This window comes from Leuciscus leuciscus (genome assembly GCF_965113295.1).
Source record: "Leuciscus leuciscus genome assembly, chromosome: 18".
Classification (NCBI taxonomy): Eukaryota; Metazoa; Chordata; class Actinopteri; order Cypriniformes; family Leuciscidae; genus Leuciscus; species Leuciscus leuciscus.
Window position 1 is genome coordinate 12,051,102 of NC_138742.1, and position 144,179 is coordinate 12,195,280.

Here is a 144,179-nt window from a genome sequence, read left to right on the forward strand (position 1 = left end):
TTGTAAAACAAAGCAACAAAGTCTCTTTAAGTTATAGTCACAGGCTTTATTTTACTATATATAAATAAATAAATCCCCAGAAAAAAATATATATCTAAAAACCCAGAGGGAACAATAAAACATGATATTCTCTTTGTCCTTTGGACTACAAAGCACGCTGAAGTTAATAGCCTACATTAATATTATTCGTATTACATTGGCAATTACAGTTTTGTCAAATTTAAGCAACATAGCAGTAACTTGTAGATTTTTTTATAACAACCGAGAAGAATTTTTGCTTACACTTTAGACAAGGGTACAATTCTCACTATTAACTATGACTTTTGCCTCAATGAACTCATAATTACTGCTTATTTATAATTAGTAAGGTAGTTGTTAACTTTAGGTATTGGGTAGGATTAGGAATGTAGAATAAGGTCATGCAGAATAAGGCATTAATATGTGCTTTATAAGTACTAATAAACAGCCAATATCCTAGTAATATGCATGCTAATAAGCAACTATAGTTAATAGTGAGAATTGGACCCTAAACTAATATTGTCTGTAAAGATTCTTAGACAATTTTCTGTTGTTGATTATAGAGCGTTCTTTTATATAATTGTCTCAATCTGCTGAAACAAGAAAAGTGATATTTTCAATAGACACGTTTAGAAGCACTACACAGAGGATGTCAAATATATATCTCATGCTAATACGTTTTATGGGACATATTTTTCTCACGGGACGCGGGAATGCTCTCCACACCTAGGCTATATGAGAATAAGACACAATCCTTTCCCTCCTTCTTCGTCATCTTTTTATGTCATCACCTGAAAACCAAAAGAACGTCTTTTTATTTTGATTTAAAGGAGTTCCCCTTATTTCCTGTGCGAAGCGCACGTTCGTCGTATATATATCATCACGGATTAGTCCAGTCGCTCCATCAGCGCAAGACCACCGCAGAGAACACTGAACAGTGCCCGGGTCAGCTGCGCTCTGCCCGGCAGCGGGAGGAGGAGGAGGAGCCCGGGAGGCTCGGTCATTAGAAAGATGAAGTGGACCCTGGTTTCCCATGTGCTGCGAGAATATGGCTAATTGTTTTGTTGGACGGCTGCCCAAACTTCTCTTTTATAGAGATTCTAAAGTCTCTTGAGAGGGAACATTGGCATGTGGTCTCTAAAACTATAGATAAGAGTGCTTGTGTGTCAGCTATATTTTATGATGAGCATTAGACGTTGGTTTAAAGCAGCTTATGTTAAACTGCTCGTGTCTGGATTGTATCTGATCTGTTATGTCACCCTTCACTCAAAACTCCGTTCCTTTAATAGTTTTTTTCTAGTGGCTTAACAACTTCATACTACACTAGACATAAAACAATACAGAAACTAAATGACCAATAACTTTTAGAATGCCCTTTTGTGAGCAATTTTGTCCGACTGAGAGAAACTGCATCAATCATGATGACACAATAGATTTCAGCACCTAGACCCTGAACAGCGACTGAAGAGCTCAATCAGTCTCGCTACTGTAGGTTAGGTTACATCAGAGACGTGAAAAACAACAACACTGCAGCAATGCATTCACTTTGCAAGCTGGATTAGGACCAAGTGCATGCAGAGTAAGGAAGGCACAAATACTTACAATGATTTTGTTTTAGTACAGATGCTGATTCAAAGAGAAGCATATAGCCTATATAGTAGCCCACTTAAAAAATTCAACCCACTAAAACTGAAAAGTTTTAAAAAGAAAAAGATTAATTGTGAATTATTAATTGTTGATTAATAAATCCAAAGTGCTGCCAAACTGACAACCTGCATGGTGCTGATTTGCTCTTTTGGAAAACTCATAAAATCAAGTAGAAAATGTCATAAATTATTGTTCTATGCATCTATAAATGATATGACAAAAATAATTATAATATTCTGTAATTAAAATATATATATGATCTTTAACGTTAGTAGTGTTTGAATACATAGGGATAAAAAATAACACTAGCAAAAGCTTCAGGTTTTCACATGATTTGGGATCATGTTTTTTTTTATATAAAAAATACACCTTATTTATTTATTTTTACAAAGATTTGGAGTACATTTGACAAGAAAGTACTATTTCAGTATTTCTACTTCAAAATTCACGTTTAACTCAATATGCTACTTGCCGCTTTTTAATTATTTGTGAAATTTACTAGCAATTTCTGAGTGAAAATGTCAAAATAAATTCCAAATAAATCCAACACCAAGTTATTTCAGTGAAAAAATATCTTTTCCCCAGAAACGTTAATTGTATTTTCTCTTTCTTAACATGTATTTTAATAATAAATAAAATAAAATAAAAAGTTACAATTAAAAAAATGTATTTAAAAAATGAAAGTATTAAATAAATAATTCCTCATTACAGGATACACTTAGATGCTACAAATGTGCAGTATTTAAACTGCAGGTCCTTGATGTAGCGACCATGTCCTGCAGGGGGAGCTATAATACAGTTCTTCACAACACATTTGAACTGTGCCACCACATGAGTGCATGAATGTGTCTTGAATGGCCACTGGGTGGCAGTAAGACATCAGAGAGGCAACTACGGTACGAGCTCTTATTTCTTTTACCCCTTTCCATATAAAACTCTGCTATAGGCTTTCCATGGCAAGCGTGCATCAGCATCATATATTTATCTCCTATTAAATGAGTAATTTCAGCAATAGAAAAACCCACTCGAACTAAGATAAAGCTGTAAAATCACACTCCAAATAAACAAGAGAATCAAGTCCCCCCAAACTTAGTCCCACAGCTATGTCTGTATATGTGTGTTGGTAAAGCGTGTGTGTGTGTGTGTGTGTGTGTGTGTGTGTGTGTGTGTGTGTGTGTGTGTGTGCATGTTCCTGGTGAATCAAGGCTAAACTACTTAAATTTGTGTGAAATTGACCAGCTTCTCAACTGCCCCCACCATATACACAGACTGAAGAGCTTTAAATTCAACCCAGTCCACTGCACATTAAAAACACACAAAGACTGACCTTCATCTCATAAGTATTTCATTAGAAGTGTATTTTAAATCGAAGTGAATATGTCTGTGTTTTGACTCATTTGGATAAGTGTGCAGTCAGGGGTGGGTCACAGCAAAGTCTTGTAAACTTTGCCCTGATGAAAGTGCAGCGAATAAGTGTCACACAAGGTAAATGTTACTGGAACATGACCGAGTGCGTGTGTACAGGGTGTGAAATGTTTGTCCAGGTGGGGGTGATTACTGATTGAGCGGTGCGGTAGAAGAGTGATTCACTGTGAATCCTGTCTTTTGAGAATAAGCAGGTGTTTGTAAATGTAAGATATGATTTTTCAAGTAATATTACGGGTTCATTACAAGTCAAGCTCAGATGACTGCATTTGTGGCATAATGTTGATTACCACAAAAATAATAACTTGTTTTCTCTAAAAAATAAATAAAGTTATGGTGAGGTTATCAAGTTATCACTCTTACAATGAAAGTGAATAGGGTCCATTTTTAGAAATGTGACGCTTATAATTGTATAAAATTGCTTACATTAATTCTTCTGTTTAAACTTGTGTATTATTTGAGCCGTAAAGTTGTTCTTGTAAGCATTCTCTATGTTCTCTAGATTAAAGACACCTCTGTAGCCAAGCATTCACATTTTGCTTCTCATAATCTTGTAACATTATGAAATGGTACCAAATGCACATGATCATCTTTTGCCTGAAATGTTATGAACAGCAGCTAATTCTTCTTTTGTTTTCCTGTTTCATGGCCTTGTTTCACAGACAGGGCTTAGATTAAGCCAGGATTAGGCCTTATATTAGGTCATATTACCCCGGTTTCACAGACAAGGCTTAAACCTAGTCCAAGACTAAAATGCATGTTTGAGCGTTTTAACTGAAAGTAACTTGCACTGATATCTTAAAATATGTCAGTGTCATTGTTTTGTCTCAAGATGCACACCAGAAAAAAAATGTTCAGCCATGTTTATAAAGGCTATAATGCCCTAATTGAACTAAGGACTAATACTGGCTTAATTTAAGCCCTGTCTGTGAAACCGAGCCTTAAGTAGCTTTTTTAAGCGTGCCTTTGAAAAAAATATAGTTGTTCTGTTATGTGTTATATTGTGATGGCAACACATTTTTAAAAATGGATATTTACACATAAAAAAAAATAAAAAAAGGTATTTAACGATTGTATCACTCTAAAATCATTAACAATATATTGTTTGCATCTTGTGGCTATACTATTAAAATAGAATATTAAAGTCACCATGAAATCAAAATTGACCATGCGCTCTATGCACGAACTTATTTCCGGTAGAATCTCAGTCAGCGTCTTTACTTACACATAGCGCGTTCTATAGCGAAGTGTACTAGTGGCAAAACTTTCATAAAATTAATTTTCTCCGAAACCGAGACAACAATTTTAGAAGCCGATTCGCTAGTCGGATTTCGCATCATATGAGAGAATACTCACCCTTAAAGTTGTCGATGTAGCTCGAAATATACAATTTAAAATATAACTTACTCTAAAGTGTGACAGCTAACTGCTTCACAATATCGTTAACATCATTCACGTTAACCGCAGGAAGTTCTTGTAAACAGCGAGTGTAATTTACCATTATCTCCACCGAATGCAAAAACGGCTTCTGACGCAGCACCGGATGTAACTGGGCGGGCTGAGACAAAAAATGCAATCGTGCATAGAGCCTATTCTTCTTTTTTTATGGAATATTGCAGTATTTATTATAAATGATTTACCTGTGCACATCATTATTTTGTTTTTTAATTAATGTGCCCTCTTAATCTTTAATCAAAATAACTTTCCCTCTTTCTTGCAGCAACATCCTCTTTTACTCCCTCATGATGCGTTTTTGATGGAGTGAGGGCGGGACAACCTGTCACTCAAATGACATCACAGCAATAGTAAACCACAATGATTCAATCAATTCCCGATGGACAAAATCAAGTCACCGCCTACATTTATTTATTGTTCCTGCTATCACAATAGGCAAGAAACCACTTTAACAATTACGGATTAGCCACATTCACTTCCATTGTAAGATGCTTCACGGTAGATAGGAGTTTGTTTGTTTTTTAACCCAGAATATTCCTTTAACTCCTTCATGACTGTTTCTCATTTTACATTTCTCTCTGTCCAGTCCCTCTATCAAACTTTTAGCCATTTCTTCCCTAACTACAACAACCAATGCTGTTTCTACAGCCACTTTTCTTTAACTGAAGCTCAGCTGTGGGTGTATACGTGACTGTGCACTGCTAAGCATACACCTCCCTGATAGCCACACGGATCCAATTAAAGCTGGAATTCCCAACCTAAAGACTGGAATCATTCACGTCTCCCACCTCTGTGATATTCCAGGGTGTCCCCAACCATGTGCTCTGTGTTTATACGTGTGCACGAAGCGTCAAGACGGCATGGTTTGAGAGTACTTCTGCATAAGCATGCAAATGTGTGCGTGAGTGTGTGTGTGTGTGTGTGTGTGTGTGTGTGAGAGAGAGAGAGGGGAATTCTGAATATAATTGGGAGCGGGTGAGGTTCCCCCTCTCCAGCAATGAACGCTGTAATAAGACTGTGTTTGGGCTGAGACAGGGAGAATGTCTGATTTTAGCGTTCCTTTAAACAAAACTGAACAGTGCTCTCATTCAAAGCAGATGGTGAAGGTCAAATCGAGACTGAGGGAGAAAGAGCGACAGACAGACAGAGTGAGAGAGACAGACAGGAAGGAGGACAATGGAGAGACAGATCGAAGAAGAGGTAGAGGGGAAGTGAGGTGAGGTAAGGGGAAGAGAAAAAGAACGAGAGAATTAGAAATCCGTTTGAAAGCAGTGTGAAAAATAAACTCAGCCGGACACTCTGATCCTTTGTATGTTTATCCACTGTACCTGGATAAATGAGAGAGACATAACCCTGATTAGTCAATCACCTAATAATCAGTTTAATGTTTATACATATATATTCAAAGTATACTTTGTTGGGTTAGTAGGCTATACTTTGATGTAGTATTGATATTTGTACACAATGAAAATGATGCGAGATTACTAACTAAACTATCATTATTCGTTCCTCGAGTGAGTGCTTCAAGTTGGCCTATTCATACTTTGTTCTTCCACTGCGTCTCCGTTTGTACACCCGTGAGGCCTCGATGCCCTTCCGGAGCGGCCAAGGATCATTTTTCACGCGACACCGGATAACAGTCTCCCTCCCGCTATTAATATTTAATCAAGCCGCGCGCCCGCTGCGGACAAATGATTTTTTATTTCTGACTGACGGGCGGCCGCGGGCTCGAGTTACACCCGTCGAGCAGCCGGTCGTCACAGCCAATGGTTGGACGCGGGAACGAGCCTCGTGCCCCCAGAGCTTTCTGGCACAGCTCACGTAATCCACGCCAGTGCACGCGCTTGCCGCCAAAAACCGTCAAGCGTTGCGCTGACAGCACGAGGACGCGACAGTTTCATTAATTCGGGATTATGGAGACTTTTCGTCTAATTTGTATGGATTAAAGTAGGTCCACTTAATGCCCTTTGCCTGTTCATTGACATTGGAGATGTGTAGGCCTAGTGAAATCTGTGAGAGGTAAATTGGCCATGTTAAAAATTGGCAGCTGGCATAAATGGGCCTATTAGCCTAGGCAGGATATACGTCACGTCGTATTAAATTGTACAAAATAAAAATAAGGATATGTACATGTAAAATATGTCTCGACTATCCACCAACCAACTATTAGATTGGTGAGGTTGACTAAATTATTTAAAGGCAGGGTGGGTGATTTGCGACATAAATATTTTTTTGTTATGCTGGATTAAAGTCTCTTCACATTCTGATAGCATCACTAAGTTAACTGGTCTAAATGCATTTATATAGTCTTTTGAAGGCGTAGGACCATAAAATGTTCGTCCAAGCATTGCATTTGGTCTAAAATCGGTTCATATCCTACACCTAGCTCACACAGAAATCACATGCTATTGAGACGTCAGTCACCATTTGCAACCAAAACAGGAGGTACCTTTTACAGTTCCTCCTGAACCAAAACAATGAGCTTATGCTGCATTCACGCCATAACTACCGTAATTTGGAAGAGATGGAAACTCGTGACGTTATAGTTGGAGCAGTTTGTGACTCAAATGTAGCCTATGTGTTTCAATGGCAACACGATCAACACCAAAATGAATCTGCAGCAGTCACGTGATACAGGTCAGTGCTCTTTAAGTTGTTTATGTTCAGTATTATTGTAATGTTCAACGGCATCTCTCATTATGGTTTTGTTGTTCCTTACCGCACACATTCGTGCGTTTTGGAGGAGGAGTGGCTTTGGAGATGCTCTGTAGGGAGGGTGGGATCTAATGCTTTAAAAGCTAGCTTGCTATTGCTAGCCACTCTGAAAATGGCCTACTCTACCTTTAACTCTTTTCTTTTAATATTTGTTATCTAGATTTTTTTCAGCAGTGCTTTAATTATAACAGTGCACAATAGTCAGTAACTTTTAAAATATAACAATATTATCCTGATTAACTGTAAAGCGATGTCATCCACACATCTGCCTTCTCATCAATTAAACTCAATTTCCCATGATGCCTCAGGAGAAAAAGGTCACAAGTCAGGCAAGTCTCCTGTTACAAATCAATACTGAGAGTTATTGGCCAGGAACTGTAATTAAGTGCCATATCAGATGCATCCTAGTTTGGAACTAAAATACATCATCAATATCAATTGTAATGGGAAATATTTTTCATATTTTAAAAATATCTCTTCACAATGACTCTTGGCGCTCTACTGTTTATGTCTGAATATTACTTAAACTTAAATGACTTAAATATATAATAAAATGTAACCCCATTAACACTTTCTTTTATATATATAAAAATGTTAACTACCTGTTTATGTAAAACATTAATGTGTGAGTGTATGTTATTTGCAGACATGTTACCATTGTCTGGTGGTTTCTAGCTTCAGGCGTTGGTATGGCTTTTTCTGTACCATTTCCAAGTCTTCGTTTCACTCACTCTTTCCCTTTGTTCCTGTTCTTTTCTTTTCTCTGAAGCTGTCTGTTTTTGGGACGTTCCAGGCTGAAAAGACCTTTTTTTAATCAGATCATTTACTAAGAGAAACTAGAGACGTTCAGGGACTTGCATTCGGCAGAGACACTGGAGGATTACGGTATGACCCCCCAGAGACGCTCACAAATGTGCGCACAAACACACCTACATTCTTAAAGAGGCACAAAAACAAATTTGCACAATCAGAAATAAATGTGCTGAAACACAATATTTATAACAATGAGGTTTCTGAGATTATAGCGATATCATGTGAAGAGGAGAAAAAGAAACAGACACACATCTTTTATAAACGGAGGCATACATATTGTGTCTCACACACCTGGTGTCCCTGTCCTTACCGGTGAGTGTGCTTAGCAGCTGTTGAGGTAGTCAGGGCCATGATGACCTGCACCACAGATGGTACAAGCATGGTTGTATGAATATAAGTAATGATTTATTATATTTAAGTGAGTGAATTTGTGGTCCGATGCCTGAAGTATTTGTGAGCAAGAGATTATCTCTCTCTCTTTCTCTCTCTCTCTCTCGCTCTATACTTTTTTTAAATCCTAAATTTTGAAGTGATGCCAAGTTTGTACAAATACTCAGACTGTGTGAGTGTGTATGTGTGTGTGGGTGAAGGGGACGGGATCATTTTACCCCAAAAATGTGGCAGCTACACAAAAGCATCCCATCCGGCTGGACCTGAGGGACCAGAGGAGGGAGGGGTTACCACGGCGATGGCAGAATCCAGGAAACTCGAGATGACATAAAAGAATGCATTAACAGAGACTGAAAGAGAGAGAGGTAATTCCACGAGGGCAAAAAGAGGTAAAACAAGTTAATCATTTTGAACTGCTGTATGAATGAGTGCATGATGTGTGTGTGTGTATGCGTTTGTTTGTGCCTGGGATCCCATGTTTTTTGGGGGGCGTGTTGGAGGACAGTGCATCCGGATTCTATACAAAAACATCATAGCTATAGATTTAAATGTGCACATTGTGAGTATCTGTGATGTAAACAAGACTTCTATGAAGGATTATTAGATAGTTAAAGGGATAGTTCACCCAAAAATGAAGATGCTGTCATCATTTACTCACCCCCAAGTTGTTTTAAACCTGTATTGTTTCTTTGTTCTGCTGAACACAAAAGAAGATGTTCTGAAGAATATGGTAGAGAATGGGGAAAAAATACTAAGTCAATGGGGGCCATCAACTGTTTGGTTGCCAACATTCTTCAAAATATCTTTTGTGTTCAGCAGAACAAAGAAACGCATACAGGTTTAAAACAACTTGAGGGGGAGTAAATGATGACAGCATTTTCATTTTTGGGTGAACTATCCCTTTAAGTATGTAATACGTAATCAAATAAGTAAAACTAATCTTTGTCAACTTTAACCTGAATTTGTGACCAACATCCAAAGTATTCTAAACGGAATCTGTTTCATCTCATTGTATATAAATAGCACTTATAAATATATATTTAATGTTCCAATGTTGTTCAGACTCCCAGCGTTCTTCAAAATATCTTCTTTTTGTTTTCTGCAGAAGAAAGTCATACAGGTTTGGAAGGACATGAAAGTGAGTAAATGATGACAGAATTTTCATGTTTGCATTCCTCTTACTGCATGACACTCAATGACACTAATAATCTTTATAAAGTTTAATAATAATATAACATACTCAGTTTTTTACTCTCTCTCACCCACAGACTCACAAGCATAAACGAAACCGGAGCTTCTATTAGCTAATGAAAAAATCATTAACACTCCCATGATAGCTTTAGCTATGACCCCCTGAATCAAGGATATGGATTGGTCCTTGTCAGCCAGGTTCAGGTCACACTTGTTCAGTTGCAGCCTAGTTAAAGAAGTGAGAGCATTACTTGAAATATGAGCCTGTGCATCGACTGCCTCACTGGGGTTAAAACAGCCAACCCTGTCATTATTAGCACACTTGACCATCACAGTGGCCTTTGGATCATTAACTATTTTTATTTATTTTTATCTTGAGCTTAAAGGGTTAGTTCCCCCAAAAATGAAAATTCTGTCATCATTTACTCACCCTCATGTTGTTCCAGACCTGAAAGACTTTTGTTCATCTTTGGAACACAAATGAAAATCTTTTTGATGAAATCTGAGAGATTTCTGTTTGTCCATTGACACCGAGAGTCTATGCAACTACCACTTTGACGATTCATTAAGAGATCGTAAAAATTCATATGAATAGAGCCGTTTAGTCCCAATTGAACCTGCTTGAGAACAAACTCAAATGTGCTGCGTAACACGAGAATGAATCTCATTGGTTCTCGCACGTCAAGTAAACATGCTTGAGCTTCCGTTTACCACAACTTATGTGTGCGTTGATGAATGTTTATATGTGAATAAAAGCCTAAATTAAATCTGTTTATTATTAAAATGGACTGTGTCTCTTCAGAAAATTTCTATATTAACTTTTTGAAGCATCAAAGTGGTAGTTGCTGTCAATGATGAGACAGAAATCTCTCAGATTTCATTAAAAATATCTTCATTTGTGTTCTGAAGATGAACAAAAGTATTATGGGTTTGGAACAACACAAGGGTGAGTACGAGAGACAGAATTGTAATTTTTGGGTGAACTAACCATTTAAATGGCTTAAATAGTGGAAATGTTCTTACATAAAATGGCTTGTAGTTAAACTATTTGTAAACGGTTTTCAAGTAATATCATTTTTATGGCATCTCAGTTTTGTTACCATAAACGGGAAGTGTGTAATTTCTGCACTACATGTGACACCAAGCAGAATTGCAGAAATAATTATGGATTTCAATCAAGCTGTGCACTCCCTCATCAGTCTGAATGTTATTACTGGTATTTGGCAGTAACTGGAAGTAAAATGTATTATAGTTAATCATATTGTTTTTTGTTTTAGTGAACTGGATCAAAAAATGATTAATTCATTTAGTAATCACTCAAAAGTGTTCCCTTAAGTCTCCCACCTAAAAATGACAAAATTTCCATGGTAACCAACTATAGTTTCCACCAAAATACCAAAGTTACTACAGTTTTGCTTTCTACTTTAAAACCGTAATAATGTTCTCCTTCAAAAGCTTGAAGATGTTTTATTTGTCTTTGTCATTTTATTTATTAATGACCAAAGTTACCCCATTTTGAGTAACAATCAATATTATTTTGTATTTTGAAGGAAAATATGGTTAAATGTTAGGCCTACATTTTTGCTGGCCATGCTGCATTTCAAGGCTTTTTGGTAGTAAAATACATTTTAGTAAAATATTTATTTTGATGCAGTGTTAATTAGGTTCGATCCTAAAAAAAAAAAGTGAGTTGAGTGATATGCAAAACGCTTTTCAATTTGGTTGAACTGAATCATTAAAAAAATTACTGTTTCAAATGAACTAGTTTATAGTTAATGTTATCAATCAAAACAGTGTCAAATACAACAAAAGTGTTTGTCTAGCGGTCTGCTCCTCTGCATCCTCCGATGACAGACTGACTCCCTCTCTGGTTTGTGTGTCAGTACTGGCGCCATTGCTGGGGGGATTGGTTTTGTGGATGTATGCATGTTTAGATATATGTGTGCAAGTCAGGGAGAGGGCAGTATGGGTTTTTATATTTGAAATGGTAAATTTGCGGATTCCAACCCTCCCAGGAAAACCTTCCCTTTGTTTAAATCATAATGTCATCGTAAATTAAAGGGTTGATGTCCTCTGTTTTACAGTCCGTTTTTAGGTTGTTGTTTTTTTTTTTTTTTTTGTCTCTTGATCTTTGTTTTTCTTACTCTTCCATACACACAAACACACCCACACACATGCAACTCAGGAAATGAATTCAGGTGTCAAAGTGCTGCAGGGTTGGTTGGTAGACTGTGACTAGTTAAACACTGGGTCAGTCAAAGAGAGTTACAGATCTTTGTTTAATAATGAGTACTATCTAACAGAGCCATCATCAAAGACACATAACCAGTGATCCAAATTACAGTGTGCAAAAACACGGTTGTGTGCTCATAAGCCTATGCAGTGATACTTCAGAGCTCAGAACAAATTAATTCTGTTTTGATGTGATTCTTATTTTAAATCTTGCATCAATGGTACTCATGGCAAAAGCTTTTGTGTAATTTAATGGAAAGGATATCTAAGAACCAGTTGTGGATGAGTACACTTAAGATCTAATGGTTGTTTCATATGCATGTTTGTGCAATGAAGAGAAAATATCAAATGGGCTGTTTAGAGGGTAAATGCACCTCTTTCAATGATGTTCCTATGCAAGTTACACATTTTTAGCTCGAAGAATTACACATTATTTTGAGGGCATTGCAGCAACTGTATTAAACAGGCTTGAGTTGAGGAGAAGAGAGGTATAATTAGAAAGTGACACTTGAGAGGCATTTTCAATGCATGCTCGATAAATGGGCATAATCTGATATGGTTTAAAGTGCTTCAAAGATCTCACCAAAGTTAGAGCCGTTTTCTTGGAGTGAGAGTCATGAGTTTGATTCTGGCTCGTTTTGTGTATCAATCCCAATTTGACTGTCACCCCATCATTTTTTATCATCTCTCTATACTGTCTTGCTGATTAAATAGTGACAAATGCAACCCCCACCCACCCCAAAAAACAAAACAAAGAAAAGATCTTTGAAATTGCACAATGTCCCTCTTGGCTGTCCTGATTTATGTACAGTATGTGAAGTTCCAGAGGGAAACATGTCAAAAGTTATTCTGAAGAAGAGCCAAGTTACTTTCATTTTGTACATGTTTAACTGCCTGTAAAAAAAAAAAGTATAAAAAAGGAAAGGTGAGTTTGTCAAGTGACAAACATAAAACATCTGGAGTTTTTAATTAACAAAAAATATAGTTTTTGCTGTGTTGTTTAATCAGAGCACTATTTTATACTGCTTGTACTTATTGATGATAATCATGATTCACAGTTTCCCACTTTGTAAAGCAAAAAAAGGCTGTGAAACATACAAAAGCTGATCATGGTATAAAGCTGAATCCAAAATGTGTGCAATCAGTGTGCTTGTACGTTTTAGTCAGACTGATTTATTGAGGCCTCTGGGTTTGTCTTAATTTGGTGTCTCAAGACTCTCACAGGGCCCGTAATTGTCAATTTAATTTCACAGTGACATTTCACAAAATTTTTACGGTTATGCTTGCAGGTGCAGGTCATTGGTATGAAATGTGTTTTTTTTCTGAGCTGGTCGGGCAGACCTGTTCTCTGTCACTGCCAGCACTGAACTCTGAAGTTGAGAGTTAATTGTGGACCTTTCAAACATGAGGTCATTAGCATTGGAGATATACCACACCTAGAATCAAAATGAAAACATTTCTGTTGATATTAGTGCTGGAAGTTTATAATTAAAGCTCAGAAGGCTAATTAGTTGGATTATTAAGGCATGTCGAAGGAATGTGCCTCTAATGGAAAATAGAAACATGTGAAGCACTCCATTTCACGCAGTTATTTTCTGATCATCTTCTTGCTAATATAACCCTTAGTGTTTATTTCCCCTCATGCACTCATTAGCAATGAAAACATTGTGCACGTTTTTACTTGCAGATCTTGGACAGAAGAACATTGTGTGTGTGTGTGTGTGTGTGTGTGTGAGTTCGATCAGGGATTCCAGAGAGAGGCGGCGCTTGAGACTGGCCAGTCGTATATTATCCTTGGAGATGGCCATTGTTGCCAGGACGTCGAAGCCAGGACTGCAGTCTCAAAGCATGCTGGGAGTTGCGTGCATTCCACTGTATCCACGTAATTTTGGGGCTTGTGGGTAAGATGGGTTCACTGTGTCTGATCATGACTCATTGGTTAACAAATCATCTAATTCACTTTAAGTTTTTTAGCTATTCACCATGACTGCTCATAAACTTTAAATTGTGGTATCCCACTAATTTGTATATACTCTGAGGACATGCACGCGCTGACTTCAGTCACCAGAAAACTGCTCAGTAGTCAGACACAAACTCATGGGGCTCTATTGGCAGACAAAGATGTGGTTTTGTTCAATTGACCAGACTAATATAGTGGAATGCATTCATATTCTAACCGTCATTAAAATGGCAGTACAGATGTTGGTTATGTCAGATAATTTCTTCTCCACCTACACAAACATACCAATTCATAATGAAGACATCATGCTTTGGTATATAACCTTTCTGCTACCTTTCCAGAGACATATAAATTGCCAGTGTAATTCCACGTAGGCTGAAGTTTTCTTCGAATCGTAGATGACAAGTCAGGATCCAGTCTGGCATGAAGTAATGTTCTGGAGTGCTGCTGAGCCATGGAGGTATGTTACTAATTCACCTTATTAAACAGTACATTATTGACTACTCATTGAGTCACAGTCTTGACTCAAAACCATTCAACAAAATTTCCCTGCTGAAAAGACCACATTGGCTCCAGAATGCAAAGAAAATGATCCCAAATGCAACAAAAAATAAACATCTTTGACCATTTAAAGTCTAGTTAGATTTGTGTGCGTCCATATGTGGTTTCGTCCATATCTTGTTAGGGCGCACATCAATGTTTTATGCATGTCACAATTAACAGCGCAAGCTGTGGTGTCCAATTCGTAAATAAATGACTCCTATGAATCAGTTCTTTTAAACGCTTTAGTCCAAATGATTCACAAAACTGATGTGAACTCGCTTGTGAGTTAGCAGTTTGATTTAGACTTGCACAGCCTGTGAATCGTTCAGAGTTCACAACTGACTCCCTCAATAATCCTTGAACCATTTCTCCATTATGTTAGTTTCAAAATGAATCAATAACCGTTATACGTGAATTTTTCGTATTCGTTTTACCCGTATTTTGAATTATGCATTGGATTGTGTTGTGTTTTAGGGTTGAAGGAAATTACCATAAATTTAACGCATAATGTCCTGGCAGAAAATTACCAGTACCTTTTCCATTTTTCTACAGATTTTATTTTCTTGCATACTGTATATTGTGAAAATATATTATAGTTTCTGAACATACGGTTGGTTGTTCACATATTCTGAACAACCGACTTAATGCAGTCAATGGCTCCCTTGTCATTTTTTTTTTTTTTTTGTCTAGGGCCCTGATGCATCTTTAAGGTGTATGTCAAGCCCTTTATTCATTTAGCACTAAGCATGCCTTGTGATACTTTAATGGAAAGTCCATGTGTCCATGAGAGAGAGAGAGAGAGAGAGGTTCTTTAGGTCCAGCCGACATGCTGAGTTAATGGAAGTAATCCTACACCCTAATGAAATAACAATGGTGCTGGACAGGACACACACGCACACAGACACAGACACACAGACACAATTCCTCTCTGTCGCTCTCCTTCCCCTGTCTCTCTCTCTCTCTGTCTCGCTATTCGGATATGATGTGCCCTCTAAACTCAGATTATGTGCAACTGTAGATCATGCATCACTGTTTCTAGACTTAGAATTAGTCTAATTGCTGGCAAGTGCAAATTTTATTTCCACACTTCTGTTAGCTTGAGGAGGACAGTGACAATCTGTAAGTGATTTGACCTTCGCCCTATTAGTCGATGTTACCAAATTGGATATATTCAAATTGGTCTCTGTGTTATTTGTTTGCCTGTAGTATCTTTTTAATGAACAACTTATTGCTTCAATGGGATTTAAAGCCTGGCAAATGAAACTCTACTCTGTCAGTTCCAAATATTTATGATTTGACCCAGAGTATCCAGTCTCAATGCAAAAAACAGAAGTCAAGAGTCTACACAAACACATAAATACACACTCTCCCACATGTACGTAGACATGATGGCTTATTTTCAAACTGACATTCACTTAGAAATAAATGTTCCGAGTCAAACAGAAGCATATGCGTTCTACTGTATGAGGAAATGTCGTAAACAATTTCCAGTGGGGAAACTTCACTCTCTCCCTTACATGCAAAGACACATGGAACCCAATACCAAGACGTCTACATCAGCGACAATTCAAAAATAACAAACATGTCAAAAGTATTTCTGTCACACACTCCTCTTCACTCTCCGCCTCTGTTGATTGTTTCTGACTCGCAGAATTCATCCTGTAAGTGCTTCGGATCATGAGCGTTTTTTTCTGGGCTCCTTTCTTCAGGTATTAACAGAATTTATGAGGTGTTAAATATTTCCTTTGTTCCCCGAGCAGGCAGCTGCTGGAACCATCAGAGCCCACACGGCCAGGGCCGAGTTCATTAGCCTGCTTAAGGAGCCTGTCTCTGGGGCTCAGTGACCACAGTCCCCCCCTGTCTCCCTTCTCTGCACTTATCAGGAGTTTGGTTACAGCACTTGAACTACTAATGAAATCTATTAAATAATGTCTTTTCATTATAGTCCGTCATTGATGCATATATCACTGTTTAAAATGCAGAGGAGAACTAGTGCATGTTATACTTTACGGTCAAGCCACAGTACATCAATTACACTTGAATAACAGACACAAGGCGCTTTACAAATAAGTCTCGGACGGCGTGTTTACAGAACACCAATAAGCCTTTAGAGGTGATAAACAGTCATATTTAATTATACTATGTTAGTCACCATAGAGCCTTTAATAAATATTCACCTGCAACAACTGGAGGCTTAAATTTAATATTTCATTTACTATTTAGCCATTAGCATTTTGTCATTTGCTTTGGATAAAAGTGTCTGCTAAATAAATGTAAAATTTGGTAATTTACTCACCCTCATGTCATTCCAAGCTCATAAGCTTTATTTCTTCTGTGGAACACAAAATAAGTTGCCTGAAACAAATCAATGTTTGGTTTTGATTTGATTTGAGAGTGAAGAGACTTAAATTTGTGTATCAATATGAAGTGATAATGTCTTAGACTTAGAATATATCAATTGAGTTGTATGGATTAATTTCATGTAACTTTTGAAAAGCAGCCGAAACATTATTCAAAATATCATATTTTTTAAACCGCAGGATAGAGAGAGTAAATGGGTGAGGGTGAGTAAATGATTACATAATTTTAGTTTTTGGATAAAAAGTACATATCTTAGGCTGCAAATGAAGATTTCATGCAGTGCTTATTGTTTTTCATGCACTTATTGCACAATATGTGGGCAACATATGTGCGTGCTGTGGGGGAGGGGGCATAAACCGTGCGTCTTCACGCCAGCATGCCAGATGCAACCCCATTCGCGCCCCTCGGTGTATTTTTATTCTTTGTTTGACAGGCATCTTCTGGTTCTACCATGTCAGCACAGTGCTGTGTGCGGCCAAAAGTTTTGCACAGGTCTATAAATAAGACCCCGCTGAGCGCATGTTAGCCCAAAAGTATGGCCTGCCTGCACTTGCTCTTAAAGACCTTTGGACTGATTTAATTTTTTTTCTTATAATTAGAAGCTTTCAATAGTCTAATTCCTTTGAATTGACTTCCAATTTCACCAAGTGGCTCTTAAATATACAGCAGTTTTAAAATGGCATGAGCAGAGGTGTGTGTTCATCTCCCTGGTGTTTTGGGAGAGTGCGATGTTGTTTCTTTCCTGATGTTTATGGAGCCAAATTCTCATGCAGCATGTGGAGTTAAGCTTGCAGATCAACAGCAGCCCCCTGCTAGTTACATTCCACTCAACAGCATGAAATTCTTGTTTTCTTTCTGTAACAGTGTGTCAGTCAAACATAGCCCAATGTGGCCCTCAGGAGCATCATTTTTCAGTGCTTGAGGAGGAGTCTGGCTAACACAGCAGTAATCGCTGAGCACATTAAAGCGGCGACTTGCTTCATTGTGGAGCTTTATTGCTTTATGTTGCTCTCTTTTAGTCTTTCTACCTCATTGCATTTGCTCATATGCATACAATAGATTTTTGAGGTGAAAGGTACTTGCCCACAGTCTTTTTTTTTTTTTTTGTACAACATCTGCAGAGCTGTGCCATTATGCCATTTTTTTTACCAGACGGATTTGTGGTTAAGAGTGGGCGTATACATGGTGCAAGTTCTGATAGTCGTAATCAGATTACTTTTTTCAAGTAATGAGTAAAGCAACTCATTACTTTTAAATTTAGCTATTTTTTCAAAAAAAGTAACGCACCTTACTTTGTTTTCCCATTGACTGACAGCTCTCCTATCCCCATGTTGAGAGAAATGGGGAGTAAGTGCAGAGGCGTTGTGCGCGCTGTGTAAACATGATGGTTACACTACACTGGTTTCAACTAAAAACAGAAAACTTTTTGCGTTTTGGCCGTTCATTTCAAGTATGTCTGTCTGGTCCCGTAGTACTACAAACCATGCCCTACAAACTATGCCCCCTACCTCAAATTACACCCCCTAAAATGTCACCACCGTAAGTCATCCTATTTGTTTTCCAGTTTCTAAAGTATTTTAATTATGGAACTCTACAGTAAATTAAAATGTTATGGAAGGGGTAGGTTTAGGGTTGGTTTTTAGCTGTAATTACCATGAGTGTATTAATATTATTGTATAATTAATTGTATGTTTTACCAATAGCTGTAATTTCATACTTATATATAACTTATAACAGTATAAGTTAGTCTTACAAACATTTCATACATAAAACATAATTTACTTCAAAAGATTGTTTTAGTCAATGACATCCTCGCATGTTTCTTTGCGGGAGGTGTCACTGGTTGTAGTAGGTGTAATTTGCAGGGGCGTGGTTTGTAGTACTGTGGGACAAAGTCAGACCCTTCTCTCTCATTTAGCCTACACGACAACGGCGTTTTAGGGGCCAGAAAACACAAACTTTTGGAAACAGGATTCAAAGTGCAAGTTTTTGAAAACTACCTTTAACGTCTCCATGTAAACTACAAAAACGTGAATTTGTGAAAACTGTGATATCCTGCGCATGCGTATTATATGTTCAGTCTATAGGTGCGTAGTGTTTCTTTACAAAGTGACGTCGCCAACTACTGGCCTGACAGCATATCTCAGTGTTTTTAGTCGTTTTTGCGGATCCGTGCGAAGTGCACACAGGGATAGTTTTGACAACGTTGTTGTCTGTGCATGAAAAACAGACAAAGAACGTTTTCGTTTTTAGTACATAGTTGTCGTATACGTATACATACAGTATATATATACAGTACAGGTCAAAAGTTTGGAAACATTACTATTTTTAATGTTTTTGAAAGAAGTTTCTTCTGCTCATCAAGCCTGCATTTATTTGATCAAAAATACAGAAACATTTTTTTATATTGTGAAATATTATTACAACTTAAAATAATAGTTTTCTATTTGAATATACTTTAAAAAATAATTTATTCCTGTGATGCAAAGCTGAATTTTCAGCATCATTACTCCAGTCTTCAGTGTCACATGTGACATCCAGTCTATCACATGATCCTTTAGAAATCATTCTAATATTCTGATTTATTATGAGTGTTGGAAACAGTTCTGCTGCCTAATATATTTGATGAATAAAAGGTTAAAAAGAACTGCATTTATTCAAAATAAAAAAATATTTTCTAATAATATAAATCTTCTTTACTATCACTTTTTATCAATTTAACACATCCTTGCTGAATAAAAGTATTGATTTATTTCAAAAAAAGAAAGAAAAATATTACTGACCCCAAATTACTGACCAGTAGTGTATATTGTTGTTACAAAAGATTTCTATTTTTAAAACATTTGCTTCTTTTTTTTTCTTTTTTCTTCTTCTTTTTATTCATCAAAGTATCCTAAAAAAGGTTCTGAAAAAATATTAAGCAGCAGAACTGTTTCCAACTTTGATAATGAATCATCATATTAGAATGATTTCTAAAGTATCATATGATAGACTGGAGTAATGATCCTGAAAATTCAGCTTTGCATCACAGAAATAAATGATAATTTAAAGTATAATAAATTGAAAACCAATTATTTTAAATTGTAATATATATTAAAATATTTTTTAAAAATCTGTATTTTTGATCAAATAAATGCAGGCTTGATGAGCAGAAGAAACTTCTTTCAAAAACATTAAAAATAGTAATGTTTCCAAACTTTTGACCTGTGCTGTATATATATATATATATATGAAGACTTCAGATGCAAAAGCCTGTAAGTGCCATCTGAAATTTTCTTCAAAAATTTGCATTTTTATCAAGCTCGTATATTAAGGTTCAGTAATTTCACTTTAATGACAATTAATAGGTCATTTTCATTGCCATTAAAGTGAAATAACTGAACATAGACATACAAGCTTGATAAAAATGATCATTCTAGAAGAAAATTTCAGATGGCACTTAGAGGCTTTTGCATCTGAAGTCTTCATAAATATATATATATATATATATATATATATATATATATATATATATATATATATATATAGGCTTTTGCATCTGAAGTCTTCATATATATATATATTAGTTGTTAAAAAGCAATAGGGAGAAACGCAATATTGTATGGCATTACTTTTAAAAGTAACTTTCCCAAACAACTTCCATGCAACTTCTGACATTTTCACCCATTTTTGTTGTCATTGCTCTCTGATCTTCAGCTCACTTTTCCTGCCGTCATGTTAGGACGTGTTTTATAAACCTAAATAAACCTGAGCTATTTTAGTGGTTTGGCTGGTCTAAGTGTTGATAAATGTTAATTAGAGGAGCTCCCTTTTCTTGCTGCTTGGTCCATTAGGGTGGAAGTGGAAGTCCAAGTGCAAGATTGCATAAGTGTGAGTGAATCTGATCCCAAAACAAGGGTTTGACTTGGTTGTTGTTGTGTGGCTGTGGTAAATAAAACTGAGCTGATCACTCGGACGAAACTATTAATAAGAGCCTCATCCTGGCCCTTGTGCTGTGCCCCATTACTGGCTTGGGTGCGAGCCAACAGCAGCACCCCGCATGGCAGCTGCGCGCATGCGCATCAATGAGCACTCTTGCCCCGCCGCTGCAAGAGAACTTTAATAATGAAGTAGACCACGGAGTGCGCGTGTGCTCACGTTAACTTTAGGAGCGTAAATTAAAGGGGAAAACACAGCTAGTGCAAGACAGAGCTCCTCGGAGTTTGAGTTATAGTGGTGATCTGTCGGTTGGAGCGTTCCGCTCCGATGCGGCCAGTGCAGCTCTCATGAACTTAGGGAGGACTTCCCCGCGAGCTTCACTGACAGCGCGTGCACTGACTGGCGCGAGCTGTTCCTCGCGCTTCACGCAGCTCGACCACTTGAATATTTTTGGATGAGCATGTCAACAGACTGAATGCGCACGGACCTTCTGGAGAGTTTGGATATCGTAGCAACGCACAACTCCTAAGCGTAAGTAAAGTAACCATCTTGAACCATAAAATAGCTCACTATTCAGAAACTATAAAAGTTTTGCTAAATATTTATGTGACTAAGTTACATACAACGCCTAAAAGCAGTTTGGAGCACCTGCTCGCGCCTGCGCCTGAGACTGTGAAATCTAGGACTCTTAAAGAAGGTTACAGTTCAGAGTAATGTCTGCTTTCCATATTAAACCACCTATAAAAACGAATATAAAATAATTCTACAAATTATCACTGTTCAAAAAATTTCTACGCACTAAATTGGAAAGTTTAACTGCTGCCTGAAAATTATTAAAGTAAAAGTTGTGCTAGAGTCAGAATTTTTTTTTACTGATAAAGAAAATGTATTTGAAACTGAAAAGTCGACCAGAAATGACCAATTGTGACGCGTTAAATGGGTGGAAAACAAATATGTTGTTAGGACAATGATGCTTTTGTTCACTAAACACGATTACACGGATTAGATTTTTCTGTTTCAAATTTCGAGTTATTTGGTCAACAATCGCATCGTTGATTTTTTATTTATTTATTGTTTTACTTCATGCATGAATTCAAGTGCAGTCATTAGCCCATATGTCTTTTGAACAGTTCTTAAGTAGACACATTTTTTATTTACTTGGTAACTTTTCCTTAAAGAGTCCTTCTGAGTTTTTTGGGTGATTCCCGTGTCCGTTTGGATATCGCATGCCATGACCGTTTTCCCATGCACGTGGAGTTTGTGTTTGTATTTGATACGGAGGAAACGGGAATATCATCCCGACCCTGAAGCAGCTTCATTGCGCGTTGGCCATTGGTCGCTTTCTCGCGCTGTCGATAGCAGCTCGAGCCGATACCGGAGAAGGAGCCCGGATTAGATTACACACTTAACACGAAATAATTCACAACACACAGGTCGCTCTGGTGGCTGGTAATAAGATGGAGTGTACTAGCCAACAATTACATAAGAGAACACCAGTGACCTCCTCTTTGGCCATCTCCAGGCCTCAAACATTGGGGAAAAACTAGTAAGACTTGTAAGTATTTAAACATTTGAGATATTCTTAAAGATTGCAAGGCACTTTGATTGACGGATTTACGCATTTGGACTGAATGGTGGGACAATATTTTAAACGCTTTTTTCTAAGTAGATTATAGGGGCTCTAGATGTAGGCTATCTATAATAGCAGTATTTGATTTGATCACATGTAGATCTCTTAGTAGATTAATTATTAAACCTCAAACAAAGTCTCAGTGTTTTTTCTTTAAAATAAGAAATTAATCATTTCTTTTCATCTGTAAATGTGAACTTGGTGCATGCATCACTACTTTCGTCAGCCCTATGTTGTCATTAATATAAAAAAAAACATAAGAGTGTAGTCATATTATGGGTAAGGATCAAAGGTAGGGCCTAATCACCCATTTAGGTTTGGATGTTATATCACACCCTGAATGGTTAAAAATGGCTTTTTAAGATCTGTCCACTTGGATGCCATTTTATATTTCGCAACAGTATAGTGATTAAACTGCACGTGACTAGTAAAATAATGCATACATTTTGTCAACATAAATTGGAAAGTAGCCTACACTTGAAAATTAAGGTTGATTTAGTTTGTCTCTGTGGCACCTTGGAACCGTTTTCCGCCATGGAAGGTTCTGGGTTGAGCTATGTGGTTCTTTGGAGATCTTGATTATTACATAGATCAGCATATTGCGTTCTGGGGTTTTTAAAGCACCAGAACAGATGGTTTTCTGAACAATAAAAAAGCTCTCCAAACTGGAAACTTAATTTTAAAGTGCTTTTACGTTGGAGAAGAGAACAATTTAGGCAATGTCATTAAACCAATGAGGGCTATCTATAAATTGAATAATGAAATCGGTTATAATAATAACAACAAATAATGAATCTACACTTAATATAGCCTATTAATAAAAAAAAAAAATCACATTTAGACAAATTCTTCTCATCTAATGAAAGCTGTTCCTGGTCCAGCTTGTTTATTTAGCAATAGGCGGTGTGTTTTGTCAGTGGAGTGAGCTCTGATGATTTAAAGGGAGGAAAACCAAAAAGCTTTGGAGTATTTGGCTTTCCTGCGCTCGTGCCGCGGCTGTGTCGAGTCGCGCGCAGAATGCCGCGCCACTAAACGCTCCGCGTGCTTTCATGACAATAACAGTAAAACGCGCTGGCGCTCTTTGTTATTTTGAGACGGAATGGTCTCCTCTAATTGGACCGTTTACAATCCCTAGACTGTTATCTTTATGTTTAGTTTCTCTTATTTGACTAAATCAAATGTTTGATCTGGGACTGTTGCATAAAGTGGCTTTTGATTTGAAAATATGTGTTGACAGAAGGGAAATAAATACCAGCTCCTCACCATTACATGGTTAGTGCAATGTGTCTTGCTATTTGGCTGTCCGTCTGTTCATTGTGTGTGTGTGTGTGTGTGTGTGTGTGTGTGTGTGTGTGTGTGTGTGTGTGTGTGTGTGTGTGTGTGTGAGAGAGAGGACAGTAGGCTCAGAGGGCACTGAGTGATAACAGTAAAAATCAATGCTGCTCAGCTCATTCCCCCGCCTGAGTATTAAAGGCTAGAATTTCAGAACACAGCTTCACCAAGCAAATGAAAAATTCAAATGATCTGCTCTTCAAGCTGTCCTTCAACTCTCTTTCTCTCTCTTACACACACACACACACACACACACACACACACACACACACACACACACACACACACACACACACACACAAGCATGTATACAGAAGCTAGTGGAGACTTCCCATTTACATTAATTGATCTTATAGGTCACTGTAATCTATATATATGCTGCCATATATATATATATATATATATATACCTAAACAGAAGCATCATGACCCTTCAAGCTGACCCCTCAGGATTTTAAACAAAGTCAAAACTTGTTACAATGAAGATTTCAATTATTTTTTGGTAGAAACAGGTGTTAGTCTATAATGCTTTGACAGAAATCACCAATTACAATATTTTTTTTTTTTTTTTTTTACATTTGGGCAGTTCAATTGAGTTGCAAGTTTCTCAGATCATTTACTTTAAAATGAAATTTCATCATGTACCCACTTTGTCCAGCAAACTCATAAATGGTGTATTAAGAAAAAGACAATATGTTCTGTTGGCTTTATAACACTTTGTTAAAAAATACTAAATTGTCTAATAGTATATATTCTGTATTAAGTGAGACAAGACTGTCAGAGTAAATTCATAAATAAATATATGCATGATGCCCCTGCCCCTAAAATCAAGATTTTATTTGGTTAATATACAGTATATAAACCTTTTCCTGTTGCATTCCCATAAAGAGAATTTGTCCCACTGGAGCTATTTCCACTGTGAACTTTTAAAATAACTTTTGTTAGAGTAATCTTGCGTAGTAAGTTTCATTTTTGTAATTAATAATAAAATAAGATTTTTAATCAAATCAGTTAATTTCAATGTTACCATTTTTTTGTTCTAGAGACTTTTAGACAAATTTCATCTCTCAAGGTTTGTGAACCACTGGCCTGGTACCTGCGGCAGGACAGAAAATAAACCTATTCTCCTGATCCCGATGCTTTCAAATGTCTTTCAAAGAGATTTTGAATAAGAGTGCTTTTCATTACCGAGGCCTCGGGAGGTTTCAAAGCAATTTGCCTCAGTTTCAAGCTTTTAAATGACAGAGGAAGGATGGGAAAAGAGAAAGATAAAGATGGTGGGTGGAAAGGGCTTTACTGGGAGGTAGAAGTCATGGTTAGATGGTTTTAGTGACTACTGCCATGTTAGCATCGCCATGACCTGGACAGCTTGGCGTTTTGTGTGTATTGAATAAGTGCATTTGTGTGTGCGTGTTACATTGATTACATTTCTCTCTACCCATTGTTTAATGTTTACTTCTGTAAATGATATTTACTTCAGTCTGGCTGGATATGATACAGTGAAGTTACCAGACTTATTCCTTCCCCTCCTACACACATATATCCAGAGACACAAAGGAAGAGAGAGAGAGAAGAGAGACAGATACGAGAGAGGGATGCCTATGCATTGTATTGTGTTTTTGGTGATTTTAAAAGCATCCTTCATTTGCAGGTGTCTGGACTGTAGTTGAGGGGAGTGGAAGTTCAACTGATGGAGAATACACAGGAGCTGAATGAACAGAGGGTGAGTGAACTACAACTATTAGATGTGTTTTACATCATTATGGCTTTTATACCTTTTCTGTCAGAAGACTATCTGAATATCTTCTTCTCTTTCATTGTCTGTGTATTGAATTTAACACTCCACAAATTCAGAATTTGTCAGTGTGTTGTGCAGTATCATTTGAAGAATGTGTATGAGTTGTATGGATATGTGTGGATAACATTACTATACCACTTTTTGGGGGTTATTTACCTATAGCGGCTAATGAATCGAAAGTCTAGCACATTCAGCACTCTTGGAATGTTGCTTGGCCAATCTAATTCGAGGACCAGAACTAACTCTAGTATAAATTATATTGTGTATACATTTCTTTATTGGATATAATTTTGCAATATATTCACTGGTGTTTTTGAGAAGGTTTCTCCAAAATTGAACTTTCTATTCTTTAAAGAATCTTGAAAAATGTGTATCACACTCGAAAAAGTACCTAAAAAATTGCCCCCTGAAAAATTAATAATGTTCACTTTTTTTATGATGATGCTGAATGATTTCCAGTAAAGAATCAGTCAAGGAACTCATTTCTGGTTTGGCATTGCTATCTAAGGCAAAAAAAAAAAAGGTTGGAAACTCTGGTCTATACTATGTGATAATTGAAAAGTTTGATTGTGCGGTTTGAAGTGTGAGCGTGTTTGTGTGCATGAATAAGTGTGTGTGTGAAAAGGCCACCCAGGTGTGTACTGGGCAGCGTTAGGTCTTTAATACACAACAGATGTGAACTGAAGTGTCGAGCACAGTAGCCATATGGCCACCACAAGTCTGAGCAGTGTCACATACGCACACATAGTGACAGTACAACACACACACACACACACACACACACACACACACACACTGTTGAAATGATTTCAGTCTTTCTCAGTGTGCCTTTTTCCATCTTTGTGCTTATCTGTTAGTAGTCTGTTGAATAATTCCATTCTGGGTTTATTTTTTTTGTTGGAAAAAGATTTTTTAAAATGTTTTTACATTTCGATAACATATATGGGTATGATGTTGCTGATTTACATGATTGCTCTGAAAAAGACAGACAGGCGTCCATAATCCAGATGAGGACAGATACTGATCTTGGGGTGTTTGGGGTAATGGAAGCTGAGGAAGGGGGAGATTGAGGTGTGGGTGGAGGGGGGTATTTTGTGACTCAGGGGATCAATGCTTTTGGTTCTGGAGAAAAATAGCAGAGGAGTAAAATGAAAAGGGGGGTGTAGCTGCAGCCTTTTCCTCTGGTGCAGTCTGTGCCCCAGAGCCCCAGAGCAGAGACCACAGACAGAGAGAGAGGACTCAGGTTACACACACACACATACACACACCTACAGAGAGGGAGGAAGAGGGGACGAGGCAGAGAGAGGAGAACAGAAAGCAAGGCTTCACATTCACATATTTACACCTCCCAATTTAAGAGTAATCAGCAAATAACCACAAATAACGGAGAGTACAAGTTGTAAGTGTGTTGAAAGCTATACTGAGCCGACACAGTAATATTTATAAATATTCTTGACTGTGGAAAGAAGTTGTGGGCTTGCTTTATAGCTAAACAAGCACCCTGTCTTTAACGTCAAAACAAACAAGTAGCAATCCTAATGCAGATTTGAAAAGTTTGATGAAAAAGTGAACAAGCTTGTTAGTCATTTCTCTTTATAAAATTCTAAGTCTCAAACTCTTCATAAAATTCTCACCATCCCGATGGTTATCTGTTGTTTACACCTGTGGCTTGTCTCTTACACTGTAAATCGACTCACATCTCACTTAAAATATCTGTCTTAATTCCCTTGTTCTGGCCATATGCAGAAGATATACACATCTTAATTAGTTAAGACAATGTACTATTCAAGATTACGTAACATATCACATTTTACAGCTTTTAAACTAGACTAGCAAATGTTCCAGGTTCTTTATCTATGCTGAATGTTTAGGTATTAGGGTTTTAAAAAGATAGGTTAAACACAAGTTAAAGGTAGGGTAGGCAATTCCGGAGCGGCTAGCAATAGCAAGCTAGCTTTGAAAGCATGAGATCCCACCCTCCCTTCAGAGTGTTTTCAAAGCCACTCCTCCTCCAAAACACACGAACACACACATCAGAGTGCAAAGCAAAGCGTCACGAGACGAGAGAGACGGCGTTGAATTACCTAATGTCTCAAAGCACATAACATTACAATAATAATGAATGTAAACAACTTACAGAGCTGCCTGACTGCTGACTTCTGTAGATTAATTTCGGTGTTTAATTTAAGTGGGTGATTATGACAGTGTTGATAGTGTTGACATAGAAACACAAAAATCTGAGTCTGAGGGAGTGAACGGCTCCGGGTAGAACGTCACAGATTGCCATCTCTTAATTTCGATTACGACATGTCATGAACACAGGATAAGCTTGTTGTTTTGGTTCAGGAGGAACTGTAAAAGGCGGCTGCTGTTTGTTTATGGCACCCGGTGACTGTGTCTACAACGCTGCCGCTGATGATGTGTGATGTCTGCGTGAGCTGGGTGTGCAGAAGTATGGTAATACATATGTTGACAGGCAGGTAGGACATCATATCATTGCATTCGGACGGAATGCAATGATTGGACGAAATGTTTTGGTCCTGAGACGTCCACAGAAGATATAGATACATGATTTATTTAGACCACTTCTATTATTTGTTGCTATCAGGATATGAAGAGAGTTTTAAAACAGTATGACAAAAAGTGTTTATAAAACATATTGCCTACCCTACTATCACAAAAAAAATGGGTCGGTTTGGAGTCAGTAAGATTTTTATTCAAGAAATGAATACTTTTATTCAGCAAGGATGCATTAAGTTGATCAAAAGACATTTTTTACACAGTAAAGACATTTATAATGTTACAAAAGAATTATATTTCAAATACATGCTTTACTTTCTTCAAAGAATCCTGCAGAAAAAAAAAGAAAAGAAAAATCTGAATCATGGTTTCCACAAAAATATGAAGCAGCACAACTGTTTTCTACATTGATAATAATAAGAAATGTTTTTGAGCAGTAGCCTATAGATCAGTATATTAGAATGATTTCTGAAGGATCATGTGAGTGAAGACTGGAGTAATGATGCTGAAAATTCAGCTTTGCCATCACAGAAATAAATGACATGTTGCAATATATTAAAATAGAAAACAGTTCTTTTAAATTGTAAAAAAACAATTGATCAAATTTGGTGAGCAAAACAAATCTTGCTGCCTCAACTTTTAAACACATGGCCCTTTAGTTTGAGGATTTTTTTATTTATTTAAATAAACATAATATGGAAATCTATGGGGCAGTCATTGTATGTAATGTTTTTATTTAGGATCCTTTCAGACCTTGTGTTTTAATATAAATATTAAGTATTCAAGTACTGGCATTGAGTTTGATGAGACTAAATTGTATCCAATCTTGTTTGAATCAGTACAAGCTGTCAAAACAAGCTGCGAGTTTGAGCAGACTGTATAGTTCCTGAAGCTGTGCACACCAGTAATGGTTATAGATGGGGTTTTATTTTTTATAGTCACATAGAATCATTGATGACAATACTCCTCTTGATCTTGAAAACTGCATTATGTTGTGGAGTATAATGACACTAATGTGCACTATGACGGTCCTTGTGTGCAGTTTTGGGTTGAGTTTAGCTGACAGCTTTGGGTCCAGCCTGAGCACATTATTTAACAAGCACGTCGACATCTGGGAAGCAATTCATCATTTAATTAAATGCTCCTGAAACCTGGCCTTTCGTTAATGAGATTAATTTAAATAATTAACGAAAAGCTGACACAAGCACAAGACCTCATGAATAATTAAGCAGTTTTTTTCTGCTGCAATCAGAGGGGAAGGGAGCACTTTAATGCTAGAGTGCTTTTTTATATAAAGTTTCAACTCATTTCTTAAGATGATACACACACTACAATGCGCATGCATGGAGACTTGTGTTGTGTGTGTGTGTAAACACTTTGGTTGCTGTACAAAGATACGGGAATCAATGAGCCAGAGGAACAGAAAGACAGCGTCGCTCACGTAGTTGCACACAAGATCATAGACATACGCACACACACTCATTCAAAGCTGCGAAGGTGTGTCTGTCTATAGGGCTTGGCCTGGTGTCCAGTTTCCCTCTGACCCCTTTCCCCTGGCGGAATATACCATTCAGACTTCATACACAGGTTGACATGGAAACGGAGCAGTCCAACAAATGGGCTGGTCCCTTGACTGGTCATTTTAGTTGATCTGACTGATCAAAAACATATTTTTAACCGCGTAACGCTGCTGCATGACTGTGGTGGCAATGTAGCGTCATGCTAAAATTCAATTAAATGTACCCTATGTAACTTTTGGCCCTCTAGCTGTTAAAAAACAAAACTGCATGCATTTTGCAGAAAAACATTGTTTTGGTTGTGCTTCGGCTCTGCGTGACTGTGTGTGCGGATTAATATGGTTCTTTTGTCATAACTAAAAAAGAGAGAGATTATTCTACTGCTCATAAAACATTCACTACTAGGCTTAAGAGATGTAACCAGTTTAGATGGAAAGATCTTAGGACTAGCTGAAGCCGTTACTGTAGCTATATCCATTAATAGACATGGTACTTCCTTAAAAATAAATTCCAGCACAGCGCTACAGCAACCCATAATGAAATGACCCTTCACAATAGGTAATGCTTTACAATGAACTCTGTTGGAGAACTACATTATGGCAATTTATCAGTTCAATAAAATTCCGAAATAAAATAAAATGCCATCTCCACATCACTTTTACAATATTTCAAATCCCTCAGTTCTCGCCATCTCCAAAAAGCCAAGCCAATGTTGATTCTTGTTTTATTACGAGCTCTGTCGCGTTCTCTTTTTGCAAGCAGAAGCTCCTCCGTTTGGCTTTTTTTTTTTTTTTTTTACGAGTGATTCCCCGGAGGTTTGAGATTTAGCTGGTCCAAGTCAACCTTTCTCGCTCGTTGTGACAACTAACATATGTCACTTTCACACCATACATGCGTCAAAGTAGCCAGAGTAACTTTTCTCTATTTACGGATATGACGAGACACACGCGGATGAGTGACGTATGCATGCAAAAACCATCCCGTAAGGTCTAAAATATAAACCCTTATAATAGGCTTACCATATTGAATAAGACAAAAACACGTTTTGAAAGAAGGATTGATGATGTATTTACTCATTAATTAAATGTAGTTAATTTTGAAAAAAAAAAAACAGTTACATAGTGTAACTTTAATTACTAAAATAACGTGTAGGAGATTCACCAATTTGTGTGGATTGCACTTTGTAAAATATGTGCATAGAGTAACTGTAATGTTTTTAACTGCTATTTTATAATATTTTAGTATTTTATTGCATGCACTACCTTGTTAAATTTTGACAGTATTCACATTCATTTGATAAGATTGATCTTGTTGGTATGATTTTATCAGTTTAAAATTGAGAACATGGACGTTGAATTGACTGGTTCAGAGGAAGTTTCGCGTTTGTGTGCACTCAATCTAATTTTAGTTTCTAATTTTCAGTGTCCTCAGGGAGTTTGAATGTTCTCAAAAAATATACCAACATAAGCCAATGTCACCTGATCGGAATGAAAAACATGTTGTGTATGTGCGCATTACCCACAGCCATTTGCCCTGTCACACACTCTCTGTTCTTTTCTATTTCCTTTTTCTTCCTCTCTCTTCCTCTCTCTATTGCCTTCCCCTACCTTTAGAGAAGAGTGTTTCAGGGAGGGGACACATCAGATAATCTTACACCTCCCAGGGGCATATGCTGAAATGTGTGTGTGTTGGGGGGCGGAGGGGTGGGGGGCACAGGTAACAATGTATTTTACATGAAAGGAAGAGGATAAAGTTACAGCGCTGATAACCATAATACTGAAAGCACAAAAAAGAACAAGAAAAGGGGGACTGTGTTCTGTGTGTTGGTGTGTGTGAAGCCTCTGTGCCCGTAAGCAGGCCTGGAATCTGCATATAGAGCACAGCAGAAACGCCCATTGCATGTTTGTTTATTACATTTTTTGGCTACATTTATTAGGCGTTTGGCTATTGTCTATCACTCGCAGTTCCATTTAACACATTCTTAACATGTTTTTCAACATAAATCAGCATAGAGCATGCTGTCAGTGTCAGTTGCTTACAAAAATACACCATCAGAACTTTGCCTGTATGTTAACTGTTTCGCCTGCCAAAAAACAACAACTGGTTGGCTGTGTGTTAACTGGTTTCCCAGCCTGATCGTGGTAGTCTGTTGACTTGTTTTAGAGGGATCTTGGCCACATTTTACCTGGTCAGGCTCGAAAACCATCATCAACCAGTTCAACACGGTAATGTTTTAACCATCTGGCAAATATGTGTTTATGAATATATTAGAGTTGTCAAAAAGTACACATTTCGTTACCACGTCGGTAGGTCTACTGAAATTTTTAAAATGTGACGATACCAGCATTTCCCTCTAGCATTTTGAGCACTGTTGAACGGATTTTAAACCCCTCTGATTGGCCATTGTGTTGACACGCTCAACATACATGTCTGCGATTGGCTACAATGATCAACAATTACATCTTTGATGTCTTCACCGAGCACTTACACAGACACACACGGGAGCGTTTAAAAGCAGGCATCTATCAGCGGATCCCTAATATATCCGCTGATAGACGGATCCGCTGAAAGACGCCACTTTCATACGCACCCATGTGTATCTGTGTAAGTGCTCGGAGAAGAGCGTCAAAGACAACATGTTTCGTTGATCATTGTAGCCAATCACAGACACATATGTTGAGTGCGTCAACACAATGGCCAATCAGAGACATATATGTTGAGTGCGTCAACACAATGGCCAATCAGAGGTGTTTAAGTATCCGCTCAACAGCGCTCAAAATGCTAGAGGGAAATGTTGATATCGTCACATTTTTTAAATTTCAGTACCGATTTCGGTACTTGTGACAACTCTAGAATATATAGAGTTACATTACATTATACATTATATATAAATTTCCAGCTGCAAAATGTTGTTTGTATGTTGTTATATTTTTTGAGAACATTAAAACTGATGCCGGTGAATTTCAGAGCTGGTGCAAACATATCCACATCACTATGATCAGATGCTTTCTTAGCAGCTGCTTTCTCGCCGCTGTCATTTTTGTTGTGTGCGTGCAGCAAATATTTACATATTGATCTAAATGTCGCTCACAGCAGCATAGACGGTGTTCATCAATAGTATATCGCTACAAAGGTATTTCCAACTTTTACTTCTAAACAAAGAACGAAAAAGAACGTCGCCCTGAATATATTGGGGCCTTGAATCAAGTTCAGTCTCTTGCACATTACTTGTGTACGTGCAAGCACAAGCAATAAGTTGTGGTTGCCTTAACGGACACCGGTGTCGCTAATAACAAAGTTTTCTGAATTCTACATATAACCCGTTTAATTGTTGAGTACTGTAAGACCAGCATGAAACCAGTCAAGGTAAACCAGCTTAGGCCGACTTGAGATGTTTTTTAGTTTTTCAGCAGAGTGACATTTTCTAGTTGCTTTTCGAACCGCCTGCCAAAGAATTACAAATTTCACTTCATAAATCTATAAACGGTGTACAGTTAAACAGTCTTAGATCATTGTCCACCAGCAGGACTCATTGGGAGCTGGATCCTGCTGGGCTGCTCTCAAACGCTCTATTAACTGCTCTAAAAGCACAGATGCTGCTGGACAAGGAAGTAGTTACAGTCAGAGAGAGATTTACAGTAGGCTTAGAGCTCTGTACGATCGACCGATCACCTGCTGTCCCTGAATGTGTCAGGCTAATTTGAGGAGACCATATTGGGTGTGTCCATACTCAGCACAAATAAGAACCCAGAACCAGAGAGATGAGCCTAAACCGCAGGCACTTTTCTGAGAGGAGCCTTAATGCTCCAAGGTCATTTGTCCAATAGCACATGTATAGCATATACAAAAGTGTTCAAAAGTTTGGGGTCAGTAAGATTTTTGGGGGGTTTTTTCTGAAAAAATAAAAATCAGAAGAGGCATTAAATTGATCCAAAATTACAATGAAGACATTTATAATGTTATAAAAGATTTTTTTTTATTTATTTTTTTAAATGCTGTGCTTTTTAACTTTCTATTTATTCAAGGGTTATTAGTTCATGCAAAAATAAAAAATTCTGTCAACAATTACTCACCCTCATGTCGTTCCAAAACCCTCATGTTGTTCCAAACCAAATCTTCGGAACATAAATAAAGATTTTTTTAATGAAATCTGAGAGCTCCATTGACAGCCTACACATTTAACACTTTTAAGCCCCAGAAAGGTAATAAAAACATTGTTAAAAAAACATAATTTACCACTTTATTTACAAAATATTAGCCTAATATCCAACGCACGTTCCCACAACAATGTCAGCTCTTGCGTCAACACAACACGCATGTGTCGTGGTGCTTTTGTGAATGCATTGGAGATTAATATTTTGTAAAAAAAAAAAAGAAGAAAAAAAAGTGGTAAATTATGTTTTTTTGCTCAAATAAAGTAAATACTCGTGTCGCTTCATATAATTGAGGTTAAACCACTGGAGTCACATGGATTACTTTTATGATGTCTTTATACCTTTTTGGGGCTTGAAAGTGGTAGTTGCATAGGATGTCAATGGAGGGACAGAAAACTGATCTTCATTAGTGTTCTGATTCTGAAGATGAACGAAAGTCTTTCGGGTTTGGAACGACATGTGGGTGAGTAAATAATGACAGAACTTTTCATTTTTGGGTGAACTAACCCTTTAAGGAATCCTGAGGAAAAAAAAAAAATTATCACAGTTTCCACAAAATATGAATCAGAACAACGGTTTTCAACATTGATAAAAATAAGAAATGTTTCTTGAGCACCAGATATTATAATGATTTCTGAAGGATCATGTGACACTGACGACTGGAGTAATGATGCTGAAAATACAGCTTTGCCATCACAGGAATAAATTACATTTTAAAATATATTAGAGTAGAACACAATATTTCAAAATATTACTGTTGTAATATTACTGTTACTGCATTTTTGATCAAAATATAATACAGCCTTGGTGAGCATAAGAGACTACCGACCTCAAACATTTCAATGTATGTGTGAACATGAGTTGCTGGTTCAATGCCAAACATTCTCCCCAAAACCACACGCTACATCTGACACACACATGTATTCGTGCATGTGTGCTCACAGGTCTACATGTGTGTTTTTAATTAAGACCCAGATGACTACGAGCCATGTAAACTGTGTAAATTGATTGTGAGAAGTTTATAGACTTGTGGCACTCTTTGATCCTTCCTTTTGTTTTACAGTAGTGTTTACATATTTAAGTGTGAAATATGAAAAAATATGGATGAATTGAAGCTTCTGTTTGAATGTAAGATGATAATGCTCTGTTTTGGTCGGTGACCTTGACAGTAGACAAGAAAGAAAGAAAGAAAGAAAGAATCCAAGTTTGGAGAGAGTTGGTCACAAGGACAAATTCAAAGAGGGAAGTTGCAGTTGTGGTTTTATTAACTCAGGTTTGAGTAATATTGAGTGTGACAGAGAGTAAGAACCAAGATAAACTGCCAGAATGGGAAAGAATGTATTGTGGGAGAGAGAAAGGCAGAGTGATTTTTGCTATATATATTACTGAAGAGTTAAGAGAATGCTGTAAGCTTGTAATATTAAATGAAACTAATGTGTCAAATATGGTATTTTTCACATGGTGTTTTAGATTGACACAACCATATTTATTAACAGGTGTGACTAATATCATCCTTTCAGAAATGTGTTCTGTCTGTGGTATTTCCTTCTCCGCCCAAACACTCTGTTTTCTAAAAGAGGTTTATGGCTCTAACATTAATGTTCGATATTCATGAAGCACGCACATGTCATATGTACACTACCATTTAAAAGTTTTGGGTTGGGTTTTTAATGTTAAGCATTTTCTTATGCTCACCAAGAAGTTTCAGCATCATTACTCCAGTCTTCAGTGTCACATGATCCTTCAGAAATCATTCTAATATGCTGATTTACTGCTCAAGAAACATTTATTTTTATTATCAATGTTGAAAACAGGTGTTCTGCTTAATATTTTGGTGAAAACTGAAAATATTTTCAGGATTATGTGATTAGATAGAAAGTTCAAACAAACATTTATTTGCAATAGGATATTTTGTAATGTTAATTTAAAAAAAAGAAGAAAATCTTACTGACCTGAAAAACTTTTCAATGGTGGTGTGATATTTGTTTGTGTTATTCATATTCACTTCTTTCAGTAGACAGCATCTGCAGTGAAGCCAATAATCATGCTCAAATGGATGGCAACAGTAGCTTCAAAAATCATGGACAGTGAGGTCATCACATTGAGTCATATAGCTGAAAAATCACTCCAGACTGGGAAAACGATGTTGTACTTATACACTGAATAAGAAACTATCAACATCAACTGTCTCCTCTGGTCTTTCCACAGGTGAAGAAATCGACCACTGATTCCCATGGTCCAGACCCAGTAGACAACAGGTAAGGTGAACACACTTTCACACACATACTCTCCACTGAAATCCATTTTGGGGGTTATTTATGAGTACCAATGTCAGTGGACTGTGGGAGCGAGCGGTTTTGTACACATAAAGTCAGAGGGAGAGATAAAGAGAGAGGGATGTTAAAGTCATTGAATCTGAGTGGGTGTAAAGCAGACAGCTTCACCTGGATAAAACATGACTGCTTTACTCTGTGTGTTAAAGCACTGTGTACTTTGGGACGTATTCAGAAATTTTATGCAGATGTTTATGCCATAAACGTACAAAGAGGAGCAGCTCTGTTTTTATCTCTGATTGCTATTACATTATTATAAGAGCTGTTTTTGTACATGTGTTCTTTGGATTAAAGTGTCTGCTAAATGCTTCAGTGCAAAACTATTTGACTTTTTTTTGTTTTACTTCTTGTATAATTTAGACCTTATATTAAGGGATGGAATGGAATATGTGTACTTAAATAATTTGTCACATTACAGGATCTATTTAAGGAACTTGCTGAAAGAAATTAATCAAATGGTAAAAAAAGAAAATATGTTTACACTTAAATGTTGTCCATGTAGTATAGCCTATACATTAACCTAAAATCCTGTTGGATGTTGAACTTGTTAATTGCCAACCATCCTCATTATGAATAACATTGAAACACAATATATGTACTTCATATAACAATTTTGCATATTAAAAATATCTCATCAGCATGAAATGGCAAAAATATTTCTCATTGGTCATTAAATTGTATTTTGCATTGTTTTTATAAAAAATATATATTTTAATCATGACATTGAGAATATTAAGCAATTTTTCGTATTAGTGTTTGAAGGCACATTGTTATTTTGCTCCTCGTATTTATGTGGGTGGCTTAATGTGAAGAATATTCCATATTTGTGTCGCTACATGGAATTCTGGTTAAAAGAAAATATAGATTTTAGATAAACATGACCTAGATAAACTGCTTTCCAGGTTTCTGTGGTAAAACCTCATAGAAGATGCACAAGTTGGGACAGATGTTTTCTTTGGCATTGTAAGAATGATAATATGACACTCGCTCATGTATCAAACCATCTGCTAAAGACAGGTTTTGCTCACATTTTCTGCTTGGTGAGTGTAACTGTCATTTTGGGGTCAGTATAATTTTTATATCTATCTATCTATCTATCTATATATATATATATATATATATATATATAGATAGATATAGATAGATATACATACATATATATTAGTAATTTTATTTAGAAAGGATGCATTAAATTGATCAAAAGTGACAGTAAAGACATTTATAATGTTAAAAAATATTTCTTTTTTAAATAAATGCTGTTCTTTTGAACTTTGTTCATCAAATAATCCTGAAAAAATGCTTCACAGTTTCCACAAAAATAAGCAGCAACTGTTTGCAATATTGATCATAAGAAATGTTCAGCATATTAGAATGAATTCTGAAGGATCATTTGACACTGAAAACTGGAGTAAAAATTCGGCTTTTCCATCACAGGAATAAAATACATTTAAAATAATGTTTTACTGTATTTTTGATCAAATAAATGCAGCATTGGTGAGTCTTAGAATCTTCTTTCAAACACACAGCAAAATCTTACCAACCCCAATTTTTGAACGGTTGTGCATATGTATTTATGAGTTATAATTGTCTGTCGCAGGTCCTTGGAGATGCAGGATCTAACAGACCCCCAGCACTCTGTCAACAGTGGCAGTGACAGCACTTCCAAACTGGACAAGAACATCCTCAGCAACAACATCACGACCAATGGAACCGGAGGTATGAAAGAACGACAAATCAAACAGAAAGAAAGAAAGAAAGCAAGAAATGACAAACGTACGTGAGTGAGCGAGTGACATGCTAGCTGATAAATGGGGTCTTTCAACCAAAGCATTGCTTTGAGTTCAGGAAATCAGCTTTACTGCCATACACTCAGTGTTCATCGCTGTGGAGTCTCTTGCTATAATTGAAAGCAGGGTTCAGTCCTGGTGTGTGATGTCCAGATTGCAGGGATAAAGTGTTTTTTGTTCTGGTGGTTTTGGTGCCGTCCAGAGCGGGTTTGTGGATTAGTGGCGATGTTGTGTGTCGAGATGCTCTAAACTCACACTAACCTCAAAGGTCAAACGCTGCAAACAGCGCCTAATTAAAATAAAATAAAGTGTGCGTTTGTATGAGCGTCTGTGTGCTGAAACCTTTCCCAGCACTTCTCTGTGCGTGTTTCAGCAAGAGCCTGGTGCACAGAAAACTATTTCCTGCGTTTAAACTCTCATTTTCTCTCTGATGTCAACTCGCGCTCACTCGCTTTTCTCTCCTTGAGGAAAACGCTGAACAAACGTTTTAAGAGAGGACGTTAGGCAAACATACACAAGGCTAAATAGACTCTCAACACCCTTGCAAGTGAGCGCTTGATGTATGGCTATGACTGTGCGATACACAGGAGAGGTAGTAAAGTTTAGGGACCCTGGAGAGAATGTGTGTGTGTGTGTGAGCTCATCTGTTTTTGACATGTAGCCGGAATAAAACAATAGCAACAGAGAGAGTAAAAGGAGCAGAACTCAGTAAATCATTTAGATTAGAGCTCAGCTAATGATTTTAACAGCTTGACACACACACATTCACACACACTCTGGGATTGTGCTTCTGCCAAAACAACGACATATTCAACATTCTCCTCTGTCTACCTCATCAGCTCACAGCCTAGACTGAATCCCTCCATGTACACACACACACACACGCACGCAAACCGCCCACACAACCACCCACTCACACACACACATCCCAACATGAATCCCACAGCCAATGAAGCCTCATTCATCTTACTTAAGAGGACTTTCACTGTCTCCCTCGCAAGCACACACACACACACACACACACACACACACACACACACACACTGATTCAAGGTGTTTTTTTTCTGAAAGTGCGACTTTGACCGAACTGCCATAAACTCAGTGTGACAAAATATGGTTTTTGAAACCTTATATGGTTTATATGAACACTGAATGTTTAATGTTTGTTTTAAAGGAAGTGCATTTCATTATAATGGAATTCAATGGGAATTTATCAACTTTTCACTTTTCAAAAATTATTGTATTCTTTACTATTTGTAAAATGTTTTCAGTTCCTATTCAAAAAGATCCTATTCATTAAATATGGTATGGCAAATTTTTATTATACAGTGGCCCCAAAATGTCATTTTTGGTCACTTAAGTCACACTTAAAATGTATGAATTTCCATTTGCAAACAAATTATGCTGCTTTTAACGTTTGTTTTCTGAACCATTTTGCAATTACTTTTAACGAACAAAGTAATTTTTAGTTGATGTCAGTTCACATAGGTGTCCTAACAGAGTAACCACAGGTGTAGTTCATCACATTAACTATAAACATTATTTATGTTTGAAAACCAAAAGGTATCCAAATACTTTTTGTATTTATTTTGTACACTTTAACTATTATTTTATCACTTAAAACCTAACAAATGCCTTATCATTTTGCTTGGAAAGTGTGCTTGAAAATGAAAAATATTAATTTAAAAATGCTTTAATTAATTATTTTTTTATAGTAATATTATATATTAATTATATAAATTTATAAATTATATTATATAATTTATATTTTATTTTATTTATATGATTATATATTTATATATTGTAATTATTCAAAAATAAAAATAAATAAATGCAATCTAATGATATTATATGTTTTAAGTGTGACATAAGTGTCCAAATAGTTATTGGGGTAACTGTATTAATAATACTAAGTAATAACTGGGTAACACAGTCCACTATACATCTGACTCCGCCCCCAGGAGAGAACATGACAATTCTAAACACGGCTGATTGGCTGCTGGGCTGCAGTACCCCGCCCACTGCCCCAAGTATGAAGAACTATGGTATACTGCATGTGTTTGTGTAGTGTACATATATTTGATAGCACGTGTGTGAGTGTTTGGGTGCAGTGCTTTGGAGGCTCTTGATTTTTATTTTATTTTTTATCAAAAAGGAAGTGTTGCTTCACAACTTACTCGTACTTCACTCGTTAATTCGATTTTGAGAGGTTTGAATGGAGTTTGACAGTTGACAGGATTTCTCATGTCTTTCTTGGTCTCCCTCTTTTAAAGTTAAGTCCGAGCCTCTGAACAGCAGCGAGGCTGTGAGCTCAGCGGGAGATACTGGGCTGGACACTTACACTGGGTCAGGTAAGACATCCACACACACACACACACACACGCGCTGCATTCAGAATGCCTGCTGTAATCCCGCTTGGGAAGTTGCTGAAAGCTCTGAGCCCTCAATCTTTGTACTGCCCTTGAGCTAACGTCATCAGAGACACAAACTCTTTATTTAGATCAATGTGCTCACACACACACACACACACACACACACACTTAGAGACTGAGAAACCCTCTGTCCATGCGCTCCCCTGCAGAGAAGGTTGAGGCCCTTGCTTGAGCTGACAGTGGAGTGTGATGTCTCTATAGAGAAGACAACTGCATGTTTGTTTATATACACTGCGAAAACTTTCTTATTTGTGTCGTATCTTTTCCAGTATGAATATCTAATTATCTTTAAGTAACTAGATAAACAACAAAATAAGACCTGTTTTCAGAGAATATAAAAACTAAGTAATATTTTTTTCTTGTTTTAAGCATAAACCTAAGTTTTGTTTGAGTAATGAAAAAAATATTAATATGTATATTTACCCATTGGTAATAAACAAGTGAGGTTTTAGAGAATATTGAAAGTATATATAGAAATAATATATCAAGAGAATACATCAATAACTACATCTAAAAAGTCTTATTATGTTTTTAGAACTTTTCTTCAGAAATTTTACTGAACAATAAGGCAAAAATATTGATTTAAAAAAACAAGTGGGATTGAGAAACGCTTCAGTTTAGGAAGGGAATTATGTAGCAAACGGCAAAATTTGTTTTTGATTTTGCATCTCAAGGAGAAGAGGAACAGAGGGAAGGCAGGAAGAGGAAACAAGGATTTTCTTTGATGCAGGAGATTTTTGAGAGAATAGTTCCTGTTTTTTTTCTTCTGCTATTTGTTAAATTGAATCCAGCTGGTGAGAAAGACTGTGAGCTGTCAATCAAAACTGTGAGCAGAGTGTGTGTGTTTGGATTTGAATTGAAGGCTCTTGGCAAGTCCAGCACACGTTTCATTTTATGGCTGTGATATGTAATAAATTACACATTCAGTCCAACAACAACTGACATGTGGTGCTGCCTGCGGATACATCTCAGTAAACTATGTGTGTGCCATTTTTCATGTAAAAATTATTGTCTCTCTACCAGATTTCTTAACACAATTACATTTCTTTCTTTGTGTGTGTGTGTGTGTGTGTGTGTGTGTGTAGTTATAAGCAGCAGTGGATTCAGCCCCCGGCCGGCTCACCAGTATTCACCTCCTCTTTACCCCTCAAAGTAAGACACCTTCACATTTTGACTTATACTTATACATACAAAGAAACAGTCAGCACAGTCACCACCTACAAAAGGCATTTGATGTCAAAAAGGCTGCTGATCCTTGATCTACTCAAATGAAAGCTGAATGTTTTGATTTTGTATTTGATTGGCAGGCCTTACCCCCATATCCTGTCTACTCCCGTGGCTCCTCCCATGTCAGCCTACACGGGCCAATCACAGTTCAGTAGCATGCAGCAGTCGACAGTTTACACACCCTACTCTCAAACTACTCCACCCTACAGCCTCTCTACCTATGGTAGATCCTTTATTATTGTTTACATGCTGATGGATGACATGTATGCATGTTGATGTTGTTGATGATATGTAGTCTAGTATTTATTACAGATTATGTGAAAAGGCCTTTATTATCAATCCAGTTTGATTGACAGATCTACTCTTTTGCTTTTGAGCTACAGATTTGGGGGTGATGTTACCAGGCATAAAGACAGAAGGAGGGTTGTCACAGACCCAATCAACCCTCCAATCAGGGCTCAGCTACAGCCCTGGCTTTACCACCCCTCAGCCCGGACAGACAGCCTACTCACCCTATCAGATGCCAGGTGAATATGCATATTACATACATATTTATGCAACAAGGTACAAGAGACTTTAACTGTATTAATAATATTGCACAGCCTCAAATACTGATTTGCTTTTTATAAAATGGTAAATAAAGAAAAACCAAGGACACAGATTTCCAGTTGAAATGATTGTATTAAGCAAATGCATTGAGTGCCATCCTTTGCTAGAAGATACAGTTGTTATGTAACAAAAATAATGATCAGGTATAATATAATCTAATGATTTGCTATGTGGATACACGCCATGTGGGTGCACACATATTTAAAGAAGCTAATGTAAAAATGTTGTCATTATTTACATTATAAATGTATTATTTACCCAAGGCACATAAAAGTAGACATTGTTGGAGAATCTTTATGCAGCGAATCAACAGTTTATAGTGACCAGGAACTTTCAAGATTAAAAATAGAAACCATATGATTGCATCTAGTTTAGATTTTATGCCTTTTGATTAGCTCTAACATATGTAACTAAATGTGACATACTATTTTGAATTTTGAACGTGATAATCAGGGTTATTATCATTAACAAAAACTAAAATTATATTTTTGAAATAAAGCTGAAATAAAAATATGACAACTAAATGAAATCAATTTAATTTGAATCACTAAAATTACTGGAAAAAAAATACTGTAAATAAATAAAAACTGAATAAGAATGGCAAAAGCATATAACAAACTGACTAAATAAACAAAAATTCAAATAATAAAAAATAAAAGCGAATTCGAAATATTCATAAAAATTATAAAAGTATATACATAAATACTTAAATAACAATGGTGATAATCCATGAGAAATAAAATTTCAGCCTGTTTCTCACACAAAACTATTATAAGACTTCAGAAGACTTGGAATACAAGTCTTATGGACAACTTTTATGATGATTTTTCAGTCCTTTTTGATGCCTGACAGCTGTTGGTCCCTATAAACTGTGGTTGTATGGCTAGAGCTGTGTATCGATTCTTCAAAAAAATAGTGCTTTTGTGTACTTCAGAAAAAATAACGGGTTTGGAACAACATGATAGTAATTAAGGACAAAGTTTTCTCTTATTATTTTACTAATTGGGTGTTTATCTTTTGGATGACATCTGTTAGTCAACATCACGAGTCACATTTATTTTGACGCTGACTCCACTGGATTTTCTCTCTCTCTCTCAGCAGGGTCAGGTTTCACAACCTCTCCTGGTCTCTACGCTTCCAACAACTCAAATCCAGGCAACTTCACCACACAACAGGTACAGCCACACGTGCACAGATGAACACAACACATACACCAATAATAACGTCAGAGTTCAGCAAAGGACCGACGGCCTTTTTTTAAAAACAGCCCAGGCCTCTGAAAACAGGTCGCCATCTTTCATCTGAGAGAATTTATGCATTTAGGACTTAAATTTTCCCTAAACTTTTATGATTAAAAGTGCTGCCAAAGAAAAGGACCCAACTACACTCAGACTCCCACTGATGAATTTAGCTGTGTAAACAAAGTGAGGTTCTGGCGATAGTTGAAATGAAAGAGTAAGCGGAATTAGGCTGAAATGAGAGAGTGAAAGCAGTAGTGGTGTTTGGCTGAGAGCGTTTTACTGCAGCGTTCATGTTCTTGAGCGAGTGAGTCAGTGACAGTTTTAGAGTCATCTCCTGTAAGAGATCCGTCTGTGTCTGTGCATGTAAAACTCTTTTAAAGATACAAGAGAAGTGATAAAAAGCTGGCCAGAAATCTGTGAGTTCCAGTCCTGTTACTTTATCTTTTTCTCTCTTTATTGTTCCCCTGATAAACTCCCTCTCTCTTTATTGTTCATTAATTTAAGAACATAAAACCTATATTCTTTCCACATTTCGCTGAATTATAGGGGAGAGCGGGGCTAGTTGTCACACTCCAGGGTTTATTTCTTTTCTCAGGGTAGATTGACTGTATATTGGCTACAAAAAAGTTATTGAATATATCCACCGCTATTGCTTTGGGAAAAAAGGTAATTGAATATTTCCTTCGTTATTGCTTAGGGAAAAAAAGTTATTGAATATTTCTACCTTTATTGCTTAGGGAAAAAAATAGTTTTTATTCATTGACCTTTTGTGACAACATACCCCAATAGTGGGCTTCAAACTCATCACACTAGTATTGGGTAAGTTGTCACTATGAAACTTGCCATTAAACAGCCTATTAAAGATTTTCAGCAACATTTAAACATTAAAATAATCATAAAGCAACTATTTGAGAGTAGACAGCATATGTTTTAATGATTAAATCCGATACATTAAAAAACATGAATTCACCAACCTGAATTAAGAATACCCTGTATACTTTCCAGTCAGTTTTCAGGTTTGGGTTGGGGTTCGTATTTGTAATTGATGAAAAGAAAAATTATTATTATATATATATTTTAATTTTAAAATAACTTGTTTTATGCATTCAAATTTTTAGGGTTACCGTCCATTTGTAATATATATTTTTTTGTTTGTTTGTAGCAGGAATATCCCTCCTATACAACTTTTGGGCAGAATCAGTATGCTCAGTATTACTCCACCTCCTCCTACGGTTCCTACATGACATCTAACAGCTCATTGGACGGCACAGGTTCAGTCTCCACCTATCAGCTGCAAGACTCCACCCCCATCATCACAGGGCAAGCAGCTGACCTGAATCCAGGTAAACACAAATCAGTTTCAAGTTTTCTCTTTCACTGCATCTGCAAACCAAACCCTAGCAACCTCTTAGCAATGGCCTGGCACCAATCCTAGCATCATGGCAGCGGCTTTTGCACGGGCAGTTTTCTTCAGAAAGCGTAAAAATAAAATTTTATATCCTAAATATCTCTACTCTTGTCTGTTATCTGTCAAACTTGGGAAAATGGCCATTGTAGTTAAGGTTAATCATTCCAATAGAGCAGCAAATGATGCAGTTGAAAGTTAGAATGGATGTTAAAATGTTCTGTTACAGGGCTTTTGGCACGAAGATGTCGTGTACTGTAGTTGTTGATTATGTTAGATAGAGCGATGGTGATTGGGGGTTGTGTCCAGCAGGCCCAAAATTCAGTGGGGTCCTAGAGCTGCATTTCTCAGTGATTTAGCTTGGCTGCAGTTCAGCAGAGCTCATTACAGTAAACTTGCTCACACGCATACGCACACACACTATATTCTATCAGACGTGCCAGTTTTCCACTTTCATGACTCGTGTAAAATGTGTGTGTTTTTCTTTAAATATCTCAAATAAAAAACAAACTTGAAAATGTACATATAGAAGCATTGTCACTTTAGATCCCCTGATTAAAATAAAATGCTGTGAGAGAAAATCCTTATCTTTATTTCGGCATTATCTGAATATAAAGCATTAAGTGACATTTTCGGCAAAAAACTGAAAACTTTTATTTTTTTTATTTTTTTTATTATTAACTTTTTGATTAAGGCACAAACATGCATATTTAAGCCAAGGACCAATCTTTTTAAAAGTTTTACCCCTGGTTTCACAGACAATGTTTAAGACTAGTCCCAGACTAAAATGCATGTTTGAGCTGTTTTAACTGAAAGCTACTTGCTCTGACATATCTTAAAATATGTCAGTGTCATTGTTTTGTCTCAAGATGCACACCAGTAATGTTTTTTTCTAAGGCACGTTTATAAAAGCTACTTAAATGCCCTAATTGAACTAAGGTTTAGTCCAAGCCCTGTCTGTAAAACCAGGCCTTAAAGGGATACTTCACCGATTAGCATTAAGCTTTGTATCAGTAGAAACCCGGTGGTATTTTCGAAGGGCCGTGCTTCCCTCCCTCATGTCCCCCTGAGATGAGAGATTTCTGTATTGTGTGTCTGGAAAAAAAACTTTTTTGGCCAGAGGCTAGAGACTACAGCCAGTAGTAGGAGCTAGTTCCGCATATTTTCAACCCGCCCATTGGGGGTGGGATCTCACGATTAAACGGCGTCTTTTCAGTTTCGAGTCAACTACTAGCCTAGTTGTATCATTTCTTCCGATACTGCCCTCTGTAACCGGTAGGCGTGGCTTGGGAGTGGCCTCGTAGGGCAGCGAAGCAAGTGCATTCTGGGAGTTGTAGTCTTTAATCCACATTTTCTGCTTTTTCTCAGTCTAGGAGGCACCAACTTCTAAAATAATTCCACATTTCTACTACATAAATGACCCAATTTAAATACACATTCATCTTTCCAGCGGTGAAATATTCCTTTAATGTGTCTCATAAATGTTTCTTGGTTACCCATGTGCAGGTGAGTTTGAGGCGGGGCAGAGCCCATCCACACCTATCAAAGAGATGGAGGACCGGGCGTGCCGAGGGGGTGGGGCTAAAGCAAGAGGGCGGGGCAGAAAGAACAACCCCTCCCCACCACCTGACAGTGATCTTGAGGTATGTTCAGATAGAAAGATGGATGCAATGGATACAAACCTCATAAATGCACATACAGTTGAAGCAGATGCTTAAATCATCTAATGTAAATATACTCTCTCACTACCTAATCCTTATGTCATCACTGTTTGTTTACTGAGATCAAACATGTGTCTGCATGTTTTTACAGAGGGTGTTTGTTTGGGATCTGGATGAGACAATCATTGTGTTTCACTCACTCCTCACAGGCTCCTATGCACAGAAATATGGCAAGGTGAGAGCAAACACACGTACTATGCACACATTAAACACACGCCTCCCTCCACTATAGTAACAGTAAGTGTCCTCCTGCGATTCCTGATTATTCTAAGTAAGCTGACAATGTCTAAGGTCGTGTCAGTGATCTGATAACAGCAATAAATGGTTAAAGCAAAACTGATCAGCACAGAATTTTGCCCGTTACCCTGATTTCTTTCTTGCTGACATTCTGGTGGCTTCTTTACTATACGTCACCAGAACGCTGTTAAAGCAATGTTACATGTTGGTTTACGGTTTGACACAAAAACCTTGATTTTTATAGGTCGTCAACTCGGTTGTCTTCTGTTACTGGGTTTTTATAACGAGTCGACTTCTGCTGTGTGTGTAAATGCGCTGATTGTTTTTTTTTTTTTGTTTTTTGCTCTATAAAGCTATCTCATACACTGAAAAATTTAGGATTTACTTATGAAACAATTTTTACTCAGAAATAGCTAGTAAACAGCAACCAACGCATTGAATTAAATATGAACTGAATTAGTATTTTCTTGTAAAACATTCCCCAATAAGCTTTATTTACAACTTTGAAAAATACTTTTTTACAGTGTATATCTCCAGAATGCAATGGTCAAATTTGAATCTTTGAATTGAATTGACCCTATATTTTGACTCCCTCAACTGTACGCTTCTATCATAAGAAAAGAGCACAGATGAACACAGAGTAATTAGATTTAGCACTGTGACGGCCGGACTCAAGGAGTGTGAAGCGTCAGACTTCTTGTGACACCTTCCCTCACTTCTTGTCGTTCAGTTGGTGAGAGACATAGAGACAGCTGCGGCTATTCACGGCTCTGGGGCTATTTCTGCAGGCTCTGTGACGATGAAAACCCTCCGTTCTTAGGCACTCCCGTCAGAGACATTGCACATGCTGTCACGCTCAAGCGCCAGCACACAAGCACACACCAATCTATGAGTTAATCACTGCAAAGATTGTGAAATGACCAAACCTCAGAGTTCAAAAGTGGGAAAAGCAGCTCTACGGCAGTATTTCTTGAATTGTTTATTTTGATTGAAAAAAATTCACCTCAATTATTTTTGAACGTATGCTTAGATTAAGTTTAAACATTTTCAAACAGTTGAATCATCATTTCCAATCTCTGTCAGTTTTGCCATTAACTTTGTGTGTGTGTGCTTTTCTATTCTCGTTCACTGTCTCAGCCAATCACCTCTGAGCCAACAAACTCCATCACATATGATGATTTTTACAGCTGGGTGCCCTCCCCCTCTCTCGTTCTTTCACTGTGTGTGTGTGTGTGTGTGTGTGTGTGTGTGTGTGTGTGTGTGTGTGTGTGTGTGTGTGTGTGTGTGTGTGTGTGTGTGTGTGTGTGTGTGTGTGTGTGTGTGTGTGTGTGTGTGTGTGTGTGTGTGTGTGTGTGTGTGTGTGTGTGTGTGTGTGTGTGTGTGTGTGTGTGTGTGTGTGTGTGTGTGGTTTGAAGGGTGAGAGTGCCTGATGTTCTGAGACAAGTGTAGAATCTGTCATCATTTGATGGAAACGGGGAACATTATATTCAACAAGCAAAATGCACATGTCATTTGTTGATATTGAGCCAAAATTGCAGAATTAGTGGCTAAGTAACTTGCACTCTTAATAACTGATTTTATTGGTATTCCTCCAACAATCTGGTTAGCATTTGATCTGTTTTTATAGATAATTTAAGTAATTTTTTTTAATACAGTATATCAATGTTGTATTTTGTATAAATATACTTGAAAAAAAATTCATATATCTGCAAAAAACCAAATTATGTTTATTTTGATAGACCAAAATGCATTATGAGGGTTAAAATTAATTTATTAAAATTATTATTAAATTATTATTTCTTCTTCATTGACTTCAAAATGTAACGCAACAATTATGTCATTGTCATTTTTAAAAACTGAATTGCATTTGGTCCTCTGTCTTACATCTATTTGCATATTAATTCAAACTTATGATCTATCTTAACTTGTTCTTTTCATATATTTAATCATTTACAGTTATAGCTGCCTTTACACTGACAATGGCTCAATTTGCCATTTTGATGAGCTGTGCGTGTTGCAGTGCATTCTGGGATTGCTTTCTCTACAATACATTCAAAGCTGCCTTAAATTTTGACCAAAAAAAAGTATAAATTCGCCTTCCTTTTTGAACAGCCTTTGCATCAGGAGTGTGTCTTTGACTCCTTAAAAATGTACAAAAAACAAAGGACGCTGAGTGTCCCGACAACAGCAAAACAGCTCCAGTGCAAAATTGTCTAAAACTTTAACTATGCTAGGTTTGTTATTGCTGCTGCTGCCGTTGATGATGATGATGATGATGTGTTATCAAGTAAAAATGTCCTAATAATTAATATTTAAATTCTCAGGACCCTCCTCTGGCTGTGACTCTTGGTTTAAGGATGGAGGAGATGATCTTCAATCTTGCTGATACACATCTATTTTTTAATGATTTAGAGGCAAGTAAACTCCTTTCCCTTTGTCTGACTTGTTTCATTTTTCTTCCAATCAGAGTGTTTGTAACTCTGTGGCCCCCTGCTGGTTAACTGTAGTAACCACACTATGTGTTTGAATAGGAGTGTGACCAGGTGCACATTGATGACGCCTCTTCAGATGATAACGGACAGGACCTCGGGTGAGTTTAACAGCACTGTAATTTAATTGTTATAAAAATTGATTTCAAACCATTCTTACATTTAAAGACACCTATTACTTATTCAATGCCGCTGTCAGAATATGCCCTTAAATATGACTGAATATGTATTTTACTTGTACGTAAAACAAGACTGTTATTGTTATTATCAACAGTACTTACAGTTTTGCCACTGATGGCTTCCATGCAGCTGCGACAAGCGCAAGTCTCTGCCTAGCAACAGGTGTTAGGGGCGGAGTCGACTGGATGAGGAAGTTAGCCTTCCGATACAGAAGAGTCAAGGAGATGTACTGCACCTACAAAAACAATGTGGGAGGTGAGATTTGATTACAAGTACAAATATCTTCAACGTCATTTTTACAGGATTAATTCTACATTTCGATAGCAGTGCTAGTTTTAGTTTGCATGTTAGTCATTTTGTTGTGCTATTATAATTTTTATTCGTTTTTAACGAAAATATTTCTATTTAGCTATAATTTATTTTTATTTCAGTTTTAGTAATTTTAGTACTTTTTTAAAAAAAGTTATTCATCTGATATTTTATTTTATTTAAGCTTTCAATTAACGAAAATGTTTTTTTTTATTTTTTTATTTTAGTTAACAATAACATCACTGCTCCAAAGGTACCAATGGATCACACAGTTTAACTTAAAGTATTCAGCATTATGAACAGCGGCGGTTTCTTCATTAGGGCGATCGGGCGACGCACCACCAAAGTGTGAAAGGGACTTTTTCAATCACAATCTCATTCAACCACAGAGTTACGCTAGCAGTCACTCACTGTTGTTCTGCCTCTGGATATAGTCCAATCAGCGCCAAGTCACGTTCTGTGGAGTACCGCCTCTTTTTGGGCGATTTCACTATGGCCGAAAATCGCCCAGAGTGTTCCCATAGACTTACATTCAAAGATTTTTTTTTTTCTAACTGCAGGCACTGCAATGCATTCTCTATGGGTTCCGGGAGGGCTCGCACTAACGTGCTTTCGTCATCATACGTAAACTTCACTTGTGCAGCGATTGCTGGAAACAAATATATCTCTAATAATATTTAGCCATAAGCTGAAGTGACATCCAATAATTTCCTCAGTGCATAACTTACATTTCACGGACATATTCTCCATCTGTAAATGTTAGAAAGTCAATATTTCTAGTTTGTTGTCATGAGTGGGCGAGCTTTCGAGCGCCGCCGCGTGCATGCGCGCCGAATAGACGGAGCGCAATAGAATAGGAGGGCAATTATTCTGACTAAAATATACATTAGCACGAAATTATAAATATATTTCGCTAAAATTTTTGTTGTTGAATGTTTGTTGTTGTTGGTGAACATAAATGTGCTAGAGAATTTCAAACCTACATGTGTATATTTTATGATATTAGCTTTGTTTTTGTTTTTTTTAAGTTTAGTAAATGTAACTACTACTTTAAAAAGCATTATTTTGTTTTTAGATTGTAATGTTGCAATGTTAGAATGTAATGTGATTTGACCCCTTTTTTGGATAGACTGCAGATAGACAGCAAGGTTGCACTATGTTTGTTTTTATAACCTTCAATATGAACATTGTTTGTAGGACAAAATAATGATCAGGATATTAAATATTTTTTTTTTTAATTAGTTTTTTTTTAAAAAATTTTATAGAAAAATAATCATTAAATACTCAGATTATACCATACATTGCTATTTAGCCCAAAAAATTCAGATTTATTTGGCAATTGGCTATTTCCCAACCCTACCGGCTGAAGTTTTAGCTAAACTTTAGGCTAATGATAGCTACATTATTATCACTGGTAAATTGTTATTTAACAATTAGCCTACATTCAGTCCTGGATTAATAATTCAGTTTGTTGCGCCCCCCCAAATTTTTTAAGCACCAGCCGCCACTGATTATGTATAATAATTAGTGATGCTCCGATCAGCATTTTTGGGGCCGATCACCGATTACCGATTACCAAAATCATGATCTGCTGATTGCCGATCACTGCCGATCACAGAATGGAAATATGCTAGAGTCAAGAAAATCTTGAAGAACCACCAATATTTATTTAATTGTAGTTAGAAAACAAGATAACATAAGGCTACTGTAGGCCACCTTTTCCAAATAAGGCACAGTATAATTTTTCAAAACAAAGAGGGGTCAGGCAGACTACAATGGATGTAGTTGAGGAACTAACTACATCAGATCCAAAAAATAAAATAATGACAATGACATTTGAGGTTAAGTAAGTAAGTAACAGTAAGTCCCGCCCCTCGACTGCCAAAAATAAAAGTGTTCGAGCGAGCAAAATCAGCAGGCGAGAGTGTGGGGAATGATCATGCGCGCGCGCGCGAGGGCAGAGATGTCATGCGCCCCGCGCAGGGTTTGAATGAGCTCGCGAGTTCCTGTTTCCTCGCGCGTAGATCTGTTATCCTCTCGCGAATGTCATTTACCGCGCGCGCCAGCATCAGTTGTGCGCTCGTTTATAATTGCCATTGAATTGCCGTCATAGGAGAACTCATTTTGCCACTGTTAAGCAAGCTCTGCTCTGCTGTTGTGTTGCCGCGCATGCGGAAAAGTTGCGTGAGTTATTTACGTCACGTGATCGGCTTTTTTGATCGGCGCTTTTGGGGGTTGCCGATCAAGCAATTTTTTGCCAATATCGGCCGATCATGATCGGCGGCCGATCAATCGGAGCATCACTAATAATAATTCAAGCATTCAAATAATGGCTTTTCCACCATTGTGGAATCCCACAATGCAACGTCATCTGATTTTTTTTTAAGTTGTGACAGAAAATGACCAAACTTGCACTGATTCCACAGTCAGATTCTAAATATAGTATGTTCTGACATTGTATTAACAAAATGCTATTAAATGTAGTAATATCTTTTGATTTTTTTTAAAGTGATGTTTTGATAATTTAATGGTTAAGCATTCAAAATTGCACCCATTATTATCTCCCGGTTTCTCCCATATATATTCATTCCATAAAACACGCACTAGTTATGAATGTGTGGTTTTGTTCATGATCATTTTCAGGGTTGCTGGGGCCGGCTAAGAGAGAGGCGTGGCTCCAGCTGAGGGCAGAGGTTGAGGCTCTCACGGACTCATGGCTGACCACTGCGCTCAAGTCCCTGTCAATCATCAGCTCCAGGTCTGTCTCTTTTAGCATCATCAGCCTCTACCATTAAGAACTATAGCTTAACGCAGCAAAAACAACAATCTCTCTCTCTCACATGCACACACAGGAGTAACTGTGTCAACGTCTTGGTGACAACGACACAGTTAATACCTGCGCTCGCTAAGGTGCTGTTGTATAGCCTGGGCTCTGTGTTTCCCGTTGAAAACATTTACAGCGCAACCAAAATAGGTGAGTTCTGTTACACTGGTCCATACAGCAGACTTCTCCTTGGGTTCATCATGTTTTATTTCCATACTCTTTTTCTGCAGTCAGGGGTAAAGTAGAGTTCAGTCCGATTTGTGTGTGTGTGTGTGTGTGTGGAACATGCTTTGGCTCGCATTAAATCATAAATCAAAACAGATCAGGGTGACCTGGTCACAGCATTCCCATTCACTCTCTGTCTACTCATGTGGAATTGATTCTGATTGGCTGATCTCTCATCATCTGCCAGCATTAAGTTCTTCTTTCGTTCCGCTTCTTCATGAACAGCCGTCTTCATTCACAGTGGGTTTATTCCACTCTCTATTCTGAAACGGCCTATTTGAGCTGATGTGTTGCTTCCGGTGATTGTGATTCCTGTGTAAATACAGATACAACTGCTTTTCCTTTCTTATTTTCAATCTGAACTCTGACAAATTTGCTATTGGTTTCTCAAATAATTTCATGACTAATTACTAAAGCTAAAATATATTACAATTAATTTAATTTAATTTAAATAAAGAAAAGAAAAAGACAGTATCAGTTCAATTTAATTTAAATGTTATTTGTACCATTTTCTTTCTTTTAATTTAAAATAAATATATAAAAAATAGAATCTAAATGTAATTTGTACTTTTTATTTTATTTTTTAAAAATCCATAAAATAAAATCCAAATGTTATTTGTAAATTTTTGTTGCCATTACACAATTTAAGTTAATTTAAAATCTAAATGTTATTTGTACTTCTAATTTAATTAAATTTAAAAATATCCATAAAAGATTAAATACAAATGTTGCCATTAAACAATTTAATTTAATTATTATGTTATTGTATTTATTTTTAAATGTTATTTGAACATTTTTCCCCCTTTTTTTGTTTTTCTTTTACAATTTAATTTAAAATACAAATGTTATTTGTACTGTTTTTTATTTCATTGCATTTCATCTCCAAATGTTGTTTGTAAAAAATTAATAATAATAATAAAAAAATACATATTTATTGCAAAAACATTATTGAAGGAGGTTTCAAATCAAATCCATCATCTTCTGTGACTACACCAAAATGCTTAGCTGTCTTTTCGACCCAAAGCCCGATTCCACACAATTACAAATCTAATGCTCACTGTCATGGTAACCGTAAGAACAAAATGTTTGTGAGGTCAGGGTTTGTCTGTGTGCAAGAGGGACTCTCGGTTTGAATTCATCCAGTCTCTTTTTCTTTCTGCTCTCAAATAGTCAGGCAGCCTAATGCGGCTTGCTCAGTTCCGAGTGTGTGCTTGTTAGTGTGTGATGAGTCTATGCCTTGTTTCCGCAGGTAAAGAGAGCTGTTTTGAACGTATAGTATCCAGGTTTGGCACTAACATAACGTATGTTGTGATTGGCGATGGGCGCGATGAGGAGCATGCAGCCAGCCAGGTAAAATCTCACCTCTGACCCCAAGCCTCTGACCTCTCACCTTGTTTATGTTGCAGGCAAAGAGAGTTGCTTTGAGCGCGTAATGCAGAGGTTTGGCAGGAAGGTAGTGTATGTTGTTATTGGGGATGGTGTGGAAGAGGAGCAGGCCGCTGCCAAGGTAACGACCCCCAGGTGAACCAGAAGCAGTGTGTGACTTCTCAGATTGGACTTCCTGCCTGTGTGTGCTGTAGAGCTTTAGATGAAACTGATCGGCAGCTTGTGTGCTTCATTTATTTCCTCGTCTGTAGTCATCCGCCTCTAATGTGGATGTCAGTAGCGGTTGCTTTTTTCCTCTTATCATCTGAGACTAGCTTTACTTTCTCAGATCCCAAGCGATCTAGAACAGAGCTATTCAACTGAGGGTTCTCTAAGTTCCCAGGCATCTAATAGGACACCAATACTAACTCTGTCTGAGATTAGATTCTGATTGTGTAGATGATCTCCTGAGGTGCTGAACCTAAAGACCCAGTTGAATACTTTTGTTCTAGCAAACTACTGTGCAGCATTTCTAAACAAAGTTTGTGCAATGATGTACGTTTTAATGTACACTATGCTGTTCAAAAGTTTGGAGTCTGAAAGATTTTTTATTTTTTTTTATTTTTTTTTAGCAAGGATGCATTAAATTGTTCAAAAGTGGCAGTAAAGACGGATACAAATATTTTATTTTATTTCAAATAGACACTGTTCTTTTGAACTTATTCATAAAAAAACCCTGAAAAAACTATTATGCTTTCCATAACACAGGTTTCAACATTGATAAGAAATGTTTCTTGAGCACCAAATATCAGAATGATTTCTGAAGGATCATGTGACACTGAAGAGTAATGATGCTGAAAATACAGCGTTACCATCACAGGAATACATACATTTTAAAATATATTCAAATAGAATACAGTTATTTTAAATTGTAATAACACATTTAACAATATTACTGTATTTTGATCAAATAAATGTAGTCTTGTTGAGCATAAGAGATTCTTTCAAAAACATTACAAAATCTTACGGACCCCAAACTCTTGAACGGTAGATACAAGATTTTTTGCGAAAAGGGTGTTTCTGTTTCGCAAGTCTTTAGCTTGCTAGGGTGAAGGATTTGTAAAGGGTTTATTTAAAATTTCTAAATCAATTTAGTTAATAGTAAAAAATGGTTAACTTTATAATATAAAATGAATAATATATACAATTCATATGAATACTATTTAGATTGTACTGAAAGCACTTTACAATAAGGTTCAATTTGTTAACATTAATATATTATTAGTATTATTAACTCTTTCCTTGCCAGTGTTTTTGAAAAAAGGTGCCAGCCACCGCCAGCATTTTTGATCTTTTTTTTACAAAAGTTTCACGGCCCCCAGAATATTTTGTTTAAACATCTGAACATGGAAAAAAAAAAGCAAAAAAGTTTTATTCTAGCTTCATGCATTCTTTTTTTTTTTAAATCAACACTTGACTTTAATGTGGGTAAGTTTCATTAAAAAATAAATATTTTGAGCAAAAAGCTGAGAAAATGGAGTTTTTGTCAAAAACTACGGCTGGATCGGATTCACAACAATGATCAAAACATAGATGGATTAGATAGAGTCCATCAACATCAACACCCCCAAAGCTTCACAGTCCTAACCACTTCCTGGGGCGATATTTAATTCGGCATTATGCTGTTTAATAATGATCGCGTTATTTCACATATGCATATACTTGAATATGATGTGGCTTGTTTCTGCTTCTTCTTTGGCTGTGTTTTGATCAGGAGATTCTGTACTCTGTCAGAATGTGTCCTAGCGCCCCCTACTGCATAACAGTGGAAAGCCGGAAATGTCCGTCAATGGCGGTGAAAGAGTTAAAATGAACATTTAATAGATGAATGAACAATGTAAAATACTGTTAATTAAAATTAATAAAATGAACCTTTGTGTAAAGTGTTACGGTTTTTAAGCTATCTAATAAAAATGTGTTTGTAAATGCTTCACTAAACTCTTTATAAACCCTCGGTAGATAGTTGTGGACTAAATAATGTATCAGAGAATGTTGTTATTATTAATTTTTGCTATATGTGGTCTGGTTGATGGATCTCTCACCGCGTTTTCAGGAATGAAGAGAACTGTTGTGAACTATAACCAACTTTAAGAATAGACCAAATCTTAGTGGCTGACTCTGTAAATGAATGTTCAGTAAAGATATTCCTTACGACTCTTTTCAAACTCAAACTCACAGTGTGTTTGTCCCCACAGCACAACATGCCCTTCTGGCGGATATCCAGCCACTCTGACCTGCTTGCCCTCCATCAAGCACTGGAGTTCGAGTACCTGTAACACTCGACACCTGTATCATAAGCCTTTTTTGTACAACTATTTAAGAACAAGAGTACACTGCAATCTCTTTTTATGTTGTTGTTGTTGTTGTCTTTTTGATTATTTTTAAGAAAACTCTGGCTTTTAAGATAATTCTGCACTGTCTTAAGAAGACTAGGACAGACTAGTATGAGGGGAAAAAGGGATTATAATGGTCAAACCAGGCTTGTAAAGAGCTTACTAAGGTCTTACGTCACACACACTGCATTTCATGTCTGAATGAGGCGAGTTCTTCCAGGGTTGAGGTGAACCCTTGAAAGCGCATATATCCACACTCATCTACAGGAGCTTTATCTCTGTCTGTACTGTAGACTTCATCTCCACTTAAACAACAAGCGATGTACTCTAACAAGGAGCATTTAGAATAGACACACAACTCATGTAAATTATTTTACAGGAACTAGATTAAACACTAAAGGACGCTGTGTTTTCACATGGTATCGTTTTGATTTTGTCTGGGTTTTTTTTGTAAGTTTTTGACAAAAAAAAGTCTGTGTATAATTTGTTGTGCCTTATAAGATGTTTTGTGTGTCAGTTTTTATTTTGAGAATGTATGTAGATAAACGAAAAATGTAAACATTTGAGATTTTCTTGAGTTCTCTATTTTCTAAATGTTAAAAAAAAAACACTTAATCTGCTGTCAATACTGGTGCCTCTGAACGAAAGACATTTACAATCCAAAGATTTTTTTGTTTTATGTGAGGAAACGCTCATTTGTATTTTGATTCAAATCATGACAGATGGAAAGAAAAGGAAAATAAAAGTCAAGCATCAGAAAAAAAAATCTTTTAAATCTTTAATAGGTTTGGCTAATTTTTAGTTGTGTTATAACTTTAGTTTCATCCTGATGTAACACTGGTTGCATAGTGCTGAGGTTTCTTATTTAAGTAATGCAAGTCCCAACTACACTATTTTTCAATGTAATAAAAAAAAAGCTTTTCAAAAGCATGTTCACTTTAACTGAATGACAGACATTCACACAATTTTAAAGCCACGCAATTTGGATTTTTTTTTTTTTTTTGTTAGTTAAAAGTATTCCTGTATTCTTTTTAAGAGAGTATGCACTGTTAAATACTACAATTGCACAAAGCGTCACAAGAGATGGCGTTAACCCTTTCATGCATGAATTATAATCACAGTCAGGATTTTCCTGTTTTTTATTGCTCTTATGGCATGAAAAACAAAGTTTAATTTTTTTTACACATTTCACAGATGTCCTCTTGATTGGAAGTGAAGAGATACTGTATTAAACTGTAAAAACACAGTATACTGCGTATTAAACCAATTAATAAAATCATGTGAGAACTATAAAATATATACTACAAGATGAAAATACAGCTTAAATTTTTTCAAATGCAATTGAGTTTGTTTCCAGCAGAGAACTTCATACAAGTTGAATGTCACGTGTCTTTAATTTCGGGACACGAGTGGCTCAATCAAAATCTACAACCGGTGAAGGTACAACTCTATGGGAACCAAACTCATACTACCCAAATATGTGGATTTACTCTTATTTGCTGATAATTCTGATTATGTTCAGAATAGACCACATTAGCTCAGCTCTGAGAAACCCTAAGAAATTTCCATTGCTAGTTTTTTCAGTCTGAACCTCAATAGATCAATCAGGTGTTTTCAAATCTCATCTAAAATGCGCAGTGTTGGAGGTAATGTATTGCAAGTAACACATTTTATGTGATCAGATTAATTAAACGCATTACATGTAATGTCCTTAAAAAAAAAATTTTTTTTTAAAAAAGCACAAATGTTTTATACTAATTCTAATGTTATTTGGACCGAATGTATTAATTGGATGACATTTTTAGGGTCCTGAGTCTACCACAGAAGTAACTTGTTTTTTTACTGTTTAGACCACTACTATCACTGATTGCTATCAGGATGTTAAGAGTTTCAACCAGTATAACAGTGTTTATGAAGAACATTGCCAACCCTATCTTAAACACTCCAAAAGAACCAAATGAGATCAGAAGCCCTGACTTTAAGTGTTTGAATTTCACTCAGTTTAAACTTTTGCATGATCTGTCACAATTCCCCATGTCATTTAAAGAACACCACAAGCAACATTTAGTTTCCAAAAGATGTTTTATTTGGCGCCTTATTTCTTGGATTTGAAGTACTCCTCAATGACGTCCTTAGCCTGGGACTCTTTGCCGTAGTCCTGCAGATGGACACGTGAAAACATTAGACACTTTACATAAACCTTTTAACACATCAAATCAATGCAATCCTTGCAATAAATAGAAGTAAACAAAATATAAATCTTCCAGTTATTCAGTAAATTAAGCACATGTTGCCCTTCTAGGGACCTCGAAAGTCAAAACAGGACCATGAGGCTCGTGTTCAGGCGTTCAATCTTGCCAAGACATAATAAAAAAGACAGACACGGGGCACAGAGCGCCAGCATCTGGACTCGACCTGGCTTAAACACCCTAAATCTGAAGCCCAACTTCCAGAATGCATCATTTTAGATTAAGGAAACGTGAAGTAAATTAAAAACAGATTCTGGATACGAACCTTGATGACTACACAGCTGCAGCCCACCACCTTGCGGGGTTTGCCCTCTCTGTCGATCTTGCATAAACCGACCCACTCACCGAGCTTCTTATTGTCATCAACCTATGGAAGAGGACAGAGACGGTTATATTTTGCAACTACACACCTTTAAGCAGCGATTCAGGCATTTTTAAATCAGGCTTATGGGTGCAAATAAGTTGTTGGCAATATCCAAGAGAACACACTTGCACCATCGGAGCTCCGGCCCCAATTAAGATTTTTTAATGAGCAATAAAAAGAAATTGATCAACATTTTCTGAAGAGAAACATGAGTGATGCCTTCCACAAGAATAGGCTTTAGTTAATTGCAATAGTTATTAGGATGTTCTGGGTGGTCCAGATCAAAAGAGCCCAATGCCAGAACTCAGTTCTCACTTTAAAATGCAAGCGTAAGGGGTTTCTTTTCCAATTTTATAGACCACCAAGACATTGGGTTTCAATCCTCCTGGAGACCCACAGCACTGTACATTTTGAATGTCTCTTAGCGGATACATGCAATTCAGTTTACAGATGGCTCTCCTAATGTGATGATCTGAATCAAGCCTGTTAAAGTCACCCTGTAGTCAATCATTTTATTCCTTAACTTATCTTTGATAACCAAAATGACATTTAAGAAGTTTTCCTACATTCCTTCATGTCTTAAAACAGCTTGAATGCAACTCTACACCATTGCCTCATTTAGTATACGCGGTTCTATGAATAAGCAAATAATCCCCACCTCCACTCACACCAGCTCAAAGATCCACTTGTTGACAGGTTTTTGAGACGGTCTTTGGTTCACAGCAGTTTTAAGGAGAAAATACTGAGCAATGGTGTTGACTTATGAATTTGTACATGGTTTGACTTGAAGCATATTGAAAACACCATAGAGAAACATTAAAAGATTGATTTTCACCACAGGAGGACTTAAAGGGATAGTTCACTTTGAAATTAAATTTTGGTATGTTTTAGCTTACCTCAAGGGCATCCAAGATGTAGGTGTCTTTTTTTCCGCAGTAGTTTCAATTGTTATTTTTAGGTCAAACCGTTCTTGTCTGTCAGTCATATAATGCAGGTCGATGGTCACTGTCTCAAAGAGCATGCACAGAGTCCAAATTAAAACAATTCCCCATCGTCCAAATTAAACAATTCCCCATCATAAGTACACATTGATGACCCAAGACACGAAACGAGCGGTTTGTGTGAGAAAACGAACAGTATTTATATCGTATATTTTATGCGAAACCGTAGCCAATGCGACATCTAGTGTATATATCTATACCCGCCCGCGCTCAGATCATTTGGACGCAGCTGTGTTCAAGAGGTAAAAACGATATAAATACTGTCGTTTTCTCACACAAACCGCTCGTTTCGTGTCTTGGGCCATCAATGTGTACTTACGATGGGGAATTGTTTTAATTTGGACTCTGTGCATGCTCTTTGAGACAGTGACCATCGACCTGCATTATATGACTGACAGACAAGAACGGTTTGACCTAAAAATATCAATTGAAACTACTGCGGAAAAAAAGACACCTACATCTTGGATGCCCTTGAGGTAAGCTAAAACATACCAAAAATTAATTTCAAAGTGAACTATCCCTTTAAAAGAAAACATACAAAATATGTAGTTCTGCGAATCCCCAGGATTGAAAACCACTGGACCAGGAAACAAATTGTAAAGCCCAATTTATACTTCTGCATCAAACTCACGTCGTAGGCTGCGTGTAGCAGAGTAGAGGCTCCGGCGTAGGTCTGACGCAGAAGTATAAATCAACCTTTAGTCCAACTGAAAGTAACAGCTCAATTTGATCAAATCACTTGCAATAAGGACTTTTAATGATATGGGCTGATGCTTAAATTCTTACTCGATGAATAAGCAATAATAATAATGCATTGTTATTTTTATAGTGTTCCCACCTTGATGAGGTTGATCTGATGCTCAGCACAGAGAGCCTCCACCAGCTTGACGTACATGGGCTCGTCACAGTTTGCTGCCAGGACGCAGAGATGAGCCTGGCGCCTGTGAAACAAACAAAGAAAGATCACGATGACCCTTCAATCTCCTACAACAACTATGAATGACACGTCAACAGTATCTCAGACAGAAATTGGGTAACGAATGGCAGTTGTCCTCAGAGACTTCAGAAGAGGGAGCCAAATTATCATCATTGATACAAAGCAACATCTTAAAAAAATTAAGAAGTTATTTCTTACTTGTCGAGGGCCTTGGCGGCCTCACGAATACCGCGGGCCAGACCGTCATGGATGAGTGCGGTCTTCAGCACTTCAGGCAGAGCGGTGTTGACATCCATCACACCTCCGGCACTGATGCTGTGAAACACATACACAAGATTGTTATGGTGTAAAAAGACACAGGCGTGTGTGCACCAGCGTTTTAAAGACCTGCGGCTTCTCAGAATGATGTCTCACTCATAATTAAGAGTGAAGGGGTATCCGACTAAAGAATGAAAGTTCATCATAGCCGAGGTCACCATATAGAGTTACTAATAGTAAGTAATTTAACACAGGGACCAACATGGATTTGATTTAGAGGTTACAGGTGTGTGCCACACACATAAGCATACAAACATGCACAGACTTATTTAGTGTGGCACAAAAGAAGAATGCATTTAGATACAAGAGGGCCAATATTTACTGTTAAATGAAAGTGAATTGGACTTAAGTTATTCTGTTAATTTATATTAAGCCAATCCTCGCACAAACTAAATCAATGCTTAAAAAAAAAAACTAAAAGAGATAAATTAACAAAAGTCACGTGTGGAGTAACAGGCAAGAGCCTCTAGTCACCGTTTACTTTCATTGTACTACGCAGCCCATTCTGTTCTTACTATTCAACAGAAAAACATGGCTTTGAAACATGAGGGCAAGTAAAAACTAAGTTTAACAGTCACAGGTATTCAATATATTTTCTCTATACAAATTTAATTATTGCATACTTCAAGCGTGGATGCATCATTACTAAATAGCGCAGTGAGAACACAATCACTCACCCTTCCTCGGCCATTGTAGATTAGCGATGGATGAAAGGATAGATTTCTGAAATAAAGGCATAATACGATCGATATATTAATATCCATTCCTTCCGATACATCTTTGATCACTTTAAAGACAGGATGTCAAATATTTAAGACCGATTCTGTCAGAGAATACAAAAGTTCGCCCTACCTTCCCTCTGACTGCGGGTAAAGAGAACGTCATAAAGTCGACAACGTTGTTTTAAGCGCAAAAGGCCCCGACGGTGTCCATCTCACTGCCTGTACGGAGAGCCACGTGGAACTCTTTTTGCGGCTTTCAGGCTAGAGTTTGCTTGTTCTATTTCAGAATTGTTGTGTTGATTTATTTATTTATTTTTATGTAGAAAATATATTGATCAATATTATTTTAATACTTCTTAAATGTTCGCTTAATCCAAAACGATGGCATAGACAGTAAACACCTTAATCCACCACTAGGGTGCGTTATGTTCACGGTATATAATACGCACCTCAATATTTTTTTATTTATTTGTATAATACATGTATATATTCATATTAGTATAATTGTTCACTTAAAACACACTTAAAATGTATACATTTTACGTATACATTATACATCCAGACATCTGAGCCATTTTTTTTTTAACTGCTTCCAACTAGTGTCTCAGTCTGGATGATTTTAATACATGTGGTAAATTAGTGACCACGTAACTTACTTGTTGGGCGCACTACAATTTATGTAGGCTAATCTCGGTGGAGAAAAAAGAGAGAATAATCCCCTCATGCAAGTTTAGGCATGCCACACACTGATATATTTTATGGTGTGTGACTGAGTGTGTGTGGGGCGGGGTGGAAGAAGTTCTTGTGGTAGGTGGGGCTGTCAGGTGAACTGTCAAAACTTGCTTTCCTGGTCCTTGAGTTGGCTGAGTTTACTGTTTTTAAACGTTCACACAGCTTACTGAAATACTTCAGCAGCCACTTCTATTTTCAACAAACCTTTTGAATTGATTTTTAAAAGATGTCCGTCACAGTGTATTTCAGCAGTGTGAGTGGTTCTAGAGAGGTGTGTATCTGGATTTGTATTTGTGACTTTTATGACTGTCTAGCATTTGATACTCGCTGTTTGAAACTTAAACTTGCTGAATGATGATATGAACTTGACTGTTTTATGTGTACTCGCTTGTTTCGTATTATTTAACGTGCTAGACAGTCGTCTTTATGTCAAATTACATCAGAGAAGAAGTTATTTCTACAGTGATACAAATGTGTCCTCTGGATTATGTGAAGCCTTTGTATGTGTGTGCGTCTGTTGAAGGGTAAAACATTTCCAAGGTGCTGAAGAACATAAAGATTTGTAGTAAATAACAGATAGTTGGGGATAGATCATTTCTTGTCACATGTCTTAAGAAAGTGTGTTGTCAAAGGTACATTGTTTTCCATCTGTTTCTTAAGGTAAAGCAACATCAGTCTGAGATTTTCCAGTTCCTGGATTCCAAGAAGATCAAGTACCGTGCTTTGGACATCACATCAAGCACTGACGTGAAGGAGGAGATGAGGAAGAAAGTGGGAAACCCCTCAGCGATGCCCCCTCAGGTCTTTAATGGGGACAAATACTGTGGGGTGAGTCTCATTTTGCTATCTTGTTTTTGATACTGGCCTGTAGATCAAGGGACAGAAAGTACTCTCTATTTTAACTGCATCAAACCAGCCTCGAGTGAAATGGTCAATTGATTTGATTTTATGACAAGCTTCAGACGTCACCACACTTCTGCACCCGTCTGCTACACTTTTACAGCAGTGATTCCTTTTAAACAGTCTGAACCAATTTATCATTATTTGTTATTTCTTATAGTTTGCAGAAGTGTTATATTAGACCTTCATTGCCATGTTATCTTTAAAAATGACAATTGATGTCATGCTAAAAATAAATTAATATTTTAATTTGCATTCATATTTTCATTTTAATATCATTTCAATCATTCAGATGAACGTTTTAAAAAGAAAATATTTTCATTTGAAAAATGATTTTGCATTACACAGTGTTAAATCTATCAAAATAACTGAGTTCAGTATGCATGAGCTTGTCTGTTAATTATATCAGTTCTAAGTCATGGGAACACAAATAAAATATTTCCAGAGAATGACACTTTTACAGTTATTAAGAGTACACAAAGGGCAGGCTATATCCTGTAATAAAGTATAAAAAACATGGAAATATTCTAAATAAACACTTGTATGGGTTTTGCAACAAGTGTTTTGGACCACTGAGTCAGTAACTGGGAGATACAAAACGAGTTTTTGCAGTGTATGTTAAAGCTATTAATTTTGTTGCACAAACAACACTTAAAACAAAAGCCTTTGCATATAGACACATGAGACCTGTCAGGCTTGTTCACTTTCTTCTAAACAAAAACACACCCTTTAAAACACTCCCATCAACTATAGATGTTTCCATTGCTTGAAGTGCACCAGTGTGTTTTTGTGATCGTCTGCCGCCCTGGGGAACAGCTTGACATTCTCTTATGATGCTCAGAACAGCGCATGCCGCTCACAAATGAGCAAATAATCACACAGCTCGGATTCCAGACATGCAGTGTGTCTGGATGTACTTTACCACTAATGCCTGAGCAAATGCTTTAAAATCAGCTCTTCAGGCGTTCATGTCTTATTCTTTCGAAGACACATTTTTATTTGTGAAAACCATTCAAAAGTATATTATATAAATATATATATATATATATATATATATATATATATATATATATATATATATATATATATATATAAGCATATTCTGTGTTTGTGTTCATAGGACTATCAGAAGTTTTTTGATGCAGTGGAGGATGGGAAACCAGAGACATTCTTCAAACTCTGAGCTACTATAGGCACACTGCACAAATGTTAAGGAAATACATATTTTGCACCATTAAATGTAAAAAAAAAAGAAGATTTTCTATCAAGTGTATCTTTACTAAATTTTGTATCTACAAGGGTACCTCATCACATTTTGGAGTAAAGATGAGCAACTTCCCTATTTGTCCACTAGGAAGCAGTGTTAAATCTATTATTACTATAATTCAGTGGCCATGTGTTTCCTCTTAATTATATAAGTAGTAAGTCATGGCAACACAGATTGGACATGTAAATGCAGTTTATTCTGCGAGGGAATAGTTTTATCTGAACTTTAGCTTCCTAATTTAAAATGATCTTTATATATAATTGTTTATGCATATTTAATTATTTTGAGATCAAGCAATATTTGGCAGACCTGTTGCAGACTCTGCTGAAGACATCTTTCCTGAATGTAAAAAATGTTATGTTGTTTGAACACTGTATCCATTTTTAATAGTATTCAATTCATGAGTAGCAAACATCTGTATCTATTTATAGAGGAACCATATTTTCTCACGCTCCCTACATCAACCGCTTATACTAGCTAAAGCAAAACTGACACATTCAAAGGCATGCTGGGATATCTTGAGTGTTCCAGTAGTTTTTTTTTAAAGGTTATGCAGTCCACCCATATTATACTATGACAATACCTTATTAAAGTATTTGAACAATTAATCCAGGACAACACTCATATTATGCAAAACAATTGATTAAAATTAAAAGAATTTAGGTAACACTTTACAATGAGGTTCATAAGTTAACATTAGTTTACAACATTAGTTAGCATGAACTAATAATGAACTGCACTTATACAGCATTTATTAATCTTTGATAATGTTAATTTCAACATTTACTAATACTTGATTAAAATCTTGTTAACATTAGTTAATGCACTGTGAACTAACAATGAACAGCTGTATTTTTATTAAATAACGTTAAAGATAAACAAAAACAAATGTATTGCTTATGGTTAGTTCATGTTAGTTAATACATTAACTAATGTGAACTAATGAACCTTATTGTAAAGTGTTACCAGAATTTAAAGTTTAATAACAAATATTTGTTTTAAATATAGAATGCCACTTTGTTTGATATTTTGTTTTATATGCAATATTTTTTAAGTTTCAAAATGCATTTTGGGGCCACTGTGATAAGAAACACAAGAAACCATCAGCTTTTGAATATACTTTATTACAAATTAGATACATTTATTCAGTTAGATTATGAAAGTAAACAACAGTAACAGTACATATAAAGGAATGACTCATTTTACAGAATATGTGTGTGAGCGTGTGTGTAAGACAAAATGGGCATAAAACGTAATTGTGTCCTGAGAATGATGTGTGTGTATGTCTGCGTAAACATAAATGCAGTGCTCATTCATGTGGAATCATTTAATGACCGGGTGGGAGGAGCAGAGCAAGAAGTGAACATCATAATGAATAGTAAATGAAAATGCAGAGAAAGTAGGTATGGGAAAGTGTCTGTGTTTTGTTTTGGGGGGTTTCGGAGGAGAATGGCAGTAGTTTTGCCCAAGCGAATTGTTCCACAAAAACAAGTAAACCAATATTCTCCCCAGCACTGTATGATATAAGTGAATATATAAGCTACATAAATGGGTGAGCTGAAAGTTGAGGCATCACAGTGTTGTACATGCTACTATACCCCTGAGAAGAAAAACACACATTATCAGACATTTAAAAAGGGAAAGACTTGGAGAACCTCAAACAAGACATGAGTTCTTTTTTTCCACCAGAAGGAACAAAAGGCTGTAGGAATGAGATCTGAAATTCTGATAATAAATCATAAAGTGTTCAAATACTGATTCAGAACCAGTTTTACTCAGAGAAGCCATGAAAAGCCATTGCGGGGGCATGGAAACACTGAGCTCAGATCAGTACTGTTACACTGAGATCTTAATGCAGGTCAGGATTCTATTTCCTGTTTTGGCTTCTGGTCTGAGCTTCTTTTTACGAACAGATCAAAGCCTATGGAAAAGAAAACATTACCTGATTCTTTTGCTGTATCCCTACATTTCCTTTTGGCCATCTGTCTGAGCTCCTTAACAAAGAACGATTTACAAGAGACTTGTACACGCAGCCTTGCAGACACACAAACAAGTTCACTTCCATCCTTATATCCAATTTAAAAAAGAAGAATAGGATTTTCATGCAACACGTACAACAAACGAAACCAAACATAACATATAAATACTTAATTAGGCCATAGAAAACATTTGTAACCACCCTGTGTTTGAACAGACATACGTTTCTTAGGAATAGCTGGGCCGGAGGGCAGCAAGTGTTTTGGCAGAATGCAGTGCTGGCAGTGAGGGCTTCAGACCAGGGGACAAGAGTTACATCACAGGAGAAAGAGGCAAAACCACAGTGTTTCAGTCTATGGAAATGTCAATGACATGGTTCAGGATTCAGAGTCCTGCAGAGAATGGAATTTAATTCAATTAGATGTTAATCTAATGTCTTATCTAATGAGAATAGCCAGGAAACTCATGAACTATATGACATACAAAAAAAATCATCCTAATAATCAGTATGTTGTCTGGCTGTCCTGTAAAAATATCTATTTTGTTTTAAGAATGTTTCAGTTTTTTTACTGGACAGTGAATTGATTTAAAGACAGGTGGGAGTGTGTTTGTACCTTTACAGAGGGCAAACGGAGGAACGAGAACACCGTGTTCGTCTCTTTAGACTGGAAGAAATCTTCGTAATCCTGAAAAAGAATCGAATGATAATGACTGAGTAGAGTTTATAGCAACAGCAACTGTGTTTATTGCACTATTTTTCTTTAAAATTGGATATCTGTGAAACATCAAACTAAACCTACTGATTCAGATGATATAAACTATGGCATTAAACATCCATTAACATGGAATTTTATAGTTTTCTTAATATATTCCTTTTAAAATAAATAACAATAGCTCTAAATGTAAAACCTATTAGAAGTGTCAAAGTGTTTTGCCCTCTATATATGTCAAACAGTTAATCGCTGTGACATGTTGTGAAGGAAGCGGATCTACTGTTCTGATTGGCTAAAAGAGGTGCTGGGGGCGGGGTCTGAGAGTAATCAGGATTATTGTGAGATTAGATCATTTGGGCACTCAGCAAAATCCAGCCACTACTGCCATGAGTCATTCACAAAATATACAAACCTTACCTTAACTCAAGTGTTTAGAGATATATCATTTCTAATTTAAGATTCAAACTCATAAACGTTTTTCTGATACTTCGGCCATGTATGGCAAGAGAGTCACGGTGACATATTACACTACAAATCTAATTCATAAATAGAGTATGTGAATGTGAATATTAAAGTGTGTTTTGCCTGCAAAATCTGTCCTTTTAAAAAAAAAACTTTGTAAGAATTAGGCATGAAAATGCCTTACCTTACACCTTATATAAAATACATCTCATGCTTTAATGTGATTGGCTAGAGAAACACAATAAATACTACACTAGAATGTAACTGGCTGGAAAAGAGAGCAGTGCTGCACAGTTTACACCATGGATTTTTGTTTACATGTATTGATTTTTAATAAACATCCTCTCAAACCAACCCAATGTGTTCATTGGCCAGACAGAGAGCTTTTAGGTTATCATTGATTTAACTGTTTGAGAGAAAGAAGAGTATTTCTTCAGCAGACCCCTCCCAATCCCTGAGACATTTTACTAAGCCAATTAATACCATGAATTAAGGTCTGTAGTATATTGATGAAGATATAACCAGTGTGCGAGTATCTATCCAACAATAAATTAGCTTCTGATAGAAGATCATTGGTTAATCTTTGAATAAGTTAATGATGTTTTAAGGGGAGAGGTTACATCACCTATCCAGTGTTTGACATATCAAGCATATTGATTTTTTTAGTTAAAAGAATGGCACATGTGAGGCGGACTCACGCCACAATAGTCGTCTCCATTGAAGATCTGAGGGGGGAGAGGATTGCCCTTTTCAGGTCGTTTCTCCTCAGGAATGTTCCGGTACATCCAGAACCTCTGATCCTCCAGCATAGTGATGTCAACCTCCTCAAAGCTGATCCGGTTGGCCTCCAAAAATCCCACAATGGCTTGCTGGTGTTTCTTCACCTGAGGAAACACACAGTGAAGTTCTTCGGTCAATCTGTGGTTGTTCTTGAATTATCTGTTATTAAAATTATTAGGGCTACTCTCAAGTTAGAACTTGAGTATGAGCATTTATGAGTATTTGTGCATTTGCATGAATATTTATTTGAGTAATTATTTATTCAAAATTGGGAAGTGGAAGTGGTGTAATCTTAAGGAAACTCTGCAAGAGTTACTATTGCAGATTTATTGCATTATTTGACATATTTAACTCTGGTTGTGTGTCATGCAAAATACATTTAATAAAGTAAAATTAAAATGTGATAATATAATTGTTTTAATGTATTCATTTGAATATTAGCCATTTAGCATTTTTACATTTATCACCTATAAATTGGTCCATTAATGACCATTTTTGGACTGATAATTCTTGTAATTGTCAGCCTTGAAACATTTTTAATATAACAGGGTTCACACTTCAGTATAGTTATATGTTTTTGTTTGCATACGTGTACATTTGTCTATTCTAAAATTAAAACACACAGATGGACATTCCCATTAGCCAGATATAGGAGGGAGAGTATTGATCGACAAAGAGGGATTCATTTGAAAGTAAATGGAAAACATATTGTTGAAATGTACACACCTTAAAAATATTTTCCATAAAACATTTAAAGCAAATCAAATTTAACACAGAAAACAATGAAATACTTTGTATGTCTGTCATTGTGCTTGTTGTGAGTGTCCATTTGTGTGATTTATAAAAAATATAATAAAAATGTATATCTGTTCTTTGTCTGGAATCCTGTGTTAGGTTCTGAATCCTTCCCCATTAACATTAAATACATATTTCGTCCTTATCTTACTCACCTGTCTGTCACCATCTGCACTCACTTACTGCCTTTGTACTGTTTAAAAACTCAATAGGTTCATTCCAGTGCAACAATGCCAAGAAAAGCAGACTTTCCAAAGTATAAACATGTCTTTTTTTAAATTCCTAGCACTCATAGTTAATGAGTGCATTAAGAAGAGGCACACAGAGATGAAAAAACTTCCAAAAGAATAACATTACTTTTAAAAACCCCTTCCTTATAAGAACACAGTAGACTTGAATTGATGCATCAGTTAATATTTAAAAAGTTATAAAACTGAAAAGTATTATTAAAAGTATATTAAGTAAAAAAAACAAAAAAAACATACTGATGACCGAAAGTCCATTTATAGCTTAAAAACTATCCCTTTAACATAAAAATGGGTGTACACCCATAAATATTTAAACATACACACAAAGGTAGGGTTTGCAATTTTTTATTAACACTGTTTGTTATTGTCACGATATGTCAGTTTTGCTCAGCAAGTTTCAGTTTTCATGGACTTTTAGTTTGTTTTCATTCATCACATGTGTTCATTTGAGTTTTCCTGCCAATCATCATTTCCTTTGGACACTAATCATCACAGCTGTTCGTCATTTAGGTTATCACCATGTGTATATTAGTTCCTCACCATCTCTCTTGTTTGTCCGGTCTAGTTTGCGTTAGCACTTGTCTGTATCTGCCCGGTGGATGTTTATTAAACTTTGCATTTGAACTCATCATGATCTTCTTCATCTGTCTGTCTACAACCCTTGCTTCATTCTTCACATCTTGATAGCAATCAACAACAGAAGTATGTACATATATCTTCTGTGGACGTCTCAGGACCAAACATTTTTTGTCCAATACAATGATACGATGTCCTACCTGTCTGTCAACACATGTATTTCCATACCTCTGCGCACGTCATCAGCGTGTCCTGTAAGGCTATGCAGAGTTGTAGACACACAAGCTGTGTTCGAAATCGTCCCTTATGCTGCTTTTGCATAGTTTGTGCTTGCTGTTTAATAATTATTTGAAACTTAGCAAACTGGAAGCTCCTGTAGTAAAGAAAACATGTATCATGAACTCTGTCATGGAAACTATGCACAACCCTTAATTAAACAATGTAATAATCAAATAAAAAAGGAATTTATACGTGTATGATATACGCTGTACCCACATTGGACCAGAGGTTTAGAAAATGGTCAAATGGATGGATGACTCAGCTGCGGGCGCTATCTTCTGGTCAGACACGGGAATTAATTCAGTGTGACCCTCAAAGTGCATTATGGGTATTCTCTAGTCGTTCAGTGTACATTGGTTGTACACTCGTTATTGCAATGCATTATGGGTGAATGAGTGCACTCGATAAAGTCCACTATGGTCATGAATCCCACTATAGATGGTTGTCCCCTAAAATAGTGCTCTATTTAAGGGTATAGGCAGTGTTTTTGGACACAACCACAGTCACCGGGTGCCAATAACAAACAGCAGCCGGCTTTTACAGTTCCTCCTGAACCAAAACAATGAGCTTATGCTGCCTTCAGTCCATGTCATAACTGTAATTACAAGATGGCAACCCGTGTCATTCTACCGGATCTAATCTACGGATTTATGCATTTCTATGTCAATACTATCAACACTGAAATTAATCTGCCGCAGTCATGTGGTACAAGTAAGATCTCTGTAAGTTGTTTACGTTCATTATTATTGCAATGTTATGTGATTTGAGACATGAGGTAGTTTAACGCCGTCTCTCATGATGCTTTGCAGACTCTGCTTTCTGCTTTCATGTGTTTTAAAGGAGGAGTGGAGACACTCTGAAGGGAGGGAGGAATCTTATGCTTTCAAAGCTAGCTTGCTATTGCTAGCCTGTAGGAAATTGCCTACCATACCTTTAAGATAATGGATTAGCTATATGTAGTCCTTTAGCGGATGGTACATTATCCCTTCCTGTAAAAACTTTTTTTTATTAGATAACCCATACAAATTCATATTGTTAGTATTCAGCAATATTAAATACAATTTTTGACTTGAATGAAACTAGTTCATTAAGATTATCTTTTTTTGGTTGCCAATTTTCCTTGCTCAACAGGCTCCAGGACTGTCACGTTTTCAATCTGAGCACCTAACTATATGAGAGGCCTAGTTTCAACAGCTGTGTAAGAGGGAGTGACTTACAAAAACACACACCTACACACCATAGTTTGGCAATATCAAAGTGTGCTGTCCAAAGAGAGTGAGTTTTTGGATGTGTCCTCATTGTGGAGGAGGACAAATGGAGTACAAAAAGTCCCCTGCCTTACCTCGCCTTGCCTTCTCTATCTTTGTCTCTCTCTCTTTCTCTGCTGACTTTGCAGGCCATGTTGCTGGGCACCGCATGCAGAGCTGTTTAGATTAATTTTGTCACTAAACACACACCTCTGCACATAGAAAGCACAAGTGCATTACGATTCATACTCAGCGATGCATTGATAAGCGAATAAAATATCTCTCACACATACACATAAAGAAAAAGAAAGAAAAGTTAGAGCAGCTCTCTATTAAGCCCTGTCTGTGCTTTAAAAAAAAAAAAAAACTCTATAAAACTCCAGCCCTGATAAACAGAGACAATAGCAGCTCTAGCCTTGTGTCAACCCAGCACAGTCACACAATGCAGCTATTGATTTATCCACAAAACAAAAGACTGAAGACATAGACATTCGCTGTCTGTATGATTTATTTGAAGAACTCCCCTTCTCTTTCTGCCACAACCTGTTAATAAATAAGCAGGAATTGTGTGTTTTGTAAATGCTGTCTATATATATATATATATATATATATATATATATGAAGAGTTCAGATGCAAAAGCCTATAAGTGCCATCTGAAATTTTCTTCTAGAATGATCATTTTTATCAAGCTTGTATTATTTAAGTTCAGTAATTTCACTTAAATGGCAATGAAAATGACCTATTAAATGTCATTTAAGTGAAATTAGCATCACTATGGCTTCTTCTATCGCCCACTGTGTAATCTGTCTACCATATTGGACTGATCAAAGTCGTCTGAAACTGATCAAAGTCGTCTGAAACCGTAATTAGACGCATGCATGAATATCTATATCTGCAATCAGCAGACATCAGCAGGTGATTTTGCTGAACTAACACAACAAGACGAAGGCGTCAGGTAACACAACATTAAAAAGTTCCCATAGTAAAAGTAAAAATATAAAAAGTACCATAGTAAAAACCTGTTATATTGAGTGTATACAGAAACACAAACCAACACATTCTCACCTGTGAAAGGTTATCCCTATTCTTCAGGAATTTAAATCTTGGCGGTTTCACATCCAGAATCTGCGCGATGTTGTGGCATCATTGATTCTTACTGTGAGTGACAACACGCTGACTGGATGGAGGGCGCGCGGACGTGTCTGGAGCGGTCGAATGTGGATTCTACATATACATATCTATGATCGAGCAAGCCAGCAAGTGACAGACTAAATTATGAGTTGAGACATTTATTAATTCAACTGATTTGTTTAAAAATGCTGATTTGTTCCGAAATGAAACAAGTCTTTATGAGCGAGTCTTTGAATCATTCGTTCAACCGTTTTGTTTGGAACTATGATGGATCAAAAACAGACAAAGTTACAGGTAAAATTGCATCTAAAATGTAATTTACTTAATATTCACTTATGTTACAGTATACTGAATTGTTGTATATAAGTAATATCACTCACAATCGTGCCCTTTTTTTATAATATCGTGCTGACTCTTGACTACGGCCAATTCAAAGTCATTCTGATATATTCGGAAATTCAGCACTTTTGCTTATGATGTTTTTATATACACATAAAAAATAATCAGTGTTATTTTAGTTTAGTAGGCTATATTTAGCTTTATTTCAGTTATAGTTTTAGTCATTTGGTACTTGTTTATTTCAGTTAGTTGCCAAGTCAACATTATTAATGTGAACGTTTTTTTTAAGTTGAACTTTTTAGCGTTCACATCCTCGTAATCTCGTAATTACAACTTGTACCACCTGACCTCACCTGACCACCTGAGTTGTCATCTCGAAATCACGGTATTTACAACATGACGAAGTTTAAATGAACAGCATTTGGCTGGTCATATGATCATGACTTTTATTAAACTACTGATATGACTGGATTCTTAACCATCTGAATGTACATCATCAAACATATTTTTCAAAAGTACATATAAAGTTTTCAGTCCAAAACTTTTTATTGAGGGAAAAAGTGCACTTTTAGAGAAAGATAAATCCCATGCGGTTGAGAGTGTCATTCTGTTCTCAATCAATGAGCTGAATGCAATCTTACCACTCAGACTTTCTTAAAACACTTACTGAGCCTATATCACTGTCGAACCCATCAAACCACTAAGCTTAGCTGACTGAAAATCACTCAGTGAGTGCTCTCAGTCCTTCACATGCATATGCAAAGTGCAATGGTTGGAGGTGGATGAGTGTAACGACTGGAAAAGGTTAGTCAGGGGTATGACCTTTATAATCCCCTTCTGACCAAAGCTTATGAGAGCTAATGTGAATCAGGGTGTGTTTGTGTAGCCTAACTCTCAAAAATTGCTGTCATTTAAACAGTGCATTGCACAGACCGGAAATCCTCTTTAGGTACAGATTGGTTTCATCAACCATCACTCACTTCACACAAGCATCCCTTTGACACAAAACATATGTTATATAACAAACACATTTGTAATCTTAGTGAACAAACACACACACATCCACACATCAGTACAACTGGCATATTTCACTTTTCTTTTCTAATGATCATCTTGTTTGCCTTCTACAGAAGAGCGAGAGCATGAAAGAGATGTTTGCCTATATGAGAGCAGTGTGTGCTGAGAACATGGAGACTTAAAAATAGCTCTTTTTGGGTAAACAATCCGGGTCTTGTAGAAATAATGAGATAGCGGAAATCAGCGCATAACTCATTTAGGCTATTACCTCATTCTGGCACTTTTAGGTTACAATGCTTGAAAGTACTTGCCTATCTGTCTGCGAACATCAAAAAACACACGCTTCATCTCCATATCAGAGCTGTCAAATACACAGTGAGTCACTATACAAACATCATTTGATAACCATCAAACACCAAATGAATGACATTAAATACAGGAAAAAACTAATAAAATTGCACATCCTTCCTCCCAATCTCTGTTCAGAGACTGTGATCTCCTCGTTTAAAGAACTAAAAATCAATGTCACTGGAGCAACCAGCTAAAAGGCTGAAATATAATCCCTGCACTGAAGGAATCAGGATATTTCTCATGCTTTCCCTGCAGGCTGCATTACAGAGCGATTAAAACCGAGCTGATCTGCACGCCATGCGATCGTGGCATTGGAGTTGGCAGTGGGTTGGTTTGTACTGTAAACATGAACTTTGTCCAACCTAAGCTTTATGACTGGTTTCAGTGTGCCGAGGTGGACAACAGTTTTGGATTATCTCAAATAAAACAAACCACATTTTATAACCATTAGATAGATTAAAAAACACTTGATTGAAATCGTTGCTAAACATATAGATCGGAACTGAGCTTGACACTGATTATGTAATGAAATCCATTTTAGATTCATAATAAGTCATGTCTATCCAGAATGTTCTGCACTGTGTGGCTTGAAAAGAGTCACACCTCCAGCTTTTAGTAATAAAGTGGACAAGAGGTCTTTAATGGTGTGCACTTGACAATAATAAAATACAAAAATGTACCACAGTGTAACACCATGTTTTTAGAAAACCATGTTACCATTGCACATGAAAAACTACGTTCCATGGTTTATATAATTACCATGGTAATGCCATTTTACTTAAATACTGGTGTCACCTGCAAGAGAGGGTAGGTTTCCCATGATGGGCTAAGTTCATAAAATCAGCGGGGCTTACTTAAAAATAAAGCCAGAAATGTCTTGTTGTTGTTGACATATGCATATATAACTCATGTGCACACAACAACCTTAATGAGTGTCATAAATGTATCACAGCAGCAAAGTTATTCATTTAAATCTGTAATATATTCTTACATCTGTCTAATCTATTCCATAAAATAATTATTGAAATAGATAGTGTATGACAGTCTGTCATACATTATCTATTTCAATAATTATTATATGGAATAGATTAGAAAAACACAACAGATCACAGAATACATTTTCCTAGCAGCCAGTTTTACAACATGCAACTCTTAAATGCGTGATGTAAACATGTTACTCACCGCGACAGACCCGGACGAGGAGGCGATATACACTCTGATGACCATCCTAATCCTCACTTGCCCTCTCGAAAAAGAATGAAGCCTGGTTAATGTTGCGTTCTCTCGTTCTGTAGACTTCTTTGGACCTGCGGTGACGTCAACTTCACCCTTTGAAATTAAAGTGAGTGCGCGCGCCCAGTGTGTTATAATAAAGCCGCTCGCGCTCCATCAGTGCACTTCACTCCACCGTCGGGAGCGCGAGACATTCAGCGCTCAGCTCCAGCTCAAGAAGGGAATCATGGGAAATGTAGTTTTAATCTAAAAAAAAAACAAAAAAACGAAGCCTATCCTTATCATTCATCCGTCGTTGGGGATTATCATGTCAAGAACATGATGTTAAGTTAGTTATCATAAATATTATTGTCATCATAGTTAGGAATGGATGTTGCTGCCAAGTCAATATTGTAATTTCATTAAATGAGGAAATAGGCCTATAGAAACACTGTTATAGCCTAATATTGCCACCATGTGTTTGCAACCCAGTGTTGTGGGAAGAAAGGCAACAGCAGTGTGCCAATGTTTTATTATATCAATTTATATATAGGCCTATTACACACACACACACACACACACACACACACACACACACACACACACACACACACACTATATATATATATATATATATATATATATATATATATATATATATATATATATATATATATATAGGACCGTGCCAAAAGTCTTATAGGCACATTAGTATTTAGTATATACAAAAAAAATTGTATGCACAAAAATGATTTTAAGCCAGTTATTTATATATTTTGCTGTAGTGTGTCAGTAGGAAATATTAATTTACATCTCCAAACATTTCTTTGGCTATTACAGTTTTTCTCGATTGTTTACACACATTTTCTGAAAGCATGCCTCATATTCTCAGAACTCTACACACAAATCCAAAAACACACACACAATGGGCAAAACCCCTCCATTCTCCTGCAAAATGAAACTTTACATTCAAAACAATGTTATTTCTTCTCAAAATGGTATTTTGTTTTCAAATGACACACACAAACCATCATATGAATAGACATTTATAAGAACCAGTTGAACACTGATGTGCTCAATGTAAAACACTATGATGAATGGAAAACACTTCTTCTCCATTCATCATAATGACTTAGGCCTTTTTTTTTGTTCAGTGTTACACTTACTACAGACAGTACATACATAAGTGTGCTGTAAAATATTTGAGAATATTGTTTTTATACTCAGAACACACAAATACATGGTAACAAATATATTTAATTTTTCCCACAAAAACAATGTACACAGTGTACATCCCAACCAACACAAAGTTGTACATACAGTGGTCTACATACATTTATAAAACAACAGAAGAATTGAATGTATACAGTTACAGTAAAAAAAAAAAAAAATCCAATGTTGGCATCCATTGCACCATTGAAGAGCTGACCTGTTGCCCTCTTATGCTAAAGCTCTGATTGCTAATTGTAAAACTGTGTGACGGGTGTTTGCCCATGTGATGAGTCAGTGTGCATATTTGAATGGCAGTGTGTTCCTTGTGAAAACAAGAGATTTTCTGCATGAAAATTGTGCCAAAAGCAGAGAATTGTGTGTAGTGTTTTGAAAAAAGTGTGTTTTAGAAGTACAATTTGAGTGTAAAGCAGGAATTGTGCTTGTAGTTTAGCAGAATTGGTTCAGGGGGATGGTGAATGAGTTACATGTTGTGGTCATTGTGTCTCAAGTACCAGAAAATGTGTGTAAACAATCGAGAAAAACTGTAATTGTAATAATCCAATGAGATTTTTTTATGCACAAGGAGTCTGACAACAGCCAGGATGCTCCACACTGAGATCTGATCCATCATCGAGTCTTTCTGTGATTACACGAAGAAACAGAAAAAACTGAGACAGAATAAATCCAGAAGAAACGTCTCAAAGACGCTTTAAGAAACCGACCAGCAAAGCTACCTGAAAAACTGTGCAAGTGTTTTTCAACACAAGACAAAAGCTCTTTTTTTTTGTTTGTTTTTTTTTAAACATTATTCCTGTTGTAAAAATCTATAATATCGTCACCTTCCTAAAATAATTGGCTAAGTAATTTTTTGACAAAAATGATTTTTTTTTTGCATAAGTCATCTCCTCATGATGCTGGCCACCTCTGGTAAAATCGCCCACATCCTCAGTTGAACAGATCATGCAGTTCTACCCCTGTAGTGTAATGGCCTGGCCCTATGTCAAGAGTGTGACTTAGGAAGTCAAAAGACTTAGGAAATTGTACAAGCTTTTCAAGATGGCAGCTGCATCAAGAAGAACAAACCTCTGAAGTTATTTTTCAGTTTTTTGTGTTTTCTGAGAAACCTGAAAAAATGACTTGGCCAATTATTTTAGGAAGGTGACGATATGAAAACGTATATTTTAAATATAAACATATTTTAACTAAAATATTATCATTAAAAATATATATATTTATATAGCCTATCTAAGTACTGTCATATCTAATTGCTAACAAGTAGCAGCTAAACAAGTTTTAATGTCTTATTATTTCAGTTATTAATGCAAGTCTGACTCAAGACTTGCTTTATAGTATGTCTTTATGACATGTTTTGCTCCTTTTAATAATACCACCGACGCCTGAAGCCTGTCTAGTCTGTCAGTGTAATATCAGCCGAGATCAACAAGTGGTGACGGAGTGACAGGGGCGCGCACGTTGCCATGGAGAGGCGTCACTATGACACCAGTCCAGTAGCAGAAGGCGAGGCGTGGATTCAGAGATTTCACCAACTCCTTCAGTAAAGCACATATTCCTCTTCAAAAGCCACAATCTCCGCCATAATCGACCTCAGATGACGCTTGATTAAATGATAGACGACCAAACATCCGCATTCGCTCTTTCTTTACCGTATCGTTTAAGGTTTTGCTAATCGTTTGGTGTCGTCTCTCTAGTTGAGAGTGTTGTGTGTTGTCCTAGTTGCACGATATAATCCAGCTACTGCTAGCTCGTCAAGTGGCTGGCTAGCGAGTTTGCGAGCCGTTAATCGAGCCATGTTATGAAGAAACTGACTGAAGAACAAGAAACTGGTAAGTACTTTTAAGATCATTTCACGCGCGTTCTTGCAGTGTAACGTTACGTTCAGGGTTTGCTATTCCTTTTGTCACTCGGAAAACACTAACAACCAGTTAGTAAATAAGAAACACCAGCAGCTTCTTCCTTGATACAATGATACACGTATTAAGATGCAGTCAGACATTGTTTTGTTTTAAATAAAGACTTGTTGACCGACTTCCTGTTGTTTATGGACACCTGTAAGTTGAACTAACCTTACTTATTTCCCGAGTTCTGAATTCATAAAGCTCTTTTGTTATGATATTTGGCAACAGTGCCTATAATGTCTTCATTATTGTAAGTTCATCTCAATTGAATGCTATATATTTTGAATGATATCCTATATATTTTTATATAATCACTTTATGTTCTTTTTTACTCAAGTTTGAGTCAATTTTATAAGAATGTCAACCAAACTGATTGACATTTGTTGTTGTGATGGTTAGTCAAACTGGCCTGTCATGTGCAGGTGGTTTCAGTGCTTGATGCCAGTTCATCACATATGTACAAAACACTGTGTAATGGGCTCCTCCTTGGTCATTTAAAAAGGGTTTTAACATTAGACTGACTTAATATATGAATGTCTTATGTGTAAAAACACTCTCTGCTTGTGTGCTATTGTATCAGTTTTGGATTTGCATAATTTTCCTTACCTAAAGTCAATAATAGGTCTGTGGCAGAATATGACAAAAATTGTAATAATTTTTTTGGGCTAAGCTATAATTCAAATTTGCTAGTAGCAAATATGGCTGATGTTTGTTTGGTGAAGGTCTTATAAAACTCAAGATTTCCTTTATACAGATTTTTTTAATGTTCATTTAAAATATGGCAGATCAACTTATTTTTTGGGGGCAAAAACTACGATTTTTTTTTTACACATCTTAATGGATGCCATAGAAACATTTTACCAAAATAGAGGAAGGTGAAAGGTGAGGCAGTAATCGAATGTGTTTAGCATGCCATTAAGGAGTGAATGATATTATTGGCCCGCTTACAAAGGGCATACTCAATCTCCATGGTGACCGAGACCAGAGAGGATATCAGGATTCTGCAGGTTCAGGGACAGAAAAAGGAGGACTTGTCAGTAGCCTTACAAAAGGGTCATAAATCTTGCTTATTTTATGACGATACACCACAGATCTGCTGTAGCTCATTTTTGTCTTGTAACCAGCTCTATTGACTCTTTGTTCTTAGTGACACTTGGTGATTTCTTATTTGTGCTCAATTTGAGACCATCATATTCATCACAACACAATTTATGCCATGATGTGGTAAGAAAGTGTCTGGCAAACACATATCTAAAACCACATATCTAAGTGCCTTGGTGTTTGAGATTTGATCGATCATGCCTAAAGTAATGTACCAAATTTTAACTTGAATGTTAGTGTCTTGGCTTGCCTGGCCAATTAATATTAATATTAAAGAATTAATAACACGTTACTGTCGTGAATGAGCAACAAATGTGATGGGTCTTAATTCAATCGTGATGAAGCCTCTCAGACAGCTTGAGTGTTTAGCGTCTGGATTTATTTCACGATTCGCTCAAGGCTCACACGCAAATTCCACAACCTGATTTGCAAACATACCGTGCCTTTTTTGATTTGTGTGTTTGAAAGGATGTGTGCTGTTTATTAATTGTGAGTGAAGCGCATATTCAGTTCAGTCTCAGTCTGATGTTGTCTCGATCATTGTGAACTGTATTGCAGTGGAAGACATGGACTTGCGTGCAGAAAATCAGGAATCAGAGCACAGCCGATTGTCTCACCGAAGTGATGTGAAGATCTCGGAATCTCCTCAAATTTCTGGGAAACAGGAGAAATACTGGAAAGACATTGGGAGCTCGGCTGGGAAACATGCGCGAACCAGAACACAAGAGCCGACTGGAGACCCAGACCGCGATCGGTGTTCGGATGGAGATCGCAGCAGTGCCTCTTTCTACTCGGATGATTATGAAAACATCTCGCACTCGGATCGGTCGCTCTCGCCAGCCTCTCCATCTCCACACAGAAAAGGGAGATCTAAGAGAGTGTCCAGCAGCCCCTTACATCGAACAGGTATACACACTCACATAATAGGCAAACACATCCAGTGGAGTCCAAAAGTCTGAAATCCCATTGAAAATCTAGGAAGAAGATTTTTTTTTATATAATAATTATAATATAATAATAAAATATAAATAAAATATACTTGAAGCACAAGATGCTCATTGAATTGATCCCATATCATGTTTGGATAATGATTACTGGCAAGGTTTCGTACTTGTGGAGTTCATTTAACTCAAGTACTGTTTATGGAAAACCTTGTTTACCTCTCCTTTGCACTCACTTTATTAAAAGCCAAGCAACATTATGGAACAAATTCATCAGCAATCCAGAAGGTCAACCGCATTAAATTAGTCTGAGGTGTCCTCTTATCCACTAGTTACATGTGTAAAATAATTAACATGATGATCAAGGCCATCAGCATCTAAATCTTGATAGCGCATGGCAATTTTTCTTTCTTTTTTTTCAGTAAATTTTCTTGAGACACTCTGATTGCTGTGAATCATCCTGATCTGAGTGATGATGATCATACTAGTGTGATGTTCTCACTCAAAAGACTGCAGTCTTATAAATTAACGCTTTCTCACAAAACCTGTCGAGGACATGGCCATAATTATTAATAATAGTTAATCATTCTATTTTATAGTTTAATTTAATATGATGCCTATAAAAAAGTACAAAACAATAACAAAAAATACTCTAATACAAATATATATATATATTAGTTTATGAAAAAATACTGTATTACAGTAATGAAAATCATCGAGACGTATAATCACAAAAATATGTCAAGTAAAAAATCCAAATGCCATAAAAAAAATCCATTGTCATAAAAATAATGTCATGTTGCAAAATATCCTAAATGGTCCTATAAGAGGTTTCAGTTTCTTTATGCTATATGTAATTGTTTTTTATTTTTTATTTTGATGGAATATAACCTGGATATTAGGTTAGGGTTAGGGTAACAGACTAAAGCATCTTTTAGGAAATAACTGTTGTGTCCTGCAGTACCAATAACGACCAGCAGATTGCATAAGAGATATTTAGCATCAAGCATCATTTGAATAGAAAATTACTTTATTTGTTCAATAAAGTGTCAATCAATGTCAATGCCAATATATTAATAGGAATGTTGGGTTGTACACTACCATTCAAATGTATGTGAACATGACGTTTACTTTTATTCAGCAAGGTTTCATTAAAATGATCCAAAGTCTTAAATAATAAAGTAATAAAGACTTTTACTTTTTTTAAATAAATGCTGTTCTTTTGAACTTTTTATTCATCAAAGAGTCCTGAAAAAATGTATCATGCTTTCCACAAAAATATTAAGTAGCACAAACCGTTTTCAACATTGTTACTTCTGCACCAAATCAGCAGAGTACAATCATTTCTGAAGGTCAAAAATACATAAAACATTGAATTTTTTTTATATATATTTTTAATATGTGCATGAATGTATCTATTTAGATATATGGTAATAACTGCACATATTTGTGTGTGGGTTTTTTTAGGCCTTATTTACTTATGTGTACTTATATTTATTATTCTTTTCAGGTGTGCATAAAGGTGTGTCACGCCGTCTCCCACCCCATCATCCTCAGCAGCAATCAGGTGGCATCCGATCACAAAGTTTGAGTAAAGACGCTCCATCCAAAGATTTGGACCCTGTCACCAAGCGCATGCTGTCTGCACGTCTGCTAAAGATCAACGAGTTGAAGAACGCATTGTCTGAGCTGAGGCTGCATGCAGACAAGCTGCAGCGCGAGAACCGTTTACTGCGACAGCTACAGCTGCGGCAAGAGAAAGCTCTGCATCGCTACGATGACACCGAGAGTGAGATCTCACAGCTGCTGTCTCGTCACAACAATGAGACTCACGTCCTCCGCGAGAGGCTGCGACGCAGTCAGGAGAGCCAGCGCACAGCTGAACGCAGCCTCAGGGAAACGGACATCCAGCTCCAGCGCTGTCGTGGCCAGCTTCAGAAACTGCAGCAACTTGCAGATGACCAGAATCTTGGAGAGAGGGAGGAACTGTCACGGAAACTGATGTACGCTCAAGGCAAATTACAAGAAAGTGAACGCAGAGTAAAGGTAAAAAAAAAAAGATATTATAATAATATTAAAATAAATAATTTATTTTCAAATGTATAATTAAAAAATGTACATATAAAATTGCCAATTTTTATGAATTGAAATGTATACATTTATAAATATTAATTATGAAAATGATCAAGATTAAATATTGCCCTGGTTTCTTATTTTCCTAAAAATAAATTCCTTTTAAGAGTTATGACTGCAATGACTTCATCCTGTAAGGATCACGCTGTCAGTATGTGTTTATGTCTAAGTTTATGTGTGTAATGTATCATCAGGAATTGGAGAAGAACATGGAGCTGAGTAGTGGGAGCTTTCAAAGGCAGCTAGCTAATGAGAGGAGGAGAACTCATGATGCACAACAGGAAGTCAAAGCCCTACAGGAGGAAGTAGAGAAACTTTGCACTAAACTAAAGGTACCAAATACTGAACACCCACAAGGTTGGATCCAGCGTTAGATGTTTATTAATTTAATCGCAAACCCGTCACACCATGTTCTTTTTTTGCATGTTATTTCAGGAGAAAGAAAAGGAGCTGGATACTCGTAACATCTACGCTAACAGGATACTTAAAACTTCTTCCAGAAAAGAACTAGAGAATGGCAGCAAACGGAAAGGTAGATCAGTGTTTATTGATAGGCTCATCGAAGTCTAATTACACAACTGTACTATTCACCTTCCTCCCAGGACACTTAAACATTCAGTCCATAACTACTACTAGCAGACAAGTAATGACTCCATAACAAACATATTCCTATGGCGATTACTGTATATTCCCGTGTGTTTCAGCTTTGTTTTACAGTGGTTCTATGGATTAGATATGAGAGTGTTTGAAGAGGACTGAAGGGCCTTGAATGGAATAGTATTATATATAATGAATTTATGTGTTTGTGTCAGTAATCTATGTATTTTGTAACATGTTTGTGTTTGTGTTGAAGGCTCCAATACAACCAGCACTAAAGCAGTACAGACAGAGGACAGAACGTCCTCATTGGACTTCCCATCGCCACCTCCAGCTCTTACCAACGGAATCCCACCTGACAACCAGGCCGATGACTACATCTCCCTGAAGGCATGTACAGCCTGCTTGATAAAGAACTTATAAGTGACATGTCTTTTTGTATTTTGTTTTGTTGAAACCAATTTATTTATTAGACATAAGAGACCTCTAGTTCATAAAATTGCATTTAACCGCACAGAGTTTCAGTTTATTATATGGCATTAATTAGCCCAGCGTTCACTATAGCTTTGTTTCAAAATCTAGTGAGCTGCCTTGTTGTCTATTGCCTATATAGGTAGCATCCAAATCGTCATTGAACTGATTTGTAACGCTCTACTTAGGAAGCAACTCACAAATAGCACCCCATTCAGATTTTGACATTAAAGGAATAGTTCACCCAAAAAGGAAAATTCATCATTTACTCACCCTCAAGTTGTTCCAAACCTGTATGAATTGCTTACTTCTGCTGAACACCAAAGAACATATTTTAAAGAATATGGGTAACCAAACAGTTGATGGACCCCATTGACTTGCATAGTATGGAAAAATAATAATTTGGAAGTCAGTGTCAACAAAATCAACTGTTTAGTTACGACATTCTACGACATACAAAATATCTTCTTTTGAAATTCATACAGGTTTGGAACAACTTGAGTAAATGATGACAGAACTATCCTTTTAATATGTTGCTAAACTGATAGTGTGATACTCTAATAAGCATGAACGAATTAACTATTTTTAATTGTTTTTATTATTTAATGATTACTAAATATTAAATAAATATAATTTAAATAATAATTCAATATGTTCAAATGTAATGTTTATTACTGACACATTTTTCTTTGTCTGCAATCTTGTTTTTTTTTTACTGAAATAACTTTTTGGAACAGCTTTGTCATTATAAGATCACCTGATGCCTTAAATTGCCGCCTCCTTAAGGCCCTTTCACACCGGACGCGTAATGAAAAAGCGAAACGAAAAAGCGAACAGTTCCATGCGAATAGTTCGCGTCAAAACCATTCACATCAGCTGCGACGCGAATTTGTGACGTCTGTGACGTTCAGAGCTTCAACATTCCAAAACTTTTGCGCCGACAGCTGAGAAAACATGGACACTTCATCATCATCATCCAGTGAAGACGAGCTTTTCATTTTCTTTAAAAGACAGAAAAGAAGGTTTTGGGTGCACCCAATCTTAAAGAACAGAGAGTCTGAAGGGGAGTATGCTAATGTCCTCTTTTAGTTTCCTTTTCCTCTCTCCTTTTTCTCACATAGGTGTCCCTGAGGTTTTTCCACAGTTTTTTTGCGTCTTCAACTAGTGCGTTTTGTAATGTCAATACACATTACATGTAACACACGAAGTAACAAGTTAAAATCATTCGACTAGAAACTGTAGATATCACACAAAGAATGTATACTAAATGCAGCCCTAAATAGTCTCACTACATTTTGTTACGTTCAAAGTAAACACGGCCTCTGTCTCTATCTTTGACGATAATAGTGTTAGCTTTCTATCCCAAATGTAGTTTAGCCTGCTAGCCTACACAGCACAGGACTATAGACCTTATGCGCCAGAGAAATGCTTTTAACTTCCGTTTTTGCGGTCGCTCTATATATTTCTATGGCATTGCTGTCCAGGAGTAATTAGCTTTTGAAGTGGATTTACTTAATATAAAGTTAACGAAAGTTATCATGAGGACTCTAATGTTTAAAGCAGATGACTTAACAAACGTCAGTCGACCGGGAAGATTTTAAAACGAGCCGTTCATTAATAAACGAAAAATCGTTGTGTAAATACAGACCGGAAGTCAAAAGACAACGAGCGCAGCACTGAAAAGGGCTACATAAGGTCTATACAATGACTAAAACTATCATACAACATACTCACAGTTGTGATAACGCTAGTTACATATGTAACTGTGGTTCTGTGAATTCCGGATGACCGCCAGAGGCAGTGCAAAGCACTAGTGGATAATCGCTGCGCCAGCTAGATAGATCGAGAAGAATATAACAACAAAGTCACGTCATGACGCAGACTGAGACGCAAGGATATAAACCACAGCGACTCGGTGCCCAGCCTCAGAATGCTTTCTCGCGCATTCCGAGTGACGAGGGACTCTGTTTCATTCCTACTGACCGCCAGAGGCAGTGCAAAGCACTAGTGGATGACGCATATCAACACAGTCATGAGGAATGCCACCCACCTGCAAACATCAGGGTTGCTCCAGAAGGACTGCAGAGCTCACATCATGGGAAGCAGCCACGTTAACCTTGTAGAATCGTGTGAAGGTACATGGAGAAGACCAGGTAGCAGCTTCGCAGACATCCGCCAAGGAAACTCCCCGTAAAGCGGCCCAAGGCGAAGACACGGCCCTAGTGACAAGTAACACCCACTGGTAAGGGTTGATGAGATTTATTATACGCCAACTTTATCGTCTCGACAATCCAGCGTGATAGTCTCTGTTTGGACAAAGGTGCACCCTTGCGTACCTCACCACAACAGACAAATAACTGATCCGTATGTCTGAAAGAAGCGGTAGACTCAACATAGCACTTTAAAGCTTGTACAGGACACAGAAGATGAGACCTCCCCCCATCTGTATCTGAGTGATTGAAAGGTGGCTGAAAAGCAGCCAGATGAATAGACTGATTCACAAATTGTGGTAACAAAACTTTAGGGAGAAAGGCTGGATTAGGCCGAAGAATGACCCCAGAATCCTCGTAACCAGCGTAAACACAATTCACTCACTGACAAGGCATAAAGTTCACCAACACGTTTAGTGGAAGCAACGGCCAACAAAAAAGACACTTTTAAGGACAGCCACTTAATATCTGCAACAGCTAACGGCTCAAATGGTGGTGTACAAAGGGACTCTAGAACAAGCGGTAAGTCCCACACAGGAAAGGGAGTAGAACGAACGGGCTTTAAACGCCTCGCTCCCTTCAGAAAACTACAAACAGGGTTATGAGACCCAAAGGAAGCACCAGCAACCGGGTCATGATAAGCAGATATGGCAGCAACATAAACTTTTAAAGTGGAGGCCGCCCTGTTGTCATCAAATAGATGCTGCAAGAAACTCAATACTGTCGGCACAGTACAGTGAACTGGGTGAATTCCTTGATCCCCGCACCAAGAAGAAAATATCCTCCAACGAGGGATGGTTATGGTGTCCTTCTGCAACTAATGGGGATGTTATCCGCCGCCACATCCGTGATCCCCTTGGGCTTTCTTCACCTCAGGCCTCTTCAGAGGTGGAGCAACAGCTTAGGGCTAGATTCAGCAAGACATCGTCATTGGCCAGGCAAGCACATGATGACCCATCAGGTTTGGTAAGAAGTGTTTTAGAGCTAAGTACACTACCTTCAACTCCAGGACGGTGATATGTTCTAAGGCCTCCCTGGGTGACCAGTGACCACCAATTCCCCTCTGGTTCCACGTTGCCCCCCATCCTGTTAGTGAAGCATCGGTCGTGATCACTTCCCGACGGAAGGACACCACCCCTAGAGGCACACCGGCTTTAAAAAATGTTACCTTTTTCCAGGGTTTCAATGCACGGACACAGGCAGGCGAAACGACAATAATGCAATGACGATGTCTTGCTGAATCTAGCCCTAAGCTGTTGCTCCACCTCTGAAGAGGCCTGAGGTGAAGCAAGCCCAAGTGGATCACGGATGTGGCGGCGGATAACATCCCCATTAGTTGCAGAAAGACAAAAAAAGTTATGTCCCCTGACCGAAACGAGTCAGTAACTGACAAATATTGTCTGTTCGTGCGTGAGACAATGTGGCAGACATTGTGATTGAATTGAGTGTTATTCCTATGAAGGTTATGGTCTGTTCTGGGACCAGATGGCTCTTTGTGTCGTTCACAGTAAGGCCCAACCTCTGGATATGCTCCAGCACAATCCTGGTGTTGTGTAACGCATGTTGTCTTGTTGGGGCACAGAGCAGCCAATCATCTAAGTAGGGCAGAATCCACATGCCCTTGGACCAAAGAGGAGACAGGGAGACTCATGCATCTTGTAAAAACACGAGGAGCCATAGATAGACCGAATGGTAGAACTCTGAACTGATAGGCTTGATTCTGAAAGCTGAATCTTAGGAACTTCCTGTGGTGGGGAGCAACGGGAACATGGAAGTAAGCGTCCTTCAAGTCCACACTCACAAACCAGTCTCTTTTCGTCACAGATCGAAGAACGTCGACTGTGCGTAACATTCGGAAAGGAAGAGACTTTAAGAACACATTTAGGCGTCTCAGGTCCAGAACTGGACGAAAACCGCCATCTTTTTTTGGAACAAGGAAGTACGTGGAGTAAAACCCCTCCCTCTGACTGAGGGGAAGAACTTTTTCTATGGCTCCTTTCAGTAACAGTGAATGAATTTCTAAGGAAAGGGCCATTGAACTGGTTACATCTTTGACAACTGTCGGAAAGATTCCTGAAAACTTGGGAGGCCGGCGTCGGAATTGCAGAGTGTATCCCCTGCTCAAAGTCGCCAGAACCCAAGGGTCGGACACTGAATTTTCCCAGTAATGTAGATGCTGCACAGTGAAACGACCGACCGCCGGCCCCATAGCTTCAGGGTTTTTGGCCTCTGCCTTTAGGACCTGTGGGGGGGTGCTGACGTGGTCTCCCCTGCTGGTGACGGTGAAAAGGGCGGCGTCCCTGGGCCTCCTCAGCCCCTCTATATCGCTGTGGAGCCTGAAGCTGAGAAACGTTCTGCTGTTGCACTCAATGCTCTTAGCCCGGATAGCGTGGGTGATCCGGAGTCAGAGGCATTCTAAAAGGTGGTGCTCGTGGAAGCTGAGTCAGTTGTCGTGTGGCTTCTGACAACTTCATTCTCTTCTCCAATACCTCAGAAACATTGGGGCCAAAAAGATGTCCTGGTACAATTGGCAGTTCTCTCAGTGTCTTCTTACAATCTTCAGGTAACCTTGCCTGAGCAAGCCATACCTGACGCCGGGCTGTTAGAAGGGTCGCTGAAAGTGTCCCAAGTTCCAGAGTCACCTGACCCATAGTCAACTGAGCCGTCTGTAAGAACTGAGATGTAGAAGCGTCAACGCTCGCTGACTCTAATGTGTTATTGCAGGCAAGAAGCAGCTGGCAGATAGTATTCTCAGCTCGAGTTCTATAGGCTACAGACTCGTATGCCTTCTTCAAGAAAGTGTCAGTACGTCCACATTGTGCAGTCGGGCAGCGTACATTGCCTCTTAGAGCCTCATCTGGTGATACCGCCAAAGCTGCAACCGGATGTTCAATTTCAGGCGCCCGTCCTACCCCAATGGAGTCAGCCTCAGCCATTGCGGCAAGAGTGCGGGCTGTCTTTGACCTCCTCCTTGGCACATTGGGACTGGTAAGTGCACTGGAGAATTCTGTCACAAAATCCTTACACGGTGGCATTGTGAACACATTACTATCAGCAGCTTGTCTGAAGAACACATTGGTTTGAATGGGCTGGACAGGTGATATGTCAAGACCCAAACGAGCCACCGCCATCTGCAGAACAGATAACACATCGTCTGGAGCAGATGGGCCTGCGCCCGATGAATGTACAGACCCACCGCTTGAACCACCTGTAGCATATAGGTTAGAAAAAACATAGTTTGGGAGGGTGGGTTGTATGGCAGGTTCCACCAATTCTCCATCAAGAAAATGAGAATTAGACGTGCTCATGGAGAGAGCGTCAAAATCTATAGCATGTGGGGGTTGGAACTAGCACAACGGCGAGTATGCAATGAATCTAAGATATGATGATATAAATATAAATAAATAAATAAATAAATAAATAAATGAATGTATTTATTTATTTATTTATTTATTTAACAGATATAACGTTATAGGTTTGCGCTGAAACGCAACCTAAGCGCGGTCGAAACCAGCCGAGAAAGCGAAAGAGGGCTGGGCACCGAGTCGCTGTGGTTTATATCCTCGCGTCTCGGTCTGCGTCATGATGTGACTTTGCTGTTATATTCTTCTCGATCTATCTAGCTGGCGCAGCGATTATCCACTAGTGCTTTGCACTGCCTCTGGCGGTCAGTAGGAATGAAACAGAACCGAGTTGGTTGGCAATGCTATGCCACACCAGAGCCTGTCTACGGAGAGCCTGGCCATTCCCTATTAAGTCCTATTGTACCGAATTTTGGTTGTAGTTCCACCAGAGTTCCACTGGGGGCGATCGCCCATGAGTGCAAAATGAATGGGAGTCTATGGAGCTAGACTGCTAAATTTGTCTCTTTCACCCTTTCACTCTTTCACCCGAATCTCAGATTTGATTGTAGGTTTTGCAAGTTCAACATGGGTTATAGGTTGAAAGTTTAATGAATGAGTACTTATGTCCTTTTGATTTCTTACAGGTTGAGTTGTTGTTGCCCATAACACGCTAGCATTCTGCTAATGAACGCTGATTGGTCAGTGAAGGACTGATTACGACCAGAGATACCGCTTGATGGCATCGTGGCATCTGAAGCGGGACCAGAAACAAACATAACAAAAACTCTTCTAGCACATGTATTTACCTGTGTCAGCTGTGTTGTCGATGCCTCGAGAGAAAAGAAAGTGCAGAGCGCGAAAGCACCAAAGCGACTGAAGGATTGCCGTAAAGCAGTATCTCTGGTCGTACACATCATATGGTGTATGACGTCATTGACATTTGTGACTACTGTGATTGGCTGAAGCCTTTTCTGTCGCCGCAAAAGTAAAAAAAAAATCGACATCGAAGCGGAAAAAAATAAAAGTAGTTTTTTCACCGCAGCACATTCGCGTTCGGTGTGGAAGCACTCATTACACAAACAGCTGATCAAAAAATAAAACCATCGTGCGAATTATTCGTGCGTCAAAATCGCGTCCAGTGTGAAAGGACCTTTAGGCAGCTCATTAGATTTTAGAACAGAGTACATAAATGCTGCATATTGAGCAAGAAACCTCAACACATTATAAAATGTCTCTAAAATTTGATTTCTCATGAGGAAAATCTATCATGTTTCTGTTTCATCTTCTTTCATTTGATACTCTTCGCAGTTATTCTTTTGTTGATGTTTTACACCTTTCTTGTCTCTCTTTCTCATTCTGTTTTATCAATCTTTTTGTTAGCTTACATATCTGTGAATTTCCTTGTTATTTAATCTTTGAAGTAATTTTTAATGATTGACTTTCAGGATCAAAAGCCTGCTGTGAGCCACAGAGTAAAAAAGGTTGGCCTTATAAGTCTGTCCTTCTGTATACCAGCATGCAGCACACATTAGAATAGTAGTTCATATGCTGACTCATAAAGCAAATCTTCATTCTTTAATTGAGCATTGCATTGCTGCATGAAGTGCTGACATCTTAACCTCTGCCAAATAGTCTAAATCAACAGAAGAACACTAGTAACCTGGCTGATTAGTTTTACAGCTTGAGTGTCCATGATTCTTAGATCATTCTGAATTAAGAATGCCAAGAATATTATATATCCCAGAATATATCCCAGCTCTGAGAGAATATTTATTATTTTATCTATGGTAGAGATGTTTTATACACGTTTGAAAGTCTAGTTAATCCAAAAATGAAAATTATGTCATCATTTACTCACCCTTGTGTCATTTAAAATGCATTTTTTTCTTTTGTGGAACTTCTCCCTTACAGTTAAATTCAATTGTGATCAGGAGCGGTCAAGCTCTAAAAATGCCAAAAAATAACACCATAAAGCATCATAAAAGTAGATAAAATTCTCCACAATAGCTGCTGTTACTGTATATTCAAATATTTTGTCAGGTTTGACGTTAGTGATGTCATATGTTGTTGGTTCTTGTGTGTCTTTTAACTGATTGAGAAATGCCAACTGAATGTCACATTTAAACATCATGAGGGTGAGAAAATGCTGACAATTTTCATTTTGTGCAGACTAACCCTTTTAACACATACATAACATTTCAGTGAGCAAGCCTTACAGAAATGATGAGCTTTGTTTTTTACTCTCTTCTGGTCCTTTGTTTGTCATCCTTTTTTTTTTCCTACGATACATCAGCAGGATCAACAAGAAAAAGAGCAAAGACTGAGAGAAGCAGAGGAATGGAAGATCCAACAGTTTTGGAAAGAAAGGGAGAATGAAAGAGGCATGGAATCCGTGATAGAACAGACAAGGGAGAAGGAGAGAGTAAAAGACACACTGCATGACAGAGAAAGAGAAACGGAGATGCTGAAAGTCAAGGAGAGGCAAAGACTAGATCAACAGCCCAGCTCAAATGAGAGGAACTTAAAGGGAAACAGAGGTAGGAATCTAACCGGTCGTAGATGCCATCTTGTCTCAGTTAAAGATATACATACACAAATTAAATTATATTATCAGCGTAACAATTTGAATGAAAAATCCATGAGTAAATTAAGTACTGTTAATATAGCTTAAACCAAAAGCTCGATTTAACTTAAGTTCCCTTTCAGTCGGGTAACGTTCGACTTAGTCGATCGTATACTGACTGTATGGGATAACACCTAGTGAGCCCGATCACTCTGATTACTCTTAAAATCAAGCCAACAAACTTTGGCAGGTGCGTAATCAACCCTGCGGGTATAAACACGGAAGTGGATGCACCTACCAGTTGTCTTTCGCTTTCGGAGCTGATCGGTTCATTCTGATGGTCTCTAATCGAGCGACTATACAACGAGTGTGCCGGTGTTCTTCTGGAAGACTCTCCTGGTGTCGGTGTTTACAGAAGTTGCAGCGGTGGTCGCGAGCTACGGAAGCTCTCTTCAGCTGTTTCCAGAGCATTTTCTTCTTAGTAAGAGTGTTTTGTTGACGCGGTTGAGGGCGGAAGTAGTGAGTGCTTCACTTTCGAGTTTTGCCGCGGTTGTTCCCTTGTGTGCTCCGGCACTGGTGACGGGTCCCATTTCTAAAAGAGCAAACACGGTTGTAATTTGTGTGTCTTTTTCAAGATGCCATTTCATCCTTGCGTTTCTGGGTGCGGTCGGTCTCTGTCGTCCTCTGACGGCCACGAGAGCTGCGTCACGTGCCTGGGCATTCAACACGCTGAAAAGCGGCTCTTGTGGATGATTCATGTCCTCATTGCGGGGATATGATCATCTCGGTGCTAAGATCGAGACTCGCTTCCATTAAACGCGGAAGTGTAGTTCCCGTGCCTTTTCTCCGTTCTAGAGCGCCCCCTGGGTTAACCTCCCAGGGGAAACCTGGAATGCCGCAGGGTACAGGTGATCTGAGAGTTACGGTGAGGGGTAATCCGCTCGGCGTGGCCCCGTGGATCTCTCCCGTTTCTCAGGCATCGCAGCCGGGGGAAGCTCAGCAGGAATGCGCCGGTCCCTCTGTGATGGACCGACCGGACATTTCTTTTGGGGCGACTCCGGACGATGGGATGTCCATCGCAGCATCAGAGGGCGAGCTTGATTTGACGGAGGAAGACTCGGTGCCGTTGCTCTCCTCCAGGAGGGTGGCGACGCCAAAGTTGGATCCTGAGATGACGGCTATGCTCAAGAAGGCCGCCGAGGTGGTCGGGCTCGTGTGGAATACTCCACCACGTCCCGAACCGTCTCGGTTGGATAATTGGTTTCTTGGAGCGGGCATGAGTACATGAGGAGCTCACTAGGTCGTGGAAGGCACCTTTCTCTGCCAGAAACAGGCTTGGTAGCTCCTCCTCCCTCACTACCCTTGATGGAGGTGCGGCTAAGGTTTACGAGGCGATCCCCCCAGTGGAGCGGTCTGTTGCGATTCAACTGTGTCCAGCGACCGCTACCTCCTGGAAGGGAGATCCTCATCTCCCCTCTAAGGCCTGTAAGTTCTCGTCTGCTTTGGCGGGCAGAGCTTACAAGGCCTGTGGGCAGGCCGCATCTTCGCTGCATGCCATGGCGTTGCTTCAGGTCCACCAGGCCCAGGCACTCATGGACATGCACGAGAGTAGTGCAGATCGTGAGCTCATGGGTGAGCTCCGCACTGCAACTGATTTGGCCCTCCAGGGTACAAAGGTTGCAGTTCGCGCGATCGGTCTGGCAATGTCCACCTTGGTGGTCCAGGAGCGCCATCTCTGGCTCAACCTGCCGGATATGAGGGAAGCGGACAAGGTTCGGTTCCTGGACTCCCCCATTTCCCAGGTTGGGTTATTCGGCGACGCGGTGGAGAACTTCGCCCAACAGTTCTCCACTGTACAGAAGCAGACGGAGGCCATCCGGCACATCCTTCCCCGACGGCCTGCTGCTGCTTCCACCCGGCTGTCGGGGGTAGATACTCCGCCTGCCCGTCGCCGAGGGCGTCCCCCTGCGTCCGCCTCTTCTCCCGCTGAGCACGTGCGGCAGCCTTCACCCGTGGCTCAGCGTGGATCCAGATGCAGGCGTAGCGCCCCGGGATTTTGTTCTTGGAGATGGTAGCTGTTCACTCCCTCCACTCGGTGGAGGACCGGGGGGGGTTGTGTATGTCTGTTCCACCACTGGCTCCCCGTAAAAGCGGAGCCAGCGGTACCTACATTTTCAAAGAAAGAGCAAATTTCTTTATTCCTGAGCTTTAGCAGAGGTGAGCTGTAGGTGTGCAACCCAGGAGCCTGACACCAACAGCCACGTCTGTATCACCAGCCCTCATTATGGCGATTCGGTATCGGTTGGGCGTCTCACGCTGTTTTGAGATCCTCTGAAACGAGGGAAACGGGTAAGTGCACTTACATGTACACATGATTCAGTCTCTGGCCGCCTACGGGCCTTCCGAGTAGAGTCCCTGTTTACTGAAGTTGTGGTTGATGGTATCTGGAAATCTGTTGATTCACCGGTGTAGCGCCGTGAGGTGTTCCTGGCTGTTTCAGCTTTTTTCCTTATGCTAGAGACTCAGCTTCATTAGTTAGCAGTAATGCGTTCGAGGACCCGCTCATGCCTTCTCATGCACTCTGCTGCTAACTAAGGAGGCAGACCTGGTCTTTGGCCGCCTACGGGCTCTCTGAAGCTAGGTCTCTGCCTCCAAACCGTTGCCTCATTCTGAATAGGTCTGGTACGCTAAGCCTTTTGGGGTGGTCAGTTGTAGCGCTGAAAAGTGTTCCTGAATACCCGGTTCGTGTATTTTTGACTCGGCTAAGGCGATTCAGTTCGTCTGGCACCTGTTCGGTCCGGTGCTGCCTGTGTCACCATGTGTGCAGGTAGTACCGTGACGAGCGTGGTCATAGCTTCCCACTGGTGAGGTTTGTGGTGAGGCCATTCCTCCAGCCGATATGGAAACGGGTCTCTATGGGATCCGTTTCTGTAATACTTGGGTTACAGTGAGTTCATTAGGATCTGTGTACTGTTCGGGCCTTTTTTTGAAGATAAAAAGCCCCCATTCAGTTTTCACACAGCAGGTAAAACTGGTCCTTCAGTGGTTGCAACGAAGAACCTGCTGGATCAGTACTTTGGGCTCCATTCTTCCGCGAGACATGGGTCATCCCGTGCCTGGCGTCTGGGGTGGAGGTCTCGGTACAGGTCCTTACCCTATGAGTGCTGCATAGCCAGTGGGGTTCGCAGGTCAACTGAGAGGGGTTCCTTTCCTAAACAGAGAGGAACCTTTCTTAGTCTGGAGGTGAACTTGGTTTACATGTTCCTGTCAGTGTTGGGGTGAGAAAGGGTCCCACTGATTAATTTCAGTGGCTCCCGGGGCATGTGTGAGATGCAGCCATCCTGGATGGTTTCCTCCATGTGTTGACCGCTTCAAGATTGACTTTATGACCAGATTCGCTAGTGGCCGTGGCAGAGTAGCACACTCACGTGGTGTGCTACCAAACCCACCCCCCCACCTCCACAATGGTTGCATAGGTGCACTGGAATAATCCTTCCTAAAACGCATTCAACTTTCGTTTACAAAGACGTGAAACTCACCGAGTGGTCAGGGGTGTTCACTGATATGCTCACACAAAAATCGCTGCAAAAGATGCTTTCCAACAGGTTTTATCGTAGTTTTTGTCCAACTCCATTGACTTGTATTGGATGAAAAACTACGATAAAACCTGTTGGAAAGCATCTTTTGCAGCGATTTTTGTGTGAGCATATCAGTGAACACCCCTGACCACTCGGTGAGTTTCACGTCTTTGTAAACGAAAGTTGAATGCGTTTTAGGAAGGATTATTCCAGTGCACCTATGCAACCATTGTGGAGGTGGGGGGGTGCTACCACAGAAACCGAAAATTCTCGGGCCAGCAGCATTTGTCCAAATTTCAATCTTAACCATTGTATTTCATCAGAAACGATCTGAAAACAGGGCTTTAAGTGTAAAATACCGAACTTGTCCTTTAATGGAATCCAGCTGTGATATCTTGTGAAGTGTGCATTTGTAGCCTGCATAAACGTGTTACTGCGAGTGACGGTCGGTCCGTGCGAAGTGAGTGAATGCGAACAGAAGATCAGCTTCACAGTCTCGAAAAACATTAAATCCTTAATTTTAAAATATGCTGTGCTATATCCAGTTGCCCACTGTGTCATATTCAAATCGTTTTCACTGTGTGCTGTATGTAATATTAGCGTTACCTTGTCTTATATGATTACCAGTGCACACAATATTACCAGATGACTGAGTGCAATGTTACAGTGTTTACTTCCTTTTTATTCACATATTCATATATTTTTAAACAATTACTTTTTTTTGTGAAAAATACTGTAATAGGATTGCAGATTCAATAAGTTGCCATCTAAAGTATAGGCCTAAGCATGTTTATTTTAAAGATTTGTTTTCTAATTTATTTAAAATGTATAAAATATTGATTAAAATAAATATAAATTATATAATAAAAATACCGGCTTTATATCGGCCATCCTGCTCTCTAAGATATCGGCATCGGCATCGGCCATCAAAAAAACAATATCGGTCGACCACCACAATCGACTAAGTCTCCGTTCCCTCCTTCAGGGAACGAGGGTTACATTGGTAACCGAGACGTTTTCAATCATGTACACATGTATAGGATAGATGTTTGTCAAATATTTTAAGTACACTACAGTTCAAAAGTATTTCTTGAAAATGTTTTTGAAAAAGTCTGCTCACCAAGGCTGTGTTTATTTGACAAAACTACTGTAAAAACAGTAATATTGTTTAAACTATTTTCTATCTTAGTATATTTTAAAATGTAATTTATTCCTGTGATGGCATGATTTAGTGCTCAGGAAACATTTCTTAATTTTTATCAATGTTGAAAAGCGTTGTGCTGCTTAATATTTGTATTATTATTAAATATTGTGGAAACCATGATACATTTGTCAGGATTCTTTGATTAATAGAAAGGTCAAAAGAACAGCATTTATTTAAAATATAATTTTTATAACAATGTGAAAGTCTGTAGTCACTTTTAAACTATTTAATGCATCTTTGCTGAATAAGATTTTTAGGTTGTGTAATTGTTGAAATGCATGTTTGCAACTTCAGCGATTAATCATTCAGTTTCTTATAAAATAGGCCTGGACAGAGAGGAAGAAGATTGGAGGAATGGCCTGTCTATTTCTCCAAAGGAGGAAGAGAGCAGGAAGCAACGTGAACTGGAAGAGTTACAACATAAAACGAGAAATCTGGAGACCCAGGCCAATCAAGAAGAGTGTGCGGAAGAGGAACGCCAGCGCAAAGAGCAACTATTGCTTAAGATGCATCAGATCGACATGCAGACTCAGGGTCAAGACTCAGACTTCTTCTCTGATGACACGGGAAGTGTCCGCTCTCCTCTACGGTTGTCCGAGAAACGTAACCACAACGGTATTTTTAAATTCACAGAGCCAGAGGAGAACACAAACACATTTGGGAGTGGGAGAAGAGGAGGTGGTCACAGAGCACAAGGACCTAGTGCGGATCATGATCTTTCTTTTGGCAGCTATGCCCCTTCTTTTGGTAAATCTGCCTCCCGTACAGGTTTGGGCACACGAAACTCAAATCAGTCACCTCGAGAAGCGGATGAAGGGCTGGATCTGAGTGGCCTGGTCAAAGAGAGGAAGTCCAACCTCATGCAGCAGCTTTTTGGCGCCACAGCCACTCCACCTCCTTCAGATCCATCCAGCAAGATGGAGATTCTAAACCCCCCTCTAACAACCCAGTTCCCATCAGGACCAGTGAATGGACGGAGGAGGGACTCAGACACACCAAATGGACTAAACATCAGTTCTCTCCCCAACAATAGAAGCACTCTACAAGTCTCTGAGAGCCGACCCATGGTCAGGGCAATTACATCATTTGATGATGACATAGAGGAAGTCACACTCTGAATAGGGCACTTTTATAGTCAATACGAAGGAATCAGTTTCTTGAAAGCAGAAGGAGAGAATCCAAAACACCTCTGATATGTGGTTTTGTACTCCCTTATGAAGTAATCTCCGAGTAAACGATGCTTAGTTTGCCAACATGCCTCTTTTTCAACACTTCCGGCAAAATCATAGTGGAAGACTTTCTCAATTACACTATTTTCATAGTTAGGTATACAAAGGGACCTAAATTAACTCTCGTTATGCACCAAATGTGGGGGAAAAAAACCTTGCCTTTTGGCCTGTAACTCTTTTTAGGAACCGCAGGGTAATAGATGGTTAAAGTCAAACTGTTAGAATGATGGTGGGAGTGACAACAGTGTGAGTGATTCAAATCAAGAACACACGACCTGTCTTGGAGGGAAAACATCCGTTGTGACTTGCACATTTTCTAAATGACTTATACCTTAAATGAATGTTTATCAAAAGGTTTTTTTAGCCATTTTTTTCACCACTTATGTAGAATAAATCTCATTTTAAGCCACCAAAACAAAAATATGATCAGCAAGGTCACAATGTGTGACTGAAAAAAAAAAAGAATCAGGTATTTTGTTTAATAAAAACAATTCATTAAACAGTTTCATATCGGAAAAGTAATATTTATGGACGATAAATCCTCACAATGCACAATGCATACCTCTGTGTGTTATAATTGCTGAGAAACTCCCTTGCATACCACATGAAAAGTAGCTGTGGTTAATGTTGTATTCAGATTTTCTTACTAAACAAGATCGTGATAAGTAGAGATAGAGGGTGGGGTGCATTAGCCGATAGTCTTCAGTTTTACTGTATGTGTTTGTTTGAAAGGAAAAGGCTCTGCACTCTCAGTACTGATATGACTGAGACAGAGCTTTGTCCTCAGAGAGCCACGCTGTGGCTTGGCAGACTCAGGTCTGGGCTGTGTCTTCTCTGAACCAGTCCTCCCACACAGCACTTTTTAGCCTCTCCCCCTTCACCTCACTTTAGATAAATGTTCATGTCTATTATGCGACAAAGGAGAGTGTCTGGTTTATAAGATATTGTCAAGTTTATAGCCAAATAATCAAATTATCTCTTTACAGGGCACCCAAAAAATATGGATAATTAAAAATATCTGAATTTCATTGCATTAGATAACAAAATATCTAGCCAAGTGGCATTTTCTCAGATCTTACTAACTGGTCCCAATGTGAACAATTCAAACTTTTAAAACTTCTTTTTCTAAAATGTTTTCTTGAAAATTGTACTTGTGCTACCAGATAAATGTAATTTGGTTTGATATTTTGTTATTTTACACAGTGATACTTATATTTCTATGTGTGGTATAAGTGAACAAATATTTTTTGAGGGGGCCACTGTATGTTTTTTGTTATAGTGTGCACAGTATACCTTTTTACTTTAACCATTTCGTTTCTAGAAAACTCTGGCATAATTTGACTTTGAATTTCACTAGAATTTGCCGCTAATACAGTGTTCTTTATTTGCCTGCTTACACATAATGAAATGTTTTATTTTTTGATATATGAATAAGTAGGTAATGTATACTTGGCCATTTTGGATGTTTCATAAAGCCCAGGCTCATCAATGTAAAACCACTCATGGATCATTATCTATGAGATTTTGTCAGGTGGTTGTTTAAAAAAATAAAATAATGTGTGTAATTAGCAGATATGTTTGACTAGCTCTATAAAAATTGTAGTGATTTGGTTTTTATTTATAAAGCAATTCAGGGTTCATTTCAATCTCAAATGTTAAATCTGTTGTGAAATACTAAAAACAATGTGCTTGATATTGTTTCTTATTTGGACTTTTTAATGAGGGATGTCACACAATTTTTAAGTGGACAGATATGAAACATAAACGCAAATAAAATATTTAACTACAAATTGTATTATATTTAACGGTTTTAATTACAAAAGATATTTTCACTTCAGGGCCACATTTATTTATTTATTTTTTAAAGAACAAAATCTGGCACCCATTTGAACACATCAATCAGGTTGAAAAGTATCTAGTACTCACTTTCCATTTAAAAAAATGAGTTTTGGTGTTTGAATGAGATCTATGATTGACATTTTACTCTTTTCCAAAGCACTGCAACATCTTACTGTAGCACTAAAATCCGTCATTGCGAAAAATTCTATTATTTTATAATATTACAATGGCTTGAGGTGGATTTTGTGGCTTTATTTCATTTTATTTTATTTGTCTCTGTAATCAGACTTTTGTATTGTATGGCTGAAATTGAAAGTGATCCTTTATGATTATCCAAATATAGTTTTTATGGTTTAAATGTCTTTGTTACATCTTTTCACAAGCTTTTGAAAGAGCAATGTCCAAAAACATCATACACACTGGAATATGCAAGACCATTATGTCAGCACATGGCATTGTGTATGGAGTGATCTCCAGAATCAGATCCATGCGTGGCCTAGAAATGTATGCTTGACACATGAACAACCTCTATCATTAACAGGAAATCTCTGATTGTCTTCTCTTGAGTGCAGCATGCTTCCAGAGATACATGTGTGTTGTGAAGCATGGTAGAATGTTAACTATTGTGAACTTACTATAGAATGTCATCCATTGTAAGGTCATGGCAGAGATGTGGCCATTGTGAGGTCATTGTGGAGGGATGCTATTGTGCTTGTGGGGCGAATGGTTCTATGCATTTAACCTTGAAATCACATGACGGTCACACGTGAATCGGATATCAATAATTAATCTGTTATAGGTTTATAGCATGCATCTGATGAAACCTGTCAAGAAATAGGAAAATGTCTAGGTCACATTTCATCCATAATTAAACCTATTTTAGTATCATAAAGGTGGTTTTTGATTTTGGGGTGAAATGTGACCTGGTCTGTGACCTTTCTGTGAGATTTGTTTGTACCTCATAATGCACTTTAGGTTGTAATGTTACAGATTCGCGTTTCTTATCCATTCATGCTTATTTAACTGGTGTGATACTACAGTTGAGGATAATAAATACCAATAAATTAATAAATAATGAAGTAAGTAAATGTTATTCTGTTATTCGCAACGTTTTTTTGTTATTTAGTATGGACACCATTTTTCTTTTTCAGTGTACGCATACATTTTATTTTGAGGACTCGCATACGTTTCCCATAAAGCCGAGCGTGTGGTGTCAAGCGTGGATTGGTTTGTCGTCACTTTATCCCCCCTCACGCGGACCTTTAAACCCATCCAATACAAAGCGCTCTAATTTGCATACAGAGAGCGCGTAACCAATGAGGTTGACAGGCTGAAGAGCTTTCCTCAATTCAAACCAATATCAGAGGGCGTTATATTAACATATTTGCTTCGCAGACCAATCGCTTTGAGGAATGGCGGTTAAGTGTAGACAGATCTGACCAATGGACAAAGACGAGGGTAGAGTCTGAGGTCTGCATAATATTAACATGTTATTACCAGAGGTGTTTTAGATATTGATCCTGTATTCGGTGGTAGTTAAACTCATTCCCTCATCTCACAGGTCCATACCTGCTTTTCTAATTTAATAAAGAGAAGTGACAGGAAAATTTGAAAAAATGCCCAAGAGGAAGGTAAGTCAGTTTAAATTTATAATTTCCTAACATATCCTCGATTTTCCCTCTTTTTTTAAACGAAATAGCGGCTCGCGTTTTAACGATGAGAACGAACACAAACGCCGAGCAGGTAAGACGAGGATCAAGTTTTTAAAGCGTTCTATCCTAATCCGCGGTTTGGATTATGGAATCCTGCAAAAGCAATGGAACGTTCGATCATCTTTGCATTCGATCCTCGTCACTTGCTGATTTCCTCCATGATAGTTGGCGGTTTAATAACCCGATGTCTCTTTCGCAGTGAATTTGCCACTCCGTGCGCACTTGTACTGAATGTCACTTTGCGGTGATGCTTCAGTCGCCCTCGGCTAGACTCGAAACCGAGAGCTCTGCTCGAATGCGTCTGATACTCGCTAACCTCCATTTTAAGATGTTCGTTTTTTTATTAGCTCACTTTCGTCGATCGATAGAGGTCCCCCATTATTTTTGCATAGCCATGTTTGAACCGACAGGCTCTTCCTCCACCCCCATTGCGGAGCGGCAGACCCGTATGTAACAAAGCGCTCTGTCAGTCACACTCAACTCTTTCTCTCATTTTAAGAGGCGATTATGACGGGAGACAAAACGAAACAGTGCTAAACTGTGGACTTCATTGGATAAAACGACAAAATAAAAATAGTATAAATATAACAGCACGTTTGCACGTCTAATGATGCTTTATCGACAATGATCCAAAGTCCACCGAGCTTCTCTATCCCACATCAGCGGGGGGCGTCGACTAATGCCTAACAATGTGGGGGTTTAACACCCCCCCCCCACAAGTTTGTGGTAATCAGAAATTAAAAAAATAATTGAAATTATGACCGTGTTGTATCAGCCAGATATGTTCATGATGGAGGCAATGAAGCGGGAGTTTCTCTAGGGGGAGTGTCTCTCTTCAATTAGTGAGGCTAAACAATGGACACTTTCCAAGAATAGGTTCCAAAACTTCTCAAAGCAAAAAAAAGTAATAATAATACTAATAAATGAAGTGCTGCTTTTTCAACGAATGGTCAGTGTCAATGAAATGAGGTGCCTGTTTTTCAGAAAATGTTCAACCATAGAATGTCACATTTCTATTTAGCTTATTATACTATTATTAGTTTGAAAACATGATTCGTGTGATTTAGTTTTTTCCTTTTTATAAACGTTAAATAAACAAAATAGAAATTTGAAATTTATTCAAATGAAAAAAAAAAAAGGTGACAATTCTGTCCCTTATTATTGGTTATCTGATTAGGGACAACATTTTCCTTTATTTTAATTAATTTGTTAAGTAACACTGATTGTGTAATGATTAAACTTGACAATTGCAGCAAACACTAAAGTTTGTGTAAAAATTGAATGATATTTAAATGTTTTTCTGCTGTGCTATAAATGTTACCTTTTTTTTTTCTTCGTGTTTCTGCAAGAGTGTGTGTAGCAGTATTGCAGCTAAAATTTAGAACATAAATAAATAGTATGTTTTTGGTCATTATAATACGCTCACAATGAATTGAATATCAACAGGTTATGTCCAAACAACATTGTATGATTGTAATTGTTGGATACAGAGAAAAGTCTAGACCTCGGAAGTCAAGCTACTTTGTTAAATAATGGTTCTAACATATGAATGAATGAATGAATGAATGAATGAATGAGGCATTTATATAGCGCTTTCATATGTACTACTGTACACCCAAAGCGCTTTACAGTCATATCAGGGGATCTCTCCTCAATATCTAATAGTTCTAACAACAATAAAACATGAAATGTGTGTATCTATTTTTTTATTTTTATATAATTAAATAAAATACCAGTTTCTGGAAAGTGCTTCAAAAACTTTTCAGGCTTTCCCATTTACATACATTGAGTATACTATAAAATGCATTATACACAGATCTAAATTGACATCCAGTTTATTAGAGTGTGTAGATGTGGCATATTAAATTGTGCCCAGAGAACGAGTAAACAAGTAGTCAAAGTACCAGAGATAAATTACTATATACACCATAGGCCTGTGTATCTGATTATAATGAAGTCTGACAAGCAAAAGCTACTTATAGTGAACATTGTGTGTGAACTGAGATGAATTAGCTGCTCTTTGCAAGTTTATCTTTATCAGTAAAAGATAACCTGCTGGCATCTAAATAGTGACATGTCCTCAAAGTACTTTGTCTCAGAAATATTTGTTTAAATCGTATTCAATCTGTTCCTGTCACAAAACATAAAAGTTTTATTTATGTGAAGAAATGTCCGTATGTACAAATTTTGCATGTTCGTTGTGTCTATGCAGTCACCCGAGGGAGCGGAGGCCAAAGACGCCACCAAAGTTACTAAGCATGAGGTAATTAAAATGTATTTCTTTTTCAAATGTAAAACTGCTAACAGCACAGATGTAAAAATCATATTTTATGTACATCAAAATAATATTTTTCCATCTTATAGCCCACTCGGAGGTCAGAGCGTCTTTCCTCAGTAAGTGTTTTTGCTCTCTTTCCATATGCCCAGATGTCATTTGCATATTCCCTATAAGGGTTAGTGAGCACTAGAAACCAGTCTTGGGAACTGGTTTGTCATAAACCTATAGTGCTATCACATGCCCTCTGGGTATCCTGGACTGGTGGACATTTATAAACACATGTGGACATGTACAAACACATGGATTAGTATGTTATGACACTGTTTTTAACTTCCTTCATCCTGTTGTCTTTTTTCCACCCTCAGAAACCAGCTCCTAAACCTGAACCAAAGGCCAAAAAACCAGCTGCCAAGGTAACAGCTCTCTCTTTCTCACTATCTATCTCCATCTTTGTGGCATTTTACATTTTTAGCAAGTTTTTGCATGTGCTTTGCATTGTGGTTAATTTCTTTCCTCCATATATGAAAGTATTTTGCACATAAGGTGGAGTTTGTGTATTGTATGGACAGTATTAGCTCTTTTTAAAGCCGATTTTGTTGCATTTTTGCAGTAGAGAGAGCTGGTGTGATCTGGCCGGTGTGTTTTGGAGCAATTAAAATTGGTTTGGTACACAATTATTTAATTTGTTGTTCCATTTGTGTTCTATGCACAGAAGCCATCCAATGACAAAGCGGTAAAGGAGAAGAAGGGCGGAGCCAAAGGAAAGAAAGAGGAGAAAGAATCTGCGCCCACTGCAAATGGAGAGACCAAGCCAGAGGAGGTGGGCTAACTCTTTTTTTTTTTTGCTAATGCCATTGTCTAGCATTTTCAGTACTTATCTACGTGATCTTAATAGAGGAAAAAATGTGAGATGGCTCATTGAAGAGCACAAATGAAGTATAATGATACTTTATCCCTAAAAGCCTAGGTATGTATATATATATACACACTACCGTTCAAAAGTTTGGGGTTGGTACGTTTTTTCAATGTTTTTTAAAGTGATATTCACCCAAAAATTAAAATTTTGTCATTATTGACTCACTGTGACCCTCATGTTTTCCAAACCTGTATGAGTTTCTTTCTTCTGCTGAACACAAAAGAAGATATTTTGAAGAATATTGATAACCAGACAGTTGACGGTAGCCATTGACTTCCATAGAATATTAATTTTCCTACAATAAAAGTCAGTGGCTACCATCAACTGTTTGATTCTTTAAAATATCGTCTTTTGTGTTCAACAGAAGAAAGAAACTCGTACAGGTTTGGAACAGCATGAGGGTGAGGAAGTGATGACAAAATGTTCATTTTGGGGGTGAACTATCCTTTTAAGTATCTTATGCTCACCAAGGGTGCATTTATTTGATCAAACAATATTGTGAAATATTACAATTTTAAATAAATGTTTTTTTATTTTAATATATTGCAAAAAGTAATTTATTCCTGTGATGCAAAGCTGAATTTTCAGCATCATTACTCCAGTCTTCAGTGTCACATGATCATCCAGAAATCATTCTAATAAGCTGATTTGATGCTCAAAAAATGCTTATTATTATTAATGTTGAAAACAGTTGTGCTACTAAATATTTTTGTAAAAATGTTAATACTTTTTTTCAGGATTCTTTGACGAATATAAAGTTCAAAAGAACAGCGTTTTTTCTTTTGTAACATTTTAAATGTCTTTACTGTCACTTTTTTTACCAATTTAATGCATCCTTTCTGAATAAAAGTATTAATAATATAATAATCTTGCCGACCCCAAAATTTGAACAGTAGTGTTTGTGTCTACTTTTATTTGTATACATTGGTCATTTATTATTGCATAACACACATCAAGTTGCTAAACTGAGCTCAGGCCTTGGAAAGGGTACATTTTGCATGCATTTTGTCACGAGAGCCATCTCCCCTCAAAACGCTTTGAGATTACTCAAATTGCCCTCCAGGACAATGTTTTCTTAGAACATTTGTTGTGTGAGCAAGAATGAAAGAGCAGACATGTGAGGTGGGAAAGAATGACCTAGTTACAGACATGTTGTGGTGTATTCTGGATGGTTTGTTCTAAAATGACTGGGTGTGAATTGGTGGCATTATGTAAAGTTTAGAAGGGCTGACGGTGACAAACGGGTACAATACTGCTTTTAAAAAATAATACAACTTCAGGATAATACTCTTTGTTATATTTATATGTTGTTGTGCCAAATGAACTACTGTAAACCAGCTTATACTCTTATAATCTTAATCATGAATCTTAGATCATTAAATAATGGCCGATTTCGTTGGATAGTCACGATCAGTGTATCTCCATCTTAATATAATTTGTATAACTTGCTTTTCTAATCCTCTTGTGACAAAATGATTAGGGAAACATGACAATTTATTGTTCAGTGCTCTGTACTAACATGGATTACTTTATACTGACCAATATCTAATGGTCTTATCCTGTATCCCTTCCCATGGCTTCTCAAACACCTGCATGTGCCCTCACACACACACACACACACACACACACACACAGATCTGTGTCTCACGCTCATCTGTCAGTGTGTCATCATGGAGAAGTTCCGCCCCCTCCTTCCTGTCCATCCGAGGGCAGAGCGAGAGTGTTAGAGTAAAGGGTACGAGAGTTTGAAGAGTGCAGTGTGTTTGTGTGCTCGTCGCTGTACAGTCTAGATTTATTTGTGTCTCTTTGTTAGACTATGCAAAAAAAATAATTAATAACATTGTTAATGATTGGTAACCAAGGTTAACAGTGTGTTCATTACATATGACATAATTTTGATATTATGAATCGCATCTAAAAGATTTTGAAGTGTTATTTCAGAGCCACTATCTTCACCAGACGGTACAACAAATGGTTTTCAACCAGGTTTTCTGAATATTAATGGGGCAGATAAACACATTGTTCAGTATATCAACATTAGGTTGGGATAGAAGAAAGTATTTTTTTGAAATACACACTTAACCTTGAAATTAATTAATTTAAATTTAAATTGAGTTCCTTTGAGATGTAAATGTAAGGATATAAATGCACTCTGCTATCTGTTTTGTCCTGATATATATTATAAAGGATGTTACGTTTAATAAATCATCATGATTTCCAATTTGAGGTAAATTGGTCATCATCTGTTTGTGCTTACTCGTACTAACCGAGTGGTTTTGGTTGCGTCTGTCTTGACTTCTCATAACATAATCTAACAGTTTAGAAAAACTAAATAAATCATATCAATACTCTGTCCTCTACATTTAAGAAGTAATTAACTTTTTTCTTTTGTGCTTTTCTTCCCCTGTATAGGAAACTGAGACGGCCGATACCGAGGCTGAGGAGAAAGAGTGATTGAAGTTGTTTTCTGGAATAACAAAGAACATTTTTTATTCCTATTGAGTATTTTGTAAAATGCAAACTTTTTTTAGACTTATCGTACTAGATTTCCTTAGCTAAAAGTCGACTCACACTCCCCGCTGAAGCACCGTACCCGTCTCCTTCTCTTTCATCCGACAGAAGGATAGATTCATTTCAAGGAAAAGCAACAATTATTCTTGAATATTTCACCAGCAGCTCGCCTGCCAAATTCAGCCACTTCCGGTTCATCTTTTGCCACCAGAGTGCATAGCCTTAGCTCCATGTATTTGGTTACTAAGGTCTTTGGTGTGTATTGTCTTTGAGTCTTGTTATTTAATTGGTTGAATATCTTAAAAAAGAGAGGGAGTAAATAGGGACGAGAGATTTGAGTTGTAACCCTTTGCCTTTTTTTAATCTCCTTTGTAGCATTTTAAGATTCAAGTGAGTTCTTTTAAAATTGCTGAATTAAACATGACCCTTAACAGTGGCAGATATCCATAGCAATAAACAAGTGGTGCTTTGTGCTAGAAGGTTAGGAAAACTCTACAAGAACTGAATCTCTTGACAAATGTAAAAGTCCACAAAACTGGTTTGAGATACTCTCTGTAAAATGTTTTCAAATAAAAGATGAATAAACGGTCAATAGACTATTGTGTGCTTGTTACTGGTTGTTTTTTTAATGCTCCACAAGTACTGGTTTGTCATTATTCTCACAGATACAAAAGTTCAAAGCAGCCTTAAAGGGATAGTTCACCCAAAAATGAAAATTCTGTCATCATTTACTCACCCTCATGTTGTTCCAAACCAGTATGAATTTATTTGGTCTGTTGAACACAAAAGAAGATATTTTGAAGAATGGCGGAAGCCAAACAGTTGATGGACCCCATTGACTTCCATTTTTTTTCTCCATACTATGGAAGTCAATGGGGTCCATCAACTATTTGGTTTGCCCATATTCTTCAAAATATCTTCTTTTGTGTTCAACAGAAGAAATAAACTCATTCAGGTTTGGAACAACTTGAGGGTGAGTAAATGGTGACAGAATTTTCATTTTTGGGTGAACTATGCCTTTAAGGCCTGTTCACACCAAGAACGATAACTATATTAGCGTCCACACCAGCGGACGATATCATTCTGTATATTCTGAGCGTGCACTGCAGTTATGACATCTTGCATTTAAAATGTTCTAGATCTTAAAAGTTGGATGGATTCTGATTGGCTGCCAATGATTTAATCGTTCATGAGCTGAAAAAAAAAAAAAAACTTTCTGAAAGTGATTCCAACTGTATTGTTAGTTGTGGTGTGGACTCTGCTATTTTATATTTAGTATGATTTTTAGAACTATATCGTTAGCGTTATAGTTATCGTCCTTGGTGTGAAAGGGCCTTTAGTGTTGGTATACATTTTAACCCTCTACGATACACATGATGATACTGAAATGTAATGTATACATAGCTCAAACTAAAATTTTGGGGGAAGAATATACATGTATATTAAATAAAATAATAAATATGTAATAAAATAAAATTATTTTTACCAATGTTTACCAATTTGTACCAATGTACAACAATGAAAAATGGTCAAAATAGTTCCAATGTGTCTTTCATAAACATATAATTCTACATTTGAAATTAGGATTTAATTAAACTTTATAATTTATCCTTTAATATAAAGGCATAGCTCACCCTTAGTTGGATTCTCTGTGTATTAATTAAATCACAATTGTGTTATTTATGCATAAACACAATTATATTACTTAGATCAAATAATTTCAGTAACAACTGATGCCACAGTCTATTAAAAAAAATGCAGAATTGTCATCCATCTATTGCCATCCATTGTGGTTAATGTTTCATCAATTTATTGTAAAATGATATTTGATAAACATCTAACGTATTTAACTTCTAGATGCTTTGAAAGTCCAGATGTAAAATAAGTGTAGAACACTTCATGTTTTCCTCTTAGAGAGTCTAGAGAAAATCAAATGTCTCTTGTGACTTAATACAGCATATTATTGATTTATTTAAAGACTGTACTTTTAATTCCAACGATGCAATTTGTAGTTTTCTGAATAGGGAGTAAGTGAAGAAAAAAAATGACAACACTGTACAATAGAGAGTTAACTGTGGAAAACTCTTGAGGGTCCAGGGTGTTTAGTCCAAAGCTACAAAAGCCTTTCAGTGTAGTTCTTTATACACAGACACATGTGACCCTAAACACACACAAACACACTCACTAAATACAACTGCTGATGTCAGAAAGTGAAAGGTCAGCAATGCCGCTGGGAGGCAGGAACGGAGAAGAGGAAATGAACGGACTGACAACCCTCGTTGGTCTGGCCTTCTGTCTTTCTGCAGGCCCAGCCAATAGATAAAAAGCCCCATAGTAATAAAACTGTTAATGGTCTCACACAAGCAACATGTTTCTGAAATGTAGAAATGAAAGTGCTTCTTTCTCTCAAATTGATATTTTATCCCCCCGAGGATCTATACACTGTTGGGCATTTTCATAGATTTACTGTTGCTTATTTGTGATGAGGATGCCTTTAGAAAGCAAGCACATGAACACAAATATATATTAAAACAGTTATTTAGCATTGAATATTAGTCCAAATGAAGTCTGATTAAAATTAGACAGGAAACTGATCACATTATTATTTTCTACATTGCATAAGTTCAAATAAATGCCATGAAAACTCTCATGCAATTGAGTCCAAAATGTCACTTAACTCTGTATCAAAACTGGACAAAAATCTGGCCTTAATTATATGATTGAGTTTATAATACATATGTTGTTGATGCATTATTATCAATATACATTATATATCAAATACATACATTTTACCCATAATTCAGGAGTTGCATCCCTCACTTTTAATATTTTTATAAGGCCAATTGTATCCTTTTTTCTTACTGATTATTATTAGAGGTTACTCTTTCAGAAATCTTTTTGTCCGTAATTATTATTAAGTGAAAGTATTACAATCTGGAAGGTTCAGATGAATCTAGAAAGATCCAAGGAGGCAAAAACTCCAACTGGATTAATTTACCCTTCCAACCTTTGACCCATGTTTGGCCCCTGAACTCTTCATCTGAAATGTTAGTCCTGACCTCCAGTGGCAAGAAGAAATACTGCACGCCACTGATCATAAAATAACAGTGTTTTTCAAATGTATTATCTTTAATACAATATATTTTAAGAATGTGTTTAATATTTTTGTTTTTAGTATTCTGAAACAAAGTTAGTCATTCTTTCAGTGTATTTTTGCTTTTGTCTGAACCTACTTATGAAGTTTTTTGCCTACTCAGCCACTTCACCAGATCACCACCGTTTCTCAAAAGTGTGATAAGTTGCATCAGTTTTGCTTAAGTACCCTCGAAGCCAAAGCTGCTATATTCATGTACTTCTCGGGTATCTGAATGCTTTTCTCCAACATGTTTACTCTTAGTGTCAGTAGTTTAGCAAGTGTTACATCACTAAATGCAGTTAGGACTAACTGTTGAACTAAGGGTTTTCCTAGCAAGGGCACTTAACAATTTAACTCATCCTTAAAAACAAAGTCAAGGATTGTATCAAAGTCACCTTTTTAGCTCAGAGAGAAACAGAAAAGACAAACCTCAAACACATGTGTAATGCCTCACGTTGACTTAAAACATTAAACTGCAGTAAATGTATCTTTGTGATTCTAATGGTAATGTCACTGTACACAGAAACACAAAAACACATGCTTATTTTATTATAAGTCTATAGACCAACCCTGCAAAAAATAAATATTTTTTTTTAAGGGATATAGTATTTAGATTGTTCAGACCCTTAAAGTAAACGGTAACACTTCAGTTTAGGGTCCACTTCTCTCTATTAACTAGTTGCTTATCATGCATATTACATGGATATTTGCTGTTTATCAGTACTTATGAAGCACATATTAATGCCTTATTCTGCATGACCTTATTCTACATTCCTACCAATACCTAAATGTAACAACTACCTTACTAACTATTAGTGATGTAGTACTCGAGTCCGGTCTCGAGACCGATTTCTGCTTTCTCGGACTCGACTCGGACTTGTTCCTTCAAAGACTCGGTCTTGACTCGGACTCGACCCTTCAAAGACTCGGTCTTGACTCGGACTCGGCATAGGCGGTCTCGTCCCCATCACTACTAACTATTAATAAGCAGTAATTAGGTGTTTATTAAGGCACAAGTCATAGTAATTGGACCCCAATCTAAAGTGTGACCAAGTAAACTAATAGTAAAACAAGTGTTAATTAATAATTAAGTAAACTGATTTAGGAGGCAGTCATTCAACATTAAAAATGCCTGCTGAGTTCTAACCTTCTGCAACAATAGTGCTTGAGTATACTTATACTAGTTTACTTATATGTAATTATTAGGCGGAGACTTCATAAAACTTCAACTGACTCATTTAAAGTCAACATCCTCACTCCATATGACACCAATTGCTTAATTACCATTCAGATAAAAATGAAAGAAGAAATATGTACAATACTTGTATGTAATGAGTAGCCTACAATGTTATGGACAGAAGTATATGAAAATATTTTGCACAATCTAACTGTTTTACACAATCTTTTACTAAACATGGGCACACAATCTGCATGTTGTTTCTTTAAAATAGATACGTGTGAGTGACATATATATATATAAATAAAATCACCAATGTCCTATTTGTCTGGCGTTGCCATTAGTCACTGGATTCCTGTAACTCACAAGGTTTAATTCATTACATTCTCCCTGTTTACTACCCTTCCCCCATTTTACTGCCCGCTCGCTTTTGGGAAAGAAATGGAGGACTTCCCGATCCAAATCACAACCAAGAGAGGGGGTGGGTTCCTTGAAATAAGTCTGGTTTATGATTTAAATGAATAGACTTTTATAAACCTCACAACCACTCAAATACGGTGGTTATATTCGGGTGTTTGATAAGCTTCAATATGCTGTTGTGGGAGAAACATGGTGTGAGATCCGAGCTTCGCTGCCCGCAAGGTCGACAGACCGAGGAAAAAGAGGCGCCATTAAAGCTCAGGGTCCGGGATTTAGCAAACAAATAACAGTAGCCCGAATAAATAGTTAAGTTTTTGCATAAAATGAGGCACCATTGCCTTCTTTTCCCCCTTCAGCGTTAGCATCACAGCCTCCCTGACAGCACAGTCCTGCGCGTTCGTACTAGACTCTACTCGTGTATTCCTGCGCAAAGGGGTTGTGCTTTACAGAGAGAGGAGGGGGGTGTGGAGCGAAAACTGAAACCCAAAATATTAACGAACATACTTAAGGTGCATTAAACTGCATGTTTTAGAAACATCGTTTCTTGTCAACCCCAAACGCCCCGTGCTCGAGAATTTTGTCCGCATACACGTTGTGCATAAGAGGGGACTATTTAGCGCGACCGCGGAAGGCTTAGAGCGACGTACCGGATCTGCTTTCCGTGTGTGTTGGGTGAATGGAGGCGCAGCTCTTCCTGGTGAACAAACACTGACAACTATAGGGCAGCCTAGCGATACCCGCTTCCCAGAACGGCCACACACACCTTCTCCTTCACCCCCAAAACAACCCTAAACATGGCTGCAGAGCGTAAACACGTCGCGCAGTTGAAATCCGGTGAGTAAAAGGGATTGAAAAAGGTGACGCTGGAGTATTTTTATATACATCTGCCTTTCCCACCACGTCCTTCTTGAAAGCTAATGTAGCTCATTCTCCCCCATCTCGCAGAACTGTACTTCCTAATAGCCCGATTTTTAGAAGCTGGACCTTGTCAGGACGCGGCAGAGGTGGGTGATTTTGTAAAATAAGATTGTAAACGACATGTCTGGAGAAGATTGAACGGTAATTTGCTATTTTTGTGCTTTTTTCAGACCTTGATACGGGAGGTTCAGGAGAAGGAGGTAAGCAGCGCGAGCCTTACTCGCGTCGCATCTCACTGCGCTGCACTTTAGGCTGCTAATTTAACGCAGATTTCATTTTTTTGGTTTAAAAACACAAACTTGACCCCTTAGAATTTACCCAAACCTATTTAACACCATTTTCCAATTACAGCTGTTACCCAAAAGGATTGACTGGACTGGCAAAGAACACCCAGGGAGTTACGAAAATTTGGTAAGGGATCCCTATAACAGAGAGAAAACTTTTTAGAGAGCAAAATAAGAAATTGAATTTCCCGCAATTTTAAATCAGGAAAAAACTTAACCCGAACACACGGGGAAAAACCAACCTCAGGGTTAGAAAGGACTGCCATCGGATGAACCCAGAACCTGGCCTGACCTCAGGGATGTGAGTTTGGACACAGAGGTGTGCACAAGGTGTAAATAGATGTTAAATTCGATGTAGAAATAAAGAGACGTCATGAATGTGGTGCTATAAGGGGAAGGGAGCGGAGGGAGGAGGGACCTGTGCGCAGAGACTGAAAGCGGGGCGGGATGGAGGCGCACTGCTCCATCTAACACAACAAGTCAGGGTAAAATACTCCTTTTACCTTAGTTTAATACACTTAAACTAAGCTTTTGGAGCAGGGGACATCAGAGCCGGAGACCTAGAGGATCTTAGGAGGGTAATGGGACTTTTAAGTTGCCCTGACAATGTTTTTTTTTTTTTCGGAGGAAATTCTTTTTGAACAGTGCTGTGAGACTTGAGGCCGATAATACAAATGAGAGGTACATCGAAATGAGTACGTATTGATTAATTTATTAATTACGATATTTAGAAAGGTAAATAAATTATTAATCGGACTATTTGCATTTTTCAGTAGCTCGCTATTCCACTTATGAATATCACTCGGGAAGACGATTTGATTCCGCATTCGAAGTGAGAGATACAGAAATATCTTGATTTTAAAACTTAGTGTGTTTTGATCCAGCCCCTGTGATGGCCAACCCCCACTATATCAGTTGCGTAACTAAAAGACTCGACAGTCTTGTTGATCATACAGACTGTTACCGTTGTATCTCTGTCGTCTCTTGTACACGCTGAAATTCACACACATTGTGGCAATAATCTGTTATATTGTATTCGCGATTGTCTCGCGGATGATCTCGCGCGCCGTTACGCCACTAGATCCCCGTATTATATTGAGTGAATGCGTGTGTGTTAGCGTTTGTGTGTGATCGTTCGTGGATGATTTCATTACCGTGTGTGAAGATGTTAAAGCCCGTGCCTACAGATTGTGGGTAGGAATAACGGACACGAGGCTTCACCGCCTGATGTTGGCGCTGTCAATTAAATTTTTTTTTTGTGTCAGGTCTCGAGTCCCTCGATCAATATGTTAATGAGCTATGCAATCTGCATTAATTATCATTATTCATAAGATTAATTAAATAATGATGATAATAACAACATTGCATTAAAATTGTAATTATAAATAAATTATATTTTCATATTTATTAAACAAATACACGTATTTTTAAATAAAATGTACATTTAAATAATTGTAGTAACAATTTACATTTTATTACTGATTTTTTTCTAAAGTGTTTATTAATGTAATCATTTACATTTTTGTTAATTAATATTTTATGCGCAAAATAATTTACATGTAATGTAATAATAGTAATTATGGATAATTCATCAATAACTGAAAGCTATGTTTAGATGATACCATTGTTAAATACTGATTTTAATTTTATAATTAATGTTTTTAATTCATTTACCCTGATTCACTCACTGTTAAACATGCCCTTATTTATAAAATCATTAGCTTAGCGGTGTGTGTGCGTGCATATTTGTGTGCGTGTGTGTGTGTGTGTGTGTGTGTGTGTCGACCAATAGGACCAATAGGATGACGCTAAATGCAATTAAAGCCACATTAATTACTGGCCTGCAGTTGGAAGCTGGATCTGCTGAACAGGCTTGATAAAAGATGCCCGTACTGACGCGTTGCGCTGGGGGACGCACATTTTACTCTGTAGATTAGATTCATCTCTAGGGAGAATATGGACAGATAATAAAAAAGCTTTGCAAAAATGTATTGGTTTGAAACGAAGTGTCATCTATAATCCTCTAAAGGTTTTTTTATTATGCTATTATGTGGACGGTTTGCGTACATTGACAATGTCTGTTAAATGGCTGTATTTTAATATAAAGCCTACTTTTATTTGATTATCTAATTATTTTTAGTACACGTTCATTATATGAAATTATTTTATGGTGATACTGATCATTTTTAATTAAAGCCTTCACATTACATCCTTTGATGAAATTTTCTACTACAACATTCAAATTTATTGATTTAATGATATAATTGTAATTATATTTTAAAAGGTATTTATGTATAGTAATGTTAAGACTGTAAGTTATTTGCCAGGTTGCAAAATTTTTGCATTTATATTCGCACAAAAACATGTTTGCTTTTTTATTTTCTACTTTTTTGTTTAAATCTCTATGCATACACTATTGCAACACAATAATTTAACGTATTGAACATTATATGAAACAATATAGTTAGGTGTATTAAACAGATCCATTTTCCCTAATACATGTTTGTGATTGTGTGTATAGGTCAAATTGTACAGGCACGTTTCTTCAGATCACCTGTTGCAGTTGTGTGAGCGAGTGAGCCCTCTTTTAGAGAGGGAAGTGCCAGCCAGCGTACCTGGAGTCAACTCACTGCTGGGAGCTGGACGACAGTCAGTGCTACGTACAAACAAGAGTGAGTCTTTCTGTTTGAAGATTGAATCATCATCCATTTTTATGATAAGCAAATCAACCAGTTAACAGCCAAGTTAAGCATAACAAACAATAGATTTTTAAATTAATTTTTTACTTACCCCATAACTGTAAAGCAACATAAGATCAGATGTGTATTTTGAGTGCTACTGTTTTTTGAATGAAAAACTTGAAGATGGGGAAACACTTTCAAATTCATAAGATTCATTATAAAGGATTTAACTAGAAATCTTTTTAATATTTACAAATGGCATTTCACTATTGCATCCGATGTATATGCAAAAGAAAGAGAAATGATAATTGATTAATAGTGGTGGAATTTTCCTCCGTAATGCTGCCTTCAAAATAAAATAGATTTCACTGCAATTAACTTTGGTTACACTTTATTTTAATGTATCCCTGTTACAGTGTCATTATACATTTAATTACTGAGTAATATTAATTAACTACATGTACTTACTTTAGGGTTAGGGGAGGATCAGGGTTTGGTTTAGGGTTAATTGCATGCAATTATGCTTAATTTATACTACTAAAGTAAATACGTATAACAAGGAAGGACACATTAAAATAAAGTGTTACCAAAACTTCCTATAACATTATCAAGAATATTGCTAGTGCCCTTCCAAGAAATAAAAAAAAATGTACAATCCATTTTTTTTTGCATTGGATATCTTTTTTACATCAATCCCAGTTTGTTTATGTGTGCCTACTGCCTAGGGATTCAATCACTTCTACAGTGTATATTTAATGACAGTCCCACGTGTTTGTTGGCAGGTTGTAAGCACGTGGTATGGAAGGGGTCGGCCCTCGCAGCCCTGCACTGTGGCAGGCCACCGGAGCCGCCAGTCATCTATGGAAGCCCGCCCAATATTGGTAAGTCGCCTCTTATTGGTTGCTATGTTAATGTATTCCAGTCGAAGAAACAACATTCATAAAAATCCTTAGACTTTTCTTAAAACGGTTTTGTATTGATTTGATGGTTAAAATATATATTTTTAAAATAAAGTCTCTGGTACTTATGTGTTTTAGAAATTTAGAAAAATGTGGACCATACATAAAAAATGGTTTTTGTTTGTAAATGAAATGAATATAAGAATTTGCTTAGGATGCTGTAGATTCAAATATAGTGTATTTGCTCTCATGTTGTTTTGCTGGATATGTCTTGTGTGCTACAGTGGAAACAGTATACAGTCGGAGGCTGAATGGCTCATATCGGTTGGGTCAGCTGGTCCCTACAGCTGTTTACCAACATATGAAGATGCACAAGAGAATTCTGGGCCACCTTTCATCTGTGTACTGTGTCACCTTCGACCGCACCGGTCGCCGCATCTTCACAGTAAGACATCTGGTTTTATGAATTTTTTTTGTTGTTGAATGTGCTTATCTTATTTTGAAATATAATAAGTATGAAAAATATTTTCTAATTTATGAATGAATTATAAAACTGAATTGTGCAGGTTTTTAGAGCACTGTATGTTTCTGAAACATATTTCTGAACATTCGTGTTGTGTGCCCTCCCTTGGCTGCTTTTTGAGTATAGTATTCTGGAGTGTATTACATCAGGTTATGGAATTTTAATTTGTTCGTTATGTTCTTGTGCTGTCAGACTGTGTGTGTGTGTGTGTGTGTTTGCTCGTATGTGTATCTGGGAATGCATTTGAATGGGTTGACCACAGGGAAAATATGCTATATTAATTTATTGTTCAGGTTTATTTATTGTGAGTGTTAATTGGAAGGATTTAAGATTGGACTTCAATATTAGCTTTTAAAAAAAGATTTAAAGTTTTTGTTTGAAAACACGATTAAATAGGATGTTTTTATTTATACTGGAGTCTCAAGGACACCTGGGGGGAAAACAGGCAATTTGACAGTTGTGATATCCAGATTTGATTGAATTAATATAATTTTTTCTAGCTATGCTCAGCTAATATTTTATTCATTGACTCTATATTTGATATAGAATATCTATAAAATTATATATATATATTTAAAATTCTTATCCAGTGATCACAAATGACTAGGAAAGAATAAAAAATATGTGGGAACCTTGTTTACTTTATAGTGTGTGTGGAGGGCAATTCCATATATCCCATAATGTAAACGTGCATTTACACTCTTCACTTATAATAAGTACCATGACCAGGATGCTTTTGCTTTTTAGCATATTCAATATTCAGTATTTTTAATATTTAAATAAATTCAGAAATATTCATGTATTCTACATAAATTTAGTGAATTGATTAAGCAGTCAGAACATACAAATGCTGACAAGTACAATGTAGAAGATTCAAACTACTTAGTAGTGAAGCCTTTGTGGCTTTAATTAGACTGTATGCCTCATTAAACTGTATACATACAACTGTATGCCTTCCCATTGTGGAATTTAAAGGCTTGTCACTAAACTTTTTAGGGTGCTGTTAAAGTGTCATATAATAAAACAATTTAGGTCAAGAGCTTTAACATTGCAAAATCCCCAAATGAGCATAATGGTCTCAAATGACCTATTGAATGGAGGGATCTGATCGCTGTTTGGTCCAGATGTCTGAGTGGGTTGAAGGTTCTGAAAGCATGTGATGCTTTTATGAGTTGAGCAGGGACTTGCCTGTGAGAGGGTTGTATTTACACTGTATGCAGTTACAGTGGTTCAAAAGAACTGTTCTTTTAGATCATTAAAGGAGCCATTGACTAAACTTGTGCTTATTCTACATGGCATTATGTTTTGGATAAAAGCATAAATGAATACGTAAATGTTGCTCTATCGATTTCTGGCCTGTTTTGATGTGTCTGAGTAATTCATCATGTTCACAAAGTGTTTTCTATGCGTTTTGATTTAAAGGGTTTGGGACCCCTAGTAAAAAGGATTATATTAAAAAATTTTGAATACAGTTTTTAATTACAGCTCTTTTATCAGAATAACAATTTGAGTGAAAATCTTTTAGTATTTGGTTTGTCTTCTTTTTTTTTTTTTACTTTAATGACAGCAGCACTAAAGATACATGAACTCCACTCGTTTGTGTAAAACATGATGATCATGTTCTCTCTTGCATGATTTGAGGATGATTCAAAGAGCATCTTGTGGAAGCAAGGACATCTGAATGTCTTTCTGTACCAAAATTCACATGATCGGTGTCACAATTTGATTAGTTTGATTAGTGACCTAGAAATAGTGAGGAATATTTCATGTTCATATTACGTCATAATGTGTACATAATTTGTTTTACATTTTTGAGACTTTTTATTTACAAGTTTAAATAAAAAAATACAGATTTGGGCAACACTTTATTTTAATGTGTTCTTGTTACACGTTACATGTATTTACTATGGTAATAATTAAATTAGGCATAATTACATGCAACAAACCTTAATCCTAGCCTAACCCTATAGGAAGTTCATGTAGTTAATTACTATTACTATTACTCAGTAATTAAATGTATAATTACACTGTAACAGGAACACATTAAAATAAAATGTCACCCAGATTTGTATTGTGATCTTTTTGATAAATCTGTACAGATTTTGTACATTTTGGAGTCAGTAAGATACAATATGATCAAAAGGCAGTAAATACATTAATGTTACTTTCTAATCAATCATGGTTTCCGAAAATATTGTTGTTTTTATAATTATTTACTATTATACATTAATTTAGTGTTTAGTGTTACAAAGCGTAGTGTTTCTTTACAAAGTGACGTCTGACAGCATAATACATCGTTTTTAGTTGTTTTTGCGGATCCGTGTGAACGGGGATCGTTTTGACAATGATGTCGTCTGTACGTGAAAAATGCGAAGAAAGTACTTTTCCGTTTTTAGCACATTGTTCATCATTGAACGTACCTTAGAATGTACGTCTTAGAATGATTTCTGAAGTAATGACTGCTGGAAATTCAGGTTTGCCTTACCCTTTAAAATATTAAAATGGAAATCTGATAAATGCTGCCTTGCTGTAAGCATAACAGACTTCAAAAACATAAAAAAAACGTACCGACCCTAAACTTTTGAACAGTAGTGTACTTAATAAATCTGACTCGGCTCTGTGGCCCTTTGTTGAATTTTCAGTGAGTAGTTCTATTCTTTTGTTCAATGTTGTGCTTCACTGGAAACTGTCTTAATTTCCTAGTGACTAAAAGGGTATTTTTAGACAGTGAGCCTTCTGAGCTCACAGGGACAGATAATGTTTTGACTCTGGGATAAGTGTAGAGGTCAAAGGTCATTTGCATATTCCATCTGGGCAAGCATACTGTTGCTCTGTGACATCATCATCATGCCCACAAACTTGTTAAAGGTTCCATGTGTGTGTGTGTGTGTGAGTGGACGATTGGGGCATTTCTCTGACATTATCTCACTTTCAGCCTGTGGCGTGAGCTTTTGTTAACATTTGTCAGCGCTCTGGTTTCAAGCGGCCCGTAGGATCGTGCTTGTGTGTGTTTTGCTGATGTGTGTTTTTGAGTGTGCACTCTTGGGTTCCATTTTACTCTGCAAGTTTGTAATGCTCCAAAAATGGCTGAACAGCAAGGATTACTCCCCCTCTTTCTGCCTCTCCCTCCCTTTTCCCTCTATCTCTCTCTCCTACTCCTGTTCTCTTTGTCTTTTCCTCTTTCGATCTTGGTCTCTCGGTGTATTTCCTCCTCTTTTTTTTCTTTCTATAGGTCTTTTTCTCCCGGCGTGGGGGGGGCGTGTCTGTGCGCGCATGTTGAAAAAAAGTGTTTCTTTTGTGGATTTGGCTGCGAGCCACGAATAAAATCATCTCTTTCATATTCCTGAGCCATTAGCCAGTGTGTCATTGGCATTCCGTCTGTGTTTAACAGATCTTCGGGAATGTTCGTCTCTGTGTGTGGCTTGGGGATCATTTTTCTTTGCTCAATTCGATATGCATGTGTGGCCTGCATATTAACTGTTGTTATCGCAGTTAATTCTAGTGTTTCTGGAAACAACAGTGATATTTTCATGTTGTTAAATTTGAGTTTACAAAATGAGGAGGTAAATGGCAAGCTGATTATCTGAGGGAAAAAAGCATCTTTCAATCAAGCTGTGATTGAAAGACTGCTGTAAGCAGCACTTGCTTTTTATGATCATCTGCCTGTTGTCATGGAAATGCAATGCCACAGTACTGCATTTTTAGGTTAAAAGCATGTTTGATTCACCTTGGAACAATATCACATTGGACTCTCTAGACGTATTATTAGTAACGAATAGTAACATTTGTGTTAGAAGACGTTTATAATGTTTCTGCAGGAAGCATTGGGATGATAGTGTGTACATCTTCCCAATGCTTCCTGCAGAAACATTATAAATGTCTTCTAATACAAATGTCTTCTATGCCATTCAAAAGTTTGAGGTCAAAAATATTTGTAATGCTTTTAGAAGAAGTCTCTTATGCTCATCAAGGCTGCATTTGTTTAATCAATAATAAAGTAAAAAAGTAATATTATAAAATTGAAATAACTCTTTTTTTTGTTTTGTTTATTTGAATATATTTTCAAATGTTGTCTATTCCTGTGATGGGAAGGGCATCCGATGTAAAACCTGTGCCAAATCATGTGTGTGTGAAGCGGACCCTGCAAATGAGAGAGAGAGAGAGAAAGAGAGAGTTTATTCCTGTGATTCAAAGCTGATTTTTCGGTATCATTACTTCAGTCTTCAGTGTCACATGATCCTTCAGAAATCATTCTAATGCTGATTTGGTGCTTGAGAAACATTTATTATTATCACTGTTGAAAACAGTTGTGCTGCTTAATATTATTGTGGAAAGCATAATACAGTTTTTCTTTCAGGATTCTTTGATGAATAGGAAGTCTTTTGCAACATAAATGTCTTTAATGTAATTTTTGATCAATTTAATTCAGCCTTTCTGAATAAAAGTATACATTTCTTAAAAAAATTATTTTACCGACCGCAAACTTGTCCCACTACATACATACTGCACAATTAATAAATATTCTGGATTGATCAGAAAGAAATAAAAAAAAACAGTTACTTTTGAAAACAACAATCAATTGTTTTTGTTTTAAACTTTTTTTTAAATCAAAACAAAGCATAAATAGAGTATTAGATATTTTTCATAACAAATAATAAGACATTATCCACAGGCCCAGGCTATTGTAGAAATCTTAATAAATCTAAAGTTGGAAAAGAAAGTTATTTATTTGGAATAATATGCACTGATTAATTGTTCTCAATAAGACAGGAACATGAATTAAAGTAATTAAGTAAATAGAGAGTCCATTGTGATTTCATATTGACTTAGAGTTAGGTAAGTTTCCAAAGTGGTTTTAGATACATAAAACAATGGGTTGTTTTAGGGTGACATCAACTTTGTTTTTGGTTATTGTTACTCGCTCTTAGGTAATTTCCTTCTCTTGGCACAGACCAATCTTGTTATCTGAGCCTATTTAATTGTATTAAGTGCATTTTAAATGACTCAATACTTCCATCTTTAGATGTGGGCATTGGTTTAGCTTCAGACAATTGGCTGGAATCTCTGCATGAGTTAATTCATTTGCAAAACACTTGACTAAATTCTTGTGGACTTTCTGATGAGAACTTTGAAAAGAGGGCTTAGTGTGAAAAGCAGGTCATTCTGATGTACGACTTTAGCAGGGTCTGAGGGGTTACCATTTGTGGTGTTTCCTCAGGGTTCAGACGACTGTTTGGTGAAGATCTGGGCGACGGATAACGGGCGTTTGCTGGCGACACTGAGAGGTCATGCGGCAGAGATTTCAGACATGGCTGTGAATTATGAGAACACCCTGCTGGCAGCCGGCAGCTGTGATAAAATGATCAGAGTGTGGTGCCTGCAGACCTGCGCCCCGCTGGCGGTACTGGAGGGCCACGCTGCATCCATCACGTCGTTACAGGTGTGCAACACATTTACACTCACATGGTAACAGGCACACAGATATATACATGACAAATTCACCCGTATAAAGAATTATTTCAGATTTAACAGGGATTTTTCCTACAATAAAATAGCCTATTTGGATTTTTACTGTGTAATCAATTCTAGTCTAGATCCTCTTCTGTGGTAATACACTAAATTACTGTAAAAGACAACCATATTGAACAACATTGTAGGATAATAGTGTAAATATTGGTGATTAGTGTATACCATTATGGTGATTCATAGTCCCTTTGGCTGGAAACTTGGACCTTTAAATACATTTTCTCCCAGCCGATGTCACAGAACACAATTGGATGTACATGGGGAAAATAAACTAAGCATTATGACTGATTGTTCTATGTTATGGTGCAAAAATATATTTTTAATATACTTAATATAATATACTTAATAGTGCCCTGTTTGATACTGTGTTATGAAGGTGAACTCAACTGTTCATTTATTTGAACAGTAAAAGCAGTATTATTGAGAAATATTAATATCATTTTTGGTTTTTAATATAGTTTTTATATACCGGTGTGAAAATGTCTACTTGACATCACTAATGGATAGAATTGAATGCATCCTTGCTGAATAAAAGTATTAATTTCTTAAAAACAAAACCGTACTGTCCCGAAACATTTGAACGGTATACATTAAATTGACAAATATATGTTTTGCAGTGTATGGTATAGTCATGCACAATTGCACGCCCACTCATAGAGACCATGTTTAATGTGTTGCAAACCTGTTTCAGCTGTTTGTGTGTGTGTAGTTTTCTCCTCTATGCAGTGGCAATAAGAGGTTCCTATCCTCCACTGGAGCTGACGGCACCATCTGTTTCTGGCAGTGGGACGCACGCACACTCAAATTTGGGTGAGTTTCCTTTATTCTTGCACACATCTGTGGGGTTTTAAGATTTGGAATGTTTTCTTTGCCATTTAGAGCAAGCATTTGAATCTATTTTTGTTTAGTTGAATTAATATAAAGGAGAAACATGTATTTTTCTTTTGAACAGAGCCTCTCAACACTTTGTCTCTCAAAGTCTCTCTCTCGAGACTTTTCATTTTTCAATCAATGTTTTTGCAAATCCATTTGGCACAGAAATTACACTCTTCACCTTTAATAAGACCACTAAGAGCCTATATTCTGTCTCTCATCACGTTTCTGTGTGTTTTGTATGTTTGTACAGGCAGCGACCCAGCAAATTCATTGAACGGCCCAGACCAGGCGTGCAGATGATCTGTTCCTCTTTTAGTGCAGGTAGGCCAGAAGTGTCAAAACTCATTTCTCACCTCTACCTGCTCCCATTTTATTAGGCATTTTTTATCATTCACAGCCTCTCCCATCAGGAACCCATGTGACAAAATGCTTTTGTTCTAACACTGAGCTTGTAGTAAAACTTGATGTGTTCAGAAATGGGACACTTCATTTTTTAGTTGGGTCTTTTTGGAGTTTATAGACACCGATTAATGGGATCTGCCAGTTTGCGCAACTGTTTACTATATGACATGATACAGATGTGATCTTTTATATTATAGAAAATAGAAAATGGAATAAAATGTATGAATATTGATTAGGGCTGTTCATGAAATCCATAGTTCTGTGTGAACAGCCCTTAAATCTTTATTGGACAGATTGACAAATGTGTTTAAATGTATTGCTCTGGCCAGTGATAGGATTAATTCCAATAATATGGAAATAAAACAAACAAGATTAACTTCTAAGTTGCTTTTTTAGTGCTTTTGTTTGCCATTATTACCTTAATTTGTGGGCCTTTCTAATCAAATATTTAAATATATGATTAATTGCAGTTGATTTGTTTATTTCACCTGTAAACCATGTAATTCAAATACAAATTGTAGTCGATTGACAGCCATAATATTTAAGACTCATGCCCATGATTATATGAATGTGTGTGCTTACATAGAAATGTGATATTAAGTGACTATTCCCATGTTTTCATTGTTCTGAAAGCTGATAGCAGATTATAGAGTGACGGAGAATGGTTTTAGCTTAAACAATTTTCTGCAAAGTGAGGCTATAAATATCCTGTTGTCAGACAGATATCACAGACTTTTTAAAAAGAGTGTTAAACGCTGCAGGAGCTCTTCAAATACACATTACTGAAGAAAAGAAACGCTGTACTGGCATTCACCCAGTAAGACGCACACACAGATTCTAGTTCTTTCCTCTACATTTCTTTGGTATTACACGGTCTAAATCTGTTTGAGTTTCTTGTTCATTAACGCCATATTGTGGTAATTGTTTAAATTTGCGAGATTGCGCCTGCTTGAAAATTATGACAAAGCTTTTGTTAATGATGGATTTTTTTTTTTCTGGTTTGAATGCACAATGCTGTTATTGATTATTATGATGTAATTTATGTAAGGCTAAGTGATTTTTAATGGTATTTCAGGTGGGATGTTCCTCGCAACAGGCAGCACTGATCACATCATTAGGGTTTATTACTTTGGAGGTGGACAACCAGAGAAGATATCTGAGCTGGAGTCTCACACTGTATGTAATTTGTTTGTTTTCATTTTGTGACTATTTACACCCTAATAAACAAAAATGCAATTTAGATGTTGAAAAAAGTTAGAGGTAGAGCATGCAAAAAAGATTTGCACAAACTTGAGAAGTTTGAATCTGGTTTGTGCCCTTTTCTAACACCCTGTCTCTGTTACCAAATAGGTAAAACGCTCTGATATTATAAAAATGCAAATACTAAATGATTAATATTAAACTATTGTGTAATAAACTATGTAATTATACAATGTATAATTGTACATTGTATAATTACATTATAATTGTAATTATACAATTATATAATTGTATATAATTATATCCCCCCCCCTCCCCCATATGTATGTGTATAAATGTATAATAGTGTCCACCTAAAAATAAATTATTATTATTAATATAATATTGATCTATTGTTTTAAAGCACCTCATTTTCATTCTCTTTACTGGCTTTACTGTTGCAGGAATGCATTATTGTTTTGAGGTTCTCCTCATGTTTTTTAATGACTTTGTATTTTTCCTCAGGATAAAGTCGACAGCATCCAGTTCTCCCATAGTGGAGATAGGTAAGCAACACTGGCTCCATTTATCTGTGTATATGTGCGAATGTGAGAGAGTGTGTGTTTGCATGTCAGGTTTGTTGGATTAATGGAACATGGGGGTTCTTATAATTATGAGCCGATGTTGTCAGCAGAAAAAATACCCTTGTTCCCATCACACCCAAACATGCGTCAGATGCCTATGATACACATCGTACAAGAATTCAGGTGCATGAAATGTCTTTCTACTTAAACAGTAGGCATATGACAGTTACCCACACACGCCAGTCTCTGCAAGCTCTTTTATGTTCCTCACGTGCTTTAATTTAATGAGCAAATGTTTTTGCATTGGGGGAGGGAGAGAAATAGAGAGTGTGACAGGACAAGAGGGAGAAAACGAGGAGAGAGAGAAGGAGCATAAGATGGAGAGGTCTGTAACAGGTCCCTAAGGAATTAAAAAGATGGATGTTCACATGGATTCTTTTTAGCGGAGGAGACAGCATCCAGTGTTACATGTATAAGGAGGGAAGAAATCTCACTAATCAATAGAACTGCAGAAGAGTATACTGTCAAAAAGAAGATATTCGTGCCTCAAATGAGTAGACTGTGTGTGCATTGTGTGTTACTGTGTGCAGTCTTATTTAACGGAGTAACACTCTTGAGTAATACACTCTTATCTAATGCAATTTTTGACTTTATAATTCACATTAATGCTATGCTTTGTAGACTGCAAAAATATTTTCAGATTTTTGTCTTGTTTTTCAGCACAAATGTACTTAAATCTAAACTTAAATCTAGAATCTGTTCAAATTTTTTTATTTTGTTAGCTCATTGGCAAATTGTTTTTAATCTATGAAAAATCTATGAAACTCTTAACAAATTTTGAGGATAATAAAAAAAAAAATGGCAGTGTTAAGAAAAATGTATTAATTTGAGATTTAAGTAAGGAATAATTGACGACAGGCCGTTGAATTATTAGAAAAATAATGCACACCCGAGGTGGTAATGCGGTCACGACGCGAAGCGGAGTGGCCGTTACACCTCGGGTGTGCATTATTTTTCTAATAATTCAACGGCCTGAAGTCAATTATTCCGCTTATACTACAGTTACCACACCTCGAAACATTGTTCAGATTATGTATTTCAAGACGTTTGTAAAGTTTTTGTCATTAAAATGCTCTTGTATGTATGACTAATTTCTTACGTTGCTAATTCCAAAACGTCATTTCAGAGTTAGTAACGGAGGTTTGAGCCGCTGATAGCAGACTAATGCTGGGGTCACACGACTAGCTGACACATTCTCTGACTGTTTTCATCGACTGCAGCAGATTTTAAACACCGACTTTGAACAGACTGAACGCGCTGAACACGCGTTTGGGCATGATCAGTCATAAGTATCAAATTACATTCATAACCGGCCTTAAAGTGTGTTCCCGGCTTTATGCAGTTATTAATGCAGTTATTAGAGAGAGATGTTGCAATAATGAGACAGAAAAGCATGTGCGTCAATATTATTATTTATTAATTAATTCAATTCGTTTTAATGAATTCGTTAATTCTTTTTTTCTTTCTATTATTGACAGATGACAGTAGACTAGCCAAATAAATGAAACCCAAAGCCCTTTTAACAAGTAGGCCTATCAATAATTATTTATTTGTTAAATTATCTGCAATAAAAATCCGTGCTGCAGGACTATCCATTTATTTAGCCTATATTCAGTTTAATTTTCTATTGATTATAGATAGGACTTTATAGTTTATTTATTCAAATTAAACTGCATGTTTCTATTGATTGTGAAGCTAGACATTGAAAATTGCAGATCAAGCGCATGGGGCTAAATGCTTTTTCTTGTTATGAATTGTATCCGATTTTCCGTTATTACAGTTGACTACGCGAAGTGATATGGAACTGTAATGCGGTCAAGACCTGCCTGGAACTACTTTAGCCGTGCGTTTCCCTGAAAATAATGCACACCTTAGAACGTTCGTCAACCAATCAGATTCAAGCATTCAACGGCCCTGTAGTATAAGAAAGAGATAATACATGGCTAGCTGTGTATTTTTCATTTTTGAAAATGTTGAAGCAAAGAACCGCCTGACACAAAGCGGAGGATGGTTGTTCCCGTGAAGTGCATTCAAATAGTTTAATGCACAGCTACCCGTGGATTAACCCGCTTATACCATGGTCATTTGCCAGCATTGACAAGTTAAAGCTCTCATTGCAAAAAAGAAAGAGAGAGAGAGAGAGATGTGCATGTGAATTACCTGCGTCTGTGCAGCATCTCTACTAGGAATATAGCTGTGAGTTTATTTACTTCAAAAACAGTGACGTTACAAACTCCATGCTGAGTAATATAATGTAGTAAATCAGAAGCAAAGATAATTTATTAATACAATTTACGGGGCAGCATTGACTACAAATTTCTGTGCTTCTGTTTCTTTGTGCACAGCACGATCTCCGATCTGTGTGCGAGTGACGTGTGTGTGTGTGTGTGTGTGTGTGTGTGTGTGTGTGTGTGTGTGTGTGTGTGTGCGTGTGCGTGTGTGTTTCAATGAAAGCAGCGCATTAATATAGAACAGTGATTAAACGGTTATATTGCACACCTCCAAGCCAATCAAGTATTCAGACAGACCATGGTATAATTCAGGATATATTCTAAAAAAACAAAAAAACACATAATATTATATTATGTAATTTTCCTTCTCAAATTGTTTTAAAGATGTATAGATATTGTTACTGTAAAATGAGACTGTTTAAGAAGATGTGATTACTGTTTAAGAAAATTATCTTTTGCTCTGTAGTTCACATACAGCACACATCAATAAACCTCACTGTTTTATAGAGCAATACACATATGCATACAGAAAATGTATGTAAATGTAAATGCACATTTAATACTATGTAATTTCAATACTTAATACTTTTACTCATTTTATATGCAAAGCGTGTTTGCATAGAAGTCTTAAAGGCACAGTAGCAAAAAAATATAGTTTTTTTTATCTCTGGGAAAATAAACTAATACAAATCGTGACCTTAACACATCACTGCATTATAGAGTAATACATAGTAAACAATAAAAGAGCCACATTCAGTGCACATTAAACAAAAACTCTTAATTTTATGCTCAAGGAATGGCAAGACAAATGGGATCAGTGTTGTAGAAATAAACTTTACAAAATCAATCCTGTGGTTGGTGAAAAGCACTGGGACCATATTAACTACACTCGCTGTTGCATAGGCCACTCCAGACTAACCCATATGTTTTCTCATTTTAACTTCATTTCACGAGCTTTCAGTTTCAACTTATTTTCCTTCTAAATAAATTCGAAGTGGTAGAAAAAGTGGAAATGAATTTGCAAGTTGTACATTTTACTAAACGCTTTAAGCATTTTAGTAGATTAAAAGTGCATTACAGTATGCCTCATTCTGAAGCTTCATGAAAAGGAATGAATATGTATTCTTTTAGATGAGGTTTTTGAACATAAATCTAAATCCATAAATTGTGTGTAGGTTTGTGAGTGGCAGTAGAGATGGCACAGCGCGGATATGGCAGCTGCAGCAGCAAGACTGGCGGAGCATTCTCCTGGACATGGCCACCAAATTACCTGGGTATGATAAACATTAATCACTGTTTAAAAGTATGGCTCAATTAACTGTGCATTAATGTTACATTTTGTTTGCTAAACAATTGATCGTTAGCAACATAATTACTTGGGAGTGCCGCGGGGTCAATTGATTCTGAAAACACAGCAGCGACTGAGATACAACTCTAAAGCCAATTATAGAATAAACATCCAACTCCACCAATGGATTCATATTCAATTTAGAAAGTCGATTATCTTCTTAACTTAATAAAACAATACAAAACAATAAGCAAATAAATGCCATTGGATCAGTCTGTAGTAACATGAACATATTTAATCATTTGCATGTTAACTTGTTAATTTTGGCATCTTTTATCAAATTACCATGAGGTCCAAAAGACCAAATTGAAATTATATACAGTATATATATATATATATATAAATGACTGACTCACTCATTAAGACAGTCTTTGCCGCCATCTATTGGCGAAATAATGTATGTAACTTTTGTCGCTGTTTAAGGTCAGGGACTATTTTTTCCAGCGGAAGGAATGCTTTTAGTGATTTTACTTCATGAAAGTTGCATAGATACATATTTTTCAGCTTTAATATTTGTATTGTGTGGTAACCGTTTTATAAAAGTAATAAAGTACTCGAGGCTAGTGCTGTATTGTGAATAAGTCATGGCTGAAGGGGTGGCAGGCACTCCGCTTTGTGTCGAGCCTAACAACGGCCTTCAGCCGTGACATATTCACGATACAGCACTAGCCTCTCATACCTTATTGCTTATATATATATATATATATAACCTACAACTTTCCGCTTAATTCCAGCTCTAAATTACATTTGGAATACCAGATTTTTTATTTATATTAAATTTCAATTTAACATTTTACTCAAATTGTTATGCTCTTAATATAATTTGCATTATTTTTTTATAAATAAGAAAAATAGAAACATTTAGTTTGTCTTTCCGTATAGTTTGTCTCTCATTGCTTTGCCCTTTAAAAGTATGCCAGCTGCAAAGCAAAGTTAGAAATGCCATTCCTAATTGTTTCTTTTAAAAACTTTTCTTATTTTCTGTCTTTTTTAGCAAGTACAACCCTCCACCTTTAGAGGACAAAGTTACAAAACTGAAGGTGACTATGGTGGCCTGGGATTGCAATGACAACACAGTCATCACTGCTGCGAACAACTTAACATTGAAAGTGTGGAACTCTTACACGGGGAACCTTATTCATGTGTTGATGGTAAGAGTGTGAAGATCTCTCCAGAATGATTGAAAGGAGACGATATGTGATGAATCATGTTGTCATCATGGCCCTTCACCCACAGGGTCACGAGGATGAGGTGTTTGTGTTGGAGCCACATCCATTTGATTCAAGAGTGCTTTTCTCTGCTGGTCACGACGGGAACGCCATCGTCTGGGATCTAGCAAGAGGAGTCAAAATACGCTCTTACTTCAACATGGTAAACCAACTACCTACACTCCCATTTCTTTTATCAGATCCTATCACGTTTGACCTAAGCAAATATGCAAATCTATTGATTTATTGGTGTTTATTGTGTCTCACAGACTGTGTTTCTCTACTTTGATGTGTGTTTGTGTGTAGATCGAGGGTCAGGGCCACGGTGCGGTCTTTGACTGTAAGTGTTCTCCAGACGGGCAGCACTTTGCTTGCACTGACTCTCATGGTCACCTGCTTATCTTCGGCTTTGGCTCTAGCAGCAGATACGACAAGGTACTGAAAGCCTATGACTGTCTCCAGGATAAAATAAATATAGATTGAATAGTATCCAACATTGTTGTCACATGACTTCATCACGTGTGGAATGTGGAATGCACCGATATTAAAATTCAGGCTGATATTTTGTCTAAAAAAAGAGAAAAAAAACTAAAAACTATTAAGTTTTAAATGCTACAAGTAAATTTTATACAACATTATAATGTATAAAAATGGATATTAATTGTGAGATTTGACAAAGATTAAGTGTTGTTAAATTATTGTTTTTAAAGATTAACTTTAAGTGAGTGTAGATGACAGAAATGGTAATCTAAATGTAAAAATAGGGGAAATGAGCATGCACAATTAAATACCCAGTATTGTCCAATACCAATATAAAAAAAAATCTGTAATATCGGTCAGTAACTGATATGATGTCAATATACAGCTTTTGTCTGTTTGTCTTATGCCCTGTTTGTCTTATGCCCTGTTTGTCTTTATTCAGTTTTAGTCTACGTGTATTTACTCTGAATGTATTTATTGATCTGTTCTTCAGATAGCAGATCAGATGTTCTTCCACACTGATTATCGGCCGCTGATCCGTGATGCCCATAACTTTGTGCTGGATGAACAGACCCAGCAAGCACCCCACCTCATGCCCCCGCCGTTCCTTGTGGACGTGGACGGAAACCCTCACCCTCCACGCTACCAGAAACTGGTTCCCGGCAGAGAGAACTGCAGAGATGAACAACTCATACCCCAGATGGGACTCACGTCATCAGGTAAGAAACGCAAACAGGAAGTTTCTCTTTGTTTCCTTTCTGTGGTTTTATTACTTGAAGTCATTTTTGGCCACTTGTTTATGCTCACAGCTTTCACAAACATACACCTACAATCTGTCACTGAACAAATGTCTCTGTATTTGTCTTTTTTCCTCAATTAGGGCTGAATCAGGTGGTTAGTCAGCAGGCTGCAGAAGGTTCGAGTCCTCTTGATAATATGATCCAGAGACTACAGCAAGAGCAGGACCAGAGACTGGGCTCTGACACCAGAGCCAATAGAGGTAATGCAGACTCTCAGTTTTTTAGCTTGTTTTTTGTAAAGCAGGGTTGACACAATACTAAATGTTTGCTACCACTCGATATCAATACCAGTGAAATTTCATGATTCTTGATACCACAGTAAACACTAATGTGCTATTGAACAAAAAACAGCTACATTCACATATGCATTCAACAGTTAAAAACATGGAAAGCCTGTATTTTTCACAGTCCATGACTTTAGAAAAACTAGTGCCTTACAAACCTCCCAGTTAGCAAGACAAAGTTATCGCTACTGTAAAGTATAAAAATGTCATAAGATGATCTCTATAAACCGGTGGGTGATGATTGTGATTCTGTTGACGGTTGCATGTCTATTTGTGTGTAGGATCTGTCAGTTCTCCCACAGAAGTCTCTTCTCCACCTAACGTGGGTTTGAGACGGAGTGGACAGATCGAAGGTGTTCGGCAGATGCACAGTAACGCTCCGCGCAGTGAGATCGCTACCGAGAGAGACCTGGTGGCGTGGAGTCGACGGGTCCTCGTTCCTGAACTATCACCAGCCATAGCTTGGTAAAACCCACACAGAAATACAGTGGGGTCCAAAAGTCTGATACCACACTGAAAATCAGGCTTTTAAAACCTGGAAGAAAAAAACAAACAAACCTTATGATGTATAATGAAGTTGAAACTCATATATTTGTTATTTGTAAAAGTTTGATGGATACCTCCTACTCAAACATTACCTTCTCATTTCTTTCTTTCTATTGTTTCTTGCAATATAATACCGTTTGTTCCAGTTAGACATAGATGAGGTGTTTGTGACACTTCTGTGTGTCTGTTTGCGAATGTAGTAAGCAGGAAAACTGGCGTACAGCTAAAGGGGAGGAGGAAATCAACACCTACAGATCAGAGAGGAGGAGGCGCAGCTTACACAGCCAGTACCACAGAGAAAACCGGGTAAATCATCTTATCTGATCATCAATTTAAATATGTAGATAAACTAGTCTTCCTCACTAATTGATTAGTCAGAGGTTGGATAAATGCACTGTGTGTGTGCAGCATCATAAACTGCCAAACCTTTATATCAATATAAATGTGTCTTGATGACATGTTGCTACTGTTTAACATGCAATTTAAATTCAGTATGTGTACTGAAGTTTGTGTTTCTCATACCAGCATGCTATTGAAAATGCTGTGGAGGAGGGGCGCCGTTACCAGGGTAACCAGCATAACTACCATACACGATTGGCTGTGGAGGAAACGAGTCGTCAGAGTGAACCCAACGAGGAAGAACACAGTGCCTCTGAGGTACTGTCAAAACATGCAGTGTCCCTTTAAGGAATAGTAAAGTAGTAAAATAGTAAAGTTACCACCCATAATAATGTTTGGGGTCAGTATGATTTTTTTAAAATGTTTTTTGAAGGAATTCTCTTATGCTCACCAAGGCTGCATTTATTTGATCAAAAACAGTAAAAAAAACCACTAATATCGTGAATGCAGCAAGCAGGACGAGGCCGAGAGCCTCGAGAACGGTATGATTTATCCTCGAGGCCGTGAGGTGATTGCTAATGAGCTTCACCTGCACGCAACAAGTTTTTTATTTCAATATATTTTAAAATGTAATTTATTCCTGTGATGAATTTTCAGCAGCCATTACTCCAGTCTTCATTGTCACATAATCCTGTTGAAAACACTTGTGCTGCCTAAATATTTTGTGAAAACCTTGATTTTTTTATTTTATTTTTTATTATTTGATGAATAAAAGTTCAAAAGAACACAATTTTTTTTAAATATAAATCTTTTGTAAAAATATAAAAGTCTTTACTGTCCCTTTTGATCCATTTAATGGATCCTTGCTGAATAAAAGTTTTTATATCTTTTAGAAAATAAATCTTAATGATCTTTTGAACAGTAGTGTACATGTGGACGATTTAAGAGAGGAACAGAATGTTCAATGAGTGAAAAAAGTACTGTATTTGACTTTCAATAGCAGTTGAATCATGAAAAGTGGTTACTGTATGACTGGTGGTTGAAAACTAAAAGGGCCTGGTGACAGATCAAAAAGGAACGTCATTTCAGAGGCGGTGCAAGTTATTACCTTTTGTTAAAAGACTGCCATAAGATTGCCATATAGTAATCATTCACTATACAGGAATGTGTGTTACGCAAGTACGTAGGGTCAATTTTGAGTTCATGTCGACTTGAACATTTAAAACTGAAATTGGTTCATTTATTGTGGGGATTGTCTTTTTTTTATTGTTGCTGTGTCTGAAGTATTATTGTTCCATCTGTTGTGTTAAAATCCCTGTTAGAAGTGTGAGTGGTCCATTTGTAGTGTCAGTGTAGCATCCATGGCAGGTTTCTCAATCTATAGAACGAGTATTCTAGATTCATACTGTCAACTGCAGTGTAAGTGCCAACTAACACAAAATCTTAATTTTCACCATGAAAAACATGCATTAAACTCCTTCACACTGCAACAGAAATATTGTACTGTGAAGATCAATTGTTTTTTTGGAGTTGAGATAGATTAGAGTGTTTAAAAAAAAGAGCAGTCATTGGTCAGTTTGGACAACAGTCATTCTGATATCTAAAATTTGTTTGTGAATATTTTATACTTTCCAGTTGTTTACACACACAAAAAAAAAAAATGATTGAAAAATGATTTTTGCATAGAAAATCTCAGACTTGCTGTGTTCTGGGAATGGCATAAAAAGAGTGTGGTAATCCTCAGTCTCTTTATACCTGTTGGTTTTTAGGGGGAAACGGAAGCAAGACCTCCAAGCAGAGAATCATCAGATGAAGAAAGAGAGGAAAGAGAGGAAAAAGAACCCTGGCCTGATGATAACAGCAGCTCCAGGTAAATGTTCATTTCCCTCAAACTTCATATGACACAGTGCCATATATCTGACAGTCCTTATACACATACATCAGTCAGATCCACAAATACTGTATATGCCGGATCGGTTTTATTTGCAGTGATTACTCCAGCGATTACTCAGACTGGACAGCAGATGCTGGCATAAACCTCGAACCGCCCAAGAAGACCAACGTGAAGAAAAAGAAGAAGAATGCCAGCAGCTCGGAAGAAGATGGAGAGAAGAAAAAAGACTCCAAGAAAGAGAGGAGGAAAGAAAAGCAGGACAAAGATGGAGCCCTACCAAAGAAGAAGAAGCCAAAGGAGAAACGGAAGGTCAGTGGTCCTTTTTGTTTTATTTTAATATGAACCTTTTTAGAAATTAAACTCACTCAAAACACACCAATCAAGCTCAATATGTTATTGAATGTGTCCACTGACAACATTCAGGAGAGTTTTGTTATTCTTTTTTTTTTTTTTTTTCATGAACCGTTATGAACAAATGTCATTTCAACCATGGAAATGACATTTTAAAAATGTTTGGAATAAAATTACAGATTCCTTTCTCTTGCCAAGGTTAATTTCATAGCTAGCATTGAATGTATCCAAAGTGAACAATTTCATAATACTTTCACAATTTTTGCATAATTTTACAATTATATCTTGACTTGAAATTACACACAAAAAATGTTTCACAAGTGTAAAAACATTGAAAACATGTTTTTTTTTTAAAATCTCCCCATCTTTGTATTCTTCACACATCATGTCTCATTTAATCTCAAGCTCTTCACTGACACTGTCTCTATGCAAATGCACAACCTTTATTAAAGTGATAGTTCAACCAAAAAGGAAAATTCTCTCATCATACTCACCCTCATGTTGTTCCAACCCCGTAAGAATTTCGTTCATCTTCGGAACACAAATTAAGATAAGGTAATTGCATCTGCTGGCCCAGAAAGTTAGTAAAGTCATCATTAAAATAGTCCAAGTGGCTCAACCTTAAGTTTATCAAGTGATGAGAATACTTTTTGTGCGCAAAAACAAACAAAAATAACGACTTTATTCAACTATTAATTTTCTTCCGTGTGGACCTCTGACGTGAGTTCACGAGAGCGCCACGACGCATGCGTGTATTTAACATGTGTATTTATTCATTTAGAGGATACCTGAACTGCAGAACCAGGGTTTGACATTAGAGGAATGGCTGCCCTCACCCTGGATCACTGACACCATGCCACGGAGATGCCCCTTCACCCCACAGATGGGCGATGAGGTAAAAAACACATTCCTCAGTGCAACAGTCTGCTAAAGAATAATTAAAATGGGAAATATTTGTATTTATGTGGTGTGTAGAAACATGGTTAATATTAAGCTGCTTGTTGTGTTTGTGAACAGGTGTATTATTTCCGTCAAGGCCATGAAGCTTACGTGGAGATGGCCAAAAAAAACAAGATCTTCAGTATAAATCCTAAAAAACAGCCCTGGCACAAGTTAGAGCTTAGGGTAAGTATTCGACATTTTAACCTCACAGTATTTTTCATACACATGATAAAACAAAGAAAATGATTTATGATTGTGTGCCTACAGGAGCAGGAGCTGTTGAAGGTAGTGGGTATCAAGTATGAGGTCGGTTTGCCAACTCTGTGCTGTCTGAAGCTGGCCTTCCTGGACCCAGACACTGGCAAACTGACGGGCGGCTCCTTCTCTATGAAGTGAGTGCAGTCTACGTGAGTCATGGTGACTTATTCACGATGATCTTCGCTGAGTGGCTTTTAACCTGCGACTCGCATTTCTATTGTTGTCTCAGATACCACGACATGCCTGATGTCATCGACTTCCTGGTACTTCGGCAGCAGTTCGATAATGCAAGACAGAGAAACTGGATGATAGGTTAGTGTGTGAATTGAGTGTGTTTCTGCACAGGTTTTAATTTATATGGGTTTAAATGGGTCAGTGACACATATGTTCGAGATGATGAAAATAATAAATCTTTGGAAAATCTAGTTCAAAATGCAAGTGCTAAATTCTTATAAATGCCATCTTTGTGGTTTTATGCATGTTGAAAAATGATTGTAATGACAAAAAATGTCAAAGTAAAAGTATTCAGATATTTTTCTTAGACCTTGAACAGACATTATTGTTCACACTCCATTTGACCTGATTTAATCTTGCTCTTTTAAAAAAAAGCTTACTGACCATGACAGTCATCACAGGGGCCCTTTCTGTTACATTGTTTTTGTTACATTAAACAAAATAAATTTTTGTGAAGAAATAATTTAGAGATATTTAGATTTTTTCATAAAAAATATTTTTCACTTTTACAAAATTTTAATAGAAAATTGTATTCAAGTAATTGTCTAAATGAGTTGGGGTTTTTATGTATTTTTAAATAACTTCATTTGTTGCTTTCTATTAAAGGGATAGTTCACTTTGAAATTAATTTTTGGTATGTTTTAGCTTACCTCAAGGGCATCCAAGATGTAGGTGTCTTTTTTTCCGCAGTAGTTTCAATTTTGATATTTTTAGGTCAAACCGTTCTTGTCTGTCAGTCATATAATGCAGGTCTATGGTAGGCCTGTCGCGATAATTAAATAACCGTCTGATCGCGATTATTTGATCTAACCGCGATTGTTTCAGACAACCGCGATTATTGCACTCTTTTATAGGCCTACGGCACAAGGGGGAGTCATGGACCAAAATAAATAGACAAGCACTAATTAAATTTTCCAGCAATATATTCAAAGTCATCTGAAGCCATTCCATAGCTTAATGTGAGGGACAGTATTTACATTGTTAAATTAAAGTTCACAAACTCGTCAGCTGTCAATCAGTCCGTTCAGCATTCAAACTCTGCAGCTGTCAATCATTCCGTTCAGCATTCAAACAGCGCGCGTCGTCCGGTTACGACAGGATACACGGTAACACTTTCTCCAATGTGACATTGACGTTATAATGCTTGATCTGTAGATAAAGGGCTGTGGATTTGCATAAAATGACTTTATTTTGCTGGAGTTTTTTGCTGTTTCTAAATGACTCGCTTGCTACCGTGTGCCTACACAGCACAAGGACTATGAATTGGCATCAGACGGACAATAACTGGAGTTTAAAACTGTTAAGAAACAAATGATCAATAAACTGTTGCCCTCGACATTTCTTCGCTTTGTGCCGTGAACTTTTAAATGCGCACTTGTGCAGCGCTGCGCACTGTGACTCCATGTTGCTTTGAGCACATCATTCTGCACCCGCGATGCGCATACACGCTTTGTTCCGCTCTGTTTTGAAGCGTATCATATTATCATGGTTTGTGCACATTTGTTTTTATTAACATGTTTAGATTTTTTATTTTTTATTAAATTACTGTGCAGATGTTTTCAAAAATTACTTTTTGCTGCTGATTTATACACTCACTAAGTTTAATAAACAAATTGTCATAGCTATTGAATATATTTATTTAAAATTTAAAGGTGTTAACTGTAATCTTACACTGCAAAATGATAACTTACAAAGGATTAAATTCATCACAATTATTTAATGAATGAAGCACAAAGCCCTAAAACAGACAATTAATCGGCATAATCGCCAAAGCCCTAACACAGACAATTAATCGGCATAACCGCAATTATTTTTTAGTCAATTAATCGTCAGCCAAATTTCATAATCGTGACAGGCCTAGTCTATGGGCACCACCTCAAAGAGCATGCACAGAGTCCAAATTAAAACAATTCCACATTGTCCAAATTAAACAATTCCCCATCGTAAGTACACATTGATGGCCTAAGACACGAAACGAGCGGTTTGTGTGAGAAAACGAACAGTATTTATATCGTTTTTACCTCTTGTACACAGCCATGTCCAAGTGATCTGATCTGACGTGTACGCAGACTGGTGCATAGATATATACACTAGATGTCGCCTTGTCTACGGCAGTTCATTGGAACGAATGTCTTTAAGGCGACATCTAGTGTATATATCTATGCACCAGTCTGCGTACACGTCAGATCAGATCACTTGGACGTGGCTGTGTACAAGAGGTAAAAAGATATAAATACTGTTCGTTTTCTCACACAAACTGCTCGTTTCGTGTCTTAAGCCATCAATGTGTTCTTGAGATGGGGAATTGTTTAATTTGGACGACGGGGAATTGTTTTAATTTGAACTCTGTGCATGCTCTTTGAGGTGGTGACCATAGACCTGCATTATATGACTGACAGACAAGAACGGTTTGACCTAAAAATATCAAAATTGAAACTACTGCGGAAAAAAAGACACCTACATCTTGGATGCCCTTGAGGTAAGCTAAAACATACCAAAAATTAATTTCAAAGTGAACTATCCCTTTAATGACTGCTTCTTCCTGATACAGAGTTGATGAGCATGTCTGATTTGACACCCATTTATTTTGTCAGGTGATCGTTTCCGTGCAGTGATAGATGACGCCTGGTGGTTTGGCACGATTGAGAGTCAGGAGCCTTATCAGGCCGAATATCCGGACTCTCTGTTCCAGTGCTACAACGTCTGGTCAGTTATCCATGTCCATCTACACATTTTACACATTCTGGAGTAATTCAATTATTGTTACATCGTGTCTTAACCAGGCATGAACCCATGAGGCCACAAGCAATACACTATTCGTTCTACATTAACCTCTATTCTATGTTGCTTTTAACTACATTAACAAATAGTGAATTTTAAAACCCACAAATCTTTCTGATGTTAATTGCTCTATAGCTTCACTCAATCTTTGATTTTTTGAAGTTAAAGGCTTAACATGGTTTATATGGAGGCTTAGAAATTAATCTTTTGTGAGCTTAGTGTGGTCTGGTGTTACATGTTTTTTGGGTAATAGTAGATGACATAATGTTGACAGCTTTGTGTTATTGTGTGATGCAGCTGGGATAATGGAGATACAGAGAAAATGAGCCCATGGGACATGGAAGAGATTCCCAATGAAGGTATGATAAACACTACGGCTGTCAATAGAATGAAAGAACTTTGATTTTAGGATTCAGTGAATATCTTAAGATTTTTTTTGTAGTTAACACGTTTAATTTAAACTTGCTTTAATTTGCCTAGAAAATAAATTTAAAAAAATCATATTTTAAGTAGGCAAGGATGCATGAAATTAATCAAAAGTGACAGTTAAGACTTTTACAATGTTACAAAAGATTTATTTTTCAAATAAATGATGTTTGAACATTGTTTTTGTCAAAGAATCCTAAATAAAAACTATTTCACGGTTTCCACAAAAATATTAATAAGCACAACTGTTTTTAACATTGATAAGAAATATTTCTTGAGCAGCAAATCAGCAATGATTTCTGAAGGATCATGTGACACTGTAGACTGGAGTAATGATGCTGAAAATTCAGCTTTGCATCACAGAAATAAATGACATTTTAATATATATCACAATAGAATAGTTATTTAAAATTGTAGTCATATTTTGCAGGAGTTTTACTGTGCTTGTGGTGACATTTGGTCCCCACAATGTTGTCAAAATCTGACCCACACACAAAAACGTGGTAGTTGGCATGGCAACCATCAAGAGTATCAACTGCTCTGATGTCCAGCTGGCATTGTTTTAATTACCAATACAAACTGAGCTGTGATTGTCTGTCTCTTCTTTTCCTCCATCTTATTTTCTCTGTCTGTCTGCAGCAGTATTTCCTGACGAGTTAGGCTTGAGTGTGCCTCTTACTGAGGAGGAGCAGAAGGCCTTGTTGTACAAGCCCCTAGAAGGAGAGTGGGGCTCACGCACACGTGACGAAGAGTGTGAACGCATCATCAGGGGCATCGACCAGATTTGCACTTTGGGTATGACTTTTTCATTTAGCATTACACGATAACTGAGAAGCCTTACTATGGCTGTGTCCGAAACTAAAGGGATATAACTAGGGGTGACTGGGCTACACTTAGCTCCCAAGACGAGACGATACACGTTATTGGGTTCATGAGGATGAGACGATATTTTAACACTATTTTTAATAAATATATGACTGGAAAAATTGTCTTTTGATTATTTTGACGTTAAATCTAATATTTTTGTTGTTGTTGTTGTTGTTGTAATAAAACTAGACCTAAGTGAATATTAGCCTTTTAAATTACTTAAAATACATAATAACAATGAGGCAATAATAATTGATTAAAATAAAGTATCAAAAGCAAGTAATTATATGGTTTTATTGAACAACACTGTTAAAATACATAATGTAATACACATAATATAAACCTTATGTAATATTATGCATTATAACAAATTCTTGTCCGTGGAATGCGGCAATTCCGGTATTTTACTGGACTTGGCGTGACATGGATGTTAATAAAGCCACAAACCACGTCACACCACATGAATATTAAAAGACAGAACAATATAATGCAAGCACTGTAAAAGGTTTTGCCACAAACTCAACCCTAGATATAACTGAGATTCTTTTTCTCCTCCAGATGTGGCTGTACCATTTGAATTGCCAGTGGACTTGCAAGCATATCCAACGTACTGCACCGTGGTTGCTTACGTCACAGATCTGAGCACCATCCGACAGAGACTAGAGAACCGTTTCTATAGGTCAGCATGAACTCTGAATGGACAAGACAATCCAACACTTGATTTATTCCAAAATCAGTGTATACTAATGTAGATGATATTTAATTTATATGCGCATCTGTTGTTTTCTGGTGTTTTTGTCAGACGAATGTCGACGTTGATGTGGGAGGTACGCTACATCGAACACAATGCTCAAACCTTCAATGAACCAGACGCGTTCATTGTCAGAACTGCCAAATTCGTATCTGACCTCATGCTACAATTTATTAAGTGAGTTGCAAATAAAACTGAACCGGCAGTATTGAATTGGGATGCACAATATATTGTTTGCATAATGATTTTTGATATCGGTATCAGTATTTTAATTCATTTGTATCGTCTGATATTTGATATTTTATTTATTTATTTTTACATTTATATTGCTTTTGCCATCATTTCATGCTCACTTTATTCTTTAAAAAACACTAATGATTTAACACTGTTAAATGTTTTTATTTAGGAAGTCTCAAAATGAATAAACATCATATTGCAATGCTGTAAAGCTTGAATTCTATTGTAGCAATTAAATTGATTTATTTTTTTATTCAGACAAAATAGTATACATTTTAATACTAGCTGTTTATTAGTAAAAATAATTATCGGCTTATCAGACAAAATTTTTGTGTCAGTGTATCCCTAGAATTTTACAGTACATCCCATACATGCTTTTTGACTTCCTGTCTCTATGTCTGTGATCTTTAGGGACCAAAGTTGTACAGATATTATTTCACTATATAACAGCATGAAGAAAACCGCTTTCTCAGATTCAAGTGATGTAAGTGTCATTGAAACACACACTCATAACCACTCATATTGAACAAGATTTAATACCGGTACATTATTTCAGTACCCTTAACAACTGTTCTTTTGCTGCTTTGCAAGCACTTGGTATTCAGGAAATGTGTATATTTATGTCAGTGCGTGACATGCTTTGACACTTTTTTCCCCAACTCAGGATGAAGATGAGGATGAAGAGCATGAGGCACCTTGTACATCTAGCCGCAATAAGAAGGTGTACATTTAAGTGATTGTTTACCTTTCTAACCATGCCAGAGAAAACAGGATTGATTATGTATGCAAGAATTGTTTAAGTCTGTCAGTAACATACATGCACATCATGGCTAATCGAGAGTGTTGTTCTGTTTCAGAGGCAGCGGCAGCAGCCCATCCTGAGGAGTCTGCGCAGTAAACCAACATCAGACCCTCAGGCCTGGAAGGGGCGCTGCAGAGAGCTACTGGAGCTCATCTTTCAATGTGAAGATTCAGAGCCTTTCAGACAACCTGTGGATCTGGAGGAGTATCCGGTAACACACAGACACATGGAGAAAATACATACACACAGAACTGTACTTCATATCTATAGCATTTGGTGGGAATTATGAAGGATGACATAGTCTCGGCCTCAGACCTCATGTTATTGTTATTTTTTACATATAAAAATTTATTAATTTTAGACAAAGTGCAAAGTGTACATTTTCTGCCATTTTTTTTAGGGATTTCTGCAATACTGTAACACAAAGTCAACTACACATACACAATGTATTTACACACACACACACTAGAAAAAAATATTTTTTTTAATCAGTATTTTTGTCTTGTTGTCCAGTAAAAACTTTTAAGTCCTTAAAGGGGTGGTATAATGCCCTTTTCACAAGATGTAAAATAAGTCTCTGATGTCCCCAGAGTGTGTATGTGAAGTTTTAGCTCAAAATACCCCACAGATATGTTTATATAGCATGTTAAAATTGTTACTTTTTGAGGGTGAGCAAAAACGCACCGTTTTTGTGTCTGTCCCTTTAAATACAAATGAGCTACTGCTCCCAGCATAGGGGACAGAGCTTCAGGAGCTTGTGTCCTGAAAATGTAAAAAAACGTTTAGCCTTTTATGTTCAAACCGGAGTCAGAAAGATGGAGAGACTCAGGAAGAAGTGACAACATTTCTGAATGGTTAGTTGATGAATTTATGTAGCTTATGTATAGTTATCGTCTAGTCATTGATTAGCATATTCTGTCTTGATAATCTAGAAATCGTGTTCCGGGGGCAGGATTTATGTAAATTT

At 37.2% G+C, this 144,179-nt stretch overlaps 8 protein-coding genes across 27 annotated transcripts in view; 6 read left to right on the top strand and 2 right to left on the bottom strand.

The window, feature by feature from the left end:
* The first annotated feature begins 20,833 nt into the window (after positions 1 to 20,833).
* Positions 20,834 to 56,959, top strand: eya4 (EYA transcriptional coactivator and phosphatase 4). 14 transcript variants are annotated; one of them, XM_082146080.1, is made up of 20 exons: positions 20,834 to 21,199; positions 25,281 to 25,352; positions 35,827 to 35,876; positions 37,549 to 37,667; positions 39,700 to 39,783; positions 40,012 to 40,089; positions 41,256 to 41,322; positions 41,478 to 41,620; positions 41,775 to 41,924; positions 43,105 to 43,181; positions 44,413 to 44,590; positions 46,159 to 46,295; positions 46,465 to 46,548; positions 48,935 to 49,024; positions 49,142 to 49,200; positions 49,374 to 49,534; positions 52,232 to 52,346; positions 52,441 to 52,562; positions 54,044 to 54,158; positions 56,258 to 56,959. In XM_082146080.1, the coding sequence occupies exons 2-20, from the start codon at positions 25,320 to 25,322 to the stop codon at positions 56,445 to 56,447; spliced, it is 2,052 nt and encodes a 683-aa protein (XP_082002206.1). In that variant the 5' UTR covers positions 20,834 to 21,199; positions 25,281 to 25,319; the 3' UTR covers positions 56,448 to 56,959. The 14 variants fall into 14 exon arrangements, with proteins under 14 accessions (XP_082002206.1, XP_082002200.1, XP_082002209.1 ...); XM_082146074.1 differs by having other exon boundaries at positions 20,835 to 21,199; positions 44,410 to 44,590; XM_082146083.1 differs by having other exon boundaries at positions 20,835 to 21,199; positions 41,781 to 41,924; positions 43,108 to 43,181.
* Positions 56,960 to 58,458: 1,499 nt separating this feature from the next.
* On the bottom strand, positions 58,459 to 62,207 carry rps12 (ribosomal protein S12). Its single transcript, XM_082146089.1, has 6 exons — positions 62,117 to 62,207; positions 61,942 to 61,987; positions 61,145 to 61,261; positions 60,848 to 60,950; positions 58,910 to 59,011; positions 58,459 to 58,553 (listed from the first exon to the last, which is right to left on the bottom strand). Exons 2-6 carry the CDS (start codon positions 61,953 to 61,955, stop codon positions 58,491 to 58,493), a joined length of 399 nt encoding a protein of 132 aa, XP_082002215.1. The 5' UTR covers positions 61,956 to 61,987; positions 62,117 to 62,207; the 3' UTR covers positions 58,459 to 58,490.
* Positions 62,208 to 62,817: 610 nt separating this feature from the next.
* LOC309481244 (SH3 domain-binding glutamic acid-rich-like protein 3) lies at positions 62,818 to 64,873 on the top strand. The gene is made up of 3 exons (XM_082146092.1): positions 62,818 to 62,989; positions 63,379 to 63,546; positions 64,739 to 64,873. Exons 1-3 carry the CDS (start codon positions 62,945 to 62,947, stop codon positions 64,799 to 64,801), a joined length of 276 nt encoding a protein of 91 aa, XP_082002218.1. The 5' UTR covers positions 62,818 to 62,944; the 3' UTR covers positions 64,802 to 64,873.
* A 367-nt stretch (positions 64,874 to 65,240) lies between these two features.
* sh3bgrl2 (SH3 domain binding glutamate-rich protein like 2) lies at positions 65,241 to 76,224 on the bottom strand. 2 transcript variants are annotated; one of them, XM_082146090.1, is made up of 4 exons: positions 75,984 to 76,224; positions 68,736 to 68,921; positions 67,477 to 67,548; positions 65,241 to 67,215 (listed from the first exon to the last, which is right to left on the bottom strand). In XM_082146090.1, the coding sequence occupies exons 1-4, from the start codon at positions 76,026 to 76,028 to the stop codon at positions 67,180 to 67,182; spliced, it is 339 nt and encodes a 112-aa protein (XP_082002216.1). In that variant the 5' UTR covers positions 76,029 to 76,224; the 3' UTR covers positions 65,241 to 67,179. The 2 variants fall into 2 exon arrangements, with proteins under 2 accessions (XP_082002216.1, XP_082002217.1); XM_082146091.1 differs by having other exon boundaries at positions 65,241 to 67,254; positions 75,984 to 76,219.
* A 2,518-nt stretch (positions 76,225 to 78,742) lies between these two features.
* Positions 78,743 to 100,709, top strand: lca5 (lebercilin LCA5). Of its 4 annotated transcripts, none has more exons than XM_082145449.1 (9): positions 78,743 to 79,069; positions 80,801 to 81,148; positions 82,694 to 83,229; positions 83,511 to 83,648; positions 83,752 to 83,848; positions 84,170 to 84,303; positions 91,384 to 91,419; positions 92,232 to 92,475; positions 97,608 to 100,709. In XM_082145449.1, exons 1-9 carry the CDS (start codon positions 79,039 to 79,041, stop codon positions 98,399 to 98,401), a joined length of 2,358 nt encoding a protein of 785 aa, XP_082001575.1. In that variant the 5' UTR covers positions 78,743 to 79,038; the 3' UTR covers positions 98,402 to 100,709. The 4 variants fall into 4 exon arrangements, with proteins under 4 accessions (XP_082001575.1, XP_082001576.1, XP_082001577.1 ...); XM_082145450.1 differs by having other exon boundaries at positions 92,235 to 92,475; XM_082145451.1 differs by lacking the exon at positions 91,384 to 91,419.
* LOC309480814 (uncharacterized protein) lies at positions 92,509 to 96,986 on the top strand. Its single transcript, XM_082145457.1, has 2 exons — positions 92,509 to 96,802; positions 96,858 to 96,986. The coding sequence occupies exon 1, from the start codon at positions 94,058 to 94,060 to the stop codon at positions 94,574 to 94,576; it is 519 nt and encodes a 172-aa protein (XP_082001583.1). The 5' UTR covers positions 92,509 to 94,057; the 3' UTR covers positions 94,577 to 96,802; positions 96,858 to 96,986.
* Positions 100,710 to 101,806: 1,097 nt separating the features above from the next.
* On the top strand, positions 101,807 to 108,360 carry hmgn3 (high mobility group nucleosomal binding domain 3). 2 transcript variants are annotated; one of them, XM_082145458.1, is made up of 6 exons: positions 101,807 to 101,982; positions 104,276 to 104,326; positions 104,428 to 104,457; positions 104,707 to 104,754; positions 105,054 to 105,161; positions 106,893 to 107,644. In XM_082145458.1, exons 1-6 carry the CDS (start codon positions 101,968 to 101,970, stop codon positions 107,004 to 107,006), a joined length of 366 nt encoding a protein of 121 aa, XP_082001584.1. In that variant the 5' UTR covers positions 101,807 to 101,967; the 3' UTR covers positions 107,007 to 107,644. The 2 variants fall into 2 exon arrangements, with proteins under 2 accessions (XP_082001584.1, XP_082001585.1); XM_082145459.1 differs by lacking the exon at positions 106,893 to 107,644 and adding an exon at positions 107,670 to 108,360 and having other exon boundaries at positions 101,822 to 101,982.
* Positions 108,361 to 111,890: 3,530 nt separating this feature from the next.
* phip (PHIP subunit of CUL4-Ring ligase complex) overlaps positions 111,891 to 144,179 on the top strand; it is a 39,901-nt gene continuing 7,612 nt past the window's right edge. The window contains exons 1-35 of one of the 2 annotated variants that reach the window (XM_082145447.1): positions 111,891 to 113,335; positions 113,447 to 113,505; positions 113,590 to 113,619; positions 113,771 to 113,830; positions 116,225 to 116,375; positions 117,167 to 117,265; positions 117,568 to 117,728; positions 123,025 to 123,246; positions 124,042 to 124,142; positions 124,459 to 124,529; positions 125,686 to 125,786; positions 126,315 to 126,355; positions 129,840 to 129,938; positions 131,007 to 131,163; positions 131,249 to 131,383; positions 131,527 to 131,655; positions 132,194 to 132,419; positions 132,581 to 132,700; positions 133,066 to 133,249; positions 133,531 to 133,636; positions 133,856 to 133,987; positions 135,439 to 135,539; positions 135,659 to 135,872; positions 136,696 to 136,809; positions 136,932 to 137,039; positions 137,124 to 137,248; positions 137,344 to 137,426; positions 139,943 to 140,054; positions 140,427 to 140,488; positions 141,195 to 141,350; positions 141,981 to 142,101; positions 142,225 to 142,350; positions 142,822 to 142,894; positions 143,075 to 143,131; positions 143,268 to 143,423. In XM_082145447.1, coding sequence (XP_082001573.1) covers positions 113,296 to 113,335; positions 113,447 to 113,505; positions 113,590 to 113,619; positions 113,771 to 113,830; positions 116,225 to 116,375; positions 117,167 to 117,265; positions 117,568 to 117,728; positions 123,025 to 123,246; positions 124,042 to 124,142; positions 124,459 to 124,529; positions 125,686 to 125,786; positions 126,315 to 126,355; positions 129,840 to 129,938; positions 131,007 to 131,163; positions 131,249 to 131,383; positions 131,527 to 131,655; positions 132,194 to 132,419; positions 132,581 to 132,700; positions 133,066 to 133,249; positions 133,531 to 133,636; positions 133,856 to 133,987; positions 135,439 to 135,539; positions 135,659 to 135,872; positions 136,696 to 136,809; positions 136,932 to 137,039; positions 137,124 to 137,248; positions 137,344 to 137,426; positions 139,943 to 140,054; positions 140,427 to 140,488; positions 141,195 to 141,350; positions 141,981 to 142,101; positions 142,225 to 142,350; positions 142,822 to 142,894; positions 143,075 to 143,131; positions 143,268 to 143,423 — 4,032 coding nt within the window. In that variant the 5' untranslated portion in view covers positions 111,891 to 113,295. The remainder of the gene's footprint in view (positions 113,336 to 113,446; positions 113,506 to 113,589; positions 113,620 to 113,770; positions 113,831 to 116,224; positions 116,376 to 117,166; positions 117,266 to 117,567; positions 117,729 to 123,024; positions 123,247 to 124,041; positions 124,143 to 124,458; positions 124,530 to 125,685; positions 125,787 to 126,314; positions 126,356 to 129,839; positions 129,939 to 131,006; positions 131,164 to 131,248; positions 131,384 to 131,526; positions 131,656 to 132,193; positions 132,420 to 132,580; positions 132,701 to 133,065; positions 133,250 to 133,530; positions 133,637 to 133,855; positions 133,988 to 135,438; positions 135,540 to 135,658; positions 135,873 to 136,695; positions 136,810 to 136,931; positions 137,040 to 137,123; positions 137,249 to 137,343; positions 137,427 to 139,942; positions 140,055 to 140,426; positions 140,489 to 141,194; positions 141,351 to 141,980; positions 142,102 to 142,224; positions 142,351 to 142,821; positions 142,895 to 143,074; positions 143,132 to 143,267; positions 143,424 to 144,179) is intronic. The other variant, XM_082145448.1, reaches the window with a different exon arrangement.

Bases quoted from the DNA above. Each gene is read 5' to 3' on its own strand.
- eya4 (XM_082146074.1), top strand. From the start codon at position 25,320: ATGGAGAATACACAGGAGCTGAATGAACAGAGG. The intron at 25,353-35,826 runs GTGAGTGAACTA...GTCTTTCCACAG, and splicing joins AGGAGCTGAATGAACAGAGG to GTGAAGAAATCGACCACTGA. The intron at 39,784-40,011 runs GTATACTGCATG...CCTCTTTTAAAG, and splicing joins CCCAAGTATGAAGAACTATG to TTAAGTCCGAGCCTCTGAAC.
- rps12 (XM_082146089.1), bottom strand. The intron at 59,012-60,847 runs GTGGGAACACTA...CCTCTTCCATAG, and splicing joins ATCAGATCAACCTCATCAAG to GTTGATGACAATAAGAAGCT. The intron at 58,554-58,909 runs GTTCGTATCCAG...GTCCATCTGCAG, and splicing joins GCAGCTGTGTAGTCATCAAG to GACTACGGCAAAGAGTCCCA.
- LOC309481244 (XM_082146092.1), top strand. From the start codon at position 62,945: ATGTCCGTCACAGTGTATTTCAGCAGTGTGAGTGGTTCTAGAGAG. The intron at 62,990-63,378 runs GTGTGTATCTGG...CTGTTTCTTAAG, and splicing joins GTGTGAGTGGTTCTAGAGAG to GTAAAGCAACATCAGTCTGA. The intron at 63,547-64,738 runs GTGAGTCTCATT...TTGTGTTCATAG, and splicing joins ATGGGGACAAATACTGTGGG to GACTATCAGAAGTTTTTTGA.
- sh3bgrl2 (XM_082146090.1), bottom strand. From the start codon at position 76,028: ATGGTCATCAGAGTGTATATCGCCTCCTCGTCCGGGTCTGTCGCG. The intron at 68,922-75,983 runs GTGAGTAACATG...GTGTTTCCTCAG, and splicing joins CCTCGTCCGGGTCTGTCGCG to GTGAAGAAACACCAGCAAGC. The intron at 67,549-68,735 runs GTGAGTCCGCCT...ATTCTTTTTCAG, and splicing joins ATGGAGACGACTATTGTGGC to GATTACGAAGATTTCTTCCA.
- lca5 (XM_082145449.1), top strand. From the start codon at position 79,039: ATGAAGAAACTGACTGAAGAACAAGAAACTG. The intron at 83,649-83,751 runs GTACCAAATACT...ATGTTATTTCAG, and splicing joins AACTTTGCACTAAACTAAAG to GAGAAAGAAAAGGAGCTGGA. The intron at 84,304-91,383 runs GCATGTACAGCC...ATTGACTTTCAG, and splicing joins ATGACTACATCTCCCTGAAG to GATCAAAAGCCTGCTGTGAG.
- LOC309480814 (XM_082145457.1), top strand. From the start codon at position 94,058: ATGGCGTTGCTTCAGGTCCACCAGGCCCAGGCACTCATGGACATGCAC.
- hmgn3 (XM_082145458.1), top strand. The intron at 104,458-104,706 runs GTAAGTGTTTTT...TTCCACCCTCAG, and splicing joins GGTCAGAGCGTCTTTCCTCA to AAACCAGCTCCTAAACCTGA. The intron at 105,162-106,892 runs GTGGGCTAACTC...ACACACACACAG, and splicing joins GAGAGACCAAGCCAGAGGAG to ATCTGTGTCTCACGCTCATC.